The sequence below is a fragment of the Cricetulus griseus genome, chromosome 3 (genome assembly GCF_003668045.3).
Source record: "Cricetulus griseus strain 17A/GY chromosome 3, alternate assembly CriGri-PICRH-1.0, whole genome shotgun sequence".
In the NCBI taxonomy this organism is placed as follows: Eukaryota; Metazoa; Chordata; class Mammalia; order Rodentia; family Cricetidae; genus Cricetulus; species Cricetulus griseus.
In genome coordinates this window covers 178,517,422-178,661,600 of record NC_048596.1, presented here as the reverse complement: position 1 = coordinate 178,661,600, position 144,179 = coordinate 178,517,422, and positions in this window count along the sequence as shown.

The window sequence follows — 144,179 nt, the reverse complement described above, 5'->3', positions numbered from 1 at the left end:
TCCTTGGGGAGTTAGCAAAGTCTGGCATATCAAGTTGAGGCAGGACAAAGCCCCCTCCTCCCCAACTCCCCCCAAATCATGGTATCCCACCATAGGGAGTTAGCTACAAAATGGACTTACATGGCCCTGGGATAGGACCTAGTGCTACTGCCAGCCCCTTGCCCCCAACAGATTAAATCTCTTAATTGTCACTGACATTTGGAAAGTCTAGTTCAGTCTCATGCAGGTTTTCCTGATCCCCCTAGCTGTCTCTGTGGTTTTCTGTGCCATGGTCTTGACCAGCCCCCCCCCTCCTTGTTCATATGATCTCTCCTCCCCTTCTTCAACTAAACTCCAGGAGCTCAACTCAGTGCTTGGCTGTGGATCACTGCATGTGCTCCCATCAGTTACTGGATGTAGGTTCTGGGATGACAATTAGTGTAGTCACTAATCTGATTAAAGGAGAAGGCCATTTCCAACAGCCTCTCCACTATTGCTAGGAGTCTTAGCATCATAAGTTCATCCTTGTGGATTCCTCAGAATTTATCTAGCTCTAGGTTTCTCCCTAATCCCATAATGTCTCCCTCTATCAAGTTATCTCTTTCATTGATCTCCCCATCCCTCCTTCCCACAATTTGGTCTTCTTGATCTCTCATGCTCTCATCCCTCATCCCCTTCCTTCAAAAATGGGATTTTGTTTGTTTGTTTGTTTGTTTGTTTTTTTTTGAGACAGGGTTTCTCTGTGTATCTTTGGAGCCTATCCTGGCACCCACTCTGGAGACCAGGCTAGCCTCAAACTCACAGAGATCTGCCTTGCTCTGCTTCCCAAGTGCTGGGATTAAAGGCATGTGCCACCAATGCCTGGCCAAATGGGATTTTTAATGTCAACTCCTCTCCCCAAATCTAAGAAATCTACCTTTGTACAAGAAGAAATGGAAAGTGAAGAACCAGAGGTAGTGGATGACTCCTATAAAACAGTGTCCTCTATATCAAATAAGTCTTAAATGCATCTTACAGAAACTGCAACAGCATGAAGAAGACCAGGATGCATCAAACTGGACAAAATTCAAGCTCTGAAAAGAGGAAGTTGTATCAGAATCCAACTTCTACTCTAGAAGCAATTTGCAATGGAAACATGTGAAGAAAAGGAAAAAAATATTTTTTCTTCAGGGAAATGACATGGGTATCCACCACAATCCTGGGCAATCCATACTCAGGAGTAATTTGCCAACACAAATGGACACCAATTTTTGCCTTTTGTTTTTTGTCTTATTGGACTTTTTCTTTTGATTTTAATTTTTGTTGTTTGATTTTGAGAGACAGAAAGACAGAATCTGAAGTTGGGCTTATAGGGAAATGGGGAGAATCTAGGAAGAGTTGGGAAAAGGAAGTAAAGAATATGAACAAAATATATTGTATAAAAATTTCTTTCTTTTTTTTATTGTTGGTTTTTTGAGACAGGGTTTCTCTGTGTATCTTTGGAGCCTATCCTTGCACTTAATCTGGAGACCAGGCTGGCCTCAAACTCACAGAGATCCGCCTGCCACTGCCTCCCAAGTGCTGGGATTAAAGGCGTGTGCCACCACCGCCCGGCAACAAATTTCTTAATAAAATTTAAACACTCAAGTTTTGTAATTTGTAAATGGCTTCTGATTTACCTTAGTTTGTGTTAAAACACTTGAATTGATGTAAATTTACAAGTGTTTTTATGTTTGTTGGCTGGAGGTATAGCTTAATGACATAAAAATGCTGTGACTACAAGGTACTGGATTTAATCCTAAAGAGAAAAAAAATAAAGCAGAAAACACTGTAAAATAGGACACTAAACTAGAAAGGAAGCTATTTGGGAAGAAAGAGGTGATCAGTAGAGGTGGAAACAGGACAAGAGAAGATAACAGGGTGGTAGATATGATACATTTCACTGTGTCAAGGTATGAAAATACCATTAGTAATTCCATAAGATCATAGGGTGAATATACAATAATTAAAACATAAATACCATTTCTACTGCACAAATAGAACAAAAGAGCACACTTGTTCAAAGGAGAAGCATTGGTTGAACTTGTGAAGATGATTTTTACCTCATCACAACTATGTTATCAAACACTTTTAATCTCAACAATTTTATTTGAATTATCTTAGAAAAAATTTATGGTTTATTCTACAGACAACTCAACACATTCACTTGTCTTTTGCATTGATTTTTTCGGAGTCATTAGGGGTAACTTTATTGTCATATTTATTTAACACAATAATAGTAGTAGGTTTTTCCCTGTGACCCATGACCTATCTAGTCACAGGTTCTTGGTCATTTTAGTAGTCATTCTGAGTCCCCTCTCCTGGGCCTTAAATCCAATAATAAAAGTGGCTACTTACTTCCCTAAATGCCATGCCACCATTGCACTATTGGGCATATGTTTTATTATTATTATTATTATTATTATTATTATTATTATTATTATTATTATTTTAAATTAGTAACAAGCTTGCTTCACATGTCAATACCAACTCACTCTCCCTCCCCTCTGCCTTTGCCCCCCCACCCCCCTAAGTCCCTACCCCAAACCCCTCTGCTCCCCAGGGAGGATTCGACCCTCCATGGGGGCTCTCCAAAGTCAGCCATATCATCCCAGGCAGGGTCTAGGCCCTCCCCCATGTATCCAGACTGAGAGAGCATCCCTCCATGGTGGAATGGGCTCTCAAAGCCCATTTGTGTGACAGGGATAAATACTGGTCTACTACCCAAGGCCCCATAGATTGCCTAGGCCTCCTCACTGACACCCACATTCAGGGGGTCTGGATCAGTCCCATCTTCTGCATTGTTTTAAATCATGTTATCATTCTTCTCAACAGTTAATTAAGGAATTATTTTTGCAGAGTATTATAGTCTGGAATTGCTGAGTATAAATTATTTCATATAATAAGAACTATTCATTTAAAAATAGACATTGTAAACTTAATTAGGATGTCATGGGTAGTTCATACAGTAAAGGGTGGTTTCAAATATATGGATCTTCATAAAAAAGAAGATAGGCCACATATTTCTCTAAAGCCTACAGCTACTTGATCTCTTTAATTTTGAGGTATGAAAAAAATGGCAACCAGTATTTCCTCACTTGTCACCATTGTGAGATTGCAGAGCTGAAATGTACACAGCACATTATATTCCCTTATTCTTTAAAACTTTGTGTAGCTCTTATGAACTTTACCAGGATATAAACCTTATCATTGTTGACTCCACTCCATTTGTTTTATAGAGCCGACCACACTGAAAGCAGGGTAAAAAAAGAACAGGGAAGCAAATGTTGCCTTCTGAGAATGCCATTGCATTTTGACTCTTCATCTTTCCCCAGGGGACTCATTCAAATATTGTCTGTCTGACTTCCCTTCACCTTCCAGTTATCATATGATACACTAGTAACCAAGTCTTAGAACCAACTTCTAAGCAACTGCTCATGATTTTCTATGAAATTGTTCTTGGAAACACTTTGTAGCTAGGCTAATTTTGCATATTTATACAGAAGGACCATTATCCAAACTTCATCTTCAATACTAGGTTATGTTCAGTATCATGTACAATTGTAAATGGTTTAGTTAAATGTAGCTTTAAGAGGATTGCATCTTTAACTCTAACAAAATCACTGTCTGATGAATAAATGTATTTGTATGCAGAAATTTCTTCATAATATATACTGATTCGGCAAAATATTCTGTGTGATTCTTTACCTCAACTTAGAAGAAAAGAAAGATGACCATTTAAGAAAATGTAGAAAGGAAGTTTGTTCTATATCCTTAAATAAACAAATACAGATTCAAATCTTTTAAATTAATTTCATGGTATTATCATATGTAATTCACCTAGTAAATTAACAGATTGGTTAACAAAGGTCTATGCAATCAGACACATTAAATATGAAAAGCATGTACCTATAAAAATGCAAAAAAATATATAGGCATATTTTGCTTTCAAATAAGTAGACATATGAATAATAGACTTTTATACCTGTTTAAATGGAAACATGAAGCATCAGGCTTTATGGTTGACAGAAAATCTCCCAATAATGTACTATTATTTTATTCTGTTTCTGATTCAAACAGAATTATGTGAAATGCTTTTTATGTCCACTTATGGATGCAATTTTATAATCTTTTCACATTTTGAATGCACATCTACTTTAGCTCTTTGTAATTTTCCGGACAAAGAAGATTCTTTTGGTTTGCCTAACACTACATAACAACTGCCTAGCAGAGAATCTTGATTGAATGAGTAATCAAATTAATAAATATATAAAACTGATTACTAATCAACTACTAGAATTTTCGTAATTAGGAACTATAATGATTATTTTAAGGCCTGGTTATAAATCTCATTTTTAGTTAATAAACCCTAATATTACCTGTATTGGCTTAAGACTTAGGGATAGTTTGATTTTCATAGGCTGAGACTCATAATTTTTGGAAGCATTGCTGGAATGGAGGTTTTGTGACAATAATTAGGTTGATTTTCCAAATAACTCTATGTGAGGACTGTTTCAGTAGCCATTCTTCCTGTTGTAAGATTTATATTATCTTTTCATGTAAACCCATCATCACCCATACTATCTGTTTCTTAGAATAATGGTTAATGCTATTCAAATCACATGCAGACATATATAAATAGATTCCTTGAATTTCCCGTGGCGAATGTAAAATTAAGTGTGTGATGTTTTCAGTACTTGCCACTGTAAGTGAATCGATACTGAATTCTATTCAGTTTCTTTGTATTATCTAATAAGTGGAAATACTTTCCCTATATTTAAAGTGTATACTTCAGTACATTTATATCGGTATTTATATATTAAACACTTGCTAGTAAAATAAAGTTATTGTAAAACATAATAAAACATGTCTTAGGAAGCCTACATGAGATAAATGTATTTTGATTTAGTTAGATATAAAAGCCACAGACTAAACGATTTAATATCTCTTTCTCTTTCTGGCCAAATTCAATTTCAGATTCAGATTAGCTAACATTTACTTCATGCCTACAGTGTATCTGCCTCTTAGGGAAACACTTTTGCATGTATTATTTTGTATAAAACTTGGATTTTTCAATGTAGCATGAGCAAGATAGGTAGGAGAAGCTGTAGATTCAAGAACTGGAAATAAGCTTGAGTCTTGCAATCAAGAGTCTCTCAACTTTGGGAAGGCAGGACAATGGCTTACTATTCTTACTTCACTTTAAATGGGTAATTATTACTATATACTCATTGTGGTACTAAGGGGTCATTGAATACTACCTGTTGGTAAAATCTGAAATTTTTATCTCTGAGATGGCAAAGATAAGAACACTGATTTTTAATTGCATCTATTTAACATGTATATGCATGTAACATCAGTTAATGAAAAAAGAGGGCATGAATTTGAAAGAGCAAGGAGTGATATAGGGAAGTTTGCAAGCAGGAAAGGTAAAAGGTAAATGATACATTATATGATAATCTTGAAAATTGAAATAAGTAATAAAAATGTTGCCTAGATACAAAATATATGACAGTATACTACTGAAAAACAACAACATACATATTAAGAGAACAAGAGAGGGGTAAGGAATAATTCTCCCTCAGGTCACTTGATTTCAGGAAAGAGTGTCAGTACTATATTAGAGAGAAGGAACATGTTTTCCAGTAAATGTTATGAAACCTGTGCAAATACAGGGCAAGAATAACTCTTACCTTTCTCCACTCACAAAAAAATCAATCAAATGGATTAAATACTTTAAAGTAAGACTCAACATTACAAAATTTTTAGATAGAAACACAGAATCACAAGATCATGATATTGGGCTAGGTATTTTAATTCCTGAATATTATTCAAAACCTGATAGTAGTATCTTGACAATTGATGACCACTCCCATGATAATCACATCCCATTTACAATAATATAATGTGAAGATACCTCAGTGCTGTGGAAAGATGAATGTATAAAGGCAATGCATTAGATGATGTGGGAGAACGACTATTCAACATGTCCAAAGGAAGAAATTATTCAGTACCAATAATGGACATGGGTGCCAGATATTGCTTGGGAATCAAGATTTACCAAATTCAGTACAGTTTAAGTGATGTTTACTTGAGGAGAGTGCTCTTCCACAAGAAGCAGGTGACTGCCACAAGTTCCAGCTGGAAGGATTCACCCAGGTTGTCCTCTGTGACCCAATCAGAAGTAAGAGTGTGTGCTGGGGTCAGGGACCCCAGACCTAGTCCTATCCTCAATCATGTCCACACTTGTGACCACTCCCAAACAGGCATGGTCAGTGCTACAGGTGTAGGCAGGGTGGATATCTCAATACACCCTAGAATATTGTAATAAGTATCTCAGTAGCAGAAACACAAATACTGAAGTATTTCATTTGAGTGACCAATAAACTAGTTACATTTACAGAAACAAAAAGTGAAATAGTTTGGGCAACAACTTGTGAGGAGGGAACCTGGGCTGGGAATGAAGTACATACATTTTCAGTTAGGCAAATGCAAGTTCTAGAAACCTCATATACAGCATCATGCCACACTGCATTTTATGCAAAAGACTGAGAAATGATAACATTGTGCTTATCATTAATATTCTTTATTATAAACTTAAACAGCTATTAAGAGGGGAGATCCCATGTTAAGTGCTTATACAAAAATATGATAAAATTATTAATTTAATACTCAACAGTCATAACAGCATGTGACATACTCAATATGGGTTATAAGCTACCTATTAGTACAATCATTTGCCTGGGAATGTTTTCACGAGATGTATTCATAATTGCTCTTGATCTTACTTTAGAGTTTATTTTATATATTTATGTATCTATACATTAGTGTATTTTTATTTAACATACTGAAACCCACTAGAGTTTCATAATAGCTTCGAAAAATAAAGAGTGCCTTACAAGAACACATCAGAAAAATCATCCACCCTGATCAAGTAGGCTTCATCCCAGGGATATAGGGATGGTTCAACATATGAAAATCCATCAATGAAATTCACCATATAAACAAACTGTAAAAGAAAAAACAGATGACCATCTCACTAGATGCTGAAAAAGCCTTTGAAAAAATCCAAAACCCCTTCATGATAAAGGTCTTGGAGAGATCGCGAAGAAGAGGAACATACCTAACAAACAGCCAACATCAAACTAAATGGAGAGAAACTCAATATGATTTCTCCAAAATCAGGACAAGACAAGGTTGTCCACTCTCTCCATATCTCTTCAATATTGTACTTGAATTTCTAGCTAGAGCAATAAGAGAGCAAAAGGAGATCAAGGGGATACAAATTGGAAAGAAAGAAGTCAGACTTTCACTAATTGCAGATGATATGACAGTTTACATAAGTGACCAGAAAAATTCTACCAGGGAATTCCTATCACCGATAAACACGTTCAGCAAAGTGCCAGGATACAAGATTAACTAAAAAAAAAAAAGTCAGTTTCCCTACTATAATAATAAATGGGCAGAGAAGAAATCAGAGAAACATCACCTTTTGCAATAGTCACAAACAAAATAAAATATCTTGGGGGTAATGATAACCAAACAAGTGAAAGACCTGTATAACAACAACTTTGAGTCTTTAAAGAAGAAAATTAAAGAAGATATCAGAAAATGGAAAGATCTCCCAAGCTCTTGGATAGGTAGGATCAATGTAGTAAAAATGGCAATCTTACCAAAAGCAATCCACAGATTCATTGCCATCCACATCAAAATTCCAGCACAATTCTTCACAGAACTTGAAAGAATAATACTCAACTTTATATGGAATAACAATAGACCCAGGAGAGCAAAAGCAACCATGTACAATAAAGGATATTCTGGACTCATCACCACTCCTGACTTTAAGTTCTATTATAGAGCTATGGTCCTGAAAATAGCTTGGTATTGGCACAATAGTAGACAAGTAGACTAAGGGAATTGAATTGAAAACCCTTAAATGGACCCACACACCTACTAACATTTGATTTTTGACAAAGCAGCTAAAAGTATACAATGGAAAAAGCAAAACATCTTCAACAAATTGGGCTGGCATAACTAGATTCTGGCATGTCGAAGACTGAAGATAGATGCATATCACCATGCACAAAACTTAAGTCCAAAAGGATCAAAGACCTCAACATAAACCCAGCCACACTGAACCTCTTAGAAGAGAAAGTATGAGTTTTCCTCAAATAAATTGGTACAGGAGACCGCTTCCTGAACATATCAACAGTAGCACAGACACTGAGATCGACAATTAATAAATGGAACCTCCTGAAAATGAGAAGCTTCTGTGAGACAAAGGACACAGTCAACAAGACAAAACTGCAGCCCCCAGAATTGGAAAAGATCTTCACCAACCCCACATCTGACAGACGACCGATTTTGAAAATATACATAGAAATCAAGAAATTAGTCACCAAAACACCAAATAATCCAATTAAAAAATGGGGTACAGAACTAAATAGGGAATTCTCAATAGAGAAATCAGAAATGGCTGAAAGATACATAAGAAAGTGCTAAACATTCTTAGACAACAGGGAAATGCAAATCAGAACTCTGAGATATCATCTTACTCCTGTCAGAATGTCTAAAATCTAAAACACCAATGACATTTTGTGCTGGAGCGGATGTAGAAAAAACAGAACACTCCTCCACTGCTGGTGGGAGTGAACACTCGTACAGCCACTTTGGAAATTAGAATGGCTGTTTCTCAGGAAAATGGGAACCAGTCTACCTCATGATTTAGCAATTCCCACTCTTAGGCATACATGCAAAGGTGCACATTCATACAATAAGTAATCTGCTCAACTATGTTCATAGCAACATTATTTGTAATAGCCGGAACCTGGAAGCAATCTACATGTCCCTCAACTGTAGAATGAATAATGAAAATGTGGTACATTTACACATGGAGTTCTACTCAGCAGGGGAAAAACAAAACAAAACAATCTTGAAATTTGCAGGGAAATGGATGGAACTAAAAGAAACCATGCTTAGTCAGGTAATCTAGTCACAAAAGGACAAACATGCTATGTACTCACTCACATATGGATTTTAGACATAGAGCAAAGGATTACAGGCCTACTATCCACACTGCCAGAGAAGCTAGGAATCAAGGAGAACCCTAAGAGAGACACACATGGGGAAATGGGCAAGATCTCCTGAGCAAATTGGGAGCAGGCGTTGAGGAAAGCGGGAGTAAGGAGAAAGAGAAGGGGAGAGAAAGACATGAGTGAATAGGAAGATTCAGTCAGGGGAATAATAGAGTAGAGCAAGAAAATTGATACCATAATAGAGGGATCCACTATAGGTTTAAAGAGAAATCTGGCACTAGGGAAAAGTCCAGAGATCTACAGGGATGACTCCAAACTAATGATCTCTGCAATAGTGGAGAGGCTACCTTCAATGCCCTTTCCTAATAATGAGATTGATGACTACCTTATATGCCATCCTTTAGCCTTTATCCTATAGCTGATGGAAGCAGAAGCAGGTACCCACAGCTAAACACTGAGCTGAACTCTGGAATCCAGTTGCAGACAGGGAGGAGTGATGAGCAAAGAGGTCAAAGACCAGGCTGGAGAAACTCACAGAAACAGCTGACTTGAACAAGAGGTTGCTCATGTTCCCCAGACTGATAGATGGGAAACCTTTATAGGACTGATCCAGATTCCTGAAAGTAGGTGTCAGTAAGGAGTCCTGGAAAAAATCTTTGGGGCCTCTGGTAGTGGATCAGTATTTATCTCTAGTATAGGAATGGACTTTGGGAGCCCAATCCACACAGAGGGATACACTCTCTGCCTAGACACAAGTGGGAGGTCCTAGGCCCTGCCTCAAATCATGACAGATTTTAAAGATCCCCTATGGAAGGCCTTGCCCTCCCTGAGGAGCAGAAAGTAGTTGAGATAGAGGTGTGGGGGCAGAAGGTGGGGGGGCAGGGGAGGAGGGGGAGGGAGAGGGAACTGATATTGACATGTAAAAGAAGCTTGTTTCTAATTTAAATTTAAAAAGTCACCATTAAAAAAAAAAGGGAGATTGAAAAGTTTAGGGTTTCTTGCAGAGTGCTTAGTGATTTTGATGCCTTTGGTCCTGGTTCTCAGAATTCTGCTATGCATACTTTAAGCAAAACACTTTATCTGTGAGGTAATAAGTTTTTCCCTGAAGCAGCAATAGAATCTATACCATTTTTTTCTAGTATTGTGCAAATTACAATTAGTTTAATTCCCTTATTACCAATTTATTTTCCTAAGGGCTGTTTGTCCTTAGAGAGGAGTATGTATTTGAAAAATATTTGTACAACCTACTTGAGTCAGTGAAATCTGTTAAAAACTTTAATATATATATATATATATATATATATATATATTAGACCTATTTCTAAAATAGATGCCAGAACTTTTCTCTAATATGATAGTACACTGAATTTGATTTGCATGTAGGCTTCATCTGAAATTTTACTGCTTAAATGATTTCTGTCATATGATTTTATAGGTACTTGGTTATTTTAATATTTGAATGAGTTATTTTGTAATAAATAATATATCTGTTTAAACATTAACAATAAGCAATACCCGGTGTTTCTCTCTGACTCTTGTTATACCCAGTAGCTTCAGATAAGGACAAAGTTTATCAGCCCACAGTTAGAATATTTGCAAGCCCCCTTCCTATGCCCTGCAAAGTCTCTTGTGGCAAATGACATGTGACTCTTTATAGTACATACTCTGAAAATTCCACATCCATATTTCCTCCTCCACCCTGGGCTTCCAAATAAGTCCTCTTAATTTATTATTTTGCAGGCAAATTTCTGCTAAGAATTTAGAGACCAACGGAAAGTGTTTACTGTAGACCTATTACAGGCCTGTTTATCTTCCTTTAATTTTATTGAGTACTTCAATCTCTTTCCTGAATCCAAATCCTGCTTGGACTAGATTTGACATTATGTTTTCATTTGAGCTTTGGATCCTTAATCTTATTACTTCCTGTTTTCCTAAAACTGGAGTGAATAAGCGCCTTACAAGAGCCCAAGCCGAATGTGCACAAAGCCGTTTAGCAATATTTACTCTGCTCTTCGTTTGATCCCCCGCCCCCCGCGCCTCCCGAACTTTATCCCTTAAAAGTATCTGGGAAGTTAAAAAGTTCAAAAGCAAAGGGCGTGGCATTCCTAGGACATCTTACTGCCATCGAACCTTCTTTATCCTTTCTACAACGAACATGTAAGCAACCCAGGCATAGGGGGGGTTGACCTTGCTGGGACACCTTAATGCCACCAAACTTGCTTTGTCCTTTCTACAAGAAGGACATAAGCATACCATGCATACTCATCAGTTTGGTGTTTCCATTTGGCTTTCTTATTTTACCAAATTCCAGCCAGAGTCTTGAAGAAAAGGCGACTAATTATTATCCCCATTTTATAGAAGAGATTCTTCAGGTGAAAAGAGATAAATGGCAGGATGGTGGTGGCGCATGTCTTTAATCCCAGCACTTAGGAGACAGAGGCAGGTGGATGTCTGTGAGTTCGAGTCCAGTCTGGTCTACAAGAGCTAGTTCCAGGGAAGCCTCCAAAGCTACAGAGAAACTCTGCCTCGAAAAACCCGAAGGGGGGCAAAAAAGAGATAAATCATTTGTTCCAAAATACATTCAGATCTGGTTTCGACCTACTTTGGACATTGTGAAGTTCATGCATAGTCTGAATGCTTCAGGACACACTTGAGATGTGCTTCTCTAGAAATGTTTGAGTGGATAGAGACAGAGACACCCTTGTCTTCTATGAGACTATAGAGCTGAGGGTGAACTTTTGAGTTCATGCACTCCAGGAATACATGACATGCTGGTTTTCTCAGGGGCTACTACAGTACATGGAACAATCCTGAAAAAGTCATAGACATCCCGTGTGTGTGTGTGTGTGTGTGTGTGTGTGTGTGTGTGTGTGTGTGTGTGTTTCTAGAGCCCAAACCTAACTCCTACATTGCTAAAGAATTAGGGCCCATGAATTGCTTTCTATCTAAAAAAAACACAGAAATGTAATTTCTTTATTTTTCAGCTGCTCATCCATTAAGTCACTGTTTCTTCGACTCCAGGAGTTTGTAAGCCAGGAGCAATTGTTTCTCTGCTGATCAGGTCTCATTTGTCACCTTGAAGACAGGGATTTCTATTTGCTTATTAACACAACCAAAATAATTAGCTGTTTACCTGGCAGTTGGCTGATGATTATGTACAACAAACGACCACAATGAATATATTTGGACATTGTTGAAAAAAAAAAGGCTGGTTCATTAGGCAACACTTTGACCATGATTTTTCACCTGAGATTGTCAATAGGAAACAAAGAATATGCATCTATGATTAAAAGGGATTTGCCTGGTTTCCTTCGCAGTATCACCCAGAATCTGACAAACCAGGACATTGTTTACAGCTCTGCCATTTAACACCATATGAGTAGGGGATGATTTCTCAAACTCTGGAAAGAGATTTAATGTGTGGGTTGTTTTAAGGATCAAAAGAGACAAGGTAGGCAAAACAACCAGCACATATGAGCTTCTTAATGCATTCTGCTTTCTGTTTATATCTTCATGTTTATATCACAGGCAGTTGAAGGGGGTCACTCAGTTTTGAGCCTCATTTAATTTGTCTATTATATGCATTTTTAACCTATAATGTTCCTATGAAGTTTAAATATGATAACACACTAACAATTCCAAACATAGAACAATCTCTTGCAAATGGTTATTTTAAGTATTCTATAGATAGAGGGGTAAATTTATACAGGTTTTGCTGTTGTTGACAATAATAGCAGCATTGCGGAGAAATATCTCTGCAAGTTACCTTTCCTAAAATCTGTCTTATGAGTCCCATATTGTCATCCTCCAGAAGTACACTCTCCAATTACCTAACATGAATTGGCGGTCTAATCCAAACTTTATCTACTTGCTTTTCAGGGGATGGTGTTGTAATTCTTCTCCTGTGACTGGTGATTATAGTCAGTTCTGGATATTCATAATTGCCTTGTTTTCTGCTCTATTGCAATTGCAAAAATATTTCCCACTCATTTCTCAAGATGATTTTTAAGAATTAAATATGATGTTCAATAGCAGAGCCTACTGCATTTTGGTTCACAGATGCTTGTAACAATCACTAGCTTGCTTTAACAATGAAAAATTAAGAAGAACCCACTGTGTACCAGCTACTCTTATGACCTAAGCAAGTGTCATGTTGTTCCCACACCACCCCTAGGAGGAGTATGTACTATCATTCCTCTTAATTCTATTGTTTCTGTGCCAAGACACCGGACTCTAACTCCACTACCTTGCTACTTAGCTGGCAATTATTTGACAGAAAAATTCATTTTAACATTCCTAGAGATAAAACAGACTCATAATTTTAAGGCTAGGGAATGGACAACTATCTATACAACATAGAAAAGAGAAATGTCCTAGCTAATCCAAATCAAAGTCACCCCACTTTCATACACACTGAGTTTTCCAGCAAGTGTGAAAAAGACAAATCAGAAGCTCATACCAAGTGCACACACATCCCATAGCACAGAGTCCAAGGTCAAATGAGGAAACCTGGAGTGTTCCTCTCTCTGTGATAACTACTACTGTGTGGATGTTCTTGTCTGTATTAGGGTCTTACTTATTTCAAGGTGCAGTGAGAGTTAGGTGCATAATAAGTAAATTAAAAGTGAGTGTTTAATCTGTAAACTGATTTACTTATTTTTTGTGTTTATTGAGGCAGGATATCATCTAGATCAAGTTGGCTCTAGATTTTCTATGAAGCTTAGACAAGCCTGCAACTCCAAACCAACCTTTGTCTAATTCCTAAGTGCTAGTGTTAATGGAAGTCTTCACCAGGCAGTTGAATTTGAATTTTGACTTTGCTTCTTGATTTTCCTCAGTATCATTTCTCTTCCTAAATCTGTGCCTCAAGTTTCCACATTTCAAAGAGAGGAAAGATTATACCATTTCCCCATGTAAGACTTTGGATAAAAAAAAAAATGAGGTACATGGTATGATGTTGAGATTTTATTCCCCCTTCTTGGTGTTTCTTTTCAAGAGTAGCTGACTAACCCATTTCATGTTCAAGAATAACTCTTCCTGTATCCTCTCACTTTGTAAGTGAATACCTCTTATCATCCCTCTCCTATGGCTTCTTTTTTCTTGTTAAGATGGAGGCAATGCGAAGGAGCTAGAAACTTCAGTGATTCTAAATGTCAGTCAGTGACATTTTCTTAGTAGAATCTATCCTTCCACACACCACCTAAGAACATTATTATAAAAGAAAAGCAACTTAAGGATAAAGGTAGAATTGGTAGTTGATATTTCTGATGACTGGACTGCTATTGCCTTTCTTAACATTGGTGAGCTTTGTAGACAAGGAAGGCCTTCCTGGACTTCTAACATATTGCTCTCCCTTTCCCTGATAATCTTTTGTTCACTGGGATTTACCTGTTTTTCTTTTCCTGTTACCAAAGAGTCTCTTCAACTTGTATTAAATGATTACAAATGCATTTGTTGAATATTTTACATCTTTCTTGAGGACAATTTTGGAACAGGAACTATTTATTTGATTCTGTAAGAGAAATGTTGGGTACATGTAATGAGTACTTTTTTTTTGGTTTTTTGAGACAGAGTTTCTCTGTGTAGCTTTGGAGCCTATCCTGACACTTGCTCTGGAGACCAGACTGGCCTCGAACTCACAGAGATCTGCCCACCTCTGCCTCCCGAGTGCTGGGATTAAATGTGTGCGCTACCAATGCCCAGTGAGTACTTCTTAACAGAAGAACTGCACTTAGCATCATCCTCACCTAAACATGGTGGTGTATATCTCTGAGAACTAGAAAACTGATTCAGCAAACCTGCAAACCTGGTGACCTAGGAGATGCTTAGAACTAAATCTCCTGTCTCCCTAACAGAACTGCTTTTCTACCTTTATATATTACTAAGTGTGGATAATTCCTCTACACTAGGAAACTAGAACACTTTCTTTGCAGAATTTCACTTTTTAAATACTTCATTAATAATAACAAACATATTTTCCAGCTCTTACTATTTGAGTGATACTTGCTAAATCCATTGTAGAATGTATCATATTCATATAAGCATCACAGAAACTCAATCTCCATCTTACACATGAGGGGACTGAGGTGCAGTATTGTTCTGCACATGGCTAGGTATTACTGCACCAGGACTTGATTTCCAGTGGTGTGTACCATTACAGACTTATTCTTGTATCAGCCTATATTACATAAGTCCTACTATTCTTGCATAAATTCATGTCAAATAAATGTACAAATATAGGTTCTCTACATCTTGGCAGACTCATGTATAAACAAGAAAATATCCACCTCTCTGAATCTCATCTGAGCTTATAGGTAAAAACAAACTATGGAGAGCCAGGCACATTATAGATGGTGTGCAGATATTTGTCTTAGCAACTAATAACAGTACTCCATTAGGTAAAACCCTGACAGGGTGTATGAACTTAACTTATTTTTATTTTAGATTATGATTATGGGACTAAAATTAAGATGCATGAACAGAATTTTGAGCTGTAGTTGTGAAAGAGCACTGTACCTGGGAGTTTTGGGTTCTTTTTCCATGATGTATTTCTCCTCCTCTATGGGAGGCCCACAGGAGAGAATCTCTTGGAAGCTTCATAAGACAAATAAGGACTGCCCTAATTTACACCTTTTGTGGATGGAAATAAAGTGGGAGAGAACGCATGATTATGGTATTTATTTGGGGCATGGTAGCACATACCTTTAAACATAGCACATAGAAGGTAGAGACAGGCAGATTCCTGAGTTTGAGGTTAGCCTGGCCTATGGAGCAAGATTCCTGAACAGCCAGGGCTACTCAGGGAAACCCTGTCTTGGAAAACAAAACAACAACAAATAAAAGTAAGGTATTTAGTAATATGGATTACCTTCAATAGGCCAAGAGAGCATAGTCCTGTTTCATTGCATTTTTCCACCTTTATTTCCAGTTAATTAATGAGTGCCCCATATGAATCATGGGAAGGCATGAAAAACAATGTGGGGAAACCTTCTTAGAAACAGAAAGTCCATCAGTGCTGTCATCAACATCACAGGAGGGAAAGTCAGTGTGAGATAAAGATTTATGGATCTCAATCATTAAGCACAGCCATTGCATGATGGAAATTCAGTAATTGCTGACCTCCAGATGTTTATGGCCTTGCTAGTCCAGTGTGATAGCTCATGCCTGTTATCCTGAACATGGGTGTAAGTTGGGAAGCCTTGGCAGTCTATGGTGCCTCTGGCACTGGCACCAGTATTTATCCTTAGTGAAAGAATGGATTTAGGGAGCCTATTCCCCATGGAGGGATACTCTCTCAGCCTAGACACATGGGAGAGAGCCTAGACTCTGCTCCAGATGGATGAGACAGACTTTGAAGATTCCCCCATGGAAGGCCTCACCCTCCCTGGGGAGTGGTGGGGGGCATGGGAGAATGGACGGGAGAAGGAACTGGGATTGATGTGTAAAATAAGATAGTTTCTAATTCAAATAAAAATTTTGAAAAAAATTACAAGTAGGAAAAAAGCCATATAACAAATTATACTTCTCTTTTATAATTGTGGTGATATTTAAGATAGATTTTAAATGATGAAATATAAAGTACTAATAGCCAGGTAATTTTTCAATAAATAAAACTTCTAAACTGAAGAGAAAATAAATTGGTTTGAAAGCAGGACATCTAAGTTTATTTAAGGGGTACTAGATGTGTAGCTTTTAATTTCAGTATATTTATTTACATTAATATTATTGTAATACAAGGCATTGAAGTCTGTTATTATGTGGGGATTATAGTTCAGAATGAGGCTACAAAATAAACCAAGAACAAGAGTTGATTGAAATGAAAATATTAAAGATTACTGTCTGTTCAGTTTACATACTGTAAATGTAAACTATTGGGAGAAGGTGAAGGATCAGACTTACAATGGATGGATGCTAGTTGTATAGTACAAGGAGAACTTGAAGAGTGGTAATAGTTAAACAAAGAGAGCAGGTAATAGAAGACAAAAGCAGTGGAACTGAGCCAGAAAGAGCAGAAGGAAGAGGTGATGGCTAGTCTTGGTTATCATCTTGACCAGATTTGGAAACATAAAACCCAAGGTACTCTGGGTACTCTTGAAAGGACCTTTCTTGGAGAGAATTATGTGAAGTGGGAAGACTCTCTCTATTTATGGGCAGTGTCTTTGGGGTGACAGCCTAGATAAATGGACATGGAAAAAGGGACCTGGCTTTGTTGCCTGTTTGTTTTCATTCTCAATGACAAGCCCATTCAATTCCCCTTTTACTTAATGATTTATTTTTATTTAACGAGTGTTTTGCTTGAATGTATGTAAGTGCTGTGCTATGGAAGTCGCAAGGGGAGGTCTTATCCCTTTAATCTGGAGTTACTTGGTTATGAGCCATCATGTGGGTGCTAGCAGCCAAAACCAGCACCTCTGGAAGAGCAGCAAATGCTCTTAAATGCTGAGGAATCTCTCCAGACTCACGAATTCCTTTTTAATATCTTTTTATTCTATTCGTTCATTTCTCTAGAGAAACTTGACTAACACAGAGAGGAAAACTTTATTAGTTTGTGCAATTTTTTTCTACTACCTACAAAATTGGTACTCAAACAACTTATGTTTGTATCTGTCCATGTGACACCACATTCTCAAAAGAACCCCAACAGAAACATACCCCTCATAGTTTCCCCACAACGACCAACCTTCCTCATTGTTCTAATGATTTATAATGGGGAGCCTAAAGTAAGGAACCAACAAAAGGGAACCTAACAAGTTAGGTCCTTGGTAATGATTCTATCTTCAAGACTCTTTGAGGATGAGTTCTGAAAGTACTTAGTTAGTAATAAGGAACAATCTTAAATGAGAATACATCTACTTTAGGTATGATAGAATTTAGTGGAACAGCATACATGACTCCTTGGGGTATTGACTTCAGAAACAATTTATTTGTTATCGTTGTTTTTACAAATTGTATTGCTAAGAAGAGAATACATTTGCCATGGAAAAAAATAAAATAAATTTTATTAATAACAAATGGCCTCTAGAAAGAAAAGTTTTCTGAGAGGCCCTAATGTAGACTTAATTTTTCTTAGGCAAGCCTCTCTCCCCTTTCCTACCCCTAGAACTGATATAATGGTACCCTAGGGCAGGAAACCAAGGCTGTTAATCTTCACATCTCCAGATGCAATCAGCCAAATTAAACCCAATTACATGCAAGGTTCTATGACTTTTCTCCTTTTTCTTGGTGAAGTTATAGGCTTCCAGTGTTATTTCCAAGAACCTGCCTTTACTTTGTATTTGAATCTCATCCCCTTGTAATGCTCTGTGCAGTGTAGCTTTTAATTAAAATTTAGAGCAAAGGCAATTCATGCATCATATACCATCAACAAGTGAGGGTATAAATCCATGAAGCTATTATGGTTAAAAAGAAAGAAGTTCTTCAAAGATGAAAAGAGAATCATTTTATGAATCAAATCAAATTTTGTATAAAATGCAGATGACTGCAAAGAAGGATGACAAGGGGTAGCTGCTTCTAATTGTTCATTCCTAGACTATCCATAATAGCCAAATAATAGACCTAGCCTTATATTTCACCAGTGGTTGACTACGAATAAAATATGAATATGCAAAGGCACACAAACACACCCATATGAAGCAGTGGAATACTGAACATTAAAACTGGCCACAACATGGATGATCACGAACAAAATATCCTTTGAAGAAATGGAAACTCTTCTTGTTTAAGGTTGTATCTTCTACTCAACCATTCTGAAGAAATGCAATGACTGTTCTTCAAACATCTCCAGCCTAACTCTGACTTTAGTCGATAACCATGTGATGAACTTCTTGAAAACATTAATAATCTAACAATGTCTCAAGCTATAAGCCTGACAGGGAATAGAGAGATATAGTAAACATTTAACATGAATTAAAAAAAAATTCATCAAGCATACAATGAAATATGGCCAGTGTTATCAGCAGGTACTTCAGCAATATTTAACATAATTATTTTATTGAATCTTTGGGAATTTCACCTTTTACACCATAATTTCTCTCACCTCCCAGTCCATTCATATCCTCCCCTCTTCTTGTAGTTGTCCCCCAAACAAAAAAAATATCAAACCAAGCAAGCAAGTAAATGAACAAACAAAAACAAAAAGAAAAAAATTAAATAAAACAAACAAACAAACAAAAACCCTCTTTTATCCTCTGTCTTTCTTGCCTCTCCAACACCTCTTCATTCATCATGTCGTGACATTGGGAACCATGGTGTGTCACACAAGCAGAGGTTTTGAACCAGACTAACTGTAAAGAACATTTGCATGTAAAACGGATCAGCAGGTACTTTAAGTTAGAGGAATGGATGTGATTATCTAGGAACCTGGAACAAAGAAAGGGAAAAAGAAAGGACAGACAGTGAAAGAAAGTTAGTGGATGGATCAATCCATTTTAAGAGATAACAGCTTGGACAAGTACATCACAGAGGCTGGTAACTTAAAAGATGAAAGACAGGAGAACATATTGAAGGTATAGAAAATGACTTATGGTGTCATTACTGTGTGATACTCCTTTTGTTAAAATGTGAGCACCAGCATAGTGATAAACAAAAAATCATAAACTCAACTAAAATTAGATGACACCAGAAAACCCAGCAATACCACTTTTAGATATTTACCCAAAGGACTCAAAGTCAACACATCACAAAGGTATTATACAACAATGTTTAAAGTCACATAATTCACAATAGCTGAGTTTTTTAGCCAACTCGGGTATGTAAGAAGAGATCAATGGATACTGGAAATGTAGCTGATACAGAATTGAACTTTTCAAAGAATGAAACAGAATGTTATTTGCAGAAAAATGGATGTGACTAGAGACAATCAAAATGTGTGAATTTGGTCAAGCTCAGAAAGACCAATGTCAGTTTTAAATTGCAGTCCCTAGATTTACTTAAAATATATTAAATGATGTAAATATATAAGACATGAGAATGGAGGTAAAGCTAGGAAACACAGGGGCCTATTTTAAAAATTGAGTTCCATAACAACTCCAGGTAGTTGGGGCCAAGCCATTGCATTCTTTAAAACATCAGTTCTAATACATGATAAACATTCAAATGCTTACTGGTTTATACTTGATACATTGCACCTAGCATGCAGCCTAAATGCGTTTCCACAGGTATTAATGAAGTGCAAAAGTAGTCAATTATTTTAGACACTGGAAATTTTCTACTGACAATTATGTGTTAATCAGCTGCTTGGGAAATTTTAACTACAATGATGAGTGACTTTTCTTCTTGTTTCTAGGAAACACATCACGAATGACAATCCCATATATATATATATATATATATATATTATATATATATATATATATATGCAATGTTTTTGAGAAATGCATACTTTTGTGTAAGAACTATGTCAGATCAAAAAGATAAGACAAAACCACAAAACCACCACTACAACAACAAAACAATAACAAACAAGATATGTGGTCATTTTTATTTTAGAAGATAGAATTTAGTTGCATGGGAAAAAGTTCATTTTTCTTTTAAGACACAGAGCTTAACTGTAATTGTGAGACTAGGTGTGGTCAGTTAATACTAGATCAAATTTTGAGCATTAGAATATGCTGTTTACCAGGAACCACATGGCTCTCATTACTAAGTTTTATTTTGTTCATTTACCCTATTTTTTCTTTGTACACCCTTCTGTGTTTTGACCTTTGAATATCTATGGAAGCACCCATTAAATGTTTTAAGTAAAAAGCAAAGGCATATTTATTGCCACTAAGGAGACATATGCACTGGTCAATACATATATGAAATTGTGTTTAGTGTAGTAAAATATGACACAAAATTGAAGATCTACAAAATAAAAATGTCACTTGTAAATATCTTATAGACTATTTGACCACACTCCAAATATTTCAGTAGAAACAACTAGATGAAGCCAATATTAGACTCTGATATTCAATGCAGTCCCAAGTAGAAAAGGTTTTATATTATTCACATAAATTGAAAAAAATCTTAAAATTAATATGGAACCAAAAAAGAACCTGGATAGGCAAAGAATCTGAAAAAAAAAAATCCTGGAAGGATTATTATTCCAAAATTCAAGAAACATCATAGAACTAAAAGAATAAAACCAATGTGGTATTGGCACAAAATACACATACATATACACACTTAACACACACAACACACATAGACACAGACATGCACATGTATATATCTCAGTGGAATTATAGAACACCTAAGCACGAACAGTTGTAACTGTAAACGTCTGATATTTAACAAAGAGGCAGGAAACCTACACTCAAGAAAGAACAGCATCTTCAACCAATGGTTCTTGGAAAACCATAGTACATATGCAGAAAAATGAAATTTAAGCTGTATTTACTACCCAGTCAAAACAATTCAGTTCAACTTAACGTAGTTAATTGATACCTGATATGATAACCAGAGCAATTGATTGTGGGAAACACAGACACAAAGGCTAAATCTATATCACAACTCCTGTATCCATTGTCCAACGGCCATCACAGAAAGTAGGAGCAAAGGACTGTAAAACCCAGAAAAAAGGAAGTCTGATTTGACACAATCTGTGCTAGATATGCCAACATAAAAATGACCAGAACAATGAAAATGGGCATGGTACATGGAAGTGGGATAAAATTCAAGATTCCCCACCCATAGACCAAGAACTACAGACAACTAATGACTACTAGAAGAATTAGCCTCTTCTAGGATTGGTTACTTTATGCAAAGTGTTTAGCCATGAAACCATACAAATGTAAACATCAAAGTGCATTCACCAGGCTGTATTTACATATCTGTGCATGAATATACATGCACAGTTAAGATAAAGTTAGTCTATAACAGGGCAGAAATGCCCCCCCAAAACTTACAGTCTAATAAATAATAATCCCAGTACAAGGAGAGGTTTATGACTTTTGTAGTTGTTCATAGTGAGGTCCCAGACACAAACTACTGACTACCAACAATGTTACACGTTATCCTCCAAATCTTGACAGAAAAACCTTGTTCAACATACCACATACTTGAAGTATAAAAAAAAAATTAGGTATCAAGATGGTACAGATGTAAAAACTCCAACCCTACTAGATAGCTTTTAAAGTGCTGGAAGATACTGTGTACACTACCAGAGAATAATCATCATCATCTTTCCCATTTGAGAACCTTTCAAAGTACAATAATGACTATCCAGGCAAGACATGCCCACTTGTGAAATAGTGGCATGATGATAACAGGAGTAACCAACAAATTTCTGACTATATGTAAGTCCCTTTCCACAAGAAAAAAACCTAGAACTGATATCACAACCAGGACAAGAATGTGTGGATAAATATGTCACACATGAGTTCTAGGAGAAAACCTGTTACTATTGTTCTGCTAAATGGATATAGTGTTAAACCAACTCCTAGTTATTTATTATTATATTCATAGATCAGCACACCTCCCAATTCACATTAGAGAACATTCTATTTTCAGTAGGTGGTGATTAACACAGAGGATCACAATTGACCTTAATAAAGAAAATAAGTGACAGTGCAAAATTCAGAGATGACTGGAGAAGAAAGAATGATTCTTTTTTTCTTTTCTTTTCATTTAAATCAGAAACATGCTTGTTTTACATGTCAATCCCAGTTCCTTCTCCTCTGCTCCCCCACCAACACCCTTTCTGCAACCCAGGGAAGGTGAGGCCTTCCAAGAGGGTTGTTCAAAGTCTGTCATATCATTTGGAGCAGGGCCTAGACCCTTCCCCTTGTGTCTAGATTGAGAAAATATCCCTCCATTTGGTTTGGGCTCCCAAAGTCCATTCTTGTAATAGGGATAAATACTGATCCACTCCTAGAGGAACCATAGATTAACCAAACCTCCAAATTGACATCCACATTCAGGGGGTCTGAGACAGGCCCATGCTAATTTCCCAGCTATCAGGATAGAGTCCATGAATTCCCCTTTGTTCAGGTGAGCTGTTTCTGTGGGTTTCTCTTTTAACCTATAATAGCTCCCTCTGATGGTATCTCTTATTTTGCTCGCCTCTATTCTTCTCTTCCACAACCTTCCTGCTCCCTTATGTCCTCCTCACCACTACTCTTTCCCCTTCTCATTCTCCTATCTCCCTCTCCCCTCCCACCATGCTCCAAATTTGCTCAGGAGATCTTGTCCTTTTCCCTTCTCTGGGTGACCATGTATGTCTCTCTTTAGAGTCTTCCTTGTTGCCTGACTTATCTAGTGGTGTGGATTGTAGGCTGGCAATCCTTTGCTCTATGTGTAAAATCCATATATGAGTGAGTGCATACAATGTTTGTCTTTTTCTAACTGGGTTGTCTCACTCCGAATGGTTTTTTCTAGTTCCATCCATTTGCCTGCAAATTTCAAGATTCCAATTTTTTTTCTGCTGAGTAGTACTCCATTGTGTAAACATAACCACATTTTCTCCATCCAATTTACAGTCAATTGTCACCTAGGTTATTTCTAGGTTCTGGTTACTACAAATAATATGGTGGAGCAGAAGTCCTTGTTGTATGAATGTGCATCTTTTGGGTACATGAATAAGTGTAGAATTCTGGATCTTGTCATAGAGATTTATTCCCAGAGTTGGCAGGTGGAAGTTGGGCTCAAGGCAGGGGCCAAAGCAGCTCACCTCTGCACTCTCTGCACTCTGTGGGGGCCAGAATAGCCCAGTAATCTCAGCAGAGTCAGGGTCCCAGGGTCCTCAGGGACTGATACCCACTCAGTCTTGTTTTATTGATTCTATTTCAGTTTTGAGGTCTTGAACTCTTTGAATAATTTCCTTCATTTGTTTGTTTGTTTTCTCTTGGCTGTCTTCAAGAGTTTTGTTGATTTCTTGTATTTTTTGTTTTGTTGTTTCTTCCATTTTTAAGGGATTTTCTCATATCCTCTCTGAGGGCCTGTCTCATTTTCATGAATTTGCTTTTAAAGTTCATTATCTTCTGTTTCATATGCATTGGGATGTTCAGGTCTTGCTGGTGCAGAGTCCCTAGACTCTGGTGTTGCCATATTGGTTTTTCTGTTGTTGGATGTAATTTTATATTGTTGTCTTCCTATCCCTTATCCTAGTGGGTGCAGAAGGAGTCTCTTCCTCTCCTGGTAGGTACGGGTCCAAGGTTCCCTTCCAGTGGGTGCAAGCAAGTCCAATACTCTGATGGTGTTCCTCGTCCTGGAGGCTGGACTAACATAGGGGCTTTGTCATTCTCTGGGTGGGCTGGACCACTTGGAAGGGATCTCCGGTGGAACGTCCCCAGTACTCAATCAGCTGTGAGCAGGGGGGAAGAATGACTGATTCTAAGAGACAGAGTTGTTTGATGGCCACAAGAACACAATGTTTTCAAACCTACCGGGGCAGAAGCACATTTGGGTCATATCAGTTGTGACAGAATTCACAACACCTGGGTAAGCTCAAGTCAAAAAGAGTGCCAGCATGAAGAGTAGAGCTGGGCATACAGTCCTTTCCTTTGTTAAGGAGTAATTGATAGCTTTTAGGAGGGGTAAAATCAGTTTTCTTTAGTGTGGTAGCTCTGTGTAGGTCAACCACAATCTAGTAGGCATCTACATATCAAAGATCATATGGAGAATAGAAACTGGAAATGATGGATATAAAAAAATGCAAAAAAAATGGTGGGTTGGTAAAGAAGAAGTGGATCTGAGGGGAGTTGAAGAGGGAGCTAAATATGATCTAAATGCATTGTCCCTAATTCTCAAGAACTAATGAAAAATTTGTAAACAGGTTAAATATTTTTAGTCACAATAACACAAATTGTTTGTTAGTTGTATTTATAAATAAAATATTAAAAACATGTCTCAAAGACATGGAAAACTACCTAAATATGTACATGTAAAGTTGTGAAATGTGGCAGGGCGTTGGTGGTACACACCTTTAATCCCAGCACTTGGGAGGGAGAGGCAGGTGGATCTCTATGAGTTTGACTATGAGTTTGAGGCCAGCCTGGACTCCAGAGTGAGTGCCAGGATAGGCTCAAAGGTACACAGAGAAAGGTACACACAAAGGTACCCTGTCTTGAAAACCAAAAAAAAAAAAAAAAGTTGTGAAATATGATGGATGCTGTCTCAGATCAAACTTGAGATCTTGATGATATGGATGAACACATTAGATACATTCGTAAAATACAAATAGGGCATTATTAGTTGCAGTATTTTATATTTATTCCAAATGACTAGTGAGAGAAAACGTCTGAAAACCTATAGAATATAAAGTACTTAATCTTTAATATAAAAAGGATAAAATACATATATGTTATAATTTGATACTTATATAGAAAACTAAAAATCAAAATATGAAGTGTACTTTCCATGAAGAATAAATAACTATGCCTAAAACTATTTTCATGGAGGTATCTCCAGAAGAATTCTTAGGTGATTACTGTAAATTGAAGAATTCTTAGATGATTACACACACACACACACACACACACACACATATATACACATACAACACACCCATACATTCATGTTCACACATGTACACACAGAGAAAAAATTGCTTTCCAATCTCTGTGCCAAATAACAGAATGAAAGTCCAAGGAAAATATGCAGACATGCCTACAGAATTTAGTACACTTTGAAGGAGGGTTTCAAATAAAAGAAAAGAGGGAATGATTATTTAACAAATAATTTTGCGAAACCACCTTAATTGTTTAGGAATAAAATTAACACACTTTTGCCATATCTTGGAAAAAACACTGAATAATTTAATTAAGAATATTCACACACTAAAATAACTTAGAATAAGCTGTATCATAGTATAAGTGTTCTTAGAACAGAAAGGAGAATCATAAAGGAAGTGATGACCTGAAAGTTACACAAATTTTAAAAATGCAAGTATGGAAAAGTAATATTCTAATTAAAGCCAGTCAGTGGTTGTGCATGTCTTTTTTTTTCTTTTTTTTATTAAATTATTAATATTTTCACATGTACTTTCCCTCTCCCTCTCCCTCCCCCACCCCCATTCCTTCTCCCCCACCTCCAACCTACCCCCCACCCCATCCACCCGCCACTCCCCAGGCAGGGTAGGGCCCCCAACCAGGGCTCCACCAAGTCCACCAAATCTTCCTGTGCTGGGCCTAGGCCCCTCCCCATGTGTTCAGAGACAGAGCGAATCCCTTCAAGTGGGATGGGCTCTCGAAGTCCCTCCCACCCACCAGGGCAAAACGCCAGTCCACCTCCAGAGGCTCCCAGGAGTGCAGGGGCCTCCCCATTGGCATCCATGATCAGGGGGCTGGATTAGTCCTGTACTGTCCTCCCAAAGAGCATCTGGGGTCGATATGCTTTCCCTTTTTCAGGCCAACTGTTTCTGTGGGTTTCTCCAACCAGGTACAGACCCCTTCGTTCTTCATTCCTCCCTCTCTTCAACTGAGTTCCAGATTTCAGCTCAGTGTATTTCTGTGGATGTCTGTCTCTGCTCTCATCAGCCACTGGATGAGGACTCTAGAATAGCATAGAGGGTATTCATCAATCTCATTCTATTAATCCAAACGCTCAGGATACAGAAGAAGGTGGATCTCTGCAAGTTTAAGGCCGACATGCTTTGTGGAGCAATTTCTAGGACAGCCATGGCTACACAGAGTAACACTGTCTCATAAAACCAAAAAAGAGAAGAAAGAAACAATGAAAGAAAGTAGAAAGAAAGCAAAAAAAAAAAAACAAGAAAGAAAAAATGAAAGGAAAATATTCTATTAAAAACACAAAGGAAAAAATCTTTGACCCAAATATAGCTTACTTGATAAATTAGTTTTTATGACTAATGAGATATTTATTCTCCCCAGAACTTACAGAACTATCACTAAACAGGAATGCATGATGAAACAAAAAAATGAGATATATGTTCAATTCGATAATCTTGGAAATATATAATGAAGGCCATTACAGTGTTTAATCTATATATTTTAAGTGAAACAGGGAAATATATGTGCTTAAAATATAGTGGCTTCAGTGTAATTGAAATATCATTTGAAAATGCTCATCAATCATTGCCCTCTTTCACCTGGCCTGTGACTTCTATCCTTAAGGGACTATTCATTTTACTTCCCAAAATCATCTGGAACTTTTTTTTCTTTACTAACTCTGTATTTCCATATTAGTTAAAGTTTTGTCCACTCATTTGAAATTTTTATTTCATTATTCGTGTGTGTGTGTGTGTGTGTGTGTGTGTGTGTGTGTGTGTGTGTATGTCCCCACTCATACACACATGTCATGTGACGTTTGTAAAATTTCCAGGAGTCAGTCCCTCCTGCCTATATGGGGTACTCATAAATTGACCTAAATTCCTCAAGAGTTGCTTATAAGCATCCTTGGTGACAGAGCATCAATTCTTATTTAGAAGACTAACGTATTAGCATCCTTATTCTCATTTTGTTTTACTCTTTCTGCACATGAAAAATAGGGGGATTGTTAGAAATCATAAATTACATTGTCATGGTGCTTAAAATATCCATTGGCTTAATATTTTATTTATAATAAAAACCTGTTTGTTTAGTAGAATTTTTTAAAATAATTACCCAATTGAATATTATTTTGAAACAGATTTCACGAAGCTTGTTAACCCTCCTACTCCCTATATAGTGAAGGAAAACCTCTTATTCCTGAGCTTTCTGCCACCATATTATATGTTGCTGATAATAGACCCCAGACATTCAGGCCAGCACTCTACCATGTGAACTGCATCCACAATGCAAATGGATCCAGATTTTTTTAAAAAGATTTTTTGTTATGTTGCACAGGGTGGTTTTGAACTTGAGATCTTCCTGCTTCAGCCTCCACAGTAGCTGGATTCATAGTCTGTGCTACCACAGTTGGCTACAGTTACGGCCCCAAAGTTTCAGTATACCTTGGTTTTCACTCTTCTTAAATTTCCGTTCTTCTGCCATACACAGCCTTGAACACTCTTCTCCATCTATTGTATTTCCTATTATAGAATTCCCTATGACTACAGGACACTTTCTTCTCCTTGTAGCCCTACCATATGTGTCCTTCCTATAGAAAGGATGTCTCTAACTTCAGCATTTACACATTAACTTACTCCCATTTATATCCTTCTTTCCTCTTCCTTATATTTTACCCTTACAGTTCATTTAAATTATAATTACTCTTTACTCTTTACTCTCTTTTCCTTGTCAATCACTTAAAAACTTTCAGTTTTATGTGTGCAAAAATCTGCACTGCTTTCTACCCTATTTTTTAGAACTTTATGTGCACATTTATGTACATATTCTATTGGAACACAGTACCTATTTAGAGGATGAGTTAATGAACAAAAAATTGAATATCTTTACCCTCAACTCTCATGTCCCTCTTTCTACCTCACTTTCCATTCAGGTTTATCTTTCCCATATGCCCATGTTATGTCAAATTTTATGGGCCATATGCTAGTGGCTGCTTATTGCACTCAAGGCAAAGTGCAAAATGAACCCTTCAGCAGGTGTATTAGTTTCCTCTAACTTCAGTGACAAATAGCATGACAAAACAGGATGTATAAAGTATTTTAGAAAGACAATAAATTAAAATTATGCCCGTGTTAAAGATATAATTATGCAAAAGGAGCACAGATATATAGAGAGCTCAAAGATGCCCATAAAGTTAAAAATTAGTGACATACAAAGTGAGGGCACTGTTCGGGTTTGCATAAGATGAGCTTTTCACAACTTATGTGGCTTTTGTTCAAACACTAGCTACCAAATAGAAGAAGTTTGGTATAAAATCCTTATGAAATGCAAACCACATCAATTTTAATTTTCTCACATGGTTTCTGGCTATCAGCATCATGACTTTTGATGTTTTTGTGTGATAATTATTAGTATTACTTTCATGAAAATGAGATTACAAATCATCTAACCTATGTGATCTTAATTTAGGAGAGATACTAAGATCCTTTGCTTTATGTTGCCTTTATTTTCATTTTGATATAAGATAGAAATTTAGACAAATTTTCTGTAGTCAAATTTTTCTTTGGCCTGCCAACTCACCAATAACCACACAGAGAATTTATATCAATTATGAAAGCACAGTCTTAGCTTAGGTTGTCATGCTAAAACTCATAGCTTAAATTAAACCATTCATATTAATCTACGTTTTGTCTTGTGCCTTTTTACCATTCTTTCATTCTGTATGTCTGAACTGGTTCAATGTCACATTGCCATCTCTCGTGCAGGCCTCAATTCTTCCTCATCATTCTTTTTCACCAGGGAAATACTGGCTATTCTTCCTACTTAGCTTTTTGCCATTCAACTTTTTATTACACCAATCACAGCAGTACTTTGATACAGTGTACATATATACAGAAACATTTCCCCCCTTTGTCTAAACAGGAAAATTTTAACTCTAACACAGCAACACTATTTGCAATAATTCACAATGTTTAGTCCAGATTTGTAGAAAGTACTGTACTATTTGTGCTATCTTATTGAGTCCAAAGTTATATAACAAAACCATTTTCTGTCATAAATTGTATTACCATCCTAAAATATCTTTTTAGATGTTAAAACATCTTAGATAAACAACTTAAACTTTTATGGTTCTCAACATTATGAACTTTTTATCTATTATGTAACTTTTGATGAATTTTGTAATAAGAAAAATGGTCTATCTAGTCTACAATCTCCATCAGAGACCCAAGATGAATTTGATATTACCTGAATAAACAGAAAATGCAGAACAAGCAATTTCCAAAATTATGAGATATGACAGTCACATAAGGTTCCTTTGTAACACTGGGAATCCATATTTGCTGTAGAACATTTGTCAGACTTTTCTATGAAGCAGGATTTTTTTTAATGGATTGTCTTATCCTGTCTTGGCAAAGTTAGTTTGCTTGTTGCTTTCCTTTGTGTCCTGCTTGTCCACTTTGGACAGCATACTATCAGCAGTCAAGGGAAGGGCAGTTTCTTGTCCAAATGGCTAGCTTAAACACATTGAAAGCAAACTCCATATAGAGGTTGTTTGATACCCACCTTTCCGTGTTTTAAAGTAAAATTGTGCTGCCAGGAGCAGATGTCCCTCACTGTTATGAAAAGCCTTATGTTATTAAAACATTTGAAATCCCAATTTCTGTGGGTCTTTGAAGTTTTTGATGAGAATCTAACATTTATCACTGTTTTACCTTGAAAACATTCCTTAGTTTGATTTTTATTGATGATTAACTATTAACCTATCTTTTTTTTATCTTATATAGCTTTCAATGACTAAAACTTTACATTACATTTTAAATGAGCTGCATAGATACAATACCTGAAGCAAGAGTAGAAACATATGTACAATATAACAAAAATAACCTTAAATTTGTATCGATATACAGAAATCCATACTGATGTAGAATATTTGAGATTAGTTGTTGTTCAAAAGGAGGCCCAACAATCCACTCTTTTATACCATAATTTCTATAGTATATCCACCTTCTTCCCCTTCAGAAAGAGATCTATGAATGTCATCTACTTTGTCCGGCTTTTTCTCCTGAGCATTATCAATAACAACTTGGAAACAACCTCTCTAGATGATGGCAACATCCATAAACCACCTAATAACCAAAACCCACATGTCTCATCTCTTGGGAATGTGGGTGTTGTGGTCTCGGGACTTCTTTCTGTTGTCTGGGGGTTTTCTGAGAAAATTGGTGTAATGGTCAAGTCTTGAGAGAGCTAACTGTATTATATTTATTTAGTCTCTGGGTGATGGAAAATGTAGAGATTATTCCGAAGTCGTGGCTGGATACTTTGTGAGTCTTGGCCATCTTCCAGAGTTATGAGAGGAGAAAATTTAATTTTTATGATGGTCTATACGCATTTTCTTTTCTTTCCTCAGCATCTAAGGATATTTTTAAGTATACTATACCTTTTTAGAGGTAGGGGTGTGTGTGTGTGTGTGTGTGTGTGTGTGTGTGTGTGTGTGTGTGTGTTGCTGAGCAAACTTTCTAAATGCCCTGCAAAACAGCAGCTTCCTGGTGTGAATGTTCACAGAGAGGCCCACCCAGCAATTGCTCAGAAAGTGGTCATGCCCAGCGTTGCTGAGGCATTTTCTCCCCTCATAACTCTACAATCTTAGTTATCCAATATATATGTGTGAGAAACTCGAGACAGAGTTTCGCTGTGTAGCTTTGGAGCCTATCCTGGCACTGGTTCTGGAGACCAGGCTGGCCTCGAACTCACAGAGATCTGCCTGCATCTGCCTCCCCAGAGCTGGGATTAAAGGCATGTGCCACCAACGCCTGGCCCAACATAAAATTTTATTCACCTTTTTTTTTTTCTTTTACTTCTTAATCTCTTCTCTGGCTAGTGAATTCCTTTAAGTTGTATGTTAAGCTTCTCTGATCCTTTTCATACATCTGGAGTACTTGAAAACTTTTGAGGCTCATTTCCTGCAGTTCCAGGTCTCCTAAGAAAAGTTGAGGGGCAGAATCAACTGTTTTAAAGTCCTCAGGAAACTCAGTGTGGGGCTCATGATTTGGAGATAGAGCCTCCTTTTGATCACAGATGTCCTTGAAGAGATCTCAAAGGGTAAGTTCAGATCAGGTCTGGGTGTGCTTGTGCTTAACAGATGTTGAGGAATGGCCTCATATGCTTATCAGTGCATTATGTCCTGAAGTCTGACTTTTTGAAACACTTTTGAGTTCTCTGTTAGAATCTATTACTTTCAAGAGACAGTTTTTCTGACCACCTCTTCTAAATTCAATACTTATTTTTCTTCATAAGAATAAGTTCTTTCACTTACAAATGTTAGTGAATTGAGCTGAGAGAAGTAACCCCGAATAAATACAGGAGGACACCAATTTAAACAAAGAGACCATAAATTGATTTTCTTTTTGGCTGCCAGCTTGAAAACAAACAAACAAAACAAAACAAAACAAACAAAAAATAAACAAAAACCCACAGACTTATTACTAATTATGAAAGCTTGGTCTAGCTTAGGCAAGCCTGTTTCTTTTTTGCATTTTTATTTTTATTTTAGAAATAATCTTATTTTACAAATCAGTTCCCACATTTCCTCACCCTTCCATCCTCCCATGTCCCCCACCAACCGCACCAACCCACTCCCCACACAACTACCAAGAATAGTGAAGCCTTCCACAGGGGATCATCAAAGTCTGTCACATCATTTGGGGGATGGCCTAGGACCTCTTTCATGTATTTGGGCTTCAATAGTATCCCTCCATATGGAATGGGCTACCAAAGTCCATTTGTGCCTGAAGGATAAACACTGGCACTACTGTTAGAGGTCCCATAGACTGGCCAGGCCTCCCAGCTGGCACCCACATTCAGAGGGCTTGGTTCAGTCCAATGCTGGTTCCCCAGCTTTAAGACAAGGGTCTCCATGCTCTCACTAGGTCAGGTCAACTCCATCAATGTCTTGTCTCTTTGCTCATTCTTTCTCCCTCTCTACTATTGGATTCCAGGAGTATGGCTCAGTGTTTAGCTGTGGGTGTTAGGCCTGCTTCTAACTAGTTCTTATAACTTAAATTAACCCATATTTTTTAATCTACATTTTTCCAAGTGCTCCTTACCTCTTCTCCATTATGCTCATTCTGGTTATTCTGCATCTGGCTGGCAACTCTGACTTTCTTCTTCCTAGAACTCTCTCCGTTCAGATGTCCTACATGTAACCCTGTAGCTTTGGCCATTTAGCTTTATATTAAACCAATTATAGTGACACATCTTCACACAGTATTAAGAAATATGCCACAACAAGAGAATAATGGGTAACGCAGTGGTGATAACACTACTATGGCAATGCACTATCCATTGGTTTGTTTAATGACAGGAAATTGATAACTAGGAAAAGTGAATAATTTTCTGAGTTATAGATGTATAAGTTAAATAGGTCAAAGATAAAAGTGTTAAGGAGAGGTCTTGAGAATTTTTTACTTTTATTTTCTTAGGCACATATCATCTTACTAATAACAAAATTCCATTCTTTAAAACAAGAACATTTTTCCTCAGAAAAAAACAAAACTTTGTTAGGAGTCAGGTGATGCTTTCTACCAGAGGGTCTCTGAAGATTCTCCTGGAGGGATTTCTGCTCTCATCCCCTTTCCCAAGTTGCTTTCCAATATCCAACATCAACACCACAGCATGCATATATATATATATATATATAATATATATATATATATATATCCACTTCACAATTTTACTACTTTGAGCCAATAAACTCTGTTTCTGTAATTTCTTGCTTCTGCAGGATTTAAACTGTGTTTATTTCTTTTAGCAGAAATTAGGTCAATTTTATTGGCTCTTAAAAATGAATAGTCATTGGGTTAGAAAGACTATGAAAAGGTAACAGATAAGTTCAGGTTTATGGAAATAGCTTTAAATAGATTTCAAGTTTATGCAAATTCTGAACCTCAACCATGCTGACTATAGCAGAAAGTGGAAATTAAGTCTTCTCTGTGGATGGTCGACAAATTGATACAATTTTAATGATGAAATATCTTCAAATTAGGAGTAAAGTTATCTTAGTTATTTTGACCACAGAGGGAAATATACGATCTAACCCCCCGAAAGAATAAGAAATGAAAGTGAATTAGATGAAAAAGAAAACACCTCAACTTCTAAGATGATAAAAGTCTGTTCTCTGGGGAACCATTTTCAAAAGTGTCCTCTACAATAACATTCTTTCTCAAACAACAGTGGTGTTTGCAAATACGTCCCAATTACATGACTTGATTACTGATTCCATCCAGGGTCTTAATGTACCAAGGAAAATTCACACATTTTCTTTTATCTCTTTATTCTTGCAGTGTGGAATAAAGGGGCAGCTTCACAGAATTGCAAATACTTTTCTCCTGGGCAGGAGGAAGATAGAAAAGCATATCAGCTGAGTGATAAATGTTTCGAAAAGTGTCTTGAGGAATAAAACAAGGCACTTCCTGACAACTACAAGTGGTGTGTGTGTGTGTGTGTGTGTGTGTGTGTGTGTGTGTGTGTGTGTGTCTGTCTGTCTGTCTGTATGTCTGTCTGTATCTATGTTTGATTAGGCATACACAATTTTATCTGAATGCATTTACATCATAAATCTTTATGTGTATACCATTTATAACACAAACCCAGGCTGAGGTTTGTTTTTCTCTTCCAGAAAATCTCTGACCTTTCCAAAAAATAGCAGTTGAAAACAATCCTGCCTTATTACACCATCTTTAATTTCATAGACTCTACTCATTCATGTGAAGTGCAAGTTACTCCTGAGCTAGTGCTTTTCCTATTAAATAATGCTGTATATGCATAGAGTCCCTGAAAATTTGCTCCAATGACAGTTCTGGGGAAACAGGTCTAGAATGAAGCCCAAAATTCTACATTTCTAATAAGTTCCAAGGCTACTTGTCCAGACAACACACTTTGAGATGCTAAGTACTAAATCACAGTATGCAGACAGGGCACAATACTTAATCACACTTTGGTCCAAACATGCTGAGGTGAACTACTTTCTTCTAGGATAGCGTTTTATTTTCTCTGTGGAAAAGAACCCAATTATGGTAAGAATATGGGATGGAGGTGTTCGGAAAAGTTAAAGTCTTTGAAATACTTAGCTTATGCTATGCTGCCATGGGTTTCATCTTATTAAATCACATCAATTCAGTTCTCTCCAAAACAGAACATTATGGTTGCCTTTGTACCCCCATGAAATATCCTCAGAGAGTTTAGAAGACTTCCCTAGGTAACCCAGCTATGTAACAGAGAGAGAATCCTACCTCTTTCTTCTCTACTAAAATTCTAATTGTGCTTCATTTTAAAACAAAGTAAAGATAACATCTTTGAGCTAATTAAAATATACACTGTGACAATATTTATTTTTTAGTGGATTCCAAAATATCTATGTCTGAGAAAATGCAACTTTTATAGCTACTACTTTGCAGGTAGTTTATCCATCCTGCCATAGGAGGTCTTCGTTTAGAGAAGATGCTGAGAGATTGCCGGGCTAACATGCAATTTTAGATGGATACTAAAATAACTTTCACTTTCATCTCTTTGGTGTGCAAGATGAAAATCTTTTGAAAGCCTGGAGCCCAAAGAAATGTAAATACAGCTTCTTCAGGCCTGACATTTCAAAAGAGGTCACCCCCACCAGCAGAACTACCCCTTGTCTATTATCAGGTTTTCTGTCACTCATGTTGATTAAGGTTGATAAACAGTGCAAAGCTCTTGGGGTAAGCCAGGGGCACAATAGAGATGTAGCTGGCTTGAAAAGGACTGCTTTTCCTGAGAATAAAAATGCTCATCTTTCTTGTGTGTCATTGCTACTAAAAGGAAACATTGCTCTTTGGGGATACAACAGTGGTCTTCGAAGATTCTGCTAGAATGTCAGTTGGGGGGCATTCATGTAACCTGTCGAGCCTTCTGAATGGGAGCTGAACCTCTAGAATAATGCATGTAGCTAACCTTGTGGCTTATATTCTCTTCTCTCACAGTGTTCTTATGATTGCTTTGGAGTTAACGCAGGAGACAACTTGTTTATTTCACTTATGTGAACACCTTCCAGGATCATCTGTGTTGTTGCAAATGTTAGAATCATTGCTTGTAAAGTGTGTTTTAGTGATGTATTAAATTTTAAGTCGTGTATTAATTTTTTTAAAACACTGCCTTTTTCTTTACATTCATATATTGGTGAGATCTTAGATTAACTTTACCTCATTTATAGAAGTAATCTAGAAGATGGTCCTACAGCAATATTGCTGATTGGTGATTAATAGAGACTGCTGGTAAGGAGGGATTTGGGAGGGCAAAGTAGAAAGACTTGCTTAGATATAAGGAATAGGTTTTCTCCATGTATTGTAGACAAATGTCAACTATGACAAATAATAATGTTTTACAGACGTTAAATTGGGTAAGAAACTGGATTTCCAGTGTTCCTACAACAACTAGATAATAATTGTGTGAGGTAATATGTGTGTCAAATAGTTTGTATATGCTATACATCTAAATTCATTCTTTGTCAAATAATCCAAAAATAGTTGGCATAGAAGGATTTAAATTCACTTTATTTCCCTCTGTGTACCTATGAAGGCATTTTCTGGGGGGATTATCTTTGTGACAACACCTCTGGGACTGTGGTCCCGATGAGAATAAAAGTGTCACAGAGGGAGAACAGAGCCTGCTAGCATTCCTCCTTCCTACTTCCTGGCCCCATTGGGACATAAGTCACTATATTCTGCCATTTTCATCTTGATGTACTGAAACTTCTGAAAATACGAGCTCAGAGAAATCCTCTCTTACTTACAGCTCTGACCATATTTTTGACACAGCAATACAAAAGGAGCTAGAGTGTGTGTACAGGGATTCTGGCATACAATCTGAGAAGATGGTTCATGAATTTCTAAAAGCAAGACTTGTGAAATGTCTGTTTTTGGAGTTTAGGGGCCAGGGGTTTACTATTGTGAAATTGTACAGGGGAAGAGTGCAAACACTGACCAAACTGTAGCATTAATCCTGGCCATAAGCATTAGTTTCATGGATAGGTATAGGAGTTGGGATAATGCAAGTGCCTATGGGCACAGTGATAAGGCACCAACAGTACAGAACTGCAGAAGCCATCACCTGGTGTGGGGCAGTGTGTGTGATTGCTAATCTTGTTCCACATGGCTGTTTTCTGAAGAGGGGCAGAGAAGAACTGGGCCAAGATGATGGGCAATCACATAGCAGGGATCACCTTTCCAAAGCATTTAACACTCAGACTGTAAACTTCAAAAACCAATATAGTGTCTGTGCAACAGTGACTTAAAACTCTATCCATTAGCCTCTAACTCTGCTGCTATTGGGACGTGACCTTTATAACATCATCCTTGAGGTCTTCCCTGCATCCTGGAGGAAACATTGACAATTTAAATCCACTTGGCAGCTATAGAAAGATAATGAGAGGAATTTAATAAGAACAGGTTCATCTAGATGCTTAACGGAGGTGTTACATTCCATTGTTCAGAAGGTTTATGGGCGACAGTGTCTATGTAATGCTTTTCTTCTGCTGCAAAAAGGGTGTGTCTAGCCGGGCATTGGTGGCTCATGCCTTTAATCCCAGCACTTGGGAGGCAGAGACAGGTGGATCTCTCGGAGTTCAAGGCCAGCCTGGTCTCCAGAGCGAGTGCCAGGATAGGCTCCAAAGCTACACAGAGAAACCCTGTCTCAAAAAACCAAAATAAATAAATAAATAAATAAATAAATAAATAAATAAAATAAAGGGTATGTCTTCTTCTGCAAATAATTTAAGAAATGGCCACTCTACTGGGTTGACATAATTACCATGGCCCTATGGCTTTCACAGTGCCCAGTATATTGGATCTGTTGTATTGTATATGTTTCTTCAAACCATAGAATTATGTAGACAATAGAAATAACAGTAATTGTACCTACCTCATTCACAGAGATAGAAAGGGAGCATTTTGACAATTTCAAAGAATCCTCAAGGTACAACACTGTTAACTGAGATTAACTAAATAATTATGTAGTTTAAGAAAAAAAACAAAGGGAAAGAACAATGACGATATTAGATTAATTCATGGATGAATTAATATCTCAAGTTGTTTTTCTTTTTAAAATATAAAATTAGTTAAGCTCCAACATACATGAAAATTACAGTATTGAGTTACACTGTTGAGTTACTGTTTATGATAAATGAAAAGCAGAGTATTTTCACAATATCCTGGGTTACATGGCTGAAGGGATACATGATATAAAACAATGAACCTTGAAAGTCAGACAGATCAGTCACTCATCTCTCAACCTCTAGAGATGGCAGAGATGATTGCATGGTCTCCCTTCAGCTCATTACCTATCAGACCCCACACTTTTGGTAGCTCTGTGTGTGGATGTAAACATATCCCATAGGCAGTAGAAAATGAAGAATGTGACTTTCTTTGGGAGTGGGATTTAAGTTGTCATAAGAGATGAACAATCTATTCACTTACTTAAATATTAAAAGCTTCCCAAATTACTTCCTGCTTTCTCAGAAAGGAGTAAGAGCTGGTGCCAGGTTTTAAAGGGATTAAAGCAAATAAAGGTACTGTCTAAAATAAGCATAGTGCCCACTTCAAGTAGACCTACATATGTAATTTACACATTCCTCAAAATGTAAAACGACACAGAACACTAATTCAGATATTGTGTTTTAATTGAACTAATGTATTCAAAATGTTATCATGTTATTATTCAGTTTGTATATTATTGAGATTTTTTTTATTTAGAAACAATATTATTTTGCATATCAATCCCCTCATTCCCTCCCCCTCTCATCATCTCATGTCCCTCACTGACCTCCCCAGGAACTACATATGGAAGTATAATCAATAGAATACAAGAGATAGAAGAAAGAATCTCAGGTTTTGAAAACTCACTAGAGGATATACAGTCATTTACCAAAGAAAATATATCAAATCCCTAACACAAAATATCCAGGAAATATGGGACGCTGTGAAAAGGCCAAACCTAAGAATAATAGGTATAGAAGAAGGCAAAGAAATACAGCTCAAGGGTACAGAGAACATATTCAACAAAATCACAGAAGAAAACTTTCCCATCTTGAAAAAGGACATGTCTATGAAATTACAAGAAGCTTACAGAACACACACACACACACACAGAGAGAGAGAGAGAGAGAGAGAGAGAGAGAGAGAGAGAGAGAGAAATCCCCCCACCACATAATAATCAAAACACCATATTTACAGAATAAAGAAAAAGGAAAAGGCCAAGTAGCATATACAGGAAGACCTATCAGAAATATACCTGACTTCTCAATGGAAACCCTGAAGTCCAGAAGGTCCTGGATAGATATTCTACAAATGCTAAAAGATATATTTTTTTAATTCTTTCTCCTCTATAGAACTTTGAAATTTGGTATTTCCATCTCACTGTGTATTTCATTCGATTCAGTAGAAGGAGGGATAGAACCAAGTGAGAAAGCAAAGGATATCAGACTCAGAGTTCTCTTCAACATCACACTGACACAAACCACATACACATATATCCCATTAGCAACAGGTTTGCTTTCCTTATTCATTTATGTAAAAATACTGTGCTGTGGTATTCTTTTAATTGCTCTAGAATTTTAAAAGGTAAAAGTCATTTCTAGCATCATGTAAGTCCCCTGTTTATTTGTTCTTTTTACTACATTTGTAGAATGTCAAGCATACCTTAAAACAATGCTCAAGTGAGTTAAAAGTACAATGATTTTCTAGGAGGACGTGGCAGTCTATGGTGCCTCTGGCAGTGGAACCAGGATGTATCCCTAGTGCATGAACAGACTTAGGAAGCCCATTCTCCATGTAGGGAAACTCTGTCAGCCTAGATACATGAAGGAGGGCCTGGGCCATGCCACAAATGAGTTGACAGGCCTCACCCTCCCTCGGTAGTGGATGTGAATGGCAAGGGGCCTTTTGGGGGGGACAAGGGAGAATGGGAGGAGAGGGAACTGGTTTTGATATGTAAAATAAGATTGTTTCTAATTTAAATAAAATTTATTTAAAAAATGAAATGATTTCCAAGGAGTCTCCTGCCCATTGCATTCCTTATTTCAATTATTGATATTCCTCAACTCAATGTGTAAAACAAGACCTTTATGATCAGGAGTAGCAATGAGGGTAAGGATCAACTCTCGGCCAGAGAGACAGATACAATTTGACATGGTCTTATATTTTAATAAATATAATCAAGATGGCTTAAAAATTATAAGGGCACAGCTTTTGCTGTCATTTAATTTTGGGGAAGTAACTGAGTCTAAGAAATAGTGACTTACTCAGGATCTGTTTGAAGAGACAGCCTCTAGAACAAGACTAGACAGTAAAATGAAGTATAATTGACTAAGTGGCTCAAAGGAAGGGGAGAGATATAATTCAATAAGTAAAAGTATGAGAGAGATATGCAAAATTCATGGGTTTCTTCTGCCTGGCATTTTCGGATAAGGCTGTTCCTTATTTTCAAATTGTGCTCTTTTGCAGGATTAGTTGATATCAGCAGTAGAGAAGAGGGCTTTGGGACTGTAATTTAAGGTGTAAATTAAGGTGACCTGAGCTAGGATAAAATACATTTAAAGAAGCTGAGATATAAAATATGAACCACTTTCTGGAAATGGTAAATGATTGAGAGTTGTTGAAAATAGACTAACAAAAAGTAAAAGGGGGGAAATAAAGAAACAGATTACAGGAAAGAATCCTGAGAACCTAATTTAAAACAAAAATGGTTTTCTATGGTTTATGATGAGTGATAAACAGAGTCCACTCTATGGCCATAAAAGTATATCTTTAGCTTAGAAAATATGAGCTTCACTGTCAGCTTAGAGCAATGATTTAGGTCCAGAGCCTTTCTCCTTGAAAGACTTACAAGGCTGAAGACACCAATCATCCTAAATGACATATATTTAGAAATTATGAACTATGTCCAAGTAGCATTAGTTTTTAGTGCAACTTAATCATGAAATTACCTATTTCAGGTTATTGTTTTGCTACATATTTCTTAGAGAATCAGGAGTGTGAGAATATTAGTAGCTATAAAACTTCATCAAACTGGCATTAAACTTTGGAGGAAAAAATTCCATAAAATACTAAAGAAAGCCCCTTGCTAGAGTTCAGCCTTTCCTGGCTCAGAGTCAACTTTGACATAATAAAGCCATTCAAAAGACTCTATGAACAGTGCAGAGGGTCTACCGAACAAAGTCATGGTGGCTGAGCAGGAAATGTCTGATTCACCTAGAAGACTAATGTACATAAAAGCCATAGGGAATACTGGCACAATGCTACCTAAGAAGCCTTAAAATAGTAAATAAGTATGTTGACTCTATTAGGAGAAGAAATTGAGAAACACAAACATAAAAACATTCACAAACATACATATATGACAAAACCATCATTCACAATTCTTCTCTAAAAGCCTGATCCTTGTGGCTAGGCAGCAAAGCTCTAACCTTCTATGTCATTTTTTAAAATAAACATGCTCAGGAAAGAACAGAATCACAAATCATTGAGTGTCAAATAGAGTTAAACAAAGTACAGGCCTATGATATTTTAAATGTGGTGTATAATTAGGTGAATGACTTAGAATAAATACATATTCGTTTCTGTGTCATGGGGATTTCTAAAGGGAAAATGGAAGGGGGTGAGAACAGTCACCAACTCCTTTAGTGAATATTAAAATCAGATTTTATGATATTACCCTTTAGCTATAGTTTATGATACATCAGCACATTATTTCCTGAGAGCACATTTGCAGATAGCCTTCCCCACCCACCAGGCCACTAGCCCTTTATACAGAGCTCTCTGTGTTTTTTTACACATACAAAAAGTTGAGTAAAGTCTTACATCATTTCTCTCATTCAGGATGCAAAGTCCTTGCCATTGTAGCTTCAGAGATGTAAAACTGAAAGGGCTGCAGACAACTCAATGTTATCTAACCTCTTGCTCATAAAACTGCAATCCAAATTTAAACCATTCATATCTCCATAAATAAAAATAGAAGTAAAAGAAAAATAAAACAGATTTCTTAAGAGTATGTTTCATTTGTTCTTATTCGCTCTTATTTGCACAGATCTATTGTTTGTTGCTTAATAAAGAGTTGTTTGTGGAGTACCTACCCCATGGGAGGTATTGGATATGAAAGAAATTACATAAGACAACTGTCCATCTTACTGAGAAGACAAAAACAAACTATCAAAATTAGTAGCATAGACAACAAGGCTAATCTATGCCAGCAAAATGCCATTGCACATGGCCTTGGTCAGAGGAACACAGATAAATGTGTAGAAAATAAACATTTCTGATTCCGCCGCCGCCGACTGACCTGCAACTAGGTGAGTGAGTTTCTGCCTGCTCCCGACCCCAGACCAGAAAAACCTGACCACCCCCATCCCCCAACCCCCGCCTGTGCCAGCGGGCTTGGGCCAGACACACCCAGGCAGGGAGGAGCTCCCAGCGCCCCAAATCTGCTAGCACCCCACTCTTCCATTCTGCCGAACGACCGAGGAACTAGGAACTAGTGAGGAGACTACCAGGAGCGTCAAGTTCATCTAGAGTTGTGGACATTGAATTCCTAGCCCCCACACACCACTGGGCCACAAGAGGAGATAGAGAGAACCCACCTGCACCCACTAAAAGAAGATATGGGGAGAAGACAGAATAAGATTTCACCCAACAACAGAAAGACCAATATGACACCACCAGAATCTAGGGACTCCACTCCAGCAAGAGCTGAAAAGCCCAACACAGAGCATGAAGATGAGATGGACCTCAAAAATTATCTCAGCAAGTTGATAGAGACCTTTAAAGAGGAAACAAGAAAATCCCTTAAAGAAATAGAAGAGAAAGCAAACAAAAAATTAAACGATTTGGAGGAAAAGACAAACCAAAAAATTCAAGAAATAAATAAATCTCTTAAAGAATCTAAAGAAAGCCAAGAAAAAACATCCAAGCAAGTGAAGGAAGCTCTTGAAATAGTTCAAAGCATGAAAGCTGAAATAAACACAATAAAGAAAACACAGAATGAGACCATGTTGGAAATGGAAAGGTTGGATAAACAATCAGGAATTAAAGATGTAAGTATATCCAACAGGATTCAAGAGCTGGAAGAGAGAATCTCAGCTACTGAAGACTCGCTAGAGGATATACATTCATTAACCAAAGAGAACCTCAAGTCCAATAAAACCCTAACACAAAATATCCAGGAAATATGGGACACCGTAAAAAGGCCAAACCTAAGAATAATAGGGGTAGAAGAAGGTGAAGAAACACTGCTCAAAGGTACAGAAAACATATTCAACAAAATCATAGAAGAAAACTTCCCCAACCTACAGAAGGATATGCCTATGAAAGTACAAGAAGCTTACAGGACACCAAACAGACTGGACCACAAAAAGAAGTCGCCCCGACACATAATAATCAAAACACCAAATCTACAGAATAAAGAGAAAATATTAAGAGCAGCAAAGGAAAAAGGCCAAGTAACATATAAAGGCAAACCAATCAGAATCACACCCAACTTCTCAATGGAAACTCTGAAAGCCAGAAGGTCTTGGATAGATACCCTACAAGCACTAAGGGAGCATGGATGTCAACCCAGACTACTGTACCCAGCAAAACTTTCAATCACTATAGATGGAGAAAACAAGATATTCCACGACAAAAACAGATTTAAACAATACATATCCACAAATCCAGCACTACAGAAGGCTCTGGAAGGAAAATTCCAACCCAACGAACATAACTACACTCACAAAAACACTGGCAGTAGTTAATCTAATTTCACCAAACACAAAAACAAACAGGAGGGCAAAATCCACACCCAATGATACCACCAACAATACATCCAAAACAAAGAAGAACCAATGAACAATGGACATTAATATCCCTAAATGTCAATGGTCTAAACTTACCCATAAAAAGATGGGTCCCCAGGAATGGAAGTGGCATGAACTCCCGAACTAATTGGGGGCATGAGGGTGGGGGAGAAAGGAGCTGCTACAATAAGAGCAAGAGAAGAGGAGAAGAGGAGAGGAAATGGAGGGGCAGAAACATTGAGTTGGGGGAAGAATAGAGGAAAGAGAGCAGGATGAGAGATACAATATCAGAGGGAGCCACTATAGGCCCGAGAAGGGATCTGGAACTAGGGAGATCTCCAGACCTACAAGGATGACATGATCTGACAATCCAGGCAACGGTGGAGAGGATAACCTACAAACCCTCCCCCTAAAATGAGATTGATGACTTCTCCTTATGCCATCCTAGAGCCCTCATCTAGTGGCTGATGGAAGCAGAGACAGATATCCACAGATATACAATGAGCCGAAATCGGGAATTTAGTTGAAGAGAGGGAGGAATGAAGAGCAAAGGGGTCTGCACCAGGTTGGAGAAACCCACAGGAACAGGTGGCCTGAACAAGGGAGAGCACATCGATCCCAGATGCTGTCTGGGAGGCTAGTACAAGACTGATCCAGACCCCTGAACATGGATGTCAATAAGGAGGCCTCTGCACTCCAGGGAGCCTCTGGTGGTGGATTAGTATTTTTCCCTGGTGCAAGAAGGGACTTTGAGAGCCCATCCCATATGAAGGGTTACACTCTGGCCCTGGACACATGGGGAAGGGCCCAGGACCAGCATAGGAAGACTTGGTGGACTTTGCAGAGCCCCAGTTGAGGGCCCTACCCTGCCTGGGGAGTGGTGGGTGGATGGGGTGGGGGGTAGACTGGGGGTGGGGGAGGAGGGCTGGGGGTAGGGGAGGGAGAGGGAGAAGGGACTTGAAATAAGCTTGTTCCCTAACTAGAACTAATAAAATAAAAATAAAAATAAAGAAAATAAACATTTCCAATAAAAAATAAGTAGTATATATCATTGCTATAATAATTTACTATTGCCACAGTGGAATACATGTACATTTTGGAAGTAGAGAGAAGGAAACATGGTACAAAGGAAATTTAGAATCTACTTTTAAGGCCTGATCATCTCCAGTGAATTAAAATAATAAATAATAAAATAAAGGCAATAGTAAGCTACTATTTGAGGTGAGTGAATGAGGAAGTAAAGTCTCTGCAGGCATTTAAAAGTACGAATATGTATTTAACAATTTCTGAGATTCACAGCAGCCATTTTCACTCTTTTTAATGCCAGACAAAAAGCTATTGTACTAATGCTATGAAATGAAACATTTAATTCAAGAAAAGAAATAAAATCTTTCTCCATGGTTTCCACTGGCTATGAAGAAAATTTTCTCTAGAGTGTTTTCTCAGTGTTACAAGTTGAGATTAAGCACAATTATTGATTCAGCTTGCTCTTTCCCTGTATCCAACTGCCTTTCTGTTGAACACTTTGGATATAGATATATAGGTAGATAATACTTACCTATCTAGATGATAGATAAGTACTTGATGCAAAGTTTGGGGATAAATAAATGACAAACTTAGATACTCTTGAAAAATATGTTCTCAGTACAGAATCAGCTTATCTGAAGTAGACACCAATAAACAGCTATATATTTGATCAGTTGAAATGCTTCCATTGAGTATGTTTATTATAGAAGTTCTTTATGTATGGCCCTTTGTCATCATGGGATAACAGTTAATGGGGACTATCCAAATAGCAAAATAATATTCAATAAATTCTAAGTTGAATGAAGAAAGTGTTCCCTTTTATGTCATTTCCCCCAAAATTAGTTGCCACATGAAACTGTAAGATAGATTTTATATTTTCTCCTTATACATTAATAAGTTAAGGTCAATGAATATTATGTCACTAGAATAGGAGCTCTATGCTTATGTCATCTTTTCCTAATTGTTAATGGAAGTCAATATAGTCATTTAAAGTCCAATATTCCAGAATCCATTCACCAGCCTAGGGTATGGAGAGAAGACTGTCTTGAAATCTAAAATAAAAGTAGAAATAACACTTCAAAAATAACTTGGCCTCAAAATATCAATAAAATTCATCAAAAACAATTTATGTTTAAAGAGCCATGGGAGAAATAGTTATTTTCAAAAGTAATCTCTCGGTCTATAAAACAGGATGGGCAGTATGTATGGAGAGAAATAAACTATGTTAAACTTCCTTTAAAAGACCACCTTTTAAATAAGAAATTATTTTTTGAGTTTTAAAAGTCTGAATACTGAGAGTTGAGCTAAAGCAATCTTCTATGATCAATTTTCAAAATGGTATCTGTCTAACCAATCAACTGATCTTACTTAAAATGTGCCAAAGCTTACAGTGATGGCAGTAAGATGACTTGACAATGATTTTTTTTTTTGCAAAAAGTAAAATTTCTGTTGTACCTTAAGAGGGGAGTTTGATAATCTACTTTCCCTCCCTTTATGAAGTAGTCATTGACATTTAACTGATCTTAGTGGTTTAGTGACATGGAATCTAAGAAGTCCTATAGCTTCCAGCATTACCATTTGGAACTACCTCAAGTTCTGATCTGTAAGAAGAATAATTCTCTGAAACAACCTAATGAAGAGGCAACAAATTTCCTCTTGTAGACAACGACATCTATAACAACCAGAGAAAATTTATATTTAGTATGGGTATTCAGGATATCATCATAGTCATGTGATTGAAGGGGAATGTAACAGTTAAATTCTATTATGTGGCTTTTGCTATCACCATACAGCTTCTATTACTCATCCACAGTATTTTGAAATAGTATCAGATGGCTGCCATCTTAAACAAATTCATGGCCTTGGAGCAGTTGATATAGGGACAGTTGGTTGATCCAAAACCCATTCATGAGAAAGCTTTTATTCTAGAGTTAATTTGATCATTATGCCTATAGCAGACATCAAATTGACCACCAAAGAATGGACTTATTTTAAAACATGTAAGTAAATTTTTGAACTGTGTGAATTGATTGTGCCGTAAATAAGTAACCAAAACCCCCAATGCATTAGGATTTCTATAACTGTGGCATATCACAACGACCAAGGCAAATCATGAAAGAAAGTATTAACAGCATCAAGAATAGCTGAGAGTTTATATATTGATCCATAAGCAGAAACAAAAATGATGGTATTTGGAATGGCATGAATATTTTGAAAACACCATGCCCCTGTCATACCTCCTCCAACAAGGTCACACTTCCTAGTTATTCCCTAACTGTTCTACTAACTGGGGAACAAGTATTCAACGTATCAGACTATTAGGCTTCATTCGAACCACCATTCCCAACCTATGACTCACACCATATTTAAATTTAAAAGAAAAGATGTAAGCTCTCTTTAGCCCCAATTAGAAACAAAATAGGATTGCCACAAGAAGTTCAAAGTGGGTAAGTTTTCCAATACTTTCCAATGCAAAGTACATGTTAATATTCCAAAGCAATTATTACAATGCAACCATGAAGATGAAATAAAATATGGTGTTGAATTTATCTCCATGTATGATTTTCTGCATAGTAAAATACTTCCCACCTATCTCTGCTCTGCTGACATTAGATTGACCAGTTAAATAACTGGAAGAAAAAGACCAACCAGTTGACAAATTGTTCCCTTTGACTTCAAAGTACAATAAGAATTTCCTGTTCATACAAGTGATTTTACATCACCATTCTTTGACAAAATGTATGTTATGGATTAATTTAATCTCTAAATAAGATTTCAAATCAGAGTTTATTTGTGTATGTCTGAAATATTGGATTCTAGATGGATGTTGAATGGATGGTGGTATGTATGGATTTGTATGAAATGTGTGTGCTAAAAAGAGGATTCTACTCAACTGAGCAAATGACCCTATTAATGAAACATCTATACTAATGGACTAAGGTCCTAATTAAACAGATCTCATTCAGTTGATTTGGGGGAACATGAATTCTTATTTATGAGTAAAAGTAAAATAAGATTTCAAGGTTGCATAAGAAATTGAATCATTCTATCTGATAAAAACAAAGAACTCAAGGATCCAAATATGCTTCATCCTACAAAGAAGGCTCATGATCGTGGAACTGAGTATGAAAAATCACAATAATACTGTCTTCTTATAGAAAAACATTGTCTGTTTTAATTTAATTATGATGTTCATTAATACTAGCAACTAAAGCTTCTCTTTAAGGAATAATAGGAAGTAGACAACATTGAGGATCTAATATATATTTAAGTTTTTTATTGAAGAAAACCATATGCACATGAAGAAAAACATTCACAGCATCAAAAGGCATATTCCTATTATGTTTATCTATGGGCTATACAGTCCTTCCTACTGTTATTTGTAGGGTAGGAATCTCATAATAATTGCCTGAGTGGAGCTAAGCCTTAACTATAGACTCTTTCAATCAGTCCACTGATTCCATGTGTTTGTTGGTCTTGTAGCATCCTAACTTTAATTTTGGGAAAGCATAGATTCTAAGTTAAACAGGTTAGAAAACATGAGTTTGAATTTAGGCTTAAACAGTCTCAGATAATGTCAAGTAATTTCAGGAATGCATCATCCTTTTAATAACTGCTATATAAGAGTCCTCACCCATCAGTAGTTTGAGATTAGGGTAAATGCTACCTTTTCCAAATAATCAGTGTGTGTGTGTGTGTGTGTGTGTGTGTGTGTGTGTGTGTGTGTGTGTGTGTGTGTATGTGTATGTCCATGAGTTTTCCTCCCTGTAATTAAACATATATGTCCTCAAGCAGAAATTTGACCTGTTGGAAGTTGCTATTGTACATAATTTACATTTTTAAAGTAGTAATGTCTACTTAGTTTAAAGGGCCAATATGCCTCCCGACATTCCTTTATCCATCTTCCTAACCCACCCCTGCCAAAATACTTTAGTTATAAATATACTTAGTGTAGGGAGTCACCCTAACCCCGCCCAATAGTCCTGGGGCAGGTACCAGGTGGACCCGGGGACTCGCCCAGAAGGGCGTGGTGAAGGAAAGCCGGGATGATGTAAGGGAGCTTCTTAAGGGGCTGCACATGGGGACGCGGGCCCCTTTTGTTCTGGCCGCGCTGGCTGGGTTCTTAACCTAGCTCTGGCCTGTGTTTCACCCTGCTGTCCCCTGAAGTAAAGAGACCTTAATCCAATAACTTAGTACTGTGGGGGTCATAGGTAAGGAAGGAAGAAGAGAGAAAACCAGGAGGAGCTGGCTGAGGAGGAAACAAAGGAAACAGGAAGATACAGAATGAGAATAAGACAGACAAATTCACAAGTGAGACAGAGAGCTGACAGCAGAAGTGAAACATCCCAAAGCTGGTCCATTCTTTCTTTCACAGGAAATGTCTTCTCTATGGGATTGGAATTTTCAAAACATTACGAATAGTCTTCCCTCAAATGAGATCAAGTTTGTTCAGGCTGCACTCATATTGAGCAATCAAAATAACTAGTGGTGGCACATGGCTTTAATCGCAGCACTCGGGAGGCAAAGGCAGGCCGATCTCTGTGAGTTTGAGACCAGCCTGGTCTATAAGAGCTAGTACCAGGAAAGCCTCCAAAGCCACAGAGAAATTCTGTCTCGAAAAACCAAAAGAAAAAAAATCTGCCAGTTTTCATCAAAGATGATTTCCTAACTTTGTTGTGCAGTTCAGTGTCTGGGACACAGTAAATGGACTCTGTTCTGTATTTTTATACTGTCTTTGTTAAATGTATATACTGCTGACTCTTATTATCAAGTACCAACCTGCTTTGGAAATGTTAGTCTTTTAGAGCACAATTGCTTTTTATAAGCGCATTTCTTTTGTTTTGTTTTGTTTTGTTTTTTGAGACAGGGTTTCTCTGTGTAGCTTTGAAGCCTATCTTGCTTGGCACTTGCTCTGGAGACCAGGCCCTTGAACTCACAGAGATCCTCCTGCCTCTGCCTCCCGAGTGCTAGGATTAAAGGCATGGGGCACCAACACCTGGCAATAAGCTCATTTCTAAAACTGATTTTTGTTATAGCAATTATTCAAGTTATAGATACTTATGAATGATTCTACATGTTCCAGAAATGAAATTGATTATATAATAAAGGCTATTCTATAAGTGCCTCTTTCCCATCACTGACAACATGACTGTGAATAATATTACATATATGCATATACAATTCTACTTATCTGCCTCGTTATTCATCATGACTTTCACCTCCATACACCTATGTAGTTGACTGCTTTTTATAAAAGTGAATATAGCCAAATGAAAGTTGTCACATAAATTTCTATCCTCATTCATGGTGGCTGCTCTGTTCATTTTACTAAGCTCCGTATGTATATACACTCCTAAATATATATTGAAGGGATAGATCCATATACATACATATATGTATATGTATGTATGTAGGAATATATGTATCCTACATTTTTGGCTATTACAAGTTCTTCCATAAATAATATTGTTCGATGATCTTTAACACTTGAATTTATGACTGCATTACATAGATTTTCAAATGTGTCTAGGATAGAAACAAATGGACTTGAAATGTTGACAGATATTGCTGAATTGCATTGAAAAATGGTTGGACCAATTTTCATTTCAACTCACTATGTGATCAATATCTGTTTACTCACTTGGTCAAAATATGGAACCATGAACCAAGTTTATAATCCAAGTTAGTGATATAAGTAAAATTTGCCATCATAATGTTCTCAGTGTTTCTTTTACATAAATTATCAAATAATATCCTTTGCTTTGCCTTTAAATAATTGCCAAGAATCTCTGTTTCTATTTTCAAATCACTGTTTGAGGACAATACATTCCTTCTGGGGCACCTGTTTATGTTTGTTGATTGTAATTTACACAGGATGAATTATCCTTTTGGATCTTACAATTTCCACATTACTCTCTCTCATTTCCCATTTATTTATGCTAGAGCTTGTTAATATATTCATTTATATTCTATCCACTCCCAAGGCTGACGTGGCATATGAGAAAATAGCAGGCATAAAGAAAAATAGCATTGAAACGGAAGGAAACCATATCCTTAAAAAATTAATACTCTGACTTTAGCAGTAAATCTAACATTGAGCTTCCTACAAATCAAGACCAAAAGTACCAGTCAATCTTTTGATTAATGCATAGCCTATAGTAAGAGAAAATATATTAGTTCACATGGTGATAAGCCATTTTTCTGATGCTCAATTATTTAATGAATGTTTCACGTGGACATAAACAATACAACTTACAGTATACATAAAATTATTGGCCTCAGAATGCACAGACTCTTACTTGTAGAACTATTTTTAAAAAGAGAAATAAAAGCTGCAAACATTATCCACAAAAGAAAAACAATTCTTCCAGCACAGAAGATGTTTAGCTATGATGATTAGATATTAACTTGAATATAAATCAACCTTGTTATATTTAATGCATTCCCCAAAGCATAGGCTCCCTGCTATTGTTGCACTGAACTTTAGGTCTAAAGAGGAAATGAAATTGTAATATGTTTAATTTACTGACAAAAGGAATGTTGATAATAATTATGATAAAGATAAAATTATAACTTTCTCTCACAGATATTATAGATGGACTCTGTGCCCATTGAGTTGGTATCTGTTTATCACAATGACACAAATCTTTAGGAAAAGTAAGTGAAAGAAATCTGAGAAAAACATTTCTTATTATTTTGTTCAATTAAATGTCATCTGTCAAAACTGAAAGACTTGACACTGATTTACTAATCACTCAGACTACCACTTTAAAAGCCATTGTTGGTATAAAGGGAAAGATTTTACCATGGCGCTATCACTTAAGTACACCATGTACTTTAACCATATGTATAGCCATTAATCTTTTCTAATCTATCTCACTCTCACTTTTACCTCCCTCTTTTTCCTGAATTGCTTCTTCTAATTCCATCATATATGTATATGTATATTTATATGGCTATGGATATAAGGTTTTACATATTACAATATATATTAAATATATAAAACCTATATTAGGATTAACTTTATAAATTGTATCTAATTGCATTGCTCTTCACACTCACTGTTACATTGCATGATTCTTTTATCAATATATTTTTCTAATACTTTTCGGTGTTGAATGAGAAAACAGACTTACACCATTTTTAAGTGTTTAGAAGTTTTTGATTCTTGCTAAAGGCTGCTGAAGCTCTCTCTCCTACCTCCTGCTACACACCACAAATGCTGTAAATAGATGGGTGTATGGATGCATAGAGAGAAAGACAGATGAAAGAAAGAAAGAAAGAACACTTATTTAATTGGCCTTTCTTCTCTTGTTAACTCTAACCTAGAAAATAAAGAAATAATAAGTAGAGAACAATGAATATTCAGAGTATATTGAATTCACGATTTCAAATAATGACTTTACTTACATCTCAACCCAGGGAGAAGTTGAATTTCTCACTGGTCACAGTGGCACAACCTTTTAATCCAGTACTTGGGAGGCAGAGCATTTCTTTGAGTTTGAAGCAAGCGTGGTTTAAAAGCAGGGTTGCAGGTCAGCCAAGGCTACAAGATGACCTCTGTTTTGAAGGAATAAACAAAAAGTTACCTGGAGAGTCCCTTAAGTTTTCTATAGCTCATCATTTCAAATGTTAGACAGAAGTAGCTATTAGGAGCTATGGTGTCCATTATCTGATCTGGATAATGTTTGGAGAACAATTGTTTGTCTGAGAAAAGAGGCATCAAGAGAAGGGAAAATAAGGGGAAAAGAAGAAAATTGAGTGGAAAGGAAAGGAAGACAGCTAAAAGATGCAACAAGTCCCAAGCAATTTTCAAGTCCATTTACACTTGTCAACTTCAAGTCCTATTTATATTTTTCACTCATTTTTGCCTCATCAAGAGACTCAAGTGCTGTGGAATAATCCTCTTGCACACTGTAAAGATTTGTCACTTGAACTGGTTTAGTAAAACATGGATTGTCCAGTTGCCAGGCAGGTGACGTGATGAAACTAAGGATAATGGGAAACAGAAAGGTGGAGTCTGAAGTTGCCCACTAGACAAAAAGAGAGCAGGAGATAAGCATGCCATGCTAATAAAGGTACTGCCATTTGGCAGAGCATAATTAACGAACATGTGTTAACTTAAAATGGAAGAGCTAGTTAATAATAAGCCTGAGCTATCAACCAAGCGTTTACAATTAATATAAGCTCTGTTTGGTAATTTGGGAAGCAGCTGCCAGGTATTTGGGAACATGAGGTCAGGCTAAGAAATGCATGTTTACACTCAAGTTAAACAGCAGGCTTGGAAGAGGATGTCTCATTTCTATCGCTGCTTCCATAGTGGTGCCTCCATCATAACTTATTCACTATTAATAAGATATTTTGTCATGCATCACTGAATAATAAGTGAGTGATAAGAAGACAGCTAGCCTTGGTCATAGGGAGGAGCATGAGGAGACATTCAACTAAGGAGAACAGGGTCAGATGGGCCTAGATGAGTCAGATTCCAGGATCATCACTGTCCTACTGCTCTCTGGAGTGTTAATCCCAGAATACTTGTGCCAAATTGAAACACATCAGTTCTTGGACCTATCTTCCACCAAAATGCCCTATGACCTTGGACTGGCTGTATGTTCTTTAGGACTCATATTTCATTTAAGCTTTGAGAAAAACATAATAATGCCTCCTATTTACACTGTGCCATGGCTATTAAAGGGCTTGAGGTCCCTAGCATGAGGATGATACTTGTTATTCAATAAATGTAAATTCATCATTTCTTTCCTGAGAGGATATTTTCATTCACTCATTCAATTATTAATTTATTCAACAAATATTTACTAACCAAATCTAAGATGCCTGGCAGAGTGCAAAGCAATGAAGGCAAAATAATGAAGGAGAAAAGGGCAAATTCTTATGATGCTTACAGTAGGATTCTTTTTTTTTAATTATTGGAGTGAAAACTTTCAGTTTTGGAATTATTGAGGTTCTCAATGTCCTCAGATTAGGAGATGATCGCTTCACTTTAATAATTACAAGTGTTATGTTCATTGGTAGATGATTAGCATAGTTCATAAGTGATATTTTAAGTGGATTTATTAAATTGTTCATTCAATCACAAAGCCCTGGATTTGCTTTCTTTTTCTTTCCCTTATGCAAGCACTTTACCACTGATATCTATCCATAGTCATCTAGTTGTTTCTTAGTTCCAGGTCACTTTAGGTAAATTACTGTTTATAAATTAGTCATTGTGATTCATTTTTATTGATATCTTATATTGGTTCAAATTTGCTTTTTCTTCCAATATAAACTTGAGTATATTTTCATATATTTATTATCTGTTTTCATATCTTCTGTGAGGCCAACGTACATACCTTTTCTCCTAATTACTCTGGTTGTTGATACAGGCAATTTGTGTAGGATCAGTGAAGATGACCATGAATGCTTCTTGAGTTCATGGCCCCAGAAAGTATAGCATGTGTAGATGATGATATATTATAGCCTTCACCATTTTACAACTTTTACATTGTTTCTCAAACTTCTTCCCCAATATTTTCCGAGCCTTTGACTGAATGTTTTGAAATTCTTTTCTAGACTGAGAATCCATCTGTCACTTATTCTCAGCACGTGAGTAGCCATGAGTTTTTGCTTGCAGAGATGTTCAGTTGTGAAGAGCTGCTCTTCTGGTTAAGGTTGAGATGATCTTGAATTTGTAGGCAAATGGATGAAATTAGAAAAAAATAAAAATATCCTGAGTGAGGTAGCCTAGAGCCAGAAAGACAAACATGATATTCACTCATTCATAATAGGAAATTAGACATAAAGCAAAGGATAATCATGCTATAATCCACAGCACCAGAGAAGCTAGGTAACAAGGAGAGATGCAAAAATTGGTAGAAGGGAGGGCAGAAGTAAAGAGGAAGGAGAACAGGAGGCAATTGGATGGTGGAGATGGGGGAATCACAGAGAGGGAGAGCACAGAAAGACATGTTTTGATTGAGGGAGTCGAGAAATCTGGCACTAGGGAAATTCCAAGGAATGCATAAGGAGGCCTGTTATGATAAATCTTTCTGCCAAAAGCCGCTGAGCCCCACTGCCACATGTGTGCTTTACCCCAACTGCCCCCCCCCGAGTTAGAGCCCAAATTAATACACAGAGAGACTTGTATTAGGTTCAAATGCTGCTTAGCCAATGACTAGGATTCTCATCTGTTAGGTCTGTGTTAATTATCATAAATTTATATATTTTATAAGAATTTTCTTATTGGACGCCTTATTGGCATCCCTCCTTGCCAGGGGCTCACATCCTGCCGCTTGGAGAAGTAAGCAGAAAAAGGACACTTCCTGTTTCTCCTCACTCAAATATGAGTCTCCTTGCTATGTAGCTTTCTGCCTGGATCACCACTTCTCTACTACATTTCCCAGAATCCTCTTTGACTCCTAGTCCTGCCTAACTTGCTGCCATTGGCCAAACAGTATTTTATTCAACAATCAATAAGATAAACATACATAATACATTCCCCATCAGAGGACTCCAGCCGAGAAACTGGAGAGGGTGCCTGAACTGGCCTTCCGCAGTAATCAAATTGATATACTATTTATATTATCATCTTAGAATTTTCATCCAGTAATGGATAGAGGCAGATGCAGATATCCATAGCTGGGTCAAACTCCTGGAGTCCAAACTCTTAGAGAGAGGGAGGAACCTGAGCAAAGCTGTCAAGACCATTTTGGGGACACCCACAGAAACATTTGAACTGAGCTATTGGGAGTTCACTGATTCTGGACTGACAGATGAGAAACCTGCGTAGGACCAAACTAGGCCCTCTGAGTGTGGCCGACTATAATGTGGCTTGGGCAATCTGTGGGACCACTAGCAGTGGGAGCAGAATTTATCCCTAGTGCTTGTACTGGCTTTTTGGAGTCCGTTCTCTTTGGAGGTATATCTTGTTTGCCTTAATATGGGAAGTGTCCTTGGTCATGCATCAAAGTCATGACCAGACATGGTTGACTCCCCATGGGAAGCCTTACCCTCTCTGAAGGGTGAATGGAGGTAAAAGGGAGGAGAAGAGGGATTGGGAACTGGAATTGGTATGTAAAATGAGAAAAGAATTGTTTTTAAAATAAAAATGATAAAAAAGAAAGGAGAAAAAAAGGTTGAGAAGAATATTGGTGTGTGAGTTTAGACACAGATGTTAGCAAGCAGTTTGACATTATGTCACTGCACCTAAAAAGTTATATTAAAATCTGTCCTAGGATTTCTGACTTCCCTAATAATGTGTTTTAACTAGGTTTAGGGTAGTACAAAGCATGAATTCTTTCCCATACAGCAAACTTGAAATCCAGTCAGAGAGCAACCAATTAACCACATAACAGTAATGGTGCTATGGCACGCGTGCATATACCTTGTCTAGCTCATTGGTATTAAAGCACAAAGTGCTCACAGCTGAAAATGGCCACATACCTTTTCTCCACCAGCAGTCTACACAACACCTATCTGGCACTGTTAAATCTATGAAGCAAGAAGAGCTTTTCAAACTCATCTAGTAGGTAAGCAGAAGGAATAACAAGAGCCTGCACTGATTTACAGGGCACCAGTAAATCCCTGTATATATTATAGGGAGATATCTCACAGCTGGTACTGGCATTTCTTTTTTATTTTACTACCACATGGCTTGTAGGATAAACATTACCTTGCCATGCATGGTATCTCACTTCTAATTACTTTTGTTTTTGCTATGTATTTTCCTTTTTAAAATTAGGTTACAGGTGGGCGTTGGTGGAGCATGCCTTTAATCCCAGCACTCGGGAGGCAGAGGCAGGCGGATCTCTTTGAGTTCGAGATCAGCCTGGTATGCAAGAGATAGTTCCAGGGCAGCCTCCAAAGCCACAGACAAACCCTGTCTCAAAAAAACCAAAAAAAAAAAAACCCATAAAATTAGGTTACAAGACAACAGTTTTCCATATGGTATATTCATACAATTTTATTTTTATTAACCATCTTCCCATGTTCCCTCATGCCCTTGTTTCTCATTCCTTTCACTGCTGAGAGCATTCTACTTCTAGTATTCTCCCTTTCTACTATCATACTTCTTAGGTCCTACTATCCTTCTTAACACTTCCTGTCACAATAACCATATTTATATATTAGCTTTCACAGGTATTCCAGGTTGATCAAGAATAACATGGTTTGTGGCATGGATTCACATATGAAAATAGTATGTGAGTATCTATTTGTGATGTTTTATGTGTGTATATTAACATAGATAAATATATAAATGTAACCTGCACATTAGTCTATATAGTGATACACATACACACACAAACACACACACACACACACACACACACACACGTATATATAATGAGGGGCAGCCGTTTGGTGTGTTCCTCTCTGGGTTCCCTGGGGAAGAACATTTCTCTTACTCTTAGCATTCCTTGGATACCATGAAACTGAAAGAGAGCAAGGAGAGGTATGTGGGAGTGGTTGGAGGGAGGAAAGGGAGGGAAGCAGTGATGTTATTATAGTATATTTTTTTAAATGAAAAAGTATTTAAAAAGAACATGCAACATTTGTCTTTCTGGGCCTGAGTTATACTCAATATAAATTTTCCCATTTTCATCCATTTAACTTTCACATTCCTTCCTTCCTTCCTTCCTTCCTTCCTTCCTTCCTTCCTTCCTTCCTTCCTTGCTGCCTGCCTGCCTGCCTGCCTGCCTGCCTTCCTTCCTTCCTTCCTTTCTGTATTTCTTTTTCTCTTCTGTGTTTTAGAATTATTTTTTGAAATGATCTGTGTATGCATATGTCTAAATGAGAGAATATGCACATATGCTGTTCAGCAAACTCAGAATGTGATGGGTCACTTGAAGCTGGAGTTTCAGACACCAATGAGTCATGTGATATGGATACTGGGACCAAATGAATGTCCTCATCAAGAGCAGTGTTTGTCCTTAATTTCTGGGACTTCTTTCCAGCCAGTAGGCCACATTTTGTAACCTGGGTAGTTTGGCCCAGAAAATAAATGAACAAACAACACCAAATTGTTGCAGGAATGATGTACTATGTATTTTGACATGATTACCATCAATCCTGTGTTTACTAACTGCATCCTTCAATATATAGGAATCAAGAATCTCTCAAAGCATTTCCAAAAAGAATCTTTTTTTATAAAAATTAATCTTATTTGAGAACCATTTGTTTAATGCATAGTTACATCTCTAAATTACCTTAGTGGGTCCTGGATACATAAATAAATAGTAGATCAAATATGATGCATAACTCTATAAGATTCTGTTGTTATGAATGTATCAGAATCTTCATTTAAAGGTATGAATTTTGCATATTATATCTATACTGATTAATCCATTCAGATATTGAGCATTCCCTGTAAGTAAGATGGCAAAACAAGGCATGATATCTCTGGAGACATTTTTAGTTGCTCCCCTGATGTTGTAGCCACCCATGAGGAAAATGAAGAAGAAGAAAGGCAGGATTCATGACATGGTTTTATAAGAATCACACCAGTCTTCCAGCTTGCTTCTGCAAAACTACAAATGTCTATCCTAAGCCACAAACTAGATAAGGTCTTTTATATGACTAGGGCATCGATATTAAGCAAAAGATGGAATGGCCCAGTGTATAAAATTCTTGACATACAAACCTGGTGAATTCTGATGCCAAAATGCATGGCAATCTCAATGCCTTAACACAGGCATCAGTAATTCCAGAGTGCTTCTCAGGAAGAATGGAGGAAGAGCCAGGAGAATCTCCAGAAGATTGCTGGTCATCCAGTCTGTCACATGGAGTGGTGGATAACAAGCGACACTGTCTCAGAAGGAGAATATGAGGCAGATGCTACATGCTCTCCTCTGGTCTCTACATGTGTTCTGACTGTGCTATGGCATGTAACCAGATATGCATGCACTCTCATATTAAAAATGATAGCATACACACATACGCAAACACTTCCTGCTGTATTTTGGGCAGACATATGCACTATGGACTTGATGAAAAATTACTATTAATGAAATTGTGAACTGTGGCTTATTTTGCAGTTCAGTTTCCATAGCCATGCTTCTTTGTAACTTCCTTGACACCCTAACTGACGGAAGTTCCCCACCTGTGTTTGCAACTGAGATGCTCACCTGGAAAAGCATATCCATTGATCTTCCTTCTCACACTGTACTTTATTTTTTTTTACTCTTTTTAATTTAAATTAGAAACAAGCTTGTTTTACATGTCAATCCCAGTTCCCTCTCTCTTCCTTCCTCCCCTGCTCCCCACTGACCCCCTTATCCCATCCCCTTTCTGCTCCCCAGGGAGGCTGAGGCCTTCCATGGGGGATCTTCAAAGTCTGTCATGTCATTTGGAGCAGTACTTAGGCCCTCCCTCCATGTATCTAGGCTGAGAGAGTATCCCTCTATGTGGAGTGGGCTCCAAAAGTCCATTTGTGTACTAGGGATAAATATTAATCCACTACCAGAAGCCCCATAGATTAACCAGACATCCAAACTGGCATCCTTGTTCTGAGGGTCTGGACAGCTGGGTTTCCAAGATATCAGTCTAGGATCCATGAGCTCTCCCTTGTTCAGGTCAGGTGTGTCTGTGGGTTTCTCCAGCCTGGTCTTCACCCCTTTGCTCATCAATCCTCCCTCCTTGCAACTATATTGGGAATCAGTATGGAGATTCCTCAGAAAAATGGAAACCATCTACCTCAAGATCCAGCAGTTCCACTCTGAGGCATATACCCAAAAGACACATTTTCATACAAGGACATCTGTTCAACTATGTTCATAACAGCCTTATTTGTAATAGCCAGAACCTGGAAGCAACCTAGATGCCCCTCACCTGAAAAATGGATGGAGAAAATATGGTACATTTACACAATGGAGTAATACTCAGTGGAAAAAAAAAAGATCTTGAAATTCACAGGCAAATGGATAGAACTAGGAGAAATCATTCTGAATGAAGTATCCCAGTCACAAAAAGACAAACATGGTGTGTACTCACTCATATGGATTTTACACACTCTCCTTTATAATTTTCTAGAGACATAAATACAAGGAATTTGTAAATGTTGTAGTACAGTGGGTATCTTAATGACCACAATTATTATATTTAGATGCCCACTATCCTTTATTTTTTCTTTTACAAGAGTAGATTTTAATGCATTTACTTCACTTATTTTAAAGAAAGAAATGGTGCTGCAGATAGAGTAGAAATCATAAGAATTCTGAATGGCAACTGGGATTCAAAATACGTGTGAATAATCTCAGTTCAATATGATCTTAGCTCTGTCTTAGATAAGAAATCCCATTCATAAAATTGTACAAGAAATTTGATGTAAAGAAATTGTTCAAAATATAAAGCCTATATCTTTTGCATTTCCAAGCCTTAGATTACCCTTACATAGTACTTTTCAAAGATACAATCTATTTTTGAAAGATGGAGATAATGTCTAAAGAAAAGTCTGCAATAATGGAACTCTGAAATTTTGAACACCCAAAATACCAAGTGCTTGCTTTGAGTTTCTGTATGAATCAATCAATCCAATTTAACCAAGACTTCAAAACTTATTTTACTTATGAGCCAGCAAATTGTGAAAGCTCCAGTAACATTGAAAATTATCTATTCCTTTTTTTATAAACATCATGTCTTAATTAGAAAATAAGAAATGCATGTAGATTATTGGCAGTATAACCATGATGCAAGCACCAGTCACATTTTCACACTACTATCCCTATGATAATTATATATTAAATATCATGTTATGATAAATACAAAGATACAGAGCTTCACACTTTTACATTTCTTTTTATCATTTTGTGCAAAATTTTGGAAAAAAAAATGTATAAAGTGTTTTAGAACAATGGTCATGTGCTATTGTGACAATGAAGGAAGAAAAGATATTGGGCACTGTTTTAAAGTTTATTGTGAAGATGGCACTGTATGGCTAAGTAGAATAAAATGTAGTGAGGCCAGAAGAAAGCATTGCACAAAGTCTGGAGACTGTATGTGGGAATGGGGCAGGAGGTAAGGGAATTTGTTGGAAATTGCCTAAAATGAAACCCAGTGTGTCCTTGGCTATATCTTTCAGAAATTGAAGGTCTCACCAGAGCTCTCTCAAACAAATCAGTGTCAGAAAGCTTCTTTTGACATTTCTCCAAATGACAGTGAAATGAAATCTCATATTTGCAGGATTGGAGCATAGCAGGACATCAGCAAAAATAGTGGAAGCTAAGCTACCCAACAACATGGGCGAGACACTTTATTGTAAGCAGTTGAGCCTAATGGAAGAACGACCATGTTCCCTAGGAGAACTTTTTTTTGTAGAGTTAGATAGAGAAGAGATTTGTCATGATTTCTATTCTCATTCTCAGTTCTGTTATTTCTTTTTTCAAACAAGAAATTGAAGCCAGAGGCTGTTTTTAGTTCCCTGACTGAGAGTGACTGATAAAGTACATTAGTATGTTGGTAGAGCTGCAGGTGAGTATATGTGGGACCTTCTTATGGCCTGATACAGCTGGATTGGGGCTGGAGATTGACAGTAGTATTACTAGGACAAACAAGATATTTCCCAAATCCTCTGGGGCTGTAATATCAAGCATAGCCGCCACTAGACCATATAAATAGAAGGGACAAATCATGATGAAAAAGCTGAGCTCTGCCTTTGATTCCTTTCTGGTTTCAATACACAGTTTCAAGGGAGAACATTTGTGTTTCATCAAATTCATGGCTACAAACTCTCATCACAGTTGATAGGCTCCAGCAGTCTTGGAGTGTTTTGGCATCTTTTGAGTCGAACCTCTTCTTCAGTTCAGGCCCAAGTATTTAAAACTATAGGTTTTATTTAATTCTGGACTTGTTTTTATCTTAACAAGTCTTAAACCAAAGGTCTCACCTCCTAAGAGCCAAGAAAATAACACTTTTTTATGTAATTACATTGATATTTACAAAAACTCTCACTACCAAAAATGTAATTTAATCATATGTTTTCATTTTATATCATTTAATACTAAAGGTATCTATGCACTGTGAACAATATGCTTGTGTTGACTAAAATGAGACATTTAAGGGTTATGAGATTCAACTTATTTCATACAACTTACAAAGACCCAAGCAAGTATTTGTGCCCTGATCTGCATGCATGCACAGCCTATGATTTTGTACATTGCTGCCTTTTCATTATGAGCAAGTTGTGTGGATATTGCCAGGCCTTGTTGATCTATCATAGTTCAGAAAGATGCTTGGAGAACATCCAACAAAGGATCCAATACTTTGTGATGAAAACTAAAAACAGTTTTCTGTAAATGGTTTGCACATCATCAGTTAAATGATAGTCACTTTACTTTTTAATGAATGTATCAATAATGAATAGAAAGGAAGCACAGAAAATAAAAAAATTGGCAAAATCTGATCAATTAACAGTTAAGATACTAAGAAACCCCAAAATAGCCTCTTAGATGTGAACTCTAGAGGAGTCTATTACATTTAGCCAGCAAGTAATTATAGAAAGATAGGATTCCTTAATTAGTGACCAATATTTTTCTGAGAAGTTTTACATAAGAAGGGGAAAAAAGAAAAAAATTAAGCCTACTTGCTTTCTATGAAGGATATTTAGACATTCAGATGTAGAAAACATTAACTGCAAAGTGGTCGCATATTTCCAATTCATTTTGTTAGGAGAAAAATATTCCTAAAAACAAATGATGCTGAGGTGAGTTCTTAAGTTTCATAGAGATTCTCTTGAAGCTAAACTTAGGGAAGATTGTCAGTCAAAAACCTAAGGAAGAACTCAGCTGTCAATCAGTATAGAAAAATTAAAGCTCAGAAATAGACAATGTCCATCATTTAGCTGTGAAGTGGATTTGACCAAGCTAGGGGCAAAAGCAATAGTAGACTGGCAGACAGGGCTTTAGCAAAGTTACAGAGAACCATATTTGAGTTCCTGGTATTTTGCAGAGTACTCCTGCAGCAAGCCCCAAGATCTGCCCTCAGAGTTCTCTTCCAAAAGCCTTCAAAGCACCTACTGAACTTGCAGCATAGCAGCTCCCCCTGGAAAATGGACTCCCTTAGAAGTTAGAGTCTGTTAGCACATCCTTGATGGTGGCATTCATGTAAGATAAGGAGAAACCCTCTTCTTGGAGCTTATGGTTAAACTAATCTTTAAGTACTCGTCATATGCTTATAGCCATCAACATCATGAGTGAATAAATGAGTAGAAATAGAAAAAGTCCTGGGACTGCTCTCTCTCTCTCTCTCTCTCTCTCTCTCTCTCTCTCTCTCTCTCTCTCTCTGTATGTGTGTGTGTGTGAGAGAGAGAGAGAAAGTTCTGATAATAACCACCTATATTTATAAAGATTCTGCATGTTGTAATAAACAATGCAACATTTCCTGAAGGATAAGATGTATGATATAAACATTCAAGGACATCCCTAAGTTTCAATTAACTCACAGTAATGGAAAACTGCTCCACTATTCTGGGGGAATGGTAATAGAAACATCAGTTGTGAGTTCCTACTTGGTACCAAATGTTGTGTGGTATATTTCCTAGACAATTTCTCAGTTCAAGCACTGGATTCAGAGCAGTTCACAGCCCTTTTTAGTGATGTACACATAGGTTAAGTGACTCTACAAAATCATTTAAAGTAGTATATACTGAATTCATATATCCATTCCATTCAGGCTAACATTAGAGCCTGAATGAGCCTAAGGAATACACAGGGAAAATGTTAGGAATGTTCCTTTGTCTCCCCTGTTAAATAGTAGAATAGGCAGGGCTTGTGTAAAATTCTGTTTCTGAAGTCTGGGTGAATTCTGTCTTCTCTTCATTGTTTGTGGAAGTTTTCTATCATGCTCACTAAATCTCCCAGAGCCTATATTGTGGGCATCTGGAAGGGATTAAATACTGAGTTGAGTAAGTAGTTACTACATGAAGATATTGCCATTGCAAAGGCAGGTATGATTGTCTTCTCCTTTCGTCATTTCCCAGAGGTAAGTAGCATGCCCATTGAAGGAAGGGTTTCCTACAGGATCCTCACTTGGGATGTATGTTCACATTTGTTAAATTAAACATCTTGCAGAAATAGACATTGCAGATGAGAAACTAATGTTGAACATTCATAATCATGAAACAGTTCTCCCCAATACAAACGTGAGACCAGCGTGATTAGCTACAAATACAGATCCTAGAGATTATATGAATTCTGTAGCCAAAGATGGGAGCTTGTCCATCATTTCTGATTTCATCATGATATCTTGAGTACCATCAGCTGATAGCCTAGACACAGAATTAAAAAAAATAAATCTCATGTAAGTACATTCTAGAGCTAGGCTTTTAGGTTTGCTTTTGCACTTTTTGTAGAATCCAAGAGTTAATATTCCAGAAAGAGTTGGTACTGTTCAAATTAAAATATGTCCCCTGGTTGAATAGAAATTTGGAATTATCCTTGCTTCTCTTGGAGAGAATGAGGGATACTTCACAAAAGTGACTTTAAAAGTTTGCTGTTCTGACCTTGAAAATTGCAATGAATCGTTTGCATTTTATCTTAATAAGAAAGAAAAATACGCTAAAGTTTATATTTCTTCCATATTCACCCACAGCAGGGACTCATAAATGCCTGCTAATGAAATTAAAGAGAACTATGTGCTTAGGCAATATTAGCCTCAAGCACTGAAAAATAATTAAATTAAATACTTAATGAGAGGCTTTAAAAATAACTTGGTTTTGAAAGGTTTGGGCTATGGGAACATTTTTGACCTTACCATATCAGATTCACTTGAATGGAAACTTTTGCAGTGTTTCCTCAATAAATGTCATGGCAATGAAAGACAAAGAGTTTTGCAGTTTTTAATAGCAACATTCACTTGTGCTCATTTTGTTTTTATGTTCTTTCATTGTTATCCCAGAGAGCATGGTGAACTGAGAAAGTAAGCCTTCTTTGTTTTGTCCTAATGACTGTTTGGGAATTTTGGAGAGCAGAATAAATTTTGTGAGTACTAAAATCCTAATGTACATGTATACTGTCAATGTTCCCCTGGAATTGAAGGCAGCTCTGTAAATTCAACAGGAAAATGTTTAAGTCTCTACAGGAAGTTGTCCATCATCACTTCAGCTCCATAGGGTTCCTGATTATCACTGTACTCTGTATTTCACAAGTAACAAAAATGAAGGCGATACACATGTACAGGATGTTGTCTAATTTTGGTGAACAGAAAAGTGTTGGCTGACCCATTTTGTTTTTTAAAATTGAAATTGTTTACTTACATATGTAAAACTTAGACAAAATTTTAAAGTATCGGAAGGTCTGAAACACTGGGACATATGCATGCATGGCTTGGAAGTCTGAAACTGAGGAGTGAATAGTGTAGAAAGGGATACACTTTCTTATTTGCCACACTCTCTACTGCTATCAATTGCCTTCTCTCTAGTACATTTTCTAATTTATAATATATATGTAGTCACTAGAGTCATTTGAATGTGTGTTGTCTATACTGTTCCACCTTCTTGATCTTATTTATAGTCCCTGTTGGCCTACTTTTTGCTTTTCTCTTTCCTATCTGATGCAAAACTTTTCTAGCCTCTTTGAAAGGTTCCTTTTTTGTGTGTCTTTTGTACAGAGTTATTTTTACCCCTTGCATAAAATTTAATTAATTGTCTTTTGTCATTCAGCAAATACTCGGGGACCATAAACCATGTCAGCTCTCCCAGCAAACACTAGGACATTAGAGGTAGTTGAATTAAGCATAATTACTCCATCTATATACATTTGGATTATACCTCCATCAAAGTACCAGAATAGGGAATCCAAATAAATGGATCTAGTTGTGTTCTTCATTGATAAACAATTTTATTCAGGTAGGCTCTTAGGGCATTCCCTCAATGGAGCCTAGTGTGCTAGTTGACTGGCTCTGAGTGGTGAGATGGGAGGTATTATGAGGAATATCACATTTACCAGGAAATATTAATGTGTAATGACTGCACACCATGTTCCCTTTTCTGTCACAGTGAATCCCATGATGACTTAGATCCTATAATAAATTCTTATAATAAGATCAACCTGGACAAACTTCCCTAAAAGTCATGATTAGCAGGATTGAGAAGGGGAATAAACTTTGGCATTTTTAAAATGATATTTATTCTTCTCTAATATAATACATCTTTACCACAGCCTTCCCTCACTCCACTCCTCCCAACATCCACTGCTCATCTCTTTGCCTTCAGAAAAGAGCAGGACTCCTAGTGATATCAACCAGACACAGCATAACAAGGTTCAGTAAGAATAAGTAAAACTCCTCATATCAAGGCTGGACAAAGCTACCTAATAGGAGGAAAAGGGTCCCATGAGCAGTCAAAAGAGTCAGAGACAGCCCAAGTCGTATTGATTGTTAGGAGTTCTACAAAACAAAACAAAACAAAACAAAAACAAAAACAAAACAAAAAATCCAAGCTAAAAAAACACAGCATGTATGTAGACCTAACACAGACCCATAAATGCCCCATGATTGCTGGGTCAATCTCTATGAGTCCCTATGAGCCCTGCAGGCCAGGTTCTCCTAGTGCTTTTGACCTCCTGGCTCCTACAGTTCTTCATCACTCTATTCCATGGGTTTACCCAAAATCCACTTACTGTTTGACTGTGGAAATTTGTGTCTGCTCCCACCAGCCATTGGAGGGAGTCTCTCTCATAATGACTAGGCTAGATTCTGGTCTATGAGCACAGCAGAATATCTTTAGGAATCCTTTCATTGAGGTTTTATTTTGTCAGTCTTCTTTGGTTCTATCCTAGGTCTATGACCCAACCAGATTCAGTGTCTGGCATGCGCTCCCTTTTGTAGTTTGATTCAAGTTAGAACACTTATTCATTTAAAGTCTTGAGATTTTAGTTCTCTGGGGGCACTTCCCAATCTACCTTGACTACTACACTTAGTGCTTTTCCAACTACAGTCAAAGAGAAGAAATGTCTTTCAAAATACTAATAATATAAACAAAACTACATTTTTTTTGGATTTTTGAGACAGGGTTTCTCTGTGTATCTTTGGAGCCTATCCTGGCACTCGCTCTGGAGACCAGGCTGGCCTCAAACTCACAGAGATCTGCCTGACTCTGCCTCCCAAGTGATGGGATTAAAGGTGTGCTGCTACCAACGCCTGGCCAAAATGACATTTTAAGATTTAGAAAATTGTATTTTTCAATAACTGTACTTGCAACAGTTGAAAGTAGGTTTAATATAACAAGTCTTTATTTTGTTAAATATCACTAGTGGAATCTAGAGTGAATTCTTAGGACTTAATTTAATTAATGATATTATATTTGCAAAATTGTTCATTTAAAGAGGTATTTATCTCATTGCTATAGGTAAACACATGAGAAAAGGAAAAAGGGTTGGTTTTATACTACAGTTAAGGGTACAGTCCATGATAGTATGAAAAGTATAGAGAAGGAGCTTGGGGCTTCTAATCACATTGTATCCACAGCCAGAAAGTAGAAGATGCTGTTAATCAGCTAATTTTCTTCTTTTGATTAAGCCTAGACACTCCCATCTGTAGAATGGTAACACCAATTTTGAGATATAATGATATAGTCTTCCTGCTTCAGCTAAACTAATCTAGAAATTCATAAGTATGTCTAGATGATTATTTGCATATAATTTTAAATAGCATCAATTTAATAGTACTAGCCATTATAAACCTTGATGCATAAGTTGGAAAAATTATTCTTAATGGTGAAAAATGTTTTTCATGTTTATTTTTGGGATAAACTCCAAGGAAAGAAAATAAGCACAGAAAGCTTTATTAATCACAAGTCAATTTTTAAGTCATAGATCCCAGTATTTACTACAATAAATATCAAAACAAAAGGAATTCTCAACAACCGCTTAATCAGAGATTTTCTTTACACCCCCCCCACAATAATATTAACCTCTTCCAGCACTTTCTTTGTACTTTCTGAGCATAGACTGTCATTATTCATTTTGTATCTTTATGTAAACTGCATCCTCATTAATCTACTCCTTGGTTTGAAAGACCCTTCCTTCAGTTGCTATTTCTAAAATAAATTCACTTTGACTTATATAGCTAGAATTCCTTTAGTTTTTCCCAGATCCCACACAACTCCCAGGACAGATTTTACTGTGATGATGAGGAAATTACAAAAGAGCGACAGATGGACAGACAGACCAATAAAGCTGTGGTTGGGAAGACTGGGCTCTCCAATGGAGAAACATCAGCATCCTAGTTCAGCATGTTTATCATGTAGAGTTGACAAAGAATTGGAGATTAGAATAGATAAAAAAGGAGGAGCTAATAGAATACAATGGGAACAATGAGTCAGATTTATCTATTCTTATTAGAAGTAGTTTTGTAGTGTAGAAAGTGTAGAAAATTATGTAGGCATGTAGAAAATTATGGCAGATATTTTATAACTACACTGTCAATATCCAAATATGGAATAGAGAAAGGCATTACTAATTCCCTCTGAGCTTCTGCCTACAGGGAAGGATTTGCCATTCCTCCATGTGTCTGAGGCTCTGAGGTCTTTGACATGCCCATACCCATGCCCATGTCAATAGTACACACTCTATCAGGAATTCACTCTCCCAGAACTATTTGCTCCCTTCATGTTTTCTTATTGTATTTCAACCTAGTGTGTGCATAGTTCATATTTCATTTTTAGGTGCTATTACTAATAGACATTTAGATTATTTTTAGCTATTACTACCAAAATTGTTTTCCTGTGAACATTTTGGTAAATATATTTATTTGTAGGTAACTTTCAGTGTGGAATGAATCTTTTGGGAATAGAGTATAAGAAGTTCTATAATAGAAGATATCACAAAGCAGTTTTAAAAGTCATGATTCAATATTACATTCCTACATAAGACTTTTAGTTACAGTACTTTTTATTATGCTCTACTCCTTATCCTTATTTTCCTTCCCTCCCTTCCTGTGGTGTTTTGAATGAGATGTCCTCCATAGTCTCCTGAATTTCAGTGCTTATTCCACAGTTGGTAGTGCTCTTCAATTACATTAGGAATTGTGACGTTATTGGATGATGTATGTCACTGGGGGTGGGCCCTGAGTGTTTAAAAGGCTCAAGCAATTTCAAGTTCATGTTCTGTTCCCTGGATGTGGCTCAATATTTGATCCCTGAACTTTCTGATTTCACTGCACCATTGTGAACTCTTATCCCTCTGGAACCATAAGGCCAAATTCACTGCTTTTATAAACTGGATTGGTCATGGTGTCTAATGACAGCAATAGAAAAACAACCAGCACAATACTCTACTATGCTTTTCTCTCTTTCTTTTGTTCCATTTGTCTCTTTTCTCTTTGTTTCGCCTGTATTTGCTATTGCCTTAGGCATTCCATAGTATCACATTATTTTTTATTTACTCTATTTCTCTGATTATTAATGAATTTTAGAAACTATGCCATTTGTTAATTTATACATACTCTTTATATTGTTGTTAATTGGAAAGAAACACTTATATGCTGCCAGTAAGAGCCTTTAATTTTATACATATATACCTATATATCTTTACCAACATATATTTCTAATTATTTATACAATGGAAAATATTATACATATTACCTTTACTATTATCTCTCAAAAATTAGTTGGGTAGTAGATAGGTTTATTTCCACTTTCATCCTTTAAATAAATATACAAAAATTTTGTATGAGTGAGAATCTTTTTATGTAACACTATTCATTTGTTTCTTTATGTGATTAAAATTTTAATGTCCTGTAGGGCGTTGGTGGCAGACACCTTTAATCCCAGCACTTGGGAGGCAAAGGCAGGCAGATCTCTGTGAGTTTGAGGCCAGCCTGATCTCCAGAGCGAGTGCCAGGATAGGCTCCAAAGCTACACAGAGAAACCCTGTCTCAAAAAAACAACAAAAAAAAATTAATGTCATGTTTAAGTAAGCCTTAGTTTTCCCCAAAGCCAAAGATATGCATTTTTTAAACTTCATTTTGAAGGAAATAGTGTACAAACCTTAGTATTTCAACTTTTGACTTTTATTAGGTTTTTGGGGATTCCAGGACTGCTAGAAATCCATTACATAACAAACAACTGAGATAATACCAACTTACAAAATGCAAAGGTTCATTTTAACCAACCATTATGAATATGTCAGCATTGCTAATAGGCCCGTCTCTTAGAGTCTATGACAGTACAGGACACCATGTCCAGCATTAGTGGCAGAGAATGCTATCACTTCAAGGCAGGGAAACAAAATGAGATGTTAGGAAGAAACCAGTTTTACAGGCTCCTTGCCCAAATCCATTCCTGCAATACCTTCAGTGGTACCAGACTCCATCTTTTCAGACTGGATCATTTCCAGCAGTACCACTTTTTACATATGCATCTCCAGGGAACACTTTCAAGACAAGATATGATATTAGGTTTCTCTGTATCTATAGCATAGACCTATTCATTAATCCACTAAGGATTGAATATTGCACCATTCTGTTATGTGTACATTGGTAATCTTTAATTGTCAAGATGATACAACCTAGAGTCAACTAGGAAGTGAGTCTTAATGAGAAACTATCTATATTGGGTTGACCCAAAGGCATGCTTGTGAGGGGATTGTTTAGATTAGCTTTATTTTTATGGGAAGACTGAAGCAAATGTGGGCAGCACCATTTTCTAGGCAAGTGTTCCTGATCTGTATAGAAGTAGAGAAATCAACCTGGTCACAAGTAATCAAGTAAACATGTATGTGTTCATTTATCCTTGCTTCTGACTGCAAATATGATGGGACTTGTTAATTCAATTTCTTGCCTCTGAAATACATCTGGGAAAATTTAGTTCTGTTTTTTTCTCATGCTTGATTTGAGACATATGACTCTTGATACAGTTAATGTGAGTATGTCAGATTTACTAGAGTGGCAAACTCTAAGGTGGTAGTTTTGATTTTAGGAAGGGGTAATTTTTTAAACTTTCAAGCCTTAACAAAACCATGGCTTCTCCTATAACCCAGCTTAATTTACTAAGCTTATGGGTGACAGACTACCACTAAGTCTTTGCCTTCTTTCTTTCTTTTTTTTTTTTTTTTTTGCCTATGCTTACTAATCCCAATATAAGCTGATTATAGTTGCAGGGCTGGTTTAGTTAGAATTTCCTACATGCTACCAACTAGTTCCCTTTACTAACCTACAATAATTCAAGTTAAAAGGGTAATCTCATGGTTCCAGTGAATTTTCTGGTGAATCAAAAAGAAGGAAAAATACAAATAATTGTTGGATAGATGAAAATGAATTTAATGTTGAAAAAAGAAAGAATTTAATGAAGGGAAAGGAAAGTAATATTATCCATTGGGCATAATTATAAATCAGCCTATTCATGGGAACTAAGAGAGCTAGACTAAACAATCACAACTTTCTAACATAGTAATGAAACACTGTTTTATCTTTCACTTGGATAGAGTCTTCCTGAAGAAAGCCCAAATATTTACTTTCCCATTATGAGCATTTGAACTTATCTGACATTTTCTAGAAACCTCAGAGCATCCATTGAAACCCAACTGCTCACTTCTCTCACTTCTGCCTTTTAATTTCTACACACTGTAATTTAACACTAGAGTTACTTTTCTGATGTGTTTGGTATGAATAAATTACATTCTACAAATGTTTCAGGCATTCAATAGGCTCTAACCAGTCATCATTTATCCATGAGTGCCCTTTAGAAAAGAACAAAATGATCTTCATTTTCTGATTTGTACAATTTAAATCTTAATACTGTGCAGTTATATAAGTGTAAGATTAAGGACTTCTCTGCTCGAGTTTCTAATCCTGCTGTGGGATTATAAACTCCCTTGCTCTTATGAAGTTTCCCTCTACACCAGGGTCTTATAACTGACTTCAGGATTGAATGCTATATTCTTTTTTCTTTTTATATATATTTGAATCATGATAGTCCATTGGAAAAACGCAGTTTCAATGGAATTAGAACATACTCCCTTTGTTCAACATCCAACATTACATTTCCAATTCACATATAATTGCTTATACAATTTCCATCTCCCACAACCCAAATAAAAAAAAGGTTTATATTCTATAGCAATAAATTTCTAAAGACAATGTCAAAACAATCAGCAGAACAGAACTTCTTATTGCTCCCGGCAGTCTCTCTACTCCAACATGGCAAAGCAAGGAAAAGGCTTAATTATAACAGCTTCCCATTGCATAGCCGATATGGTTACTACACGTTGCAAAGTTAATAGACAGGAAAAACACGGATCTTGTTTCTTGCTGCTTATTTTTCAAGATATTTAGGAAGGCAGGTGTTTTAGTGGGCAGAATCTTGGCCTTTGGGGCAATCCTTGGCAATCACCAAATTTACATTTAAATAAACATAATCCATCTTGTGTGTTCCTATACCAGAGGGCTGTTCTGTAGACCTCAGGTCTTACTTTAAATCAAGACATCCATGTGAATAGAAAAGACAATGGGATTTTCATGTGAGTTTCAATGTGATAGTGAAAGCATAAGAAGGAGAGAAGATAAATTATCCTTCTTTTTGGTCAATTTCTTGGGAGAAATATGGTGCTAGTGATTTGATTAGTAGGTCCTGGAAATTGCATTGATGCCAGGGCTTGTCAAAGTACCTAAAATGAACAAAAGGAAAAGAAAGCCAGTCTATCTGCACAGACCTGTGAGTTTAGCTAATGAAAGATGAAATGGTAGGAAGATTACAAATTCAAAGGCAGCCTGATATACAGAGGGAGGTGAAATCCACCCAAGAAAATTAAAAAACTCACTGAAAAATAAAATTTAAAAAGTTAATTTTCTTCAATTGATTATTACTCACTGGTAGGGAATTTATTTAGAATGTGCAAGGCTCTAGGTTCAGTGCTAGGCTTGAGATAGGGAGGAAGGAATGAAGACAATGAGGGAAGGAGTATTTTTCGGAGCCAGTGAAAGGGTGGAGGAGTGAGATGCAGGAGGAGGAAGAGGGAGCATGGGGAAGATAAAGAGAGAATTATTGGTAAGTTTCCACAGTAGAATTTAGGACTTAGGTCAATGTCAGATGGGTCTAGATTTAGCACTATCATAGTGTGACATAATGACAATATTCCTCTATCTACACCACAGTTATTAAATGAAATATGTAGAAGAACACCAAGAAGATTATTCATTTGGTAAAGGGTTTATCTTGCAAGCATAAGGATCTGAGTGAGAACCCTGAACGTCTCCCTATAAAATTCAGACATAGTGGTCCATGTCTGTAACCCTAGCACTTGTTGAGAGTCAGGGAGTCATCTGAGGTGGGTAGATCCCTGGAACTCCCTGGACAGCCAGACTATCTGAATTGATGAACTCCTGCTTCCGTATGGTACTTGATATTGCCAGCTGACAAATTTCAAGAAGATTATCTTGGTTAGGTTGGCCTGTGGCCATTGCTGTAAAGAATTATCTTCATTAGGTTAATAGAAGTGGGAAGATCCACCTTAAAAGTTGTTGGCACCATTCCCAGGATTAGGATCTTGGGCTGCATAAAAAGGAGGTTATCTAGGCTTAAACATTTCTCACACCCTACTTCCTGACTGCAGATTCATCATGACCAGGTGGCTCCTCACCATCCTGCTGCCAAGCTATTACTACTCTACCCTTCAGCTGTGACTCTATTCGGTTTTACCTGACATTGTTTTGTCAGAGAATTTTATCACAGAAAATGGGAAAGTAACTGAGACACACCCTGTCTCAGAAAAAGAAGGAAGAAGCCATCAAAGAAGACAGATAACTAACCTCTGGCTCTCACATGCACACCTACATATGTACATATGTTCTATACTATTTTCCTTCAAGATTGAAACATTCTATTCAATAGGAAGCCTCTTATACAGGAACATAAACAACAGAGATATGACAAAACCAAGGAAAAGCTGAGAAGGTGTGATAGCATGGCCTTGGATATAGATAACAAGATATGCAACTGAGGATGAGAGGTCTGACGAGGAAACATTAACAAAAAATGCTAATATATTTGCCCTTTCCTATCTGGTGTTTGCTAATGTGTCGTTGTGTTATCATAGAGGTTTTATGATACTTTCTGTGAGTAGTGAGACTAGAAACTAAAGCTGAACAATGAAGATTAAGAATGCTGTGGGAAAAATCTCCAGGTGGCACTGTTTGTCTCTGTGGTATGTGATGACATTCTGGTTTGATGAGGGGAGTCCAACACATGAATATGGAGATACCCTTAAGACAATTAAAGACTAGAGGAAATTCAAAGTCTGCAGTTAACACATAAGAATCCAGACTGTCAGTAAGCTATGAAAAATGTTGGCTGGTCACTATTGTGTGTAGTTAGAAATGCAATTGAGGTCATGATGGTGGCAAAGCAGGCACTTTTTTGTTTAAAGGAGCAATTGCAACCTGCCTGGCATCCTCCATGTTAGAATCTGATTTAGCAAGTAAATTATATAAAAGAGAGGATGAAGGAGAAGTGGTAAAAGCAATAGAAGAATTGTATGAAGGTTGACCTTTCACATAAAAATAGGAGAAATTTGTGATGTGGACATTTAACATAGTCAAGTACACGAAACTAGGGTGGTATGAACACTGAACTTTCAGAAATTAGGAAAGATTTAAAACAAATAGTGAAAGTACCTGTTGAAAGGTTCAGGCATTATGCTGGCCTGCCCCTGTTACCTGGTGGAATCCACTCAGGCAATACCCTGGTCAGCCCAAGGTTCCATGGGAAAGAAGTCTACACGCAGGTGCAGAGGACCTCTTTAAAAGATAGGCTCTCTACCCCCTTACTTTTTTCTCTCTCTGTCTGTCTGTCTCTCTCTCTCTCCCCCTGTCTCTCTCTCTCTCTCTGTCCCCTCTCTCTGTTTCCCGCTCTGTGTCTCTATGGCGACCGGCCATGGCGGTCAGCCATTTAACCCTGTTCCTCTTCTTAGTCTCCCCATTCTACCGGGCCTTTATAATAAACTTATAGTCAATATGTCTGTCTCAATATTTCTCTTTTCTTCTTTTTAAACAAAAGAATAACACCTGTAACAATGTGTGTAACAATATGAGTCTGTGGGACATGAGAATGCCTAGGATTAGTCTCACTGTTGTGGAAGTAGAAAAATTGATTAATGTAACTTCCCATTCTTCCTTAAGGCAAAGTTTGCATATCCTGAGACAGAGAGGGAAATAGGTCCCTGATGGAGTGGCTTATCAAAGCCATTAGGAAGGCTTGGTTATGACCATCTGTGTATGGTCCCCACAAATAGTAGTGGCTGAAAGACCATAGAGGGGGCACAGATATTATCTCTTAATGGAACCAGAAATAAGGGAAGCAAAGTTTGATTCCCATTTTAGTGGACCAGATAGAACTATGATCACAGAAGGGTTAACAAAAACATTGATTATCCAGGGACCTGCAGACTAGTATGGAACTTTAGTGGCTTTGCTGAGCTCTTTGTGGGCCATGATCTTTATAAAGTAGGAAAGCGTTAGCAGACCACAGTGACTTCGACCATCATGTAAAGAGAGTTGATAATGTGAAAGAGAAACCCAGAGGAGAGAGTAAAAAGGGAAATCAGAGCAAGAGCTCTCTCTGAGTTATGCGAAGACAATTGTGGCAATATTTGTGTCCAGCTGGGATTTGTAAAGAAATAAAAAATGATTTTAAACAAAGCCAAATTGTGTTCTAAGGACATCCTGGAAGGCTTAAAGCCAGATGAGCAATTCTCAGAAGACATTTGTGATAGAAAAACATAGGAAAAAAAAATCAAGCCTCTCCCAATAATGGGTTCTTATCCCCATCTAGTAAGGAGAATACAAAAAACTTTTGCAAGGGGTAGAGATGGTTAGCGCCTGCCTCCTACCATGCTTTCTACCCAACCTTGATCTATGGAGGAAGCCGTTGATACAGATATGGAACTTTTCTATGATGCATTCAACCTGTTTTGCATTCAACTTTGGTTTCTTAGTTATAAACCTCTGGGATCATATGACACTACTGAGAACAGAAGACAATAGACTTTCAGAGTTCTACTCCAAGGTTAACTTTGTCATGGGTTGGTGTTTCAGGATGTTACCTTGTCTGACATCCTCTGGAAAAGACTTTCTTAAACAGCCAAATGCTAAGCCCTGAGTGGTTTGCAAATTTAGAAAGCCATTGGGGAGACAACCAATGGTTGTCTCAAATACATGCTCAAATACATTGATATTTTTATCTACCACACAATCCTACTGATGCTGATATAATTAAAAGAGAAAAAATAAAATCGGTCACTAAAACATAGCTACAGAGTTTAAATCCAAAAGGTACCCTTCATGGGTGAACAGTATTGAATGGAAATTCCAGTGAGAGGAGTGATCTACCTTCCAGTGAGTTGTTGGCTAGGGAAGACCCTAGGCCTCACAAATCGTAAAAGTTATCGCTACTACTGTTTCTCTTGGTGGTATGTCAGGACTAGACAGCAAGAGTTTGTTGCTGCCAACACTACATGTGAAGGCTTGGACTAAAAGATATAGAGAAATTAAGCTGGCACAGCAGTGGAGACTACTAGGCTGTTGTCTGGCTTTTGTATTATCAGAGGGGCCATGCAGGCTGCTGATGAAGAATTGTCACCAACATTGATAATCAGCAATAGACCTTGTGTGTTGTAAAATCAAAATGGTAAGTAGGATGTCCCTGCTTGTGCAATAGTGTCTTGGCTATCAAGGCTAATACCAACAGCCTTCTGATTGGATTTATGGTCCACTACAGAAGAGGAAGTTTACACCTGGCACTCTGAAGCCAAGACAAAACTCTGTGACCAGGGAGGTTATAGGTCTCAATAGGAAAACAGCTTCTATTGTTTTTCTAAGTGGATGTGATGTGCCTGTCAAACTGCCTCCTAAGCATGTGTGTTTATGCACCTATATCACTGTTGTAATCAGCCTCAACTCATAACCGCTAGTAATGTTCCTGAGAACCAGTTACTGTGACTGAGGCATAGTAGCCAATTTCTCAGCAACTGATAGACATTCACAATCACCCCATCCAAGTCTCAGGGTTCACTGTTGAAGAGGGGGCAGAAAAAATGTAAGAGCAAGATGAAAAGGCAAAATGTTGCACAGTGGTTTCCTTTCAGATTAAATCATTCTATCCTGCATGACACTGTTTAAGGGGGAAAGTAAAAAACTAAAAACTAAAAAAATAAAAAATAGCTTCAGGAAGTCCCTGAAACAGATGAGATTCAATAGGCACATCTTCTGCCCCATCTTCTGGCAGACTAGGTCTCAAAAGCTTAGGGTCCCCCAGAGATAGAAAATAGCTAAACTGCAAAGTAAACATTCTGACCAGCCAAGCTGCCAAGAGGGTTCAGAAAGTGAAGTTATAAAGAAGAGTCTCAGAGAGGAAAAGCTGTAATGAAGACTCTCACGTCAGAATGCCTGGAAAGAAAACAGAAAGCAGCTCAGCTCCTTCAGTGGTTGGACCCACTGATGTACCTCCAAAAGACACTATCCAAACCCTGAACTGCCTGCAGCCTGTCCAGTGTGCTCTAGGTTCCCAGCTTTGTGAGTTGTTAGCCATGCTGGGTGGACTTTGACGTTAAAACTGTCTTTTAGTCATTTAAGCTCCTACAGGTAACCTTTACCCATAAAGCCCAATAAAAGTCATTGGTTCAACAAGTTAGTCTTTGGATCTATACTTTAGTCTGTTGTGAGTTTCCTGCACTTGGAGAGTGCCTGATAGAGCACAAGGCCTGAGACTGAAATATTGCTATGTTCCTGAAAACCCAGTATTGGATAACGTAGGGTTGGAGGGTTATGAGTTGTAGTCCAGTTTGGGCTACAAAGAAAGATCTTTCCTCAAAGTAAAATAAATAATCGAAATGTGGTAATAAAGGAAATAAGTTAGCAGAATCATGAGCCCTTCTCTGAGTTTCTTTTAGCTATATCCTGGGTAAAAATGAAAGAGTACCTAGAACTAGTTGGGTTCTGCTTGGTAATTAGAAACGAATGTTGAGCTCGACTACGAGACTCATACATGTGAGCAACATTAGCAAGAGGAAAGACTGGGTAAGAAGCAGAATGGTACATGAAATACATTCAATCCTAGAAGAAGTTTTTCTCTCAGTTTTCTGTAAAGTTGTGGTTGGTCAGGTAGAAAACCACAGATTAGCTCTAACCTAGTCAATAGCCATGGTGAACAATGAATAAAACATGTCTTAATTCTACTAACCTAAGATCTGCCAAACTTATTGCCTTCATCTTTCATCTCTACCTCATTCAGGTTTACTAAAACTGCATTAGTGACTATAGCACCCCAAGTCACCATCATCACTGCCCGTGTTTAACATATTTAGTGTCATTGTACATCCAATGAAACAATAAAAACGCTCTTGGAGACTTTCTAAGTGGCAAGTTCTACATCAAACCTCCTTAATTCTATTCTTTTTAAAGAAAGAAAAGATGACAAAATAAGAATAACTCTCAAATGGTATTTTAAAAGTTATAACCTTGACATTTATTTGTAAATAAAGATTTGTCATATAGCCTAGGAATGGCTGGAGTGACTGATCTTCTTGCCTCAGCCTCCCAAACCACTAACAGCATGGAAATTGATGAGAGAAGTTTAAATCAAATCCAACTTTGATTCATTTCTCCATTTTTTATGTTCATTTTCTCTACTTCTCCTCCTTTCCTCATTTGCACTCTCCTGTTCTCCTTAATTTTAATTCTTACTCAGACCTGATTCCCTCAAAAAGTTGATATAAATAATACAAGGATGTCTCTTTTCCTGTAGATCTTACTATGCAGTGGGGGAGATCATTAAATGTGATCACATAATAGTTAAAATATTACATATTCTGGAATGGAATATGAAGTCTTAGAAAATGGACAGTATAGCAAATGACAGGGTTATCTAGGTTCCTATAACAAAAGAATTCAGTGGTCTTTTCAGCAGGAAATTCAGCAGGAAAACTCTATGAAATCTTCTAGAAGAAGAATGTAAAGTAGAGGTATCATAGCTATGGGCATCATCCTTACCAGGTAACCAGCATCAAAAGAAACATTTAAGTCATTGTTGTCTCTCATCCCTACACACAGATTTTTCTGGTAGCTATAACACAGATTGTTATTGTTCTGGATAAATTTTATATCCTGCTTTTTGTAACTGATGTAATGATTTAGCAGTTGAGAGTGCTAGTTGATCTTACAGAGGATCAGAGTTCAGTTTCCATTACCTATGTCAGGCAGCTCACAATCAAATGTGTCTGCAGCCTCAGATGATCCTAATGCTCTCTTCTCATCTTGCTTTGGACCAGTATTTCCTCAAGATGCCCCATTTCTCCTCTTGGAGTGGTAATATGTATTATGTGCCATTATATAATCAACATGCTGATTTCCTGTTTTTCTCGAGTCCACAGTTAACTTTTTTTTCTCCATTCATTTATTTAGTTCATAAATAAAATCATGCAGATTTATGACACAGAATACAGCATGTTCACAATGGCATGGCTAAATTAAACGAATAAACATGTTATATCACACATATTCATCATTTTTGTTTTGAGAACACTTAAAGTATACTATCTCACAACTTTTAAAATATAGCATATTGTTATCAACCATATTTATCATGCTCTCAGTAGACCTCAAGACTTCAGAGAGTCCATGCCTCTTGTCCAACTGCAGTTTTATATACTTAAACCAATCGTTTCCCCATTGTTAAAAGTCCCACATTGAAGCCTAATAGCCACAATTCTGCTCTCTGTTCCCACAAGTTCATCATTTCTAGGTTACACATAAAATTGAAATTGTGTGACATTTGTCTCCCAGTGTATCACTTATTTTTTTTTTGGCAAGCATATAACTTTACTACTTACTAAAGATGAAATCAAATTTGCATGCACAGGTGAGCACTCACTGAAACACCTTGGATTCATCACATATTTGAGTTTCAATTAGCATATATATATATATATATATATATATATAGAGAGAGAGAGAGAGAGAGAGAGAGAGAGAATAATGGCAATATGTTATGCATCAATAGCAGCAACAGCTTTTGCAGGTTCTGCAGTCCTTTGAACAAAATTGTAGAGACATCCAGCACACTCCATTTTAAAAAAACAAGACACAAACAAAAACAAAAAACAAACAAACAACAATAAAAAAATAAAAAACAGAAAACAGCACAGTTTTGTTGCTCTTGTGGTACTTGGCACCATTTTTTTAAATTAGTTTCTCAGTCATCATCTGGGAGGAAACCATTCTGAGCAACATCATTAAAAACAGCTCTGATAAAGCATGATCACTACTATGTAACATAAAGCAGGTCCACATGTTAGTGAGTACATATCATGTTTGTCTTTTTGTGATTGGGTAACCTCGCTCAGAATGGTTTCTTCGAGTTCCATCCATTTTCCTGCAAATTTCAATATTCACAGTTAACTTTTACCAATAGGCTAAGAGCTTGCTTGAGTCTGAGACTGTGAAATACCATGGGGACTTTTGAAGTTGAATTCAGTGCATTTTGCATATTTTATGGCCATGAGTTTATGGAAGACAGGAAACAGAATTTATTGATTTGAATGAGAAGTGTCTCCTACAGGCTCAGTTATTTAAATATTAGTTCCCCAAATGGTGGATCTCTTTGAGGATTTTAGAAAATGTGACCTTCCTAGAGGAAGTATATCACTTTAAGAATATATCACTTTAAGAGATAAGGGCTTGTCATACTCATAGTTTGTTTTGACAGATTCTTATGTCTTTACTTTTGCTACAGACGTGGGGTTTTATCACAGCAGCAGAGAAGATGCACTTTACTGTGAAGCTTAAGGATAGAAGTCATCTTCCGGTCCTTGTTCTAGTATCTCACACCTATCTGATATTAATTGTTTCGGCCTTCTCATTGAAGTGAACAAAGTATCAGAGGAGTGCTGGTGGTTCCAAATTAGCCATCTTATCTCCTTCTAAAAGTAAAGCTAATTCTTCAGATATACTCTAAGGCATGGAGAACAAACAGAATGAGATAAGTCCCTTTTTCTTAAAAAAAAGTTTGAAAAAGAGTAAGATGACATTGTTTTTTTTTTACTATGTTCATTTTATTCTTAACTTTGATGTTGGTTTATTGCAAACAGGGTTTGAAAAGGGGTGGGGGGAGCAGACATGGTCACTGGGATTTTTGACATAGCTGTTACCATTCGAATCACTGAAATTATGTGGTAGCATAGAAATAAAGCATACACTCATCTGTCTTTCTATAAAAATGTGGAGTATGATATTTGAATTTGATCATGAGGTCAGTGTTACATAGGGGCATTATTTGGGAGAGTCCTGCTTGCAGAGAACACTCACTTTCTGAAGCAGGGGACTTAGGATAAATCTCTTTTCTTAACCTCCTTAAGAGCATGACACATAATAAACATAGCTGTAAAAATTAAATACTTTAAGTTTCATTTACTGAATAGAAGTTGAAAAACATTGGTACTACTTGATAACTTGATATCATGCCCACCCTGAAAAATATGCCATTCCTCGTTAAGCCAAAGTTAATTTTCAAGAAAGTGTGGATACAGGAAGTGACTGAAGAAGGACCCAGAATTTGGCCCAATTCTTCCTTACTCTGAAGTTCAGAAAAAGACATAGCTAAACATGAGGATATATTTAGCTGATTTTGTGACCCTTTGGAAATCATTTTCTATTCTTATTCTCAATATTTCCCTTCCTTATAAAGTTACAGGTCTCAGTTGGGTAATATCAATATTTCTCCAGGCACTACAATGTTAGGAGTGAGAAACTGAGGCATTTTTTTCTGCCAAGAGCAATAAGCCGAGGTTTTAGGGTTTCAAGACTCAGGTAAATTGGAGCAGTGACTTGGAGTTATAATCGGAAGCTCCAGTGTTACATCCATTGAACAGGAGAGAAACTCATTTCAGTGATGCCAACAGCAGTGCTCTGCGTGTTATTTTAGTATCTCATGAAGTGTTTTTGGCCAGGGTATTTGCCAAGCCTCAGAAATACTTATGCCATTCTTTGTTCTATTTCAAAATCAAAGCCTTAGATTCTAAAACAACATATGCAGATATTTTTAAAACTGGGGCTTGATAAACAACAGGTTATGCTGATAATAATCATTATTAAGATTTTTTATGATAAAAGTATATCCATTCCAAATTCTCTAGGCACCTACGAATGCCAAACTGAATATATTGCCTAATAAAAGGATAGCCTAGCACCATAAATCTCAAGCATACTGAAGAAAAAGTCTTTATAACCACCACCACTACCTAATAAATAAAGAAACTATTCACCCATGTAAAATAGGGAAAAGACTGGGTTTAAAAAGCACCAACCTTTGTACCTCAGGACTTTAAGGCAGAAGCAAAAGCCTATAAAAATGTTATGCACTGAAATGATCTACTAATACCCCCAAGTTTAACTAAACTTTCCCTTAGGTGAAGGGTAGATCAGCCATCCATTGACAAATTTTCAGTTGCTGAATTAATGTAGAACAGGATATATGTTACATTTTTGCACACATTCCCACAAGTTTATAGACTGGATATATCAGTAATAACTTTATATATGTACAGAGACTTGTGTGTATGTGCCTCATTCTTGGTGTTATGTCCTATGTAAACTTGAGGTGTGCTACCTTAATGAAATATTAACTTGTGGATTTCAGCTTGACCTTTCTCAACTCCCTCCACTAACTCAGATACAAGAGTCAAATTATTGTCCAAATAAGTTGGTCTTAGAAGTAAACATGCCGATTCTTCTCATAGACCACCTTATAGACCAAGCTTTGTCCCCGACTTTGGTATATAAGAAACAAATACCAGCAGGATTGTGTAATGAAAACCACCATATGGTAAATCTCTTTTCTTCATAATGGTATACTGGGTTTGTGGATTTTAATTTTTGTTACTGTGACAAATACTTGATAAAGGCAATTGAGGAGGAAGAAAGATTCATTTCAGCTGTGGCTTTGAGAAGTTTCTCTCTATGGTTAGAGGTTCAATTCTTTTTGAGTTATGTGAGGCAGACCATTCTACCAGTTAACAAGTGATACAGCAGAGCTGAAATCACAGACAAGCCAGGAGTAGAGAGAGGGGCTCAGATGCATCCTCAGAAGCATGGCTTACTGAGCTACTTTCTCTATTCAGGATTTATTCACCAACAGTACATCCAAATATTAGCTACTTCATAAAATGATCTAATGATGAAGTAAGTGCACTCGTGAGGCTATTAGTTGAATCGATGAGGTCTACTAGTATTTTAACCACTAATTCTTTGGGAATAATGGTTAATATTCAAACATTAAATAGCATTTATATCAGATCAAGGTACTGTAATGAAAATGTCGTTCTATTTTTGTAATTAAAGATGATGATTTCTAAGATCAGGGAGATTCTTAGGAAGGCCCCTTTTCAGATGGCAGAATATCCCTTTATTATTGTATTCTAAACTGGTGGATAGCAGAAAGAGAAAGCAAACACTCTTCTATCTCCTATAAAATCAGGACTCCAATTCACCATCTGCTCTTTCACTAAGACCAAGAGCAGGCTAATATGGAAGGACTTTAATGATCCAAGTTTACATCACCGTAGCACAATTATGTCCTCAATTGAGAAGAGAGAAGCCTCCAACTGTTTATACCAAAGAAATATTACAAGGAGAAGAGGAGGATGACTTACTGGTTTTGTTTTTCATCATGAAGAAATAATACCCATATTCAACCTTTACTTTAAAAAAACACAAATTCTCTTACAACCTATTTGATATGTCCATGTCAAAATTTGTTACTGACAAATTTTCTGATACTGTTGTAATTGCCTTGGACCAAACATGTTACATGGGATTCAGGATGTAAATAAAATAACAAGCACAGTATCTTTGTTTACTCTGTTGTTACGCATTTTCTTCCTTGGAGGAAGAATTTCCTATTCTCTTGTCCTCTGTACTTCATTTTTTACTCGTCATTAAAGATATGAATGTCACAAGATAATGATATGTTTCATGCTTCAATTTCCTCTTTTGTGAAACAGATATTAAAAATTGCCTACATGCTGAGAGGATTAAATTAAATAATGTATGCTTGGCACACAGAGGGAACTCAACTGGCCACATCATGCGTTCTACTACCAGTATAATGAGGATAGTAAAAGAAGCCAGGCGAAAGCCTTTAATCCCAGCACTCAGGAGGCAGAAACAGGTGGACCTATGTGAGTTCGAGGACAGCCTGGTATCCAGAGTGAGGGCCAGAATAAACTCTAAAGCTATACTAAGAAACTCTGTCTCGAAAAAACAAAAAAAGAGATATATTTTTAGTTTGTTTCTTAAGTGTCTTATGTAATTGTCATTACTTATGAAAATATATTTTAAGCTAGGCATGGTAGTAAACACCTATAATATCAGAAATTGGAAAGTAGAGGCAGTAAGATCAAAATTTAAAGGCCAAGTATATATGTGTGAATGTATGTATGCATGTATGTCAATTTTTTCAGGCAGGAAGATCAGAATTTCAAGGCCAGTTTCTGATTGATATATATCAATATATGATACATATTAATTTATATTGAATATATATATATATTCTTATTATATATATAAAATATATATACAATAATATATAATATACAATATAATTCAATGATATATATTGAATATATATTCTTATCCAATATATATATATATATATATATATATTCAAGATCTGTCTGTCTTACAAAAGACCTTGTTTAAAAAAATTCAGAAAAGGAAAATATCTTGGTAATAAAAAATATCATATTTTAGAAAACATTCTGGGATTTTAAAGAAATGAATTAGGGAAAGATTGCATGATGGGAATAAAAAGTAAATTGAAATTATTATATTTTTTACTCCTCCAGAGGCAGTGGAATCTGGGAGAATGGAGCCAATAAATAAGACAGTCTAAAGTCTCATGCAATATCCAAGTTTATTCAGAGCATCAGATAAAATTTACCCTGAGGACTAAGAGGAGCCACATGAGTAAAGTGTACAATCATAAGGGCAAGCTACAGGTGGAGAACAAGCTGCACATGGTAGAAACATGATTTCCATAGAATTATATAAATAAATAACAATAGCTAGTAGAAACGAATAATCTGAAGTAAAGTTACTCCTATTTGCTACACCTGCAGGGACATGAAAGCATACTTCGACAAGTCTGTGCTTTTATATACACTTATGTCAAAAAATTCTTGTCTTGGTTTCTTTTAATTTTATCACAAGCATTCAAGATTTCTCCTCACATGACTCCATTCTGGGACCCCACTCTGACAATTATGCACCATTTTGTAGCATGGGACTTATTTGTATTGTAATTTTAAATAGCCATTATCAGGGAACATACATAATAGGATCTCTGTCATACAGAATATTATATTTTTAAACAAAAATGACTCAAATCTAAAATACAAAATTTTGCTCCCCTTAAAAATATGATGGTTGCCATCCCTCCTCCCTCTGCCCTCTGCTTGAGGTGTGGGCTCTACTCCAGCACCAACTCCGGCCATGTCACCCCCCTCCTTTGATCTCCCTGGGCCTGCTCCTTCCATAGAGTAGACCTGCCCTGGCAGGAAGGACCACCCTGATCTGGCTATACCTCACTCTTGGCTCCCCATCCTCCCTCTGCTTGAGGTGAGTATGGGTCCTGCTTGGGCCCCAATTCCCACCATCCTCCTTCCTTGGATCTTCCTGGGCCTGCTCCTCATGTAGAGTTGATCTGCCCCTGCAGGTAGGACTACGCTGAGTCTGACCACACCTCACTCTTGGGGTGCAGAACTAAATCGAGAATTCTCAAGAGAGGAATCTAAAATTGCTGAAAGACACTTAAGAAATTGCTCAACATCTTTAGCCATCAGTGAAATGCAATTCAAAACAACTCTGAGATATCATCGTATACAGACCAGAATGGCTAAAATAAAAACAACAATGACAATCTATGCTGGACAGGATGTGGAGAAAGAGAGACACTCCTCCATGGCTGGTGAGAGTGCAAACTTTAAGACCTCTTTGAAAATCAATATGGCAGTTTCTCAGGAAAATGAGAATCTGTCTACCTCAAGATGCAACAATTCCTCTCTTGGGCATATACCCAAAGAATGCACATTCATACAACAAGGACATCTGTTCATCTATGTTCATATCAGCATTGTTTGTAATAGCCAGAACTTGGAAGTGACCTCGATGCCCCTCAGCTGAAGAATGGATGGAGAAATGTGGTACATCTACACAATGGTATATTACTCAGCGGAAAAAGTTCAATGGAATCTTGAAATTCACAGGCATATGGATGGAACTGGAAGAAAACATCCTGTGTGTGGTAACCCAATCATGGAAAGACAAGCAAGGTGTGTACTCACTCATATATGGATATTAGACATAGTGCAAAGGACTACCAGTCTACAATCCACACCACCAGAGAAACTAGGAAACAAGGAGGACCCCAAGAGAAGAAAGCATGGTTCCCATAAGAAGGCAAGGGGGGCAAGAACCTCTAAGCAAACTGGGAGCATGGGAGGAAGAGAGAGAAAGGAAGTGTGAAGGAGAGAGTTTGAGAAGAGGGGGGAGTAGAACAGGAGAATTGAGATAGGGGAGGAATATAGGAGGACAAGAAAATAGATGCCTTGATAGAGGGAGCCAGGATAGGTTTGGAGAGACGTCTGGCAAAGGAGAAATGTTAGGGGATCCACGAGGATGACCTCAACTAAGAATCTAGGCAGTGGTTTAGAGGCTGCTTTTGATACCCTTCCCCTATAATGACATTGATGACCACCTTGGTTGCCATTCCTAGAGCATTCATCCAGTAGCTGATCGAAGCAAAATAGGCACCCACAGCTAAACACTGAGCCATACTCCTGGAATCCAATTGTGGAGAGGAAGGAGGGAAGAGAAAAGTATCCAAAATGTGCTGGATAAACCCTCAGAAAGAGTTGACCTGACCTAGTGAGATCATGGAGATGCTAGTCATAAAGCTGGGGAACCAGCATGGGACCAAACCAAACCCTCTGAAAGTGGGAGCCAGCTAGGAGGCCAGGGTAGTGTATGGGGTCTCTAACAGTGGAGCCAGTGTTTATCTCTAGAACACAAATGGACTTTTGAACACCATTCCCTCTGGAGAGATAATATTGCAGCCCAGATATGGGAAGAAGGGCCTGGGACCTCCCCAAAATGGTGTGAAGGACTTTGATGGTCCCCCATGGAGGGCTTCACTATCCCTGGGGAGTGGGTTGGGGTTTGGTTGGGGGTTCGGTGGAAAACATTAGAGAATGGGAGGGTGAGTGAATTGCTGGATTGAAATGTAAATAAGAGTTCTTCTAAAATGGAAAAAATATTTTAAAGAAAAAAAGAAAAACAAAAAACAAAACAAAAAAGATGATGGTTATTTTTTCTTTCTCTTTCATATTATGCTCTCATAATTTCTCTTTCAGCAAGTATCAATTATATAATTTGTGGTGATATATTATTTATGATTTATGAAATTTTGCCTGAGTATTAAGAAAAGCAAATACAGCTACACTAGTTATAAAAGCCAAGCATTGGTGGTACACACCTTTAATCCCACCACTTGGGAGGTACAGGTAGACAAATCTCTGGTAGTTCAAGGCCACACTGAACTGCATGAAAGTGATCCTGTCCTAAGGAGAAACAGTTTACACAAAGATGATCTCATCACTTGGAATCAAACACCTTTAATTTAAGTCATTGGGGAGGTACCAAAAGCAAAGGTCTCATGTGGAGATTTATTCTTCTTCGAGGTTTAAGAGAAACAGCAGTTTGAGGCTTAGTGGAGAACTCGTGGAGACATGATCAACCCTTTCAGTCTGAGGTAGAGGTCAGAGCGAGTGTCTGGCTGCTTTTCTCCTCTGATATTCAGCTTGAAGCTTGAACCCCAATATCAGTCCATGCATCTTTTATTTTTCATGTTATAATAATTAAATAAATATACATAGAATTAAAATGAAAATACAAGCACATAGACAAATACATTGATTTACATCATTGATTTTGCACCCTATGGACCACATATACTCAAATATTTGAGTGCTTGACTCCAGTTAGTGGACTGTTTAGGAATTATTAGGAGGTATGACTCTGGTGGAGGAGGTCGCCATTAGGGTTTCAAGATCCCAGTCCTGATCCAGTTTCCCTCTTTGCCTTTAGCCTATGGATCTGGATGTAAGCTCCTAACCACTTCTCCAGAATCTTGTCTGCTTGCAGTGTCTATATTTCTCTTCAGAATGATCATAAATTAACCCTGTTAAACTATAAGCAGGCTCCAGTTAAATGTTTCCTTCTATAAGTTGCCTTGGCCAAGGTGTTTCTTAACAGTAATAGAAAAATAGCCAAGACACTAGCTTTGTATTAAAGTCATTCTATATGCATTACCTCATGAATTTCCTACAGAACCAAAGTGGGAAGATATGATTACCCTTTCATGTTTTCCACAGGATGAAATTGAGTCATAAAGAAGGTCAGAAAACCACCAACATTCATCTGAAAGAACAGGAATTAAAAACCCAACGGGGACAGATAATTTGAAGCACTTAAGACATGAATATTCAAATTATTTTCCCTTTATCCAAATACTTATAGTTGTATTACTTTAGGGAAAACATTACAAACATGCTTTCATAAAAGTGATAGGTGAAGCTAATGGTGAAATCAACTTCTTAGATTTTATGCTATTACAAAGAGGAATGCATATTTTATATTTTTGATTGGCCAGCAGAAATTAATGTGCAATTATTGAAAGAGCTGGTTTTGTATTGCTATCATCACAATATCTAGTAGAAATGAACCAAGTGACAAGGGAGGAACAATGTAAATGGGGATCATGGTTTCATATAGTTTCTATCACTTTTAGCTGTAAAGACTTGAAAGAACAACTCAGTTTGTAGAGGTGACAGAATTCACATTGCTGAAGAATTGAAAGCAGCAAATGTGACAGAAACCAGCGTCAGGTATAATTTTCCAAAGTCTAAAACTTGTAATCCAGTTCTACCAGCTTGGTTTTACCTCCTAAAAGGTTCCCTAGGATCTAAGATGAGGTCTGGCATCCATGGAATGATTGTGAATATCATAATACTTTAGAATTAGTGTCATGAAAAACCGAAATTGGCATTTCAACTTTCTACTTTATAATGCTGTAACAGGACAGGAAACACTTCTTTTTTGTGTATTAAACCTCGAGGTCTGTTGATTACCATTTATGAAATCTCTTGAATTTCTGTCTACAGGTCAATGATAGGTAAGGGATAGGAGACACAGGTGATTAGTATGAAAAGAAAACCATTAGAAATATAGATTATTCTAAGACTCAAACTTAAGAAATAAACTCTCCATTGATGTTTTATGTCAAGATAAAATTTGTGATGACATTTTTAGTACTATAATGACTTTATAAAGTTTCTTTTCGTTGACCTCTGTATAGACAAGTTTCAGGAGATGGATTATGCTGTCATAGATAATCTAACCTCCATAGATTTGTGATCACATTAGTGTGTTCCAATATGATGGTTTGGCTGTACTAAGTTTTTCTTTAAATTCATTTGTATCTTGGCTATGTGAAGAAGACATCAAAAATTCTCACACAAATACAACTAGGTAAAACACACACATACACACACACACACACACACACACACACACACACACACACACACGAAAAAAAACATAGACCACTCTGATTATATTTGATAAATTTTTGTTTCTGTCATGGTGAACAAAGTTAAATATAAATATAAAGACTGTGTGTGTAATATATATCTTTAGTAGCCACAAAATAGACATAAGTCAGAAAAGATCATGCATCCTGTGGAACAACAAATTATTTTTAGAATCAATCTCAAGTTAAATCATTGTTCAGATTGAAGTGTGATTTCATGATGAAGTTGGATATAATCTCTATGTACTTTATTCTTACAGATCATAACAATAGCAACAAAACACAAAAGAAGTTTGATCTTTATCATTAGAGAAGTATTTGGAATATGCATTTAACATTAAATAGGATACTCATTTTGTCTATCTACTTATCATCTGGCCACATTTTTTTCTATCAAGAATTATTTGTTTCCAGAGGCTTTATTTTGTTGCTTTTCCCCTTATGAGTATGGTGTAGCCAACTCCAGTTTTATTCTTAGAAGTAAATTATATAACAGGTCCAACCAGGCTCCTGAAAATTAAGACCAGCCAACAGTCATTGAGTATCCTTGGATAGACTATCTATTTTTGCTGTATGTTATAATGGTGACATTTGCTATTCTGATTACTGCTCACATTATATTAGTGTTCAGTTACTGAAGAGGAGAGGTAGCAAATATGTAGAAAATTTTTCTTGAAATGAAAAGAGCACAGAGAGAAACTAAGAAAAAGAAGTCTAACAAGAACTTTTTCAAATACATAAACAGTGATAATGCACTCATTCAAGTCTGAACTCATACTCATCTGGATCCTTCAATTAAAGGACATACAAATTAATTCCAATTTGTATTGCTATATTTTTAAGGAACAACAGTAACTTGCATCTGTGGCAAATTTTATAACTATCTGTGCATATATGTATATGAATTTTTATGCACATATACATGTATCACACATTGGCCTGAGTAGAGATGGTGTTTTAAAGGTTGTATTAGAGTTGAAATCCCAGTGTTTATAGAGGCAAAAGATCATACTGGAATTCATACATAAAATAATATGAAGTTCCATTGTGAAATATTAAATTGATAGTTTTAGAATTAATAAAAGGAGTCTGAATGTTTTACTACAGTTTAAGTAAAATCAAAAGTGTATTCTTTCCTTGAAAGTAGGTATTCAATATGATAAGTCAATAATAGCTAGTGAATGTACTTTGCTGCCAGTGTGTGCCACTGAAAAGACAAAGTGATCACTGACAAAATCTTGTGTTTGGATCTGATGTTAAGATCTCTCATGAGGAGAGATCTGCACCACTGGTGACCCTCTTTAGCCTAGGTATATCCTAGAATTGTTTGTTAAGAAAGGAGTACTTCTTCATGATTCATTAGAGACTATATATTTTGTGGTCATGAATAAACTACAAAACCCACTCATCATGAAGGGCATGCTGCTCACCATGCTCACTCTGTCAACTCTAAAGCAGGATGTATGTACTTTGTTGCCATTGATTTTACTTTCATTGATATGTGGGTATAGATCTTTCTGTGAAGGATTGAGATGTTTTTCCCCTAGCCATGTAGTTGCTTATAGCTCACTTTTATGTTCAAAAATCTGTTTCTTTACAACAAAACAGTAGTCTAATTATGACTTGAAAATAAACCTGTATATTAGGTATAGGTAATAATAAAAAATAAATTTAAATTGGATATGACCAGAATAAACACCATGATACTATAGTGAAGTTCCATAACATGTTCTTATTGCATATGCAGTGTGTGTGTGTGTGTGTGTGTGTGTGTGTGTGTGTGTGTGTGTGTGTGTGTGTGTGTGTGCACGCTTTCATGTATATGTGGAGACTAGAGTCCAGCAATATGTGTCTTCTACTGTCACTGTTCACTATTACTGAGAACAATTCCTTCACTAAAACTGAAGCTATTTGTTTCAGCTAGGCTGTCTGGCTAGTGGGACCCTGGAAATCTCCTCTCTCCTAGGGTGCCAACTGTGTGTTTAATGATGTGCTTTGCACTTCTGGATTCTACATGTGTTCTGAGGATCTGAAGTCAATTCCCAAAGCTATGGGACAAGTACTTCATTCCCTAGAACCATCATGAAAACTGTAAGTTATACCATGATTTCAGAAAAAGATTCAAAGTGAAGGGCTTAGATGAGGTTATAATTCCTTTCCTCTTCTGCTTTACTGAATGGAAGCAGAGTTGTTATCAGAAATGAAGGAATAATCCCTATATAGAATGCAAAATTACAGTTGCTTAATGTACATTTCTATAGGAATCTAGGGTTACCATTGTGTTGAAAAGTTTCTGGATATTTTACAATTTTTCTCTCTGTGTGTCTGTTTCTTCTGTGTATGTGTGTGTTGTGATTCACCTTTAGTCATTTACTTTGCTTCTGAACTCAGTAAAGTATTTTGTGTATCTACAATAGGAGACTGATTCATGGTTAACTGTGAATGCTACAAAATATAATTGCAATAGTTCATCTTAAGTTGATGACATCACATTGACAGCATGAATTAAAAATTCTAGTCCACATTTCTGACATTTTTATGATATAATAATTCACATGGCCTTGCATTGTACATTCTATAAAATAATTGCTTTAATTATATTTCCCTTTTAAACATTATACCAAAGCTATATGTAGATAATTTATACATTATTGTGATGCTTAGGAATTTTGTATTTGTATTCATTTTACTCACTCAGCTTACCAGTGAGTTTTATACTTCCACCAAATTTTCTTATTGTTATTTTTGGTTTTTCTGGACAGGGTTTCTCTGTGTAGATTTGGAGCCTATTCTGGTACTCCCTCTGGAGACCAGGCTGGCCTCGAACTCACAGAGATCCACCTGCTTCTGCCTCCCAAGTGCTGGGATTAAAGGCGTGCACCACCAACACCCAACAAATTTTCATATTATTAATCACTGATTTTTGCTTGTTCTGGTTGGTTAAAATAAACTCGATATTTTTAAAACAGATCTAGTAATGATGTGCAATGATCATCTTCACAATTTACCTGGGACATTTTAATTTGTTTTGTGTCTAAGGATAACATTACTACATAGGCTATTCTTTGTCTGCAGTTTGAGTTCACTCCTTAGCACTTTCAATTTTCCTATGCACTCTCTTCTGGTCTATAAAGCTTATATTGAGAATATCTCCTCATCTCATTAATACCCACTCTTGTGAGTTAGTTGTTGCTGTGGTGAAATACATGGCAAAGTGGATGAGTCTGTAACACAGTTCTTGTGCCTGAGGGTATAATTGATGATCTGGGGTTCAGAAAGGCATAAAACCTCGAAGTATGTAGGAACACTTTGTTCTGTCTTGTGATGTGGGCTCATTGGTTCTTGTGTTGAGTCATAAAGTGTGTCTGGAGACTGAACATGAAAACTTTTATCATGGGTCAGTGAGTCAAGGTCTGCCTGGTATGATGTGGTTGTATGTAAGTAATCCACTGAAGTCAAGGACATGACGGTTTATCAAAAACAGGATTTTACTAAAGTAGGCCAGGTTTGGTTGTTCAATATAAATCTTGTTGTTGTTTCCCTCACCTTTTCTCAAAGTATGTAGTTTTTTACCATTGTACTCCCTGGCACTGGGAGAAATGTGGGGAAAGTAGCATTTGTGTCTCATTTTTTCTTTCATTTGGGTAATATAATCTCTCACCATGTTTCTTTAGCCATTGTAAAAGCAATTTTCACATATGTGTAGTTGTGTATATTCATGTATCTGTAAAATGATGGGTCCTGGGAAGTCCTGCTATGTTGCTAATATCTGACTTGAAGTTAAATTAATGCTCAACATTTTAAAATTCTCTTTTTCTTGGATATTTTTACCATGAAAATCTTAATATGAAAAAATCAAATAAAATTGATCATTTGGTTATCATCTAATATTGATGTCAAGAGAAGCACATTAATAACAATCATATATAGTTTTGCGTCTTAAGTATTTGCAGCTACAACAGTATATGGTGCATATTAGGAACTCCAAATATTTGGGGATGAAAGCATGATACAAGAGAGAGTTGTTGCAAATAAAGGCTGTGATATTAAATTTTGAGAATGTTTGATGTGTTCATAAAGTCAGGTTTTATTTTTTCTCACCATCATAAAGACAGAGCTGCAGCCCCAGGTGCTAGACAGAATTATCATCACTCTTTGCACATTCCAGCAGAGACCTGGAGCCATTTAAATGTGAGTGATGACGTGCACATATCTCCTTCAACAAAAGTTCCTCAATGTTTTTCAAAGATATAGAAAAAAATCACATCATGGAAATGATTGAAAAATAAGTAATTAAAAATAAACCACACCCAAAGGGTGTGAAATATATCATATGTTATTAGGATACTTGAAAATAAGTAAAAGATTGTAAACATTTCATGGATACTCATGATGTATAGAAAATTGTCATTAATATTAAGTGGGTTTTAATCAGAGGTTGAAGGACATATTTAGTAGCAAATGGCATAGGTATGAAGGAAGGAGGCAGCAAGGTTGAGAGCACAAGTGTGTAATGAGAAATCACATTGGTATGAAACCCACAGAAGCTGTCAGAAAGTACTCACATGTGACTCTCAGGTTATGCTGAGACTCTCAGGAAGACTTCCTGCATCAACCTCTGACCCTGCACAGCCAATTTGAAGGATGCAAGAGACTGTATATTTAGCCCCTGCTCTGCACCTTGCCATTTTCATCTTGTTGTTAAGACCTCACTTAACCTTGGGCTCTCATTCTCTGGACTACAACAGGATAAGTGACAGAGATACAAAACCTACTTTTGGTAACCAAGGATTATAGGCAGCAGCAGTAGTCTGGGCATCTATTTTTGACAGTACTGTGTGAAAGCATCAGCGCCAAGACAGAAGGCAGGAAAGAGTCACCTACAGAAAATGTTAAACAATGAATATCTTTGCAGATGTTTGTTAACACTTACTTTATAGTTCATTGCAATCATAAAGTCAGGCAGCAATAATCCCAGTGCTGGAGGCAAACAATCACTTTATGCTTGATTTAATCTCCTTAGCCAGATAGTGCTGAAGGAAAAAATCCTCCTGTAGGCATTCATGCTATTTCCCCATCATTCTCATGGGGAACACAAAGCTTATGACATTAAAGAACAAGACAGAGCCATAGTTCAATACTTATGAAAGTATTGAACTTGTACAAAGGTATCCTTGCTGAAATTCTTCTAAATTTCAAAACTTCTGAGACCCTGACCTTTGTACTCTTGGGTTTAATTTAAATACCTTCCACCAAAGTTCAATGTCAAAACAAGTTATTCTGTACATTTGACATATGTGAATGTCTACAAGTTTGTACAGAAGTACTTATATGAAGGTCCTTTTTGCCAGACCTCTCCTCTAGTGCTGTGGTTGGAGGAACACATGGCTTTTAATGTGGGTTCCAGGGATTCAAATAGTTTTTGTTGTCTATGCAGTAAGCACTCATTCATCAAACCATTTCCCAAGTCCATAGCAGGAGGTCATTCTTCTCTATTCCTATTCCTAAAATAAAAATATTTATTTTAAATTATTCTCTAAAAATGTAATTGATTGACAGCTCAGGTTTTGTCAGACAGTGCTTTATGAATGAACCAAGATAAAAACCAGATCTATAATAAGAGGGATGAATGCCTATGTGGTGTGGCAGTGGCAATTCTACACTTTGCAGTATTTGTTTTCTTACTACTTACTGTAATAAATGAAGTCTCACAGGTGAAATGTGTTCAGAGGGAATTGGCAGCAATGGAACTAAAAATATACTATTTACATCTGTGTAATTGGGAAACCAAATCTCAGAAAAAATGAACAATAAAATGTGAGGCAAAATTGGATTATTTGAAAAAATATGTGGTGGAAGTTAGTCTTCTATTATTTTTAAGCCAAATCTGAAAATATTTTTATTCAAGTAGATGAAATTTATATTGTAAATATCAGACATGAATTCAACTTTTAAAAGATTACAGTATACAATGAAGTCTTCTCTCCAGATAAAGTTTTGGGGAAATTCCTGAATACAATATTAAATGACAGGAGTTAGCAAAATATGTCCTTTGTTAAATTCTTGCTCCCTTTGGGACTCAGTTCTTCTGTTTATCATCTATCTATCTATCTATCTATCTATCTATCTATCTATCATCATCATCATCACCTATTAACTATCATCCATATATTACCTATCATCTATCAACCTCTATCATCTATTTACTCTAACTCTCTCTTTCTAATTCAATAAATCTTGGTTCAGTAGCTCTAACAGACTATGTGAACCTTGGCCATTTTAATATTTGACACAATAAATTTATTGTTGTTTTTGCTAATCTCTTCTTTAGAGGAAACATAAGTGCACAATATGAGACCTGGGGTGGTTAAGTTTCTGCTTCACATTTTTAATGAAAAGAAATCTCCATTTGGAATTATTGAGAATAAAATTCAATTTCTAAAAATATGTTGTAGAAATATACTCTAATAAATAATATTTACAAAGGAAATTACGGTTTGTTGGGGAATTTATAAAATAACTTAATTAAAACAGTCATGAATCGGAGATATTAATACTCTGAGTTTGATTTCTAAAAGCTACTTTGAGAGTCATTTTCATGATTACAGACAATACCTATTACTTTGGAGTACATGGAAGGATATCACTCTTCCATTTTTCTTGGAGGCTACATTGTTGGAGGAAACAAGACTGAGATATTATCATTTTAAAAGATATAAGTAATAATCCCATAAACAATGAATGTTCCAACTATCATAAAACCTTTTCTAGTCTTGGATTCCTTTGTAAAGCACAGGCATGCTTTTACTGTACCTAAAGTCAAATATATCTTTTAATTGCAAACATTATGTTCATTTCCATATGCTCATAATTTTGAATATGGTGACTAGCAGGCATTCTGCAAGATTTATTGGAGTGTTATTTCCTGTAGGCATTCATTTGATGAGGTTTTTAATGTGATGAATGCATCTCTAATTGGTATTATATACATAGGCATCTGGGTCCTAGTTTAGGGATTCAGCAGAGGGACAGAGAGAATGAGGTTTATCTGTAGGTACCTTTAAATTTTTCCAGAGTGGAGGGACAATGTTCATGTCATGTAATTTCTGCCAAAGATTTGTCATGACAGAAGTGTCTGTCATAGTCCCTTCTAACTTTCAAAGTTCATGGTTCCTCACATCTTTTTCTCTTTATCTTCTGTGATACGTGCATAACTATTAACTGTGATACATGTATAACATGAACAACTGAAGACCTCATGCAATCCAAATTTAGACTGAGGATTTGTTGATTTTGTTTGTTGGGTCAGGATGGAACAAACGTATAAGTCTCCCCAAAAACTTGGGATAATCTTTTCCTCTACAAATCCTATCTATGTGCTTAGCCAAATGGGCCCTGTGGAAAAAATCTTGTGGACAGCAGTTTCTGTCCCACCTGGTTCCACAGATGTTTATTCCCAAACAAACACACAGAGGCTTATATTAATTATAAACTGTTTGGCTGAGAGCTCAGGTTTTTTATTGGCTTACCAGAGAATGCTCTGGCATCTTATCTTCCAGGTTTGTTAGACAGACTTTATTTGTACAAGCAAGATATTGCCACAAAAAGTAGAATTAAAAAGATGTTCTTAAATAGAGTTTCTTAAAATTGTATCTGTTATTTCATATTATAAGGCACATCACACTTTACACATTATTAAAATTGTCTGGATAGCTAGCATTCCCTTAAGCCATTTAGCAATTCAGGTATACATTAGTTACTATTCTTTGTGATGTAAGAAAAATACTTAAACACATCAAGTTAAGAAAATAAGAACTTATTTTAGCCCACAGTTTGAAGAACCAATGCATCATGTCAAAATGGTGTGGTGTCAGGAGCACAAAGTCAGTCATTATGGTCTATCCACTATCAGGAAGCAGGAAGTGATGAGTGCTGGTACTCAGGTCATTTATCCTTTTATTGTAGCCCAGAATTATAGCAAATGAAATGGTGGTATCCATATTTTAGATGGGTCTGCCCATCTCAGTTAACTAAATCTAGAAAATTCCTCACAAACATCCTCTGAAGATTATTTTAGATATTGTCAGTTCGAACATCAATGTTAGCCATTATTAGACTTAAGACAAAATCAAGAGAAGGAATAATGATGACAAGGCTTTTACATGCCTAAAACTTCAATGTGCTGTTTAGTTCTCTTTTTAAAATTGGAAAATAACTCATACCAAATAATATAACTGTTTAATAGGAGGGATATGGGTTTGCTGGGAAGAGACAAATCAAGAATTAAGATGCAACTCCGGGAAGGTCAAATTCTTCTGACTGGTGGATGTATATTCAAGAGAAGTTTTTAAGACTAATATAAGAAAACAATAGTATATTAAAAATTTATTTTAGCTTCAAGTAGTATCATCTTTCATATTCCTATGATCTGTAAACCCTTGAACTTGTACTTTTATATGATTTAGTGCATTCTATTCCCAAAGACAGCCGGATGTGTGACTGTAGGGACTTTGTTAATTCCTTCTTGTTTTAAGAGATAGCCATATATTTGTCTATTTTTAAGTACCAAATAATAAATAACCCTGATATATAGTGGCATAAAACAACATAGTCTTTGTTGCTTATGATGTTGAATGTTGGGTAGGTAGTTCTTCTCAGTGTAATATTAGCTGAGGTTACTAATATGATTAGCTTAGAACATTTAGAATCAAATTATTTGAAATGGTTTGTTGTTTTTCCTCCTTGGGTCTGGGTTTTGCCTGAAAGATCATGTTTTTCTCCCTATAGTCTCTTACTGTCTGCATGGTGCCTCCTTATTAAGTAGCTTATATGCTAATTGTCTCATATGAAAACAAAAGTTGACGCTAATCATATCTCTGAAGATCTAGTAACACATTTGGTATAATGATATCCTTGCAATGTTTTATTAGGCATCTCAGGCCAAGGAAAATGGACACAAAGATTTGATAGACAGTTCTACAGATACCTGTAATTTTTTGCATTAAACACTGTTGCCTTTTGACATAATTGGCCACACTGAAATTAGTGGAGTCCTCAGGAAACACAAATTTAGCATCATGGAAACAACGGCTATGTCCTTCTCAGTGAACTTATGGAAGATTAGGCATATATCCTGAATATTGATGAAGAAACTTTGTTCTATTCGGTCCAGATAATGATCCTGGGTTAAAGGTAAAAAAATGATTACAAGAATATAAATTTGGAAAATTCTTGTATATATTTATTTAAGCACATTTCACCTTGCATGTTTTCTCAGAAATTCTACTAAGCTAATGTTTTCTTGTTAATATTATGCTAAAGTGTCTCAAAATGATTTTATATATTGTGCATATATAAAAATAAACATTCTATTGTATAACATAGTATATATGTTAAGGGTATGTATGTATGTTAAGGACATTCTTCAGAGATTTCATATAAGCAAATTTTAAGATAGTGGACCAGATGTAATGGTGTCCTGCAAGAAATGCCCATGTATAGAATTGGAACACTGACTCATTATTTCCAGGGTGCTGTTGTAAGTGACCATTTTATAAGAGGCACAGACTTGTGTCGTGGAAATAGCAAAGCTATCCCAAATACAATATAAAGCAATGTTTAGTGTATTCATATTCTAAATGCTGTTGTTTGTTTATTTGTCTGATTCCCAGTTGATCTTAACATCTGTATTGACTTATTCTCATAATGTCTTTTTCTGTTGATATGATAAAATACTGTTACAAAAGCAATTTAAGGGAGATGGGGCTTATTCTTGCTTACAGCTCAAGAGTACTTCATATCTCAATTGAGATGAGATAGCAGTGGTATAAAACGGTGGTCATGTTGCATCCTTAATCAAGAAACAGAAAAAGAGAATGCATGCTTGTGCTCAGATCACTTTCTCCAGCACCTAGAAGTAGAACAGAGGACAACACAGTGGGAACCTGGAAACCTGCTGTGACAAATATCAGAATTATTCATTCCTAAACTCTATGATTACACTTTGGCAGAAACTTCATGAATTTTGCTTTTGATGCTTAATAATATGCAAACTTTATAACAAAGAAAAATTTCTGGCTTTGAACCTATTTTCTGGGATGTAAATTATAATTCTACAATAAGTGTTTGCAAGGAATCCATGAGCAAAATGCTTTATTACCTTTTCAATCAACCCTGTACGTAATTTTGTTTACTAAACAAAGTGCTCATTAACAGCTCATCTGTTTATTATAATTCTTAATCTGAACCATACAGTTCAACCAGAATGCCATAACATTATGGACTATCCATAATGACTTTGTCATTTGAACAATAAAATAGATTTTTTAACTTAAAGGTTATAGTCTAATTAAGAACAAATTAAAATATATAATACAACTCAATTCTACCATAGAAGTAAATAACCATCTATAGGGAAGATTCTCATTCTTGAACAGTACTCAACCGAAGATCTTTGACAACAAAATGCCTGGCTATCAACCTGGCACATTTAAATCTGCATCTCTGCTATGGGTCTGGATTTGTTTAAGAGCCCAATATTATTTTCAGTTGCAAATACATGTTGAGAATTATACCCCCTGTATCACTAAATTTATCAAAACATATAAGTGAGAAACAGATTTTATTTTATTTTTATTTTTTAAAAAATCTTATTTTACATACCCATCCCAGTTCCATCTCCCTCCTGTCCTCTCATTTTCATCCACATCTCTCTATCCCAACACCCATCCACTCCTTATAGAGGGTTAGGTCTCCCATGGTGAATCATCAAAAGTTTGTAGCTTCATTTAGGGCAGGACCAAGTCCTTCCCCCTCTGTATCTAGGCTGAGAGAATATCCCTCCATAGGGAATGGGCTCCAAAAAGCAAGTTCATGCACTAGGGATAAATACTGGTTCCACTGCCCATGACCCCTAACTGTCACCCTATTCAGTGTGCCTAGTTCAATCTTATGCAGGTTCCCCAGCTGTCTGTCTGGAGTCTGTGAACTCCCACTTGCTTAAGTCAGCTCTCTCTGTGGGTTTCCCATCATGGATTTGAGCCCTTTGCTCATATTATTGCTCCTGGCTCTCTACAAATGGATTCTTAAAGTTCAGCCCAGTGCTTAGCAAAGGGTCTCTGCATCTGCTTCCATCAGTTACTGGATGAAGATCCTATGATGACAATGTATTCATCACTCTGATTATAGGGAAAGAACATTTATAGTAGCCTTTCCACTATTGTTTAGATTCTTTGTTGCAGTCATCTTTGTGGTTGGAATTTCCCTAGTGTCAGAGTTTCTCATTAGTATCATAATGGTTCCTCTATTAAGTTATCTCTTTCCTTGTGCTCCCTCCCTGCCCTTCCCCTAACTGGACCTTCTGGATCCCTATATTCTCCTACCTGGTCCTCTTATCCCCTCCCCACTCTTCTACCAAACCACATGCTTCCAAAAAGTAGATTTTTATGGAAGTGTGTAAATAAATTGCATAGGTAATTAGTCATATTTTCTTTGGCTCACTGAAAAGAAGACTCTTCAAATAGTGTTGTCCCCACCCTACATTTCAGAGTCAAACTCCCAACATTGTGTTAAGAGTTCTCAAAGAAATAAAGCATCCCAAGAGCAGAATCCTTTTGCCCTTGAGGATGGCTATAAGTTAACTGGTTCAAATAGACCTTGCTCTTCCCTAAGCCATTCTACAAAGGTTGCTGATGACAGAAAGAGTAGCTGGAAGTGTAGCCAGGACAGTGCTGCATGGCATCCGAGCAGCTTCCATACAATCGCGCCTTCCTTCTCTCTTGGAGGTTGGACTTCATACTCCCAAGACAGCTTGCAGCCCCCAAGAGTTCTAGCATTAGGATTCTGTGCTCTCACCACCTCGAGCCACCTTCCTGCCATTAGTCAAGCATAGGCAGAACCCGGGCACCAGGCGGTAATGTTACAAATTTACACGTAAACTTCACAAAAGCTTAAAAAAGGATTTTGGAAGCAAAAGAACAGAGACAAGCATGACTTCTTGGTAGTAGCATTTTCTCAGGTGGGCTCTGTTTTGCTAGAGACAAGCAGAGACTCAAGCATTTCCATTAAGGGAGCTTTCCTGATTCTGCATAAACAGAAAAAACCACATGGCTCTTTTTAAGAGGCCCCGGGCTAGCTCAGTTGGTAGAGTATGAGACTCTTAATCTCAGGGTTATGGGTTCAGGCCCCATGCAGCTGGCAGTGGTACTGACCACATCTCCAAGCCTCCAAGCCAGCAACATGCTCCTTGGTGGCAGCATAGACCAAGGCAGTGAGCACAGCTCTCAGAGCTGATGGTAAACATAGCTTTGCCATCTGGAAAAGACAGAGGCTAAGCAAGCCACCACTTTAAGGTTGGCAGTGTTTAACAGTTAAAAGATTGTGTAGCCAGAAAAAGGTAAAGATTTACAATAAAAATAGATTCAGATGAAGAACAACCTCTAAAAGTTTACAATGCATTTAAAAATGTATGTAGGCTTGTGAGAGAAAAAGTAACAGGAGGAAATAAAGTAGCGCATGCCTTTAATGCCAGCACTCCAGAAGCAGAAGCAAAAAATAGAGTAGCTGGGCAGTGGTGGCACATGTGTTTAATTCCAGCACCCGGGAGGCAGAGGTAGGTGGATCTCTATGACTTCAAGGCCAGCCTGGTTTCCAGAGTCAATTCAAGGGAAGCTAATGATACACAGAGAAACTCTGTCTCATAAAAGGAAAAATTAAAAGTAAAAGAAATAACCACGTAAAGATGGAATATACACAGATTGTGCGTACTGTAGTCTTTAAATTGTTTGATTGCTGAGAAAAGAGTTACAGCTGCTAAAATACATTTGATTATAAGTGCTGCTAAATTAATCCAATTTATACATTTTAAAAATGCTTTTGCAGCAGGGCGTTGGTGGCATACACCTTTAATCCCAGCACACAGGAGGCAGAGGCAGGCGGATTTCTGTGAGTTTGAGACCAGCCTGGTCTACAAGAGCTAGTTCCAGGACAGCCTCCAAAGTCACAGAGAAACCCTGTCTCAAAAAACCAAAAAAAAAAAAAAAATGCTTTGACTTCAAAATTTATGTCTAAGGACAAGCTACTTGGGAAAGATTTCTTACTTGTGTTTTGACAGAAAATGAAAAGCTGTGTATAGTAGGAAATTACCAATACTGAGTCAGGTAGAAATATAAGGGTATTTAATAGGGAAAAAGCCTTACTTACAGAGCGAACCAGCCAGCCGGTGGTAGTCTGTACAGCAAGAAGCAAAGAGAAACCGAAACCGAAACGCAGTCCCCCTACTCACTCTGACCACGCCCTCACAAGCCCTCAGGTACTCCTGTAGCCAGCCCCTAAGAAGGCGTGGCTACAGCTTCCCCTACAATTCCCCTTTTAGTCTAAAAGAGGATTAAAACTTAACAGTATAAAGGTAAAATATAAGAAGATAACTATCTATTTTAACTAAACCCTAAAGTCATCTGAAAGAGGTGTCCAAGCCTGAACACCTCCTTCCAAACCGAACCATAAACAATAGGAAGCTATTCCTAACAAGGTATATACACTATCCTAAGTGACAACAATGGGGAAAGGGGGCGTAGCATTTTCCAAGTTACTTCCTGCTGAAATGGGACGATGATAGTCATGTGGGGTCCTGTAGAAAGAAAATGTTAGTATCCAGTCCATGTTAGATGGGATTCACTTGATTGAAGATCTCGCTTGAAAGCCTCAACTTGATTGAAATCAGTACCCGAACCTCTGTAATATACATAGGATTACTTCTGTTTCTGATAGTTTCCTGTAATTGTAAAAACAGAGAAGTTAATTCTGTATTATCAGGAACAAATTCTGCAGTCTCAATATGTAACACGACTCTCTCTGCATACTGAGAATCAGTAACTATATTAAGAGGTTCTGTAAAATCCTTAAGTACCATGAGAATTGCATATAATTCTGCCTTCTGTACAGATGTGTATGGACTTTGAACTACTTTACTTACCTCACCTGCTTTATAACCTGCCTTACCTGATTTGTTGGCATCAGTGTAGAAGGTAAGAACTCCAGAAATGGGAGTTTGTCTTACAATACGTGGAAGAATCCAGACTGTCTTTTTTATGAATTTAATTCTGTCCGTCTTGGGATAGTTGTTGCTAATTGTTCCCAAAAAGTCAGTAAGAGCTATTTGCCAATATTCATTATCTTTCCATAAGGAAGAAATTTCTTCATTAGTTAAAGGTACTATAATTTCTGCTGGATCTTTTCCAGTCAGCTGGCGAAGTCTTAATTTACCCTTTAAAATCAAATCAGAAATCTTTTCTATATATGTCTTTAACTTTTTATTCTGTTTATGTGGCAGAAATATCCATTCCAATATAGTGTCTTCCCTCTGCATCAGAATTCCAGAAGGGTATTCTCTGGATGGCAAGATAACCAGAATACAGTCTAAATTAAGGTTTATCCGATCTACATGTGCATTCAATATTCTGTTTTCTACCCATTGTAACTCTTTTTCTGCCTCATCAGATAATATTCTAGGACTGTTTAGGTCCTTATCACCTTTAAGGGCCATTTTTAAATGCTTTAAGTCATGTCCTTCTACACCAATAATTGTCTGTAATTGAGAAATTTCCCCTAATAATTTCTGAAGAGAATTAAGAGTTTGATACCGATCTCTCCTAATTTGTACCTTTTGAGGTCTGATTCTCTGTAAGTCTATCTTGTAACCTAAATAGTTAATAGAATTTCCTCTTTGTATCTTTTCTGGTGCAATCTGTAATCCCCAACGAGGCAGAACTTCCTTCACCATTTCAAACATACGTTCCAAAGTTTCCTTATTAGAATCTGATAAAAGAATATCATCCATGTAATGATAAACAAGAGATTGTGAAAATTTCTTCCGAATTATTCCCAAAGGTTGCTGTACAAAGTGTTGACACAAAGTAGGGCTATTTAGCATTCCTTGTGGCAAAACCCTCCATTGATATCTCCTAACTGGCTGTGAATTATTAAGAGTTGGTACAGTAAATGCAAATTTTTCTCTATCATTTTCCTGTAACGGTATTGTGAAAAAACAGTCTTTTAGATCAATGACTATGATAGGCCATCCTTTAGGTATTAAGGAAGGTAATGGCATTCCAGGTTGCATTCCAGCTTCCGCTACAGCTGTGGATTCCTTCCAGACTAATATGGTTTGATCAAGCAAGAACCCATGAAGCAGTGGCCCAACTGATCTACATCCAAAACAGTTGAGATGATGTAGCCATAGATGTCTATGGCCAGGTTTCTGTGTTTCATCATGATCCCCATGGTTTGGATATCAACCCCCAACAAGCAGGAAGCGGTTTGGAATGAACGACAACCAAATTCCCAAATACTGTTTATAAATATTTGTTTTCATTTAAATGGGGTTGGTTATAAATGGTAATGATCACGGTCTATCTATTTTTTAAAGGAAAAAACAGGGACCAGGACATGGAGATGAATACATTGGTGTGGGTTTTCATTTATTGATACAAATTTAAGGTCAATTTTGTGATATGAATAATTAAATACAGATTATATAGTCACCTATAATAGTCACAACCTACAGTTAGGTTAGTTAGGTTTTCTAGATATACAGAGAAGTATTTGAGATGGATAGATATTCTTCAAACCTTTCAAAGACCTACAGAATACATGGCATTTAAATGGTTTAGGGATTTTTGACAGTGAGACATGATTGCTCCTGGCACACCAGTTACATCAGAAAGGAGGATGGGCATCAAAGAAACTCATTATGGAGTTTGCTTTCAACATGGCAAGATTAGCCATTTGGGCAAGAAACTGCTGTTGCCTGGACTGTTTGTTGTTGATAAAGTGGACATGCAGGACCAAAAAGAAAGTGACTGCTGAACTTACAAAACAAGATGAACATTCCTAAAGGGTTCCAGATGAAATGGAGAAGACTGCCAGATACACTGTGACCTATGGGCTGAAGATGGATGCCCCAACATTACAGAGGAACTTAGAGTGACTGTCCAGGTAGCTAGATGTCTCTGTCAACTTTAAAGTTGATATATTATCCTTCTGTGGTCTTTGATGGAGTTGAAGATAGATAGTTATGGTTATAGTTTCTTGTCAGTTATTATATAAGATAAATTAGACAGAAAAGAGATGATGGGGGAGGCCCTTCTGTGTATATATTTATTGTTTGATAAATAAAGTACTGTTGGCCAATGGGAAAGCGAGATAGGTGGAACTAAGGGTCAAGGAGCTTCCATATGCTCACGCCGTTCCCTGCTCTTGGGGGATGGACTTGGTGCTCCCAAGATGGCCTGCAACCCTTGAGAGTTCTATGGTTAGAATTCTGTGTTTGCGCTGCCAGGAGCTGACTTCCCACGACTAGTCAAGCTGAGGAAGAACTCAGGCTCCTGGCAGAAAGCACCCACATGGCAGGGGGGCTCAGGAGGTTAGAGTAAATACTTATCATAACAGGACAGTCTTCTCTAGGGAGTGAAAGCTCAATCTGGAATTCCAGGTGACTGACAGCTTCCCAAGTAGGTTTCTGCTGTACCCTGAGAGTAAGTGATTTGAAGTCCTTCTTGCTATCTATTGAGGTTTTCCCTGTTTTGGGGCAGTTTAAACACTGTGACACTTTTCTCTGTCTAGTCCTTTCTGTCAGGAATTCTAGCTGACTGCCCCATAGGGCTACCCAGGTAGTTTCTATCAGATGTTTTATAAGAACCTGATTTGACAATGTTACCTTTCTGCTATTATTTGCTTTCACTGGAAACTTCAATCTAGGGGACATGTTGCTTTGACAGGGAACCTCTTGGTCAATCAGGTCAATCAAACTTTACATCTGACTGTTTTGGTTTCTGAAATTTCCCCAACAAGGTTCTTGTGCATGATAATAACTGCCTAATCTGAAACTCCCATCTTTCTTCTTATGGCTGTTTTATTCTTTTAGTCCTCCTTGCTGTATATGTGACAAACTCATTCAGCACCAAAAGCATGGCTACACTAGATCAACTAGGTCATCATCGTCACAGAAAAAAATAGAATTTTAAGTATAATATAGAAAGTGACTATATTACCTAATATTAAAAAACATTAAGTGTCATTGCATGTATACAAAGGAAAGATTTTTGGATTTATTTATTTATTTATTTATTTTTGCTTTTAATGCTCTCTTGCAGGTATTTTACGAAGCAATTGTGTGGGGTATAAATGGACATTAGATTTTGGATTAGGGTAAGAACTCCAAAAAAGCTTTTCAGCTATAATACTTCAGCTAATGTGTTTCACTTCATTGCTATAACTTTGGGTTTATTCCCCTCGATTTGAATAAAAAAGAATCTGCACTATGAGCTTGTTTGTATGTGTATTAAATAGTGAAATGGAAGGCAAGTGTGGCCTCAGTTCTCAGTACAAATTTGGCACTCAATAAATCGAGAAAAATCTAGGGTCATTAATTTGAATCCCTTCTCCCTCCCCACATTTGTTGAAAATATTACCCCAATAAGCTTCAAGTTAAACAAAGTAGTGTAAGCAGAAAACTGGCTTGAATTACATGCCTGAAATAATTATGTTATGTTTAACAAGCATTCACTGGCTCAGCCTGTCCTACCAAATATTATTAGATAAATGTTCTGACAAATATTGCTGGAGAAGAATTGTAAAGAAATGTATTTCTGGCCCTTTTTATGGAACAGTTGAATAATTAGTCCTAAAAATTAACACTTGCTCCAATGCTCCCCAAAATGTGGGGTTAGTAGGGTATTAGTGATCTTCCTATTTGCATTGAATTCTTACCTGAACAATGAAAACAAAATCCAGAATGAGGCACACTGTACAAAAGTTGTTAATACTACATAACTGAAACATTATACCATTCAGTTTGCTTTTCAATTTTTGCTTTACAGTATAGAAAATAAGTTTGATATTCTGAAGTTAAACTTTTGATTTTGCACTAATTTGTTTTGTTGTTTGAAGGATAGCAAATTCTTGCCTGTGCTACATTTAATATTTGCCTGTATTTCTTTCATAGTTTAAACATATCCTTTTATTTTTGTTTGTTTTTGAGATTGTGTTTTAATTTCATTTCTCCATTCCCTTTCTTCCCCCCACACCTTCCCTTGCACATATGTTTGCTCCTCTTCAAATTTGTGGTCTCTGTTTTCACTAACTGTTATTGTATGCATATATACATATCTGAATATACATATGCATTCCTAAATAAAATCTGCTTATTTAATATTTATATTTAGCAGTTCAAATTAATATATGATAGACTGCAATGTAATATCTTATCTATCATCTCTCTCTCGATATATATATATATATATATATATATATATATATATATATATGGAGTACTATAACAATTTTAATGCTGGTAGTATGTAATTTTAGCTTATGGAGCTCACTTAGTAAAGCACTTTCATCAACATCAGAATGACCTGAGCCCCATCCCCATATCCCAAGTAAAAATGCCAGGCATGGTACCACATGCTTGTGATCCCAGTTTTGTGGAGGCTGAGATATCCAGGAAACTGGAGCTTGCTGGCCAGCCCGTCTAGCCTAATTAGTGAGCTCCTGGCAAATCAGTGGCCATGTCTCAAATGAGCTAAATAGTACTCACAAGGATGGCTGGGTTATCCTTTGAATTAAACACATGGGCACAGATGTATACAGAGCTACTACATAAGTGTACACAGACCTCCACACATGTGCATACACAAAACCTTGAGCATTCACATATATACATAAAAAAGAAAATTTGAGTATCCCATATTTCCTGAATATTTTGTTAAGGGTTGTTGAATGTAAGATTTTCTTTGGTTCATGAATCTCTTTCCTCTAGTTTATCTTCAGGGCCTGAGATTCTCTCTTCCATCTCTTGTATTCTTTGGTTATGCTTTCATCTGTAGTTTCTGATCATTTGCCCAGCTTTTCTATATCCAGTATTTTTGTGTTTTCTTTATTGTCTCTATTTCAGTTTTCAGGTTTTGAATCTGTTTGATTATTTTTTCTTGACTTACTTTAAGAGATTTCTTGCAATTTTTTTGGTTTGTTTTTCTTCCATTTCTTCAAGGGATTTTCTCATATCCTCTTTGAGGGCCTGTATCATTTTCATGAAGTTGTTTTTAAGGTCATTCTCTTCTGTTTCATATGTGCTGTGATATTAAGGTCTTGGTTTTGTAGAGTCCCTTGATTCTGGTGGTGTCTTATAAGGCTTTCTGTTGTTGGATATGTTCTTATACTGTTGTCTTCCTATCTCTTCTTCTAGTGTGTATAGTTGGTGTCTCTCCCTCTTCTGGTGGATATGGGTTCAATTGTCTACTCTCTCATCTCTCCCAGATGTTACACAGGTAACATAGAAATGGCAGCTGTTTTGTTCTGCCTTCAGGTTCCTCTCTTTCTCTCTCTTGCTCTCTATCTCTCTATCTTACTTTACCAGAGTGTGGAGGGGCAAGGCAGGAATGGTGGCTGATGCTGGCTGCTTTGGACTGACTCCAGTTCCCTCTGCAGGATTCGATATCAGGAAGGGTCTGGTAACCTCTGGAGGTCAGGGGACACTCCATCTTCTGGAGGGTAGAGGGGCAAGGCAGGAATGGTGGCCTACAGGTCACACTTTGGGATTCTGTAGCAGGAACTATCTGTCCTGTTTACAGTTCTTAATTAAGCCTTTTCAGCCTTTGATCCCTCCTCTCTAGCTGGCAAGTTTATGAAAAGAAAAAGAAATATACTGGGACATTTACTTTGTGACTGACCATATTAATAATATATTTGTATCTTGTTATTCCACAAAATATTTGAATGAAATTCATTTTGTCTCTGTTTACATGTCTAAGATATCTAAGGTGTGATGATCCCCAATTTTTTAATTGGCCAAGAGCCCAAATGTAGCAGAAACTGCCATCCAGCCTACCCAAGTCGAAGTCGCCCTGCCCAGGCCAGCCTGAATGAGCATGCATAGCAGGCATTTCCTCCCTGAACCAAACATGCCAGCATCCCCAGAGACTGCTGACAAAGAGACACCTGACCACAGACACAAATGTGGAAAGGATAAGGCAGCAGAGTCAGCTGCCTGAGCCAATGGGATCTTGGGAGAGAGTATAAGGCTGGCCTGATTTCCTTAATAGCAGCAACCTCTGTTACTCACTTGACTCCCATTGCCTGAATTGTTGGTGCTGTGTCTTCTCAGCCCTCCCTCCAAGGGGTATCTGAGTAGTGTCACCCACCATATCCAAATGTATTTTTATAAGCAAGATCAGTCTCCCACCCTTATACTTAGAAGAAATTTATTTCTTATTTTGACAAATTTAGCTAGCATAGACATCTTTAAATACATTTCACACATCACTAATTTCTCACACATTATACCAGGAGTGCTAATGTGTATTCCCATTCATTTATAAACTTTAGTTTTTTTTTTCTTTTTAAAGAATCTGGTAGAATTCAAGTTTGTGCTTTCAGCATTGAACACCAGATCAGGCACAAAACAATAGATAAATAAATGAATGTCATTTGAATACACAGTGTTCACTACTCTCATCTTTTACTACCTGTTTTAGTTACATCAATCTTTCAGAATAAAATTCAGTCATTATGAATGCACTGTGAAGAGTGGCTAAGGATACTGCATTTTTGATAAGTATATGGCATTACAGTTGTGGGAATGCTGTCATACATGTCTGTGTGGAATAATTTCTGTTCTTTTTGTGGTTTTTTGAGACAGGGTTTCTCTGTGTAGCTTTAGAGTCTATTCTGGCACTGGCTCTGGACACCAGGCTGTCCTTGAACTCACAGAGATCTACCTGCCTCAATTTCTGTTCTTTTAAACTATATACCTAAGACTTTGCAAAAGAATTATTTACAATCCATAAAATTAGTTACCAATTCTTTGAAGAGAAAACAAAATCAATTTCCCTCCAAAAATTTATGAGAGGTAGAAATAGGGTGTTAGCTAATTCTCATCAAGGTGATCTATGTGATACACATTCATAGCTGCTCTGCCTCTTTTGAACTACCATACATACACATACCTTAATCAGATACAGCCAGATATTATGAGGAAATAGAAAAGTCTGAGACCTTTAGTACCGTCCATTTGAATAAAATATTCCCTGAAAATGTTCTCAACAGTTGATTTTCCTCATTAGCATTTGTTTTTATTTTTTGAATCAAAAATTATGTCTTTTGCATTTTATTTTGTCAGATATAAGATGAATCTTCATAAAAAAAATCAGAAACAAATAAAAAGCTTGTTGCGACTATTCTTCATGGTGAACAGACTGATTATTCTAACTCTGAAATTTTAAAAGCTGAGAAATTAAAAAGATGTATTATTTGCACTATAGTTCAATATTCACCAAATTACATCTATATATGCTAGTGCAAACTATTTTAACCATTTGTTCTGAGTAAGAATAATGTACCAGAAACACATTTTATAAGTAAATATATACATTGTATGTATATATTCACATATATGTATATCTATACACAGTATAATGTATGCATATGTGCATAATGTGTTGTTGTGGTAATATATCCCTAATAAAAGCAGCTTAAAGGAGAAAGAATTTGAGCTTGGAGTAATTACTTTTGGGTAATTACAAATATGATTGCCAAAAGAATGATGACAGTTGCTGGTATTTTGAATAATTTCTCAACATACTTTGTTTAAATAAATTCATTATAATAGTATGTATAGTTTCACAAGCATGCCCTAGTGCCAGGAATGTGCCTGGTTCTTTGTTGTAGAATATTAGTCTAAGAATATTAGTCTAAGTTATATTCGTTTAACTTGCAGGATATTTGTTTAATGAAGCAAAGATGCATTCCTTCATGTTGTATTTGTTTAAGTCTGTAAGGATGTGTCACTTTGTGTGGCAAAAATATCTGATTGGTCTAATAAAGAGCTGAATAACCAATAGCTAGGCAGGAGGGAGAAATAGGTGGGAATGTAATGCAAAGAGAATAAATAGGAGGGGCAAACTAGGGAAGAGAGTTAAGCCCAAGGAGAGAGAAAAGGCAAAAGAGAGGAGGATGCCACAGTCCAGCCACCTAGCCTTAGACAGCCATGGAGGAAGAGGAAAGACAGAGATACAGAATAAATAAAGGTATAAAGTCCAAAGGCAAAGTGTAGTAAAAGAGAAACAGAATAATTTAAGTTAGAAAAACTGGATAGAAACAAGCCAAGGCAAGGCTGGGCATTCCTAAGTAAGAATAAATAGAATGATTCTCCATGTGTTTATTTGGGAGCTGGTAGTGGACACCCAAAGAAAAAAGAAAAAACAAACAAACAAAAAACTACAGTTCCTCTAGATTAGTTTGCGATAAACTCAATGGATCAGGCTGAAATCATTATTTTTTTTCTGATTGATATACATGCTCCTGTTTTTTTTTCTTTATTTTTTTATTCTTCTTTCATACATTACATCCCAACCATAGCCACCATCATCTCCCCACAGTTATCTGTCATTCCCCTTCTTTCCCAGATTCCCTTCCAAAAAGAGTAGTCCCCCCCAGGTATATCAACTAAACAAGGCACAATATGGTGCCATAAGACTTGGCAGAAACCCTTATTCAAGGATGGATAAGGTAATCCAGTAGGAGGTAAAGCTTCCCAAGTTCAGACAAGAGGGTCAGAGATACCCCATTGCCACTGTTATGCATCCCACAAAACACCACAATAAACAACCACAATGTATACACAGAGTATGTTCTGCAGACCTACACAGGCTCTGTGATTGCCACTTCAGTTTCTGTGAGCCCCTATGAGCCCTGCTTAGTTGATTCTGTGGGCAGATGGGTGTCCGCAACCCCTTTATCTCCCACAATCCTTCTTCCCTCTGATCCATGGGGTTCCGAGAGCTCTGTCTAATATTTGACTAGGGTCTCTGCATCTGCTTTGATGAAAGCTATAGTGCTCCACTTGATCTTACTATCACATGGCAACTTTCTTCTTTATTCAGAAATTAACCATAGTACTTAGAACTTTACATTGTCTGGATAGTCCCCACCTCTCTTCTTCATTCACATGTCACCTTCAAGATGAGCTTCATACATTGTGAAAATGATATTCTGAAATTTTCCTCAGCTGCAGAGATGACTATGTAAAGCCCCTTTGCTTCCTTTAAATGTTGTGGAAATGTAGCACAAGGGAAGTTAATGAACCTTCCCCAAATAAGAGTCATTCTTCTGTAAGAGACAAGTCAAATCGGTAGTCAAGCTTGCAATTTAAGTCTTTGAAAGTGGAAAGATAATTAGTGCATGGCAGTTAAACAACTATGCATCAGCTGAAGAAGTTTAAGAAGGAAAGAGGTCACATTTGTTTTGACTTTTTTAATTTCAGTACAAAAAGGCTCCTTACATATTGAAATCTATAGTTGCCTCCTGACCACAAAACATGAGATCATTTTATATATTCTAAATAGGTGGGTCATGTGTTTAAAAAATAAAAGGAGTGATAAGTCTCTTATTTTAAAATCATATGATAGAGACAACATTTATTTTTTTCTCCATGAAAATACTGCTGGAATTAATGTAATGATATAATTAAATGATATAACCTATTTGCTTGTAAAGTTTCTTTTATTAAGATAAGAAAGACCTTCATGTCAGGGATGCTCAGGCTATCATCAGTCTTCATTCCTGTAGACCAGTGAAGATGCCATTGCATTTTATTTTCTATTCTTCTTTAGAACCATTTTTTTTTAGGATAGTGTGTGCATGTTTATTTGGTTCTCATTTTTCACTTGAGAGCTGGCCATGCTAACATCTAAAATCATGGAATCACTTCTTCCTTGCATGAATCCACTTTGCCAGTGCTGTCTCCAGTATCTGTTTTCTAATGCTCTACATAAGTAAAAATTTGGAATGAGCTCAATAATGTGAAATATTTTCCTCACCCAATTAATTATAATGAGTTATTTATCTACAGTAATATCATTGCTTAGAAGCTTATTTTGGTTTTTTACTTCATTGAACATCTTCATTTTCTGTATTTGACAGACAAAATACAATATTGTATAGAAGAAAGAAGTATTTTTAAGATTTGTTAGTTTTGCTTGTGTTTAGATGGTTGCCTATGTGTGTATATTTGTATTATGTTTGTGCACAGTAACCATGGTGGCCAGAAGAGTGTTATGTATTACAAAGAAAAGAAATTACTAAAGGTTGTGAGCTTCCTATGTCCTGGAGAATAAACCCTCTTCTATATAAGAGCAAGTGCTTTTAAACGCAGAGCCATCACAACAGACCCCGGGAAGAGGATTATGAACCCTTGGGGAAAGGAGATTTTGAGTAGCCACTTTTACACACACACACACACACACACACACACACACACACACACACACACACACAGTTTTCTAACAGCAATCTGGTGTTCAGTGTTAGGTGTGAGACTGAAAACAGCTAGTCAAACTTCTGACCTCTAACCTACGATTCCTGGGGAAATTGGGAAACATCTTATGCTTTAGTGAAAATAACATTATATAAACCTAGTGATTTTTCAATTTTTTCCTTTCATATTTGAAGCATGGAAATTCCTTTAAAATTTGGTTATAAAATAGACAGGAGTGTGTACTTTTTCAGCGATATAAATTCCTATATCTCCTTGTGTCTTCATTGATATTTTGACAGAAAATGGGAAGGGTGATCATCAAAGGCCATCATAAGACAACTTTACAACTCTTATTTGATAAAGGTTGGGCAGAAGAATATTCTAGGCTCAGCTTCAGAGCACTTTATTTCTCTCTTATGTATGCCACTCCATGTCAGCATGCGAGTTTAGATAAAATTAATGTGTTCTCTGTACCAGGCCTAAATGACTTAATTTTGGATTTATAGACATTTTCAGTGATTAAATATTAGTATGTGAAAATTGAAGGGCCTCCCAGGCATGAGAGAGATCCCAACCCTCCTTTATGTTTTGTCTAAGTCAGGATTTAAAGGGTTTTAATAGACTTCAGAAGGGCTAGAAATCTCCATATATACTGTCTAGCCAGGCCTGATTTATTGCTAAGTTTCCTGTGGAATTTTTATGTGATACTTTATTTTCCCTGAAGGGGACTTGTTAACTCTTTATTGGGTAATGTAAATTTCTAGACAAGATTAAGCACAAAGTTAAAATTCGTTTATTTCAATAAGGAAAATTGAAGTTTTGATGACCTACATTTTCTTTTGCAAATAAACTAGTCTGTAAGATAACTGCTTAAAATATCTTAAAGGAATTCAAAAGATCAAAACAAATGCAATTTTTTAGCTTCTGAGGTGGCACAAAAGTCAAGCACCAGTTGGAATAACCCTTTTTTCATTTTGTGTCTCATAGGAAAAACAGTTGAGAGATGCATTAATTTCTTCATATCCTTGTCTTTAGTTCTTTCTTCTCCAAATGCCTTACTATACTTATACTCCACATAAAAATGAATTTAAATTTCCTAGCCACAGAAAAATTAATAATAAATATGTACTGGACAATGAAAATTGTACTTATATGTTTTCATCTTCCTATCTCCTACAAAGATTGCTGATTTAATATTTCAGTCTCTTGCAGTGCAACATAGATTATGTGATTGATAGGAAAGAATGATTGAGAGGTCAGAAACATTCATGAGTTAGACATGCCATTGAGAGAAAGAGCTTTGTAACTGGAGCACACAAAGGAAATAAACAGCATTCTAGATTTCTCTCTGGAGTAAGTTGAATACAGATTAACAGATGAGGAAAATGTAAAGGGGAGTAGATACATCGTTGGTTCAAAGCTGAAATACCTGACAAACAAACTTAGGATATGTTCCTTGAAAATTCCATGGGAACATTGAGGTGGCCATTTGGCAATATGAACTATAGATCCAGAACCTCATAGATAATCTGAGGAGGTACATAGAGATTTTGGGAGACTGTGCCAAACAATTTACTAAAAACTGAAGACATCAAGATTATAATATGCATTATTATTTCTTGCTAACATCCTGGCTCCTTAATGCTTACATAGTTAAATTGCATGTTTTTGACAAATCTATGAATAAAACATGGGTGGCTTGTGATTCAATTTAAAGAGATACAATTAAATAGAATTATATTATGATGAATATAGCTGTGTTTTAAAACAAATAGTTCATGACTTTATCATTACATATATTATTGCAATTTTCTCTATTCATTTTCCAAGTTCCTTAAAAAAGTGTGTGTGTGTGTGTGTGTGTGTGTGTGTGTGTGTGTGTGTTTGTGTGTGTGTGTGTGTGTGTGTGTGTGTGTGTGTGTGTGTGTGTGTACCTATGACATTGCATACATGTGTAGGTCAGAAAACAATTTGAGGGAAGTCAGTTATCCCTTTTTATCATATGTATCACTGTGATCAAACCTATGGCCAGGTTTATGGCAAATTCCCTTATCTTTTATGGCAAATGCCTCTTTATCTTTGGTGATATTGCATCAGTAAGGTCTTGCCACAATTCTTCTTGAAAAATTATTACAGAAGTCATTATTATAAAAGAATAATTAGTAAAATGTATTATTTCTCTTTCATATGTCTTCTTGTTGGTTAGTGCTCAATTGTCCTAACTGGTTACAACAGGGCTGCACATCATACTAAGTTTGTATCCACTTTCCTTCTGTGACTTATCCTGTTAGGAACAGCACCTAAATTTCTTACAACAGAGACATAATAGGAAAAGTACAGCACCAACACTCTCCCAGCAGAATTATGAGAGCCAAATCTCAGCACATACATCTCAAAGCAGAGTCCTTATCCCATGCACATTTGAACAAATTTAAAATCTACTAACAGTACCATCTGAAAGCTGTTATGTAGATAAATTCCATATACAGTGGTAGAGAACCCTGTTCACTGTGTAAAACCTCACCTATTTCACTTGTGAAAATTAGCGCCTAAAGCTATGGATGTTATCAAAATTTAAGTCATTAACTTACATAGCATATAGTTACTGTGTCATTTCTAAGGGGCATCAACTTATACACCAGACAAATGTTCTCAAAGTCCTCTGTGCTCTTCTCATTTGTCCCACCCTCTGTTTCTAGTGTTCTCAATCAAAACTTGTTCTTCCAATATTAGCATCAGTGTTGTATGCAGACTCAAGTCATACTCTACTGGGGGTTTTTTTTGTTTGTTTGTTTGTTTGTTTTTTACTGTCTACCTGCTACACAGTACCTTTCTCATATTAAGCCCCAGTAAAACAGAATTAACTTTTTTTTTTGATTTTCCAGACAGGGTTTCTCTGTCCTGGAACTAGCTCTTGTAGACCAGATTGGTCTCGAACTCATAGAGATCCACCTGCCTTAGCCTCCCAAGTGCTGGGATTAAAGGTGTGCACCACCACCACCTGGCTATTTTCTTAAAGTAGCAACATCTATTGAGTCATTCTAAATAGTATACATACCACCAAATGAAAGGATAATATGGTACACAAAATCAAATGCACTTTAGCTATTGCATAACTCTAATTTAAGTAAGTTAAAGAGAAAAACAGATTTTATAAAGTCTAAAATGCATGTTAAAAGTAATGACAATTTTGACATGACAAGAATGGGAAGTCATATTTAAGGTTGCATAGGAGGGGACTTCCTAAGGACATGACATTGGCTGAAGCATGAAACACAAATGCCAGTAGATACTAAATAATATTTTTAAAATGCAGGCAAGCATTTAGAATCTGAGACAAAGACACAAGATAGGGATTCAATAAAAAAGTAGATTTTTTTAAAGGGTAAGGATCTTCTGTTTTTTCCAAGGATATGCTTTGTTCTGTTTTGGAGAATTGACTACTAACTACTGAAGAGGACCTGACTGTTTATTTCTTAAATTTGACAATAATGAGGTAGTTAATACATCTATGAAGTTATCTGGATGATACAGGATATGATGGTTTCACAAGATTTAACAATTCATGTCTGTGTGTGTGTGTGTGTGTGTGTGTGTGTGTGTGTGTGTTATTTCTGAATATATTCTACTGAATTAAGTAAATACTTTGCTACTCCTCTCCTCAGATTTCTCATGTTAAGAAATCCAGTCTCACTGAGAATGATTCCTTATATTATTTTACATTTATCCTTAACTCTTCAGTGTCTCTTAATTTAATATAGTTTCCTGGGTATTAATCACACTAGGCCATGATATCTTCTTTTTTTTCTCTAGATTGCATCAAATATAACATACTTTTTTTTCTCCTCTATGAAAACCCCAGACATCTTTATTGTATTTTAATATATAACTGAATAACTTCAAAATTCAGTTATTGTAATAATGATACCCTTACAATTATCTAGTTTGGCATCAAAACACTGAAGAGATAAGAACACTCTCCCTGGGACTAGATGTCAAAGTAACAGTTGTGTTCAGAACTTAGGCAGTAGTGATATTTCAAGGGTATCATACTTCTACATGCTTTTGTCTCCTTTTATTCAATATTTTGTGTGCGTGCATATATGGATGTTTGGCACAGGTACCAAAGTGCAAGTGTAGTAGTCAGAAAACTACATCTGTGATTCAACTATTGCCTTCTATTAAGTGGTCCTATAGCTAGAATTCATGCCACCAGGTTTGCAAAATTGCCTTTTACCATTAGTTCACCTTGTCAGCATGTTGTCTTCCATTTCCCTAGCATTTAGACAATTATATTTTATGTTATCTTAAGCTGTATAACTTTCTTCCCTAATTTGTTGAGATATCATCTTACTACATCTTTTTTGTGGGGTTTTATATCCTATTTTAATTAGAAACAAATAAATAAAATGTGAGTTTTGGTATTAGAGATATCTAAGCTCAGATTCTAGTTGCATGCTTAGCAGCTTTGAAATGAGTTATTATTTAATATCACTAAATTCTTAATTTTCTATACTATAAAATAGTTCATACTGGTTTCTCTTTAAACATTTTGAGACATTATGATAATTATAATATGTAGAAATATATTTTATAGTTTTGGACATTCAAAAGACTCAGAAAGCATTGGATTTTCTTGATTCATTGTAGTCTTCTCAAGGATTGGACTCCCATTAGGCACTGCCACATGCTGTGAGAACAAAAACAGGAAAAATGTAATTGCCTATGAATTTCTATACCAAAGATTTTTGTTTGTTTGTTTTTCCATTTGCAACACCCTACTGTGACTCACTTGATTTTCTGAAATGTCCTTCTTAATCAAAGTGCTTCATGGGCTGCAATTTTCCAAACTAAAGTGGATTAAAATTAGTTTTGTTAGAGAATTTCATGACACCCTCAACCCCCACCTGGAAATAATTGGAGACACCCTGGGGTATTACAGGCCGATTTCAGGAATCACCACTCTCTATGCTTCCTTGCTGGTGTGTTTATGAAAACTAAATTGACAGCAGCAGTTCATTAAGGGAGTGTGATTGAGTGTGCACAGTTTACTGACAAACTTGCAAGGCCTTAGGGAACCACAAAACCCTGCCTTCCTTCTTCTATGAAAATTAAGACCTAAAGGTCAAAGTTTAATGCAGGTGCATATTTGTGTTTAATAAAAAGTAAATTCTAAATAAGATTCTCCAGATATCTGATCCAATATGGGATTTATCAATATCAGATTTTATCCCTAGCATAGGAATAGACTTTGGGAGCCCATTCCACATAGAGGGATACCCCTTGAGCCTAAACACAAGGCGGTGGAACTAGGACCTATCCCAGAGGACATGACAGACTCTGAAGGCCCCCTATGGAAGGCCTCACCCTCCCTGGGGAGCAGAAAGGGTATTCGATAGGTAGGGTGTTAGTTGAGGGAAAGCTGGTGAGAAGGGGAGGAAGAGGGAACTGGGATTGACATGTAAAATATCTTGTTTCTAATTTAAATAAAAATGGAGAAAAAGAAAATAATATCAGATCTGACTTGTTTGACAACTTCTCATTTAATTGATAAATATAAGAAATCTACATCCTGTCTTTATGTTTTCTGCCAGTAGGCTGTGCATGATTTAAAAGAAGAAAGAAAGCAGACAGGGTAAAAGGGGAGGGAAGGAGCATCAAGGAAATCTCCCTGCCAGCTTTACTGAATGTGTACTCAGCACTCATGGTTTAAGAGTGAAATTCTTCATTCCTCTCAAATTTCTAGAAGTTCGGTAAAGAAAGCAACAGCAGAGCTTTAAATGGACAGCTGCCCACTATGGACTCAAGGAAAAATTATGTACCCAAAGCCTGCCATCACATACAAAGGGCAAAGACACATAAACTCTATTAAGTATATGTGACTTAGTTTTGTTCACCACATTTGTATACTATCATTGCCTTCCTTGAATTTGCATTTGAAAATGCTTTGTCTTATTGGCACAACATATCAGGGATGGCATTGAGAGGAATTATTTCAACTTCTTTCGGTATTTAAAGGATATTCTATGGCTATGTACATGCTCATAGTAAATTATCTGCACAGCAATTTTTCAGCCTAGAGGGTTTCTATCATGGAAGGCTCTCATTAGGAAGCCCACTGACATTTCCTCCCTTGCCTTTTCATGTGTTTTCTCCTTCCTGAGAGAGGCATGTACCCCTCTTGATCTGCCTGCCTAGGCCAGGGGCTCAAGCATAGGGATGTCAGCAACACTGTAAAAGTAAATAGAGGAAAAGTGGCCTCCTTTAAATACCCCTGGGAACCTATCAGTCTTAATTATAGAAAATGTCTCATTCAGGTATCTTGTCCTTAAACCAGGATAATGGGGCAAGAGCCAGAGATTCAGCAGCCTCCCATCTTGTGTTATCTGAAATGCTTTTGATCTTAATGTGTTTTATTTTCTCTTATCTTAGCTGTGAGGAGTTTCATGAAAGTCAGAGCATGGGGATAAAATTTGATTGTAAAATTTCAACTACTGTATCAAATTAATATGATGGTACTTAAGAATATTAGGAATTGATTTTAAGGGAGGAGGGACTTACTGGCTTATAATTTCATGTCAATAACTATCATTGCAAGAAAGAAATGGCAATGATATGTAGCAACTATTCAAATCACAGCTAAAATCAAACAGGGAAAGAGAGAGACTGATTGACTGATCTGTACTCATACCCTTGCTTGCTTGTGCTCACCCAGTTTCTGCTAAGGAATGGTGCCACTCACAGTAAACTGGGTCTTGTCATATCCATTGACTTAATTGAGATTGTCTCATACAGACATACCTACAGGACAACTCAACGTATCAATCCATCATGGAGACTCTCTTTGCAGGTTATTCTAGTTTTTTAAAATTGACAAATAAAAATAACCATCATATTGGATTCTATTTCATGCTATCGATTATGGTCTTTCTATCTTATCAGACCACAAGAGAATATATGGTTGAATGGATATTTTCAACCACGAGGAAATGTCATCACCAGCGTTTTCTAAATATAATGGTTCCTGTTAACTAGGGGAACAAATACTATGTATAGGCAGGCTTCTAAGACGTCATAATGTGAAACCATGGAGTATGTTGTTCACCCTGATAATGATTGTTCTAGATCAAAGCCTGTCCTGTCTCTGAGTAGAAACCATGTAAATTAAGCTTACATTAACAACAAAGTGTGAAATGGACTTTTATCTGGGATATATCTTTTGTTGAATCATTCATTACTTTGTGTTCACTGATTTTGGTCTACTTTCTCATTATTTAAAAGTCATTGCTTGAGTTTCATTCCTAGTTCCCAAGGTCTTCTCTTACAAATCACTCTCAACATAAACAATATCAAAGACTTAGAGTTTTTTTTTTTTTAATCACATATGAAGAGTATTGGAGTCCATGTTGTGGGTGGTTTGTTCTTTGCAAGGATATTTAATTAATATTACATAAGAAATCAACATGGAGACATATTATAGCAGGACAACCAAGAAGGTAGACCATGGCCAACATATAGACTTTTCACTATTCTGTTAAGAAGAGCTTATCAAAATGACTTAGAGATACTGATCTATTTAAGACTTAAAGTTATCCAGCAAGGCCTTTGCATACTAATGATGATTTTTGGTTTATGTTCAATTCACTTTACATAGTGTATCAGTGTATGGATGTAGGTTCTCACATTTCCAGAAGATACAATTTCACAGTAAAATCCATAATCTTTTGGGTTTTATTATCTTTTTTCCCTTCTTCTGAAGTGTCCCTTAAGCCTTAGGTGAAGGAGTTGTTTTGCAGGTGTATCCATGGTAATAAAGCTGCACAATTCTGCATTTTGACTGATTATATTTTTCTTCAGTGAGCTCCATCTATTACAACAATGGGTTTATTTATTTAAAGAGGTGAAAAGACTACACTTATCTGTGGATATACCTATAAGTAACATTATGTAGACAGAGAAGGTTATGTTTAAGGAAATATATTTACATGCATATGCATGCAATAATAGTTAATGAAAAGGATAATGAATTTGAAAGAAAGAAATTTGAAATGATAATGAATTTGAAAGGGAGAGGCATGTGGGAGAGTTTGGAGAAGGGAATGTGGAAAGAGAAATGTGATTGTATTGTATTTTTAAAACAAACCAAAACAAAACTATGTAGTCAATCTGCTACCCTACTGTGTGCTAAAGAGGTTTTAATTTAACTTGCAATTATAGAAGTAATTTAACCAAACTTGCTGTTGTGGAATATCATTTTATTAGGCAAAGGTGTGTTACATTTGTTTATACTGCATTTGTTTAATGTTGTAAGGATGTGTGCTTAGTTATGTAAAGATGTGATAAATTTGTGTCACCTTGCCTGCCTAAGGCACCTGATGGGTCTAATAAAAAGCTGAATGGCTAATAGGCAGGAGAGAGATAGGCAGAGCTGGATGAAAGAGAGAATAAATAGGAGGAAGAATCTAGGCTCAGGAGATGAATGAGAAATGGAGGAGGATAGAATGAATAGAAACAGAGTTTCAAGCCAGGGATCAGCCAGGCAGCAGCTAGCTAGCCAGGAGAAACATGGAAAGTAAGATATACAGACAGAATGAAATTAAAAAGGCCCAAGGTAAAAGTTAGATAAATAGAAACAAGTTAATTTAAGTTAAAAGAAGAGGATGGGGGAGGAGAAAATGAGGGATAGGGAAGACTGATACAGGGGAGGAATGGAGAAGAGCAAGAAAAAAGATACCTTGATAGCGGGAGCCATTATATGTTTAAGGAGAAATATGGCACTAGGGAAATATTCAGAGATCCACAAAGATGACTCCAACTAAGAATCTAGACAGTACAGGAGAGGCTGCCTTAGATGCCCTTCCCCTATAATGAGAATGATGACTACATTAATACCCATCCTAGAGCCTTCATCCAGTAGCTGATGGAAGCAGAAGCAGACTCCCACAGCTAAGCACTGAGCCATACACCTGGAATCCAGTTGTAAGGATGGAGGAGGGTTGAGCAAAGGGATCAAGACCTTTTTGAAGAAACCCAAAGACCTGACCAAGTGAGAGTACATGGACCCAAGTCATAAAGCTGGGGAAACAACATGGGACTGAACCAAGCCCTCTGAATGGGAGTGTCAGCTAGGAGGCCTGGGCAGGTTATGGGACCTCTATGAAACCAGTATTCATTCCTAGTGCACAAATGGACCCTTGGGAGTCATCTCCTATGGAAGAATACTCTTTCGGCACAGATACACGGAGAAGGGCCTAGGCCGTCCTCCAAATGATGTGACAGATTTGACGATCTCGCATGGAAGGCCTCACTGTCCTTGGAAAGTGGGGGGGTCGGTGATGGGCATGGGAGGATAGGAGGGAGAGGGAACTAGGATTTATATGTAAGATAAGACTGTTCCTAAATTAAGTAAATAACTTTTAAGATGTCTATTAAAAAAAAGAGCTAGCTGTAAATGAACCTAAGTTAAGCTGAGCATTCATAAGTAATAATAAGCCTCCATGTCATGATTGGGGAGCTGGTTGGTGGCCCAAAAGAAAAATCCTGGTACACCTTACTATGAGAAAGTAATCAGCTTTTACTGCCTAAGTTATATGTATAACTAAATTTTAAAATATGTTCTCCTCCATGCCTGTGACCCAAATTTGTGTGTGTGTGTGTGTGTGTGTGTGTGTGTGTGTGTGAGAGAGAGAGAGAGAGAGAGAGAGAGAGAGAGAGAGAGAGAGAGAGAGAGAGAGTGAGTGTGCATGCATGTGCATCCTAACTGATCCCTAACAAATGTCTTTAAAGGACTTCGTTCCATTTGCAATATTTTAATTACTTAACAACATATTATATTGTAATACAAAATATAAGTTAAGAAAAATGTATGCGCCAGGACAGTGCTGGCTCATTCCTTTACTCCCAGCACTTCAATAACAGAGACTAGCTGATGTCAGAGTTCAAGTACTGCCTAGTCTGCACAGTGATTTCCATGACAGTCAGAGCTACAAGAGAAACTCTATGTCTGTCTGTCTGTCTGTCTGTCTATGACTATGTCAATGTCTCCCTCTCTCTCGCACACACACATACACATGCACACGGAAAATAAGAAACAACAAGAAAAATGTGAACAAATTATATGAAGGAACTGTCATCCCTACAAACACTTTCATATGTATTTTCCAATCCATGACCATTTTTCTGGTGTACATAAACATCTGCATTATTTTTAAAGTAATCACCTTCTTGTTATATTTAGTTTTGTGACCTACACAGGTTTTTGTCCAGGTTGATTTTTTTTTAATTTGACACAAACTAGAGTAATCTGAGAAATGGAACCTCAATTGAGAAGATGTAGCTTTCAGATTGTTGTAAGCAACTCTAAATTCTGGAGGAATTTTTGTGATTAACAATTTATATTGGAGAACCCAGCCCACTGTGGGCAGCTACATCATCATGCAAGTATGTGTGTCGGTCTGTATAAGGAGGCTGGTCATGCATTAACCAGGGAATCTTCCAGAGAGCAAGCCAGAAAGCAGCATTCCTAAATGATCTTCAGTTCCTGCCTCCAGGTTCCCAACTCTTGCCTTGCCTTGACTTTCCTCAGTGATGGATTGTTATCTGAAAGTATAAAGTGAAATAAGCCCCTTTTATCCCCAAGCTGTTTTGGCCATAGTCTTTATTATAGGAATACTAACCTAACATAGCATCTCTCTGATACACAAGTTATTATTGACCACATGCATTTTTTGTAATTGTATATGCTTGTAAAACATTCCTTTAATGTAAATTGTTCTTCTGCAACTCTTCTTTTGTCACAATTTTTGAGATGATGAATGCAGAACATTTGATTTACAAATCCAGTCTGGCTTTTGCTGATCACATATTCATGTTACAGCTCAGCATATTCAACTGTCTGTTGAAATTATCATCAACAAAATAATCATATGGTCTCACCACAGTAAGTGAAGACACTGAACATTGAGATTGTAATGGTTCTTGGCAAAATGTTAATGGTCTGCATTGATTTGGGGTCAGAGCAGATTGTGAGTGATGTACTATTGTGTTCTATACATTCTTTATACCCTAAAAAGTGCTCTCTGTTTTACTAAAGCCTCATTTTTAGTTTCTACTTTTTAAAAAATGATGTGTCATTGCTACTCTGACCATTAAGAAAAGAAATTTCATTCATAGAAAAAAAGGTCACAGCAGATAATCTGAGTATTTCAAGTTAACATATTGTGAGATAATAATGTACAGTGACCAGTGAGATGTCTCAGAAGAGAGGATGTTTGCTGCCCAGACTGACTTCAGTCCTAGAGACCCACATTGTAGAAGGTGAGAAAAGACTCCAGAGAGATTTTTCTCTGTATGATATACACATGCTTGAGTGGGGGCACATGTGTGAACACGTGAGTGTGTGTGTGTGTGTGTGTGTGTGTGTACAAAAACATTCACACTATAAACACAAAAAAATAGCAAAGAAGTACACGTATGTGTGTATATATAACAATTAATATGCACTAATATACATTAAGGAACAAAAATAATCCTCATAGATTTTATATTTGGTAAAATTATCTTTTTCAATATAAAGAACACAGACAACCTGTCATCCACAGAAAATGGTTCATGACATTTTGTGTCCATCTGATTTTTCCTAAGGAATCTATGGAATAATAAACTTCAGACTAAATAGATAAAAAGGTATCAACTGAAGGTGAATGGGTAAGCATATGATGAAGAATAGACAGACGCAAAAACATAGTGTGTAGCAGAGAAAGAGTCATGTGTATGTACACCTAGTTACATTTAGGGCATACATGGAGAGCAGTCATAGTGTGAGATGTTTAGACAGTAGTTCTCAACCTTCTTGGTGCTGTGAAACTTTAATAGAGTACTCATGTCCTGGTGACTCCCAACCATAAAAATATTTTCATTGCTATTTCATAGTGGTACTGTTGCCACTGTTTTTCCTATTCTGTGAGCTGCAATTTTGTCTTGTTGACTGTGTCCTTTGCCTTACAGAAGCTTCTCAGTTTCAGGGGGTTCCACTTATTAATTGTCGATCTCAGTGTCTGTGCTACTGGTATTATGTTCAGGAAGTGGTCTCCTGTACCAATTCATTCAAGGGTACCTCCCTCTTTCCCTTCTAAGTGGTTCAGTGTGGATGGGATTATTTTGATGTCTTTGATGCATTTGGACTTAAGTTTTGTGTGTGGTGATAGATGTGGATCTATCTGCAATCATCTATATGTCCGCATCCAGTTATGCCGGCACCATCTGTTGAAGATGCTTTCCTTTTTCCACTGTATATTTTTAGGTTCATTTTCAATGATCAGATGTTCATGCGTGTGTAGTTTAATATCCAGGTTTTTTAATTAGATTCCATTGGTCTACGTGTCTATTTTTGTATCAGTACCAAACTCTTTTCAGGACTATAGCTCTATAATAGAGCTTGTGTAGTCAGGGATGGTAATGCCTCTGGATGTTCTTTTATTGTTCATGGTTGTTTTGGCTATCCTGGGTCTTTTGTTTTTTTCATATGAAGTTTATTATTGTTCTTTCAATGTCTGTGAAGAAATAGTGTGTGATTTTGATCAGGTTGTTCTTTCAATGTCTGTGAAGAAATAGTGTGTGATTTTGATTGGGATTGCATGGAATGTGTACATTGATTTGGCAGGATTACCATTTTTACTATGTTGATCCTACCTATTCAAGAGAATAGGAAATCTTTCCATTTTCTGGTATCTTCATTAATTTCTTTCTTTAAGGACTCAAATTTCTTGTTATACAGGTCTTCCAATTGTTTGGTTAGCTTTACCCCAAGATATTTTATGTTGTTTGAGGCAATTTTAAAGGGTGATGTTTCTCTGATTTCTTTCTCAGCCCATTTATCCTCTGTGTATATTTGGGCTAATGATTTTTTTAGTTAATCATGTATCCTGCCACTTTGCTGAAGGAGTTTATCGGCCATAGGAGTTCCCTGGTAGAATTTTTCTGGTCACTTATGTAAACTATCATATCATCTGCAAACAGTGAAAGTTTGACTTCTTCCTTTCCAATTTGTATCCCCTTGATATCCTTTGGTTTTCTTATTGCTCTTACTAGAACTTCAAGTATAAAATTGAAGTGATATGGAGAAAGTGGAAATCCTTGTGATGTTCCTGATTTTAGAATAGTGTTGTGTTTCTCTCCATTTAGTTTGATGTCGGCTGTTGGTTTGCTGTATACTGTCTTTGTTATTTTTAGGCATTTTCCTGTTATCCTTGATCTATCCAAGACCTTTATCATGAAGGAACGTTGGGTTTTGTGGAAGGCTTTTTCAGCATCTAGGGAGATGATCATGTGGTTTTTCCTTTTCAGATTGTTTATGTTTTGAATTAAATTGATGAATTTTTATATGTTTTACCATCCATGCAGCCCTGGGGGGAAGCCTACTTGGTCATCGTGGAAGATTTCTCTGATGTTTTCTTAGATTAGATTTACCAGAATCATATTGAGTATATTTGCATCAATGTCCCTGAGGGATATTGGTCTGTAGTTTCCTATGTTAGTTTTGTTTTGTGTGGTTTGACTATCAAAGTTATTGTCACCTCATAAAAATAGTTTGGCAATGATCCTTCTGCTTCTATTGTGTGGAAGAATTTGAGGAGTATTGATATTAGATCTTCTTTGAATTTCTGGTTGAATTCTGCACTGAAACAATCTGGGCCAGGCTTCTTTGGTTGGGAAACTTTGGTGACTGCTTCTATTTCGTTAGGGGTAATAAGTCTATTTAATTTGCTTATATATTCTTGATTTAATTTTGTTAAGTGTTATCTATCCAGATAATTGTCCATTTCCTTTAAATTTTCTAATTTTGTGGAGTACAGGTTTTCAACGTATGACTTGACATTTTTCTGAATTTCCCCAGTGTCTGTTGTTATGTCCCATTTTCCTTTCTGATTTTGTTAATCTGCATGTTCTCTCTCTAGCTTTTGGTTAGTTTGGATAACGGTTTGTCTACCTTGTTGATTTTTTTCAAAGAACCAACTCTTTGTTTGATTGATTCTTTTTATTGTTTTCTTTGTTTCTACTTTATTGATTTCAGCTCTCAATTTGAGTATTTCCTGGGTCTACTCCTCCTGTGAGTTTGCTTCATTTTCTTCTAGAGCTTTATGGTGTTCTGTTAATTCTGTAGTGTGAAATTATCTTCACCTTTTTCTTCATGTGGGCACTTAGTGCTATGAACTTTCCTCTTAGCACTGCTTTCAGAGTGTCCTATGGGTTTGGGTATGTTGTGCCTTCATTTTCATTGAATTCTGGGAAGCCTTTAATTGCTTTCTTTATTTCTTCCTTTACCCAGGATTGATATAGTTGATCATTGTTCAATTTTCATGAGTTTGTCGGGTTTCTGCAATTTGTGTTGTTGCTCAATTCTAATTTTAAGCCTTGGTAGTCCATGAAGATACAGCAAGTTATTCCTACTGTTTTGTAACTGTTGAGGTTTGCTTTATTGATGATTATTATGTGGTTAATTTTAAAGAACTTTCCAGGTGGTGCTGAGAAGAAGGCATATTACTTTGTTTTTGGATGGAATGTTCTATAGATGTCTGTTAAACCCAATTGAGTCATGACTTCTGATAGTTCCTTTGTTTATTTGTTAAGTTTCTCTCAGGTAGTCCTGTCCAGTGGTGAGAGCGGGGTGTTGGAATCTCCCACTATAAGTGTATGGGGTTTAATGTATGATTTGAATTTTAATAATGCTTCTTTAATAGATGTGGATGCATAGATGTGTATTTGGTGCATAGATGTTGAGAATTGAGACTTTACCTTGATGGATTTTTTCCTGTTATGAATATGAAATGACCTTGTTCATCTCTTTTGATAAATTTTAGTTTGATGTCTAATTTGTTAGGTATTAGGATAGCTACACCAGCTTGTTTCTTAGGGCCATTTGCTTGGAAAACTTTCCCATCCCTTAACTTGAGGTAATGTCTGTATTTGAAGTTGTGTTTCTTGTATGCAGCAGAAGGATGGATTCTGTCTTCTTATCCATTCTGTTAGTCTGTGTCTTACTATAGGTGAATTAAGACCATTAACATCCCATAGTGAGGGATGTTAATGACCATTAATTGTTGATTCTTGTTTGTTTTGGATTTGGTTTTGGTGGTGGTATTATGTGTGAGTTTTTCCCCTGTTTCTGTCTTTTGGTAAAGTGTGATTATCTATTGCCTATGCTTTTCTGAGTGTAGTTAACTTCATTGGGTTGGAGTTTTCCTTCAAGAATTTTCTGTATGGCTGGATTTGTGGAAACTTATTGTGTAAATCAGGTTTTGTCATGGATCATCTTGTTTTCTCCATCTATAGTGATTGAGAGTCTTGCTGGTTATATAAGTATGGGCTGGTATCTGTCATCTCTTAGTGTTTGTAGAAGATCTATTCAGTACCTTCTAGCTTTCAGAGTTTCCATGGATAGGTTTGACTGTATGTTACTTTGGCTTTTTTTATGCTGCTCTTAATATTTTTTCTTTATTCTGTATGCTTGGGGTATTGATTATTATGTGGTGAGGGGACTTTTTTATTTTGGTCCAGTCTATTTGGTGTTCAGTAAGCTTTTTGTACTTTCATAGGCATGTCCTTCTTAAGGTTGGGGAAGCTTTCTTCGATGATTTTGTTGAATGTTTTCTGTGCCTTTTAGCTGGGCTTCTGTGCCTTCTTCTATACCTATTATTCTTAGGTTTGGTCTTTTCATGGTGTCCTATATTTCCTGGATATTCTGTGTTAAAGATTTGTTGGATTTAAGATTTTCTTTGATTGATGAATCTATTTCCTCTAGCTTATTTTCAGTGCCTAGTATTCTATCTTCCATCTGTTGTATTCTGTTGGTTACCCTTACATCTGTAGTTCCTGATCATTTACCCAATTTTCTATTTCCAGCAATCCCTCAGTTTGTGTTTTCTTTTTTCCAAAACAGGGTTTCTCTGTTGCTCTGGAGTTTGTCTGTCCTGGAACTAGCTCTTGTAGACCAGGCTGGTCTGAACTCACAAATATCCACCTGCCCCTGCATCCCAAGTGCTGGGAATAAAGGTGTGCACCACCACTGCCTGGAAGTTTAATTTCTTTATTTCAATTTTCAGGTCTTGAACTGTTTTAGTTGTTTTCTTCATCTCTTTGACTGTTTTTTCTTGGTTTTCCTTGCTTTCTTTAAAAGATTTGTTGATTTCTTGCATTTTTTGTTTTGTTTTTTTTTCCCATTTCTCTTAGGGATTTTCTCACATCTTCTTTGAGGGCCTCTATCATTTGCATGACATTGTTTTTAAGGCCATTCTCTTCTGCTTCAATTGCATTGGGATGTTCAGGTCTTACTGGCCTAGAGTCCCTAGATTCTGTGGTGTCATATAAGTCTTTCTGTTGTTAGATGTGTTGCTAATCTGTAGTCTTCCCTTCTCTTCTTTCAATGGGTACAAGTGGGGTCTCTCCTTCTCATCTCTCTCTCTCTCTCTCTCTCTCTCTCTCTCTCTCTCTCTCTCTCTCTCTTTTCTCCTGGAGTGTGGGTGGTGGCCGAGGGTCAGAGGACTTGAAGAGGGAAAGGTAGCCTGGAATAGCCCCTGGAACTCACCTCTCTATCTGATGGTGGAGGGGCAAGACAGGAATGGCTGCTCCTGTTTCTTGATAAGGTTATGTTCCACACTGTTGAGTGTTAGGGTTTCAGTCAAAGTACTTATAGGGACACAATTAAACCCAGAATATTCTTATAAAACCAAAACCACTTTATATCTTACACAAAGTCCAATTGCAATTCACCAAACAAAGCTCACCTTTTACACCCTGTGCTTAAAAAACAAATCTGCTATAAAACAGAGGGGGAAAGTCCTAATGCAAGTAGGCCTCCTTATGAATTCCTTCTCTGACACATAGCATGGGTAAAAGATGGAGTATGCAATGTTGTACACCATGCAGCTAGAATTCACTACTCTTGGATAGGATCCACATGGCAGAGAGAAGAAGCCAAAGGCAAACATGGAGCTAAAGGCTGCACCTCTATATTTCTAAGCCTGATACTCAAAATAGCCTCCGTTCTCCTGTCTAGTAGCATTTGCCAAAGTCAGGCCAAGAGAAGTCAAAGTAATTTAGATTCAATCTTCTCTCAGAAATGAAATGAACAGAATTTTTATTAAAAGGAAATGAAGAGGAAATTGAACTTTCTTATTTCATTGTGCAATTGCGATGACAAAAACAATATTCGTGAATAGAAGTTTGAATGATTGTTATTTATTTGCCTCCTCCCACCCTAGATTCACCTAAACTCCACTTGCTCTTGTCAAAATAGGAACCCAGGTCATCTTTTGTCTTATGAGCCCACTCACAGAAATAGCAAATATAGTTAGGGGTAACATGTTTTTTATTAATATTTTTAAATACCTGTATAATATTTTATAATATATAATACGTAAAGTGCTAGATAGTGAAAGATAGTTTTAAAGTTATGATTTATTTTCTTATCATTATTAGCTACCAAGTAAGTAAAATAATGTTGGCCTTTTGAATGATTTACTAAGATTAGCATATTAGAGGACTGCTACAAGAAATGAAGTCATCACAGGATGAGGTGATGTATTCCTTGGCAGAGTTTCTTCCAGAGAGAGCAGAACATATTTTTAATGATAGCATTTCTTCCTTTAAAGGTAGAGATAGTGTGATGGAATTTTAAAAATCAGGTTGGGATTATTTTTACTGTTTGTTGAATAATAAAACTTGGAGACAAATGTAAAGATAAGAACCTGAGACAAACACTGGACCAACACACACTGCCAACTTTCACTGTCAGGCTCGAAATGCCTGAACAACCTTCTGACCCAGAGGTCTTTTTCTCAAGGTTGGGGAATTCTATGATCCATTCTGAGCAGCTGAATGTGAACTCTGCCTCCTTAACCAAATCCTGACTTCAATTGGACTTTGGACCACAGCATAGATATGATTTGTTTACACTTAGGACTGGATTATTTCATCAAAGATTATTTATTTCATTTCAAAATGTTGGCTATGATGGTTAGATTGGCACCTGAGAAGGAGTAATTTATGATATCTTCTAAAGATTCCTTAATACCGGACTTCATAATGAGGCAATAAGGCAAATAATGAAGGAACAAGACAGTGGTGGCAAATAACTGGAGGCAAACTTAATACAACATTGGAAACTGCTTTGCTCAGTCCATACAAAGAAATCAGCCTTTACTTCCACACTATGCATTGGAAGCTGTTATGTCCCTCCTGTTCTTACACTATGAGCTTTTAATAATGGTTGGTCAATGAGGAACCAGGTTTGTATCACATTAGAATGAAATAAATTCCACAGTTCTTCCAGGTTTATTTCTGTTGAAGTGATATAGCATCTTAGTGATGAGAAACTTGAGGAGTTTATACTGCTTATAATGCAATTATTGAGTGGACGTCAAGAAACTCAAGCAACTAGTCACATCGTATCCACAGTCAAGAGCAGAAAGAAATGAATGTTGTGGGTTGTTTACTTGCTTTTGTTTAGCTTTCTCCTGCCACATGTAACTCAAGACTCCCTGACTAAGGAGTGATATCAATGATTTGGGCTGGGTTTTCCTACATCAATTTACAATCAAGAGAATCTCCCACAGACTGGTAAGCAATCAAATATGATGAAGACAGTTATTGAATACAGATTCTTTTGCCACATGAGTCTAAATTGTTACAACTTGATATTTAAATTACCTTCTAATGTTTCACATGATTCTTCTTTTCATTCTCCCTGTCCACCATGAAAGAGAAAGAAATTCTGTTCTGCCCCATGTAGTCATTCACAGGTCCAGGCTCACAGTGGCCTGTGCCTTCTTTTTTTTCAACCTTTTTTATTTGAATTAGAAACAGGATTGATTTACATGGCAATCCCAGTTCCCTTCTCCCACCCGTCCTCCCCTACCACCTTCACCCCAACTAAAACCCTATCTATCACATACCCTTTCTGCTGCCCCGATGATGAGGCCTTCCATAGGGTGTCATCAGTGTCTATTGTATCCTTTGGGATAGGGCCTAGGCCCACCCCTGTGTATGTTGGCTCAGGGAGTATTCCTCTATATGGAATGGGCTCCCAAATCCACACCTAAGCTAGGGATAAGTACTGAACTTCTACAGGAGGTCCCGTAGATTTCTGAGGTTTCCTCACAGAAACCCATGTTCCTGGGGCCTGGATCAGTCCCAGCTATCAGTCTGGGGAGCAAGAGTTGCCCGATGTTCAGTTCAGCTGTATCTGTAGGTTTCACCAGCCTGGTCTGGACCCCTGTGCTCTTCACTCGTCCTTCTCTGAATCTGGCTTTCTGTTCAGTTTGGTGTTTAGTTGTGGGTGTATGCTTCTGTTCCCACTTATAGGTGCATCCTATTGCACTACAGAAATGAAAGATTCGCCAAATGTCTGCATGGTGCTTTACTGTCCCCTCTCCACATAATGACACATAATCATTTTTGACTAGCTGTTAGAGTAAAAATGTGCTACCTGCAGCTAAATAATTTCAGGAACCAGAGAAATCTTGGGGATATTTAGTGGTAAAAATCTGGGTATACTTTTTTTTTCTTACCAAACACGTAGAGTTTCCGTGGCATTCCATATCTATGGTTAGAATTTTCCGAGGAATAGCAATCCATTTTTAATTGATGGTAACACTAACAACAGATGAACTGAGATTCTGTAAACACAACAATGAGGCTGAGATCAGAGGGGAGAATGAGCAAGAGATAGTGATCTGTATTAGTTATGACTATAGAAGGCTACTCAGGAGTCAGCACATATCCTTGACCTTTTCAACTGCAGTTCATCATATTGTCAACTCTCTGTACCTTTTATTGGCATGGTCTGTCCATGGGCTCTGTCTCTATAATAACAAAATAGTTCCCAAGCTAAAAGAATGGGTTCTTTCATGGAGAGGAAGCATGGAAGCTAATATTTATTGCAGAGATTTGACAGGTGACATTTCTGTCTTTGAAACTACTTAAAGTGGATATATCTTGTAAAGAAGTTATCACAGCAGTAGCTCTTAAAGTTCAAGTTAGATCTAGGAAATGGGGATTCCTCTGCATTGAAGCAGGAGTCCTGAGGTTTGAAGTTGAATAACTTCTGCCCTTGTACACAACAGATGTGGGTGCTGATTATAAGTAACAATAGATGGAGAGAGGCTTTATATGCTTGGGTAGCAGAAACCCTAGAATGTGGAGCTGGGTATATTCTTAAGTTTTATCAAATTCATACCATTAATTTGATTGTTGGAATTTAAACATGAGGAGAGGACTTTGAATAGAAAGTTAATAGTTATTACTGGAAAATAGTGTTCTGTGGATAATTAAGTTTAGGAAATGCTGCTTAGACAAAGTTAAGAAGATATGTTTGCTTCAGGGAATTTTTCCAGTCTTTAATATGATAATGTACAGAGTTGCTCTCCAGAAAGAGAATGCATTAAAAAACACTTCCTCCATATTTGACTTGCTGTGCATAGTTTTTTACAAATATAATCTCTCTGGCAAAATATATGCATAAAACTGCAATCATCGGAAATTTCTTCCTTACTTTTGCTTTTCTTATTGGCAGTTTGTTAATGTAGATACGTACTCTGCACAAGTTTTCTCACTCATATATGTCAATGTCAGTGATTCAAATATCAGGTCAAAAATAGTTTTCTTAGGGGGTAATCTTACTTTAATGCTGCCACTCATCTTGTCTTTGATCTCTTGGTCCTTAGGTATTCAGTTGGAGTTTGACTATCCCTGAAAAAGCATTGTTGAATCTAGTCCACTTTATGGGTCTCTGGATTGAAATCTATGAACTTTGTATACATGATTCTGCTAGCCCAGTGCACTCATTTATGAATTCTGTTCTATAGAAAGGTGGTTTGGCAGTTCAACAAAACTAACCTAAAAATAATGATTGGACCTTAATAAATTAATCACACTGAAAATCTGTTTTCTGTCTATACCTCTGGAGAGACAGGATTGCAGAAATGCATTTGACTATACTTGCTGTGGATGGAGCTTCTTCTGTACAATCAACTGATGTATCACAACTACAAAAATGTTGAAATCTAATAAACAAACACATAGGACTTTGGATATGTATGATGTTATCAGACTGATTTTTAAAAGGGGAGTTGGGGAGGTGGTTTAATGGCTGAAGTGTCTGCTATGAGAGCTTGAGAATCTAAGCTGGATCTCTAGTACCTATGGAAATTCTAGGTACCTCAACATGCACTTGTAGTCACAACAGTGTGTGTGTGTGTGTGTGTGTGTGTGTGTGTGTGTGTGTGTGTGTGTTTGTGTTGGGGGACATAAATCAGGTAGAGAGACAACATATCTCCATATCTCTAAAGATTACTGGCCAGTCCACCTAGCTGAATGAATAGGCTCCAGTTTTAGTGAGAGTCTCTGAAAAAATATGTTGGAGAATAATTGAGGTAAATATAGGATGTAGAATTATGGCAATCAAGTGCATCCTTGCATATAGCATGAAGTATACCACACACACACACACACACACACACACACACACACACACACACACACACACACACACACACACACACACACACACACACACACACACACACACACCACAATCTCTCATTACCACATGCAGACCATTTATGTTTCTGACAGAAGATAACCAATGGAAACAAAATATCTGACATTTTCAGTTAAGAACATACAAAAAAGGCACCGTGAAATTCATATCATTCCAATATAGTAGTTGGGTTTGTCTGATTGCATTCAGAGTAGAAAATTGCAGCAGAGCCTCACTTTATGACTTGCTCGTTTAGTTAGTTTGTTCTTGAACCATGGAAAGCATTAAGTTTAAGTTGAAATTAAAATTCAGTGAAGGTCAGTTCTCCAGGCTATGAAATCAACATCACAGCATTAGAATGGCTGAGTGGGTCTCACCATATTGACCTATCAGAGTTACCAATAACAATTCCTGAGGCAGAGCAACCAGAAAAGAACTACTGGTAACAAAATAGAAAACTTTGCAGACAAGGAGTTTGGGGACAATGAAAATGAATTTCCTTTGTTAACATAATTAATGTATTTTTGCTGGTATCATTGCTTGTGTAGTTGTCCATAATGTTTTCTTTGTATTAAAGGGAAGCTCTTATTCATGGGATATCACATTATATCAATGTCATTAGAGATTTTCAAATATGTTTACAAAATATTTTTCCTGGAAGGGGTTTTTATTCTATTTGCACAATTGAAATGGAGCAGAAAACTTTTTCATTTGTTGAGCACTTTGACTGTGGAACAAATACCACCAGTGCTTACAAGGGTCCACATGGATTTTATAAAATAATACAGTTATATGACAGCTTTAGAAGTTATTTAAGTTATGGGCTTAATATGGGATTTTTTTTTCTTGGATCTTGTTATTGGTTTTGGAATGTGGAGTTGTAAACTCAAAAGCTAGTAGGGTGAACACTGGGCAGATACGTATTGTTTAGACAAGATGGGTTTGAGCCTCATGGATGTGCTCATATCAGTGTTAATTTTATATAAGTCATGTACACATATTAAAATAAAATGATGGATTAAAACATTAGTTATACATTCAAAGAGTTTTATTAAAAAAATCAGAATAGCCAGGAGTTGGTGGCACATGCCTTTAATCCCAGCACTCGGGAGCCAGAGGCAGGCGGATCTCTGTAAGTTCCAGGCCAGCCAGGGCTCCAGAGCGAGTGCCAGGATAGGCTCCGAAGCTACACAGAGAAACCCTCTATCGAAAAAACAAATAAATAAATAAATAAATAAATAAATAAATAAAATCAGAATATACTTAACAGCATTTGTAATAACCCTGTCAATAATATGCTTATTTCTTTATTTCTAACCTTATGAGCCTTCATTGAAACCAGCAATGTTAAAGGAGCCAGTATTTAAAATACCTTGAAACTCCATGAGATTCTACTAAGCTAATAAAACTTCAGTTTAAGTAAAAGCTTTAACTGTGTGCATACATGAAGCACTGCAGAGAAAATGGGAGAAGTCAGCTTTGATTATGAAGGGAAAAATGGATTTTGTTTTTCTTTCTAGGGAATTTTATGAAAATATGGTTTGAAATTTTATCTTATTTTTTATCAGTAAGAGGAATGAAACAAAGGGGCATATGCATACTAGGCTAGCACTCTGTGGCTGAGCCTTATCCCTTGCTGAATTAGTTCATATACCCAGAGAGTTTTGCTTTTCCAATGTGTTCTCTGTGCAGGTGAACACTGCCATTTTAGTATTGACCAAGTTCTAGATTTGTTCTTTTAAGCATATGGAAAACAAGTATCCACACAGAACAGAAGCTATCACAGTGAACTCTCGGTGTTCTTACTTGGCCCTTAGCAGTCCTGGTATAACTGCCGAGTTGCTGATAGGAAACCCTCATCTGTTCAAAGTTAATATTGTAAAATAAGGAAGCACAAACTATTGAGATACGACAGTCTTTGGTTTATTAGTTTTATGAACAATTTCACCTATCTACAGGGAGCCATATCTTTCTGTATGACAGACCTAATATTAACCTCATTCCAGGAAAATCCAAAGAACTTACCACAGGTCCTAAAAAGTTACCTCTACTGATCTTCTGAGTTTACTGGAGTGATGTGACCCTGCAGAAGTCTCTTTCCTACAATCTGCATTTCACCAATCCTACAAGGTCATTTCATGAGACAGGGGCTATTTATAATGTTGTTGGCTTTTTACTATTGAATCCTCAATGTTAAAAATCAGTCACCCCTACTTTCCTACACAGAGCACAGGAGAATCAACAGGGTCTTCTAAGCCATCCCATCATTTTATCAGTCCATACCTTAACTTCTTCCTGTATTCAGACAGAAGTAGGAACTTTTTACTGATTTAAAATTGTATTTAAAATATCATTGTACACATGAATTAATTCTTTCTACATTCTTGCACCAAAATTCCTTCTTTGATTTTGTAACTATTACTAAAAATCAAATTTACTTTGCTTTCAAGTAATTATAGTTGCTGAATGCAAATTAAATCTATTATTTTACTTTTATTATATTTATTAAATAATTGGTAGATGGAGGTATACATAAACCATTGTATAAGTGTGGAGATCAGAAGATAGCTAGTTGAAATTGGTTCTTGCCTTCCAACAAGTGGATCCTGGGGGATTAAACTCAGGTAATTCAAGTTGGCTTTTTGCTTTTATTATTCTTAATTTATAGAGTAGGTTCCAGCCCACCATTTTTGATGTTTTGCTGGACAGGTAGTCCTAGGACCTAAAAGAAATTAAACTGAACTGCAGCTGAAATAGGTCAGTTAGCATTCTTCCTCAATACTCCATTTCTTGTCCTGCCTAACTTCCCCCCCTTACTTCCTTCAGTCATGGGCTGTGATCAGAGCAAACAATATAAGAAAAGCTTTCCTCCATAACTTCTTTTAGAAGTTGCTGTTCCATGACAGCAACAGATAACTGAAGTCAACTCCATATGACAGTATATAGGGACAGATATGGACAGAAAACTGCACACGAATAAGATGTTAATCAGCATTTATGAAAACTGGAAACACTGCCCATTAGCCTAGATGAGTCTCATTGAAATAATTTCTGCCTAATATTCTGGGGGAATATGTATTATTTTAAAAATCCCCATGGAAAATAGAAAGCCCCAAATTTACACTTTGTAATGTGTTAGTAATATTACACTAAATTTGATACCACACTACTGGGCAATATATCATTCAAGAAGTAGTGACAAACTTGACAAAGAATGTAAACCTTATTCTTTAATTGTTCAACTACAACACATGGTACCACAGGTGTCAATGAAGACTATTCCTTTTTCTCAATGGAACTTCAATTATGTCACTATATACCACATGAGGAAATAATACTCCCTGACACAGAGCCAGGAGACAGGAGAGGAACATGAGCAGCAACACTATACCTAGCACAGAAAATAAGCAGTATCTCATATTCTCTCCTCTGTACTGAAGAATTGTTCTAAGCAATAGTAATGGAATGTTATTCAAGATGATATTGGCTTATAAAGAGAAGTACATACTGAAAATTACCTTCATTAAACTTTGTATGTATAACTATCAACATAAAAATAAAAATAAATTTAATAGTGCATAAAATGAAGATGGTAATAGAGTGATGGACTTAATTACATTGATGTATTTTGAATAAGAATAAAAATAAACAGAAATACTTCCCCCAGCAAAACCTCTATAAGACTGATAGAAAGATGCACTCACAGAATGTAGAATTGAAGTAACGTTAAGTTCTGTTTCTATATCTAGAAAGATAATAAATATCTTTATTTTAGACTCAGAAACACAAAGCACCATTTGCCTAGAATACCAATTACACTGAACAAAAGCACAGATGATTTTCAGCCCATGAGCTCACTCTAAACAAATGTACGCAGCTCAGTTCATGGAAGGGATGTTTGCTGCACAACACAGTGCACCGAATTAAATTCCATATCAATAGAAGGTTCATAAAAAGTGATAAAATGCCTTATTTAAGTGTTTGTGTCTAATAATTAAACTTTTACAATAACTGCAACAATTGCTCAGCACTTAGAAAAAATTAAGGCTTTTTAATAGAACAATTTTATAATTGGTATTGACTAGAATTGCATGTGTTTGGTGACAAAAAGCATGCTAAAATGCCACACAGGTGTAAATTCTCCACAGACAGCACAATTTTTACTGCTAGGACCACTGTATCATGGTTGGCATACCAATGACTGTACTCCAAAATAGGGAGTTATGAAAGCAGAATCAAAGATAAAACAATAGCAATAGGAATGAAAATATATTCTCTACTTATTACTTTATTGCTAAGATTGAATTTTACTTAGTTTTAAACGAGGATTAACTAAAATGTTATATAAGAATGGCAATAATTAATACATTAAAAGAGTGTTTACATGTTTTGGAAAGAGCATAATGATAAAAATTATTTAAAATTTGCATCAAATTAGTTAAAAATATGTGGGTCCCCATTATGGTGGTTTGAAACGGGATGGCCCTCATAGGCTGATATATTTGAATGCTTAGTCAGCAAAAAGAGGAACACATTGACAGGATTAGAAAGTTCTGTAGGTGTGGTCTTGTTGGAGGAAATTTGTCACTGGGGTTGGGCTTTAAGGTTTCAAAAGCCTTTGTTAGGTCCAGTCTCCTGCTTTCTGTCTGTGGATCAGGATGAGGCACTCAGTTAGTTCTCCAGGACCATGCCTGCCTGCTGCCATGTCCCATACCTTGATGATAATGGACTAAACTTCTGAAACTATAAGCAAGCCTCAAATCAAATGCCTTCTTTTACAAGAGTTGCCTTAGTTATTCTGTCTCTTCACAGCAACAGAACAATGGCTAAGACAGATGCTGGTACTGCAAAGTGAAATATTGAGATGACAGACCTGACCATACTGTTTGTTGGAGGAATACTGAAGATTTTGGAACTTTGGACCAGAAAAGCATGTAGACCCTTTAAGCTGAAGTTCATGGGCCACCCAAGAGCATGGAAGAGCATAGAAGATAGATATTTCAATTGTAAGGACCCAGATCAAGAAGTTTCAGAGCAGTAAGTGGCCTAGAGGCCATTCTTATGATATTCTAGCAAAGAATGTGCCTTCTTTTTACCCTTGTTATAAAAATCTGCCTGAAGCTAAAATAGTTTTAGAAAACATTGACTCTGCTCTGTGGTTATTAGTAACCACTTTTATACAGATCTATAGTGAAAAAGAACAAGCTGGACAAAGAGAAATACAAAATGTAAAATTTGAAGAGAAAAGGAGCACCAGAGTGTATAATGGAGCTAATTCAGTGCTCAAGTGGATGACATAAAAAGTTTAAATAAAAGCAGTCTGGTAGAGGTGGCACACACCTTCAATCCCAGCACTTGGGAGGGAGGCAGAGCCAGGCAGATCTCGGAGAGTTTGAGGCTTGCCTACTTTACAGAGCTAGTTCCAGGATAGCCAGAGTGGTTACCCAGAGAAACTCTATCTCAAACAACAACAACAAGAAAGGTTTAAAGAAAAGCATGATGCTATATGGAATAAAGGGAGTGGTGACCCCTGGTTAAGAAGCCACCTAACTAAGTTTCCAAATTTTGAAAAACAATGAAGGGAAGCACCACAGAGAGAAAGCACCACAGAAAGAAATTACAGATGTAATTCAAAGAGAGGACCAAGTTCCAACTCCTTCAAGCAGCAGAACTTGGCAAGTTGGCCACATGATTCTGAGTTTAGAGTCAAGAATATAGAAAGGGATTGAAAAATCTTCCTTGTTGAATAATGAAAGCAACTGAGGCCAGGAGTGCATTGGAGGTGTCCCTGCATCCATGTCCAGAGAAGCCATTGAATGAATTTATGTTAACGAAGATTGCTCTGGAGATCCCAAGATGTTGGAGATGCAAGAGTCAGGGGTTACCTGTCAAGGAGAGCTACAGACCAGGTTTGAAACACACACAAGAAAGAGAAGTTTGTTGTAGTCAACTGTTGTTGGACAAAGTTTCTAATAACCACTCAACAAAACATGACTCTACATTTGAGAATCTTTATTAGCCAGCCTGGGACTTCCAGGAAAGAAACAGTTTTCACAGAGCAGTCTACTGCTTTCTGCAGGGAACTTTGAAAGGAAAAACCATATTCTTATAGGCAATTGCAGGGGGAAATAGAGCAAGCAAGCAGTTTAATGGAAGCAAAAAGTGTCAGTTACACCAAAGGTAACATGGATGTCTGAGGTCTAGGCTGCAATCTCTGGCCATGATGGCACCCAAGAGCCATGTTACCACCAGGGCCATGCCAATCTGAGTAGCTCCTGCTTCCACCTGCTTCACAGGTGCCACATCTGACAGCGTGCCATGTCTGGGTCCATGGCCCTACTGTAGACAGCATCTGTATTGATGTCCATGGTTCCTGATATCATTGAGGGCAATGCTAATGTCAGGGTGCAGGACTACCCACTGAGGCATGTTGGTGTCTGAGAGCCTCACTATTGTGAGGGCTATGTCAATCCTAGTGGCCTTCTCCATCACCCGAGTCCATGGTAACATCCAAGCCCTTGCTGTTGCTGAGGACCATGTCTGAATTCACAGTTCTACCACAGCTGGGATCTGTGCCCCATGGTACCACCAATTGCCAAACATATACCAGGTTCTTTTTTCCAAACTATGGCCATATTACTGGCTAAGAGCTGTGCTACCACAAGGGCCATGCCAATCTTGGTGACCTATACAGACATATGAAACCATGGTGTCATCTGGGCCTGGGCTCCCATTGTGGGTCATGCCTGGATCTGTGGCCCAGCAATAGCCAGCATCTGGGTTAATGTCCTTGGTTCATGTTACCTCAGGGGGTTATAGGATGTAGGGAAAGCTGTAGCCACACCTGCTTAGGGGCTGGCTACAGGTGTTCCTGACCACACCTGTGACATAGAGAAAGTTTAAGAGGGAGGGATGCTTAAGTGGTTGGCCCTCCTTTCACTTTCATTTTGGCTTGTGGTACTTACTGCTGCCCCACTGGCTAGCTAGGCGGCTCTGTAAGTAAGGCTTTTCCCAATTAAATTCCCTTGTATTTTTACCTTGCTCCATAATTTCCCACAATAATCGGAAACATGCTGAGCCAGCCCTGACCCTCACTGCTTCCAGGATAGCCCTGGACCTCCCTGGACACTGCAGCAGTAGAGATCATTGTCCTCCTTTTAAATACTTGCAGCCTTTTAAGCCATCTTTCTCTGAATCAGGAACTGCAAGTCTGCTGCTTTCAGCAGTGGTTAGGTCACAAGAGCCACAGCCTGAGGGAATCCTGTTCCCTCAGGCACTGACTCTTTCACAGCTATGAAGCAAACTTATATAAATCCCTGCCCTCTAAAGAACTCAAGATTCAAGATTGGTGTGGAATTCTGCTCCTCAGAGAGGCTGAATATCAAGTAGTTCACCTCCTTTCTTTCTCTCTAGAAGTCTTCTTGAATCTCCTTGTCCCTCCTAAAATCCATTCTCCACCTGTCTCCTGCTTCCACTTCCTGTCACCTAGTTGGTGGCTGAACCTCCTGACTGAAGGGGAACTTTATTTAATCAAACACATCTTTGCATCATTACACAAATATTCCATTGCATAAACAAAAGTAACACAACTTAAAATAATATTCACTTCAGGATCTCTTGTCCCTTTCCCTTTCTTCGGGGGACCAGGTATGTCTGTCTCTCTTAGGGTCCTCCTTATTTCCTAGCATCACTGGAGATGTGTATTGTAGGCTGGTAATTCTTTGCTCTATATCTAATATCCATGTATGAGTGAGTACATACCATGTTTGTTCAAGAAAGATACCACCACAGTCAGACTGGGGTCTGTGAGCTCCCACTTGCTCAGGTCAGCTGTCTCTGTGGATTTCCCCTAGCATGATCCCCCATGGAAGGTCTCGCCCTCCCTGGGGAGTAGTTGTGGGGTGGGGGTGGTCAGTGTGGGGCATGAGAGGATGGGAGGGAGAGGGAACTGGGATTGTTATGTCAAATAAGATTGTTTCTAATTAAAAGTATATAGAAACTAATATTGTGCCAGGCAGTTGTGGGGTATGCCTTTAATCCCAGCACTTGAGAGGCAGAGGCAGGCAGATTTCTGTGTGTTTGAGACCAGCCTGGTCTACAAGAGCTAGTTCCAAGACAGCCTCCAAAGCCACAGAGAAACCCTGTCTTGAAAAAAAATAATTAATAATTAATAATAATAATAATAATAATAATAATAATAATAATAATGTGCAATAAGATGCTGTCTCAGCCCTCACTGGATTTGGGAGAGCTGGCCTCAGTAGCATGGGCCTAGAAAAGCTGTCACTGTCCCTCTTCTGAGGGGCAGTCACAGTGGCCTGGACTGAACAGTTCAGCCACTCTCTACACCTACATCCTGGGTCTTGGGTTGGCAAACCCTAACATCTGCCCAATTATGACCTACTGGATTATGCAAATGGGCTGGTCATGTGTAGCAGTAGCAGTAGAAACTCCATGACTCAGGGAAGGATATCTGAGAGGGTTTCCAATTAGGGACCAGTGAGGATGGTGTGCCAGAGGCCTTGAACCACAACAATGACTTGTTGCAATGAACATTTTGCAGAAGGGGCTGATTGGATAAAAGGTATACTGAGTGACACACAGTACCTCCTCTTGCCACTAGGATAAATGAGGAGGTCTGGAAAAACCTGAGGATCTAGGTGAGTTTTTAGTTTGTTTGTTTTGATTTGTTTTGTTTTTAATTAACTTTGGGGGAACATGATGCAGAGGTATGGGGCAAATATGGAGGACTGAGAGGTGAGTAGGATTGGGATGCATGACGTGTAATTTCCAAAGAGTCACTAAAGAATTATGTTGAAAAAAAATTGCCAGCTAATGGGGCATCTTGACTCAGTGTCTCTGGGACAGAATTGGGTAAATTTCTAAGAGACTTTGCCATAGGAGGGAGTTTAAGCAGGGGATTATCTCCAAGTCAGACCTTAGACGGCTGAGGCAGAGACAACATGGAGGAACAGTGGCTCAGTTACCCAACAAAAAATGGACAAAGTTTGTCATGCCTCTGCATGTCTCAGCCTTAACCCATGAGGTTCGGCCTGAGTGGAGGTGTGTGTACCTGGAAACTCCTAGCAACCCAGTGGTGATAAGGACCAAACACAGGCATCTTGTCATCTTTAAAGAGCTCTCAGTTCCATGTTGTAAAACTAGAGTCTTTTTTTATTTGCCATCTTTTCGACTGTTTCTTAACCATCCTTCTGTGACCATGAGCAAACCATTTCTGTCCTTCTCCTCTCCTCTCTGGTCACTTGCCCCTAACTCCTGTCCTCCTGAGTCACTGACACACATAGCCCCTCTGTCCAGGTGCAGTACTATTCAGATGCTTAGGTGCATAGAGATGCAAACTAGAGGCATCCTATACTGAGGCTA